The sequence below is a fragment of the Haliotis cracherodii genome, unplaced genomic scaffold (genome assembly GCF_022045235.1).
Source record: "Haliotis cracherodii isolate W230 unplaced genomic scaffold, xgHalCrac1.p SCAF_1, whole genome shotgun sequence".
Lineage (NCBI taxonomy): Eukaryota > Metazoa > Mollusca > Gastropoda > Lepetellida > Haliotidae > Haliotis > Haliotis cracherodii.
The window spans coordinates 26,503,466-26,625,361 of record NW_027266264.1 but is presented as its reverse complement, the minus strand read 5'-3'; the positions used below and the strand labels follow the sequence as shown (position 1 = coordinate 26,625,361).

Genomic DNA, 121,896 nt, shown 5'->3' with positions numbered 1-121,896 from the left:
CCACCGTGACAAGACCGTGTGATAACAGGAACTATATTCTCTAGCTTCGGCAAGGTTTAATTTTAAAGTCGAGGTTCATTTCAAGGCACACTTCACATAGGTTCACAAATGCTGTTTTGGCCAGACAAACCAATGATTGATATTATGAGCAGCGTTGCATATCCTCGGTACAAGTACACGCAATGAACAAAGTCACTGGGCCGGACCACACAATCCATTGCGTCGCCTCGTAATACAACATGTATTGGTTTCTAGGGACCGATTCAAACCCCCACGGCGATAGCAACTGATGTGATGCAGCCGAGGATTACCCCATCCGCCTATATTATCCATATATCAGTTGCAGACAATCTAGTACCATCATACAAACAAATGGAATTAATATGTAAATATTTGAATATTTTATTTTTGTTGTTATTTATACTTTTCAAGTACATTATGTATCAGAACGTTCTATCAGAAAATATATGTAGCAATATACAACTTATTTTCGTATGAAAATGTACAACTGCATAGCATTTTTACATACAGAAATATTTCATTTACACAATCACTCATCATGATAATAATATATCGCTTTTCAAGCGACCACAACCGCAATACAAACAAGATTCACAACAGGAGCTTTGCCTGTGAAATACAGACATGTGTATATAAATACACAAAATATGACAGCGATGGGACACACCCCTAGGGTTCCATCTGCATAAGTTACACAACATTGGTGACAAGGCCCAACAAACATGAATGTAAGAAATGTCACAATGAACACAAAACACTGGGTTGGCTGCGGAATAAAAACAAATCGTACGCATTACAGATGGCAAGTCATTGGTAGGGTTGCTTCAGTTCAGTGTATGAGTTATAACAGCTTAAGGGAAGGGAGGCCCTAAGTGATGCAAGTCTTAGACGCTTGCCACTTTGGTGAAATCAGCGAGCACGGGTATGGTGCTGACAACCATTAATGGCAATCAGGAAGGGTCTTGGATTCGATCCCCAGACTTCCAGTACTTCCTGATAGAAATGGGCATTAATTATAGAAAGACAATGCTCCACTTTCTGTTACTCATTGATACACATTTTCTGAGTGATTATGGTAATAATAAATATGTAAATTGGTATACTCTACTCAAAAGAAGTTGAGGAATACCCAATGGTTTGACATGACCACAGCTAATCTGTCATGGCGTGATATTTTAAGTAGAGTCATTTGAAAGAAGTCAGGTGTTTTTTAACTTCTTTTGAGTGGTTTACATAATAAAATACGAGTTGGCAGACAAAGTCGAGCTTGAACGACTTGAATCGAATTTGCTGAGACTGCCATAATCATAACACACATTATGTATAAACGAAGGATTTCTTTTTAACATATACTGTATTATATTTTTTTAACTTTAATGTTCAGAGGGACTTTTAGCGATAATGCAATATTCTTTCACATACAAACTAACAGGATGTGGTTGACACGCTCAATTTGCCATTGATTGAGTTTGTCCAAATTCCTGTCTGTAAGTTTGGACTCTAACGTCGCAAAATTTAATTTGAATATTATATACACATATAATATTAAAAGAATTAAACCTGTTCTGTTTATAGAATCAATCCTGTTTTGCATATACAATCTTAACATTCAGTAATAATGCATAAAGACACACCTAGTGTGGGTAACAGGTATTAATACACAAACATCTAGGACTATTATAGGAATGACACGAATTTAACAAAATATTGTCTATTTAATAACGCTGAAATAAATAGCTCTCCACCGAGTCTACACCAACAGCAACACTTCTGAGACGACTCGAGCAGGAAATGGACACTTGTAGAACAGAACGCTTACAGGAGTTTACCATGTTAGGCTCTTTCATATGTAAAATACACCCCAAAGGTGATTCACGGACAGGGAGGATATTTTAAGTGCTATTTATATTGAGTAATAATGAATATAAATATACATTTTAAAGCAATTCAAGATGGTGATTCAAGATGTAATTAAATGTATACTGATGGGCAATTGAAAGTTTACACCCATGTATGTATTTGATACGGGTGTCGTAGGCGATATTATATGCATCATACCATTGAGTATCAGACTGCCGGCTGCGTTTTGGACCTTAAGTTTGCAGTGTTTCCGCGACTGTTTTCAGACTTGTAACCTTTTGATAACGTTGGTAATTGTTCGGTCAAATCCGATTTTCAAGTGTATACTTTCTTTCGCCCAACAATTTAGAATGGACCCTGACTTTAAAAATAAGAATCTATCTATCTCTAATATATAAATATATATATATTTTATCGAGATGAGCAGACGGTGACACAGTAAACATTAAAAAGAACCATACTAAATGGTGGGTTAAGAAATCCAAACATTTAAACATTCAACGGTTTCCGGAAGCTCTCTTGGAAGGACGAGCTACAGGCGCCACAACACAACACAATGTAAAGCACTTTTATACCAGGGCTTTCTAAACCTATGTAAATCAAGGCTGTATGGTCAATATGGGACGAAGCACACACGGTGATAGCTAAACAGAAAGATGAAAATGCATATTTTGTGATAAAGAAACGGGATATTCTCAAGTGAAAATGTATCTACTGAGTCGTGAATTGACGATAGCATGAAGATATTGTTCTAAACATCAGACCTGAGCGAATACATGATGAAAAAGTAGAAGGCATTTCTATGTGGGAGATGAATTGAAAATTTTAATTGATGAAAAGACGTGAGTATTAGACTTCGCTGTATGGAAGATAATATAACCTTGCTAAATGAAAGTAGTGTGTGAGATAAGATGAATACTATTTGCACCAGTATGAAGACGAACAAATACTTAAGTAAAGGCATATGGATTAAATAGATTTGGAGACATTCGTTCATACGCTCCTACATTCGTACATTCGGCCGTTCTGAATATACAATATAATATAATACAAGTATCTTGCTCATAATTAACATAAATATATATAATATGTATAGCACAGACAGGTTCTGCCATTAAACATAAGCAACTCTGAATAGCAGCGTTTTGTCACCTCTTCATCACAACCACTGATACAAATAAATCGTACGGATACATATAAATCTTTAAGACATAAATAGACCCTTTTGTTCACTGAATGACCCCATCCCCCACCCCCGATCATAACCACGAAAGCTGTCATAACCATAAATGCACTTTAAGAATGAGTATACATCTGCGTCCCTGTTATAAATCAGTGAAACCCCGTTAACCCAGACGTATTGTTACTTAGGGTCTTTGCATGTTCATGTTAACTGGGTCTGTACTAACGGGGTTTTCTGTAAGCGTGCTTTACCTTAAGATAATGGCGTAAGTTGTGATCATCTTGAAGGTTAAAACATTGTTTATAATGCGCATTAATATTTACATGGAATACAGAACTAGTATCACAACTTTTGTAATCTATTTCCAAACAATAAATTTGTTACTTGTAACACCATTTTTTTACACTGTAGGAAAAGTCTACATAACAAGTGTATTACGAATAGGCATTCCCGAACACATCACATGGTGGAATTGAATTAATATCGTAATATAAAAAACCGTCTCCAATGAATGACAGATATTAACATTTAACAAAACCTTTCACGAAATAACTTCCATATACAACTATGACAACTGACCTCTATAATACACTTCACATCCACATTTCTAATACCGCGCGTAATATAAAAAGTAGAAAATATCCAACAGAAAGAACATTAATCTTAACAATATGTAAATAATTAACAAACAAATCACATCAATACATATACAATTAATATCCAAATAATTAATTAAATTCGTCAATGCCATAAACGGGTGTTTACCGAAGTGTAAACAAATTAAATAGTTTTCATCTTTTTCGAACTTTTATAAAGAATGGATGAATATTTCTTTTTTATACTGAGAAACGTGTAAATTGTAGTTTCACAGAATTTCTATGTTTATCCATGTATATTTCAAATTCTTTGGAGTATTGATTTTTTTCCCGATGACTCAGATCTGGTGGTTGTTTCCCGAGATATCACAGAATAGAGCACGCAGCATGTACACGTGTGCGTTCAGCAGTTGCGTTCGTCACTGTTGTCCACACAGTCGTACTTAATACCGTCACAGAAGTATTCCGCCGGAGCGCACATTCCGTTGTCACACTTCCGCTTTCCGGATTCACAGCCTGAAATGTCATCAATTGCTGTATTAGTCATACAGTGAGAAATATACAGTGAACCCCAGTTACATCTCCATCCACGTGATATCCCCGGATTAACCAATCATGGAGTAAATGGAGTCTAGTTTGTTTGTTTGTTTGCTGTTTAACGCCGTACTCAGCAATATTTCAGCTATGTGACGGCGGTTTGTAAATGATCGAGTCTGGACCAGACAATCCAGTGATTGACATCACGAACATGGATCTACGCGATTGGGATACGATGACATGCATCAACCAAGTCAGCGATGCTGACCACCCGATCCCGTTAGTCACCTCTTACGACAAGCATAGTCGCCTTTTACGGCAGCATGGGTTCCTGAAGACCTATTCTACACTGGATCTTCACGGGCCTGTAAGTGGAGTAATGTCCTGTGTTGATACAAAGAGGTTCTTGCGTCATATCGGATTACCGAGGTTTTGCTAAACTGAAGGGCAAATTAAAGTGTACACCTATTTTTGATTGCGCCTAAAATGGAAACAAGAAAAGGTTACTAAATGGCGATGAATTTGATCAGTATCATAGCTGTGTTTTGGACCTGAAGTTTGCAGTGTTTGTGGGACTGTACTCAATCAAGTAAAGTTGTGATAATGTTGGTAATTTCAAACCAATGTAAGCAGCAATACACATATCAGAATCATTTGTGTAAAAGCCTAGCTGCAGCCGCATCATTCTCTGCAGAAAGGTGGAGTGTTTACTGTTTTGTACATCTGAATAGACTCAACACAGTTGTGCCTATGATTATATGTGGTGGATTAGCATTTTACGACTTACTTCCAGGTGCGGCAGTTGTCTGGATTGTGGAAATGGAATCTGGGAGTTCTGAAATTCAAAACCAATAATCAGCGTACTGCTGAATGATCCTGTGATATCTGTTATCTTCAGCCCACTGTGACATGTATTGGGCGTCAGTGGTAGGTGCCATTCTATCTATCAATTGGGTTACTTTACAAAACAACTGGATAACGTTTCATAACAATTGGGTCACTTTACATAACTGCGTCACTTCACAAAATATTCGAGTCACTAGATATAAAAACTGCACCACCTTACAAAAGAACTGGGTCACTTTACATAACAACTGAATCACTTCACAAAACAGTTGGGTCACTTTACATAACAATGGGGTCACTTTACAAATAATTGAAACACTTCACATAATAATTGGGTCACTTTACATAATGAATCACTTTACAAAACAATTGGGTCACTTTACAAAACATTTGCATCACTTGACATAACAACTGAATCACTTTACTCAGGTAATTTGGAAAATTAGGACAATTGGGTCACTTGACAGGAAGCACTCCTCATTAGAAACACTTGATTTTAAATTATTCTTTTGACAACAGACACTGTGGTTTGGGAAAACTAGTGATAAGACAAGGCGTTAACGAGAGTCGCCTGTATCCGACCCAGCTCTGTACTTACCGTCCTGACACCTGTTGTTGAGGAGTCTCACATCATCTATTGCCACATCAGCTTGTGTCCTGTTGCCTCTCTGAGCTACAAAGACCAGCGTGAGGTTCTGGGACACTGGTAGGTCCATACACTGACGCTTCCACCTCTGGTTCCCGTCCGCTTTGTCTTGAAACAGAAGCGTGACCACGCCGTTCGTATTGTCCCGCACTTTTACCGTCAAGTTGCCCAGGTGCATGTTCTGGAACTGGGGGTACTGTTGGAACGCGCTGTAGATTTGGTAGTAGAAGTTGACACCGTTGCCACTGGAGGTGAATGAGGGCGACTCCAGTGTCGTTATTGCATTTGTGACCCCATCGGTGCCGTCTGCGTATATGTAGTGACCTGCATAAAGGAGGACCAAATGTGTTACATTGTTATACAATAAAACATGTGATGGCGTCAAATTACCCTGAGGTGTCCCTCTTATTTACGTTAAATCTAAATAATAATTAAATAATTATCATACCAAAACTATGTTGATGTGTAATTGATGAGTGAGTGAGTGAGTATGGTTTTACGCCGCTTTTAGCAATATTCCAGCAATATCATGGCTGGGGACACCAGAAATGGGCTTCACACATTGTACCAATGTCGGGAATCGAACCCGGGTCTCCATCGTGACGGGCTAACGCTTTAACCACTAGGCTACCCGACCGACCCTGTAATTGATGAAATGATACCATTCATAATTGATGTGAATTTGAAATGTCAGTTTATTAGCCAGTGACTATTGTTTATCGCTGCAGTCAGCACTATTCCACCGCGGCCAATAAATAATCGAGTTAAGTGGACAATCCAGTGGTTGATATTATGATAAGCGTGCCACGCTGCCAGGGTACATTGACATACAATCAATATAGTCACTCAGCATGAACACCCATTTTAGGTGGGACCAATTATATTCCGGAATCCCCGGGGGCCCCGTCTATAAGACAGTGAGAGAGTGAGTATGTTTTTACACCGCTCTTAGCAGCATTCAAGCAATAACACGTCGGGTACGCTAGAGTGAGTGAGTGAGTGAGTGATTATGGTTTTACGCTGCTTTAAGCAATATTCTAGCAATATCACGGCTGGGGACACCAGAAATGGGCTTCACACATTGTACCCATGTCGGGAATCGAACCCGGGTCTTCGGAGTGACGAGCGAACGCTTTAACCACTAGGCTACCCGACCGCCCGGGGTACGCTAGAAATGGGCTTCACAAATTGTGCCAATGAGAGGAATCGAACCCGGACCTTCAGCCTGACGAACGAACAGATGAAATGACACATGACACGTGTTTTTTGTTACTTACCTGTGTGATTGCCGAAAGTATGGTCCGAGTTTGGTCCTGTGCTAGGCGTGATTGTCTCCCCTGAATTACGAGCCCACTTGTACGCCGTGTCGTTAAACGTGTAACCACAGAGAAAGCGGTTTTCAAAATCACAGCTGACCGAAACAAGAGGTGCTGAAACAGAAAGGGAGCATATCAATGAGGATCCATAACACATGTCCTATAGTGACATCTGACGTTATATATTTGAAAATAAGGTACCACAACAAAGGAGTGAGTGAGTGAGTATGGTTTTACGCTGTTTTTAGCAATATTCCGGCAATATCACGGCGGGGGTCACCAGAAATGGGCTTCACACATTGTACCCATGTCGGGAAGCGAACCCGGGTCTTCGGCGTGACGAGCGAACGCTTTAACCACTAGGCTACCCGACCGCCCCCACAACAAAGGAACATATCCGACTTAATATAAAAGTATATACCTTTGTTTGATGGCCAAAAATTATACAAACAAGAAATAGTTATTCGATGGGGATGTATTTAAAACCGGTGTCATAGTTGTATTTTGGGCCTTAAGTTTCTGTGTTTCAGCCATTGTTTTCAGCATGTTAACGTTTTGGAACATTTCTTATGTCTGGGTAAAATACAATTTTCAAGTGTATACTTTCTTTTGCACAGCAATTTAGAAGACCCAGGACGCACTTGTCACTCAGAGTAATATATACATCAGTTTCTAAAGACTTACAACATTTCTCCGCTTCATCTGTGTTGTCCAAACAGTCCATGTGTCTATCACATGTTTTCTCCAGCGGGATGCAAGGGCCGTCAGGACACTTGAACTCCTCGGCTGTGCATACTGGTAAAAACGAAACAGGTATTCAGTTTGTAACTGTAGGGTTGTATTCAATCCATTGATTGGCATCATGAGCATCGATCCATGCAATTTGGATACGACGACAAGCATGGGTTACTGAAGACCCTTCACAGGTTCGCTGTAAGTACACTAACATGGAAAATTGTTCTAGATAATGCATCACCAGCATACACTTATTTCGAAACAATACGGCTTTCGGCAAATTTTACCTGATATATTTAAATCAAAACTCTTAAGATTTAGTATTTTCGTTTTACAAAAAAGACAGTTCATTCAAATAATTTTCACATCGAAGACTTTCGGCAGCCATCGAATGTTACCTGACACCCTTCATGCGACATGTTGCCGTTAATAAATTCAGATAGCTCTCGGAAGTCATTAGTTCGAAACGATCTAATTGGGAGAAACTTCTAGTCTGGGGGAAAACAATTTCAAAAAGGGAGACAACTCACTACATCCGGCTTCATCACTGGCGTCCTTACAATCCACACGACGGTCGCAGAAGCTGCCCTGTGGTAGGCAGTAGTTCTCAGAAGCACAGGGCATTAGATCTTGATCACAATCTGTCCAACACAAAAAAGACACATGCATGTAATTGTACGCACCTAGAATACATGGCTAGCATTTGTCATCTGGACCTGAACGTTCTTGTAAGGGAGGCTACTCACCCACTCATACAACCATAACTCGCCTATTGCGGGATTGTATAAATAACCCAGCCTGGTAATAAAATTGAACAAACGATATATTGACCCACTTTAGGACACAAACAGCCAATGAGTAAAAAAATGTAAACAAAAGTTCAATATAAACGATATCCTGACAGGAAATAAAAAGACATTTCTGCAACCTCCCACACTCACCAAACTGGCTACACGTGCCCTCAGTGATGTGGATGTCGTCTATTGCGATGAAGGGTTTGTAGGTGTCGTATACACCGCCGATGACGGTGTACTCCAGCTTCACGCTGCCGGAGACGGGAATGTTCACTTGCGTCTTCGCCCAGCCGTGAGTTCGCCTGTTCTTAATGTCCCATAGTAGGTTAGCGACACCTGAGCCATTCCTCGTGTACGTAATCTGAGTCGAGAGAAAGATCATATCATATATTGCACATCTACCCGAGGCAAGAGAGTTAACTGACCATAAAAGACCAGTTTCCACCCTTGCCGATCTAGGCTGGTATTATGGAGTTACATTTTGGCAGGACTAACGAGTCTATGCATAGTCCAATCAAAATTGCGCAACGAAATCGAAATCCGGGTCGTAAACCATCGTGCAGATTTCGGTCGATTGCAGGATTTACAAAGCATGTGCACTTGCCAACTCGTTGTCAACAGATATTTTTCAAATCTTTTCATGTTTTTAATCAAGGTGCTCGCGTGATTTCATGCACTTCGCGATGTAAGACCCGTTTTATTACAGTATAGATCTTGATCATCGATCAGATCGTCTTGAATTGGCACGGTCATTTTGTTTGAAACGAATGCAAGTTACGAGAGCTGGAATCTGATTGGTCCATGGGAGAGGCATAGAAGGGACATAATTCGTAATAGCCACTGGTGGCGCTACTATCAAGCCCAGGAATTCCAGTCTAGTTCAGCAAGGGTGGAAACTGGATTTTTACAGTCAGTTGACTCCCTTTGCCTCGGGAATATGCATATTGCACTGCCTCAGTGAACAGTTCTACATTCAGTAATAACCGTGAGCGAAAATGTGTGTGTTTGTTGTGTTACGTCACACTCAGCAATATTCCAGCTGTTAAAAAGTCAGGGCCATGCTATCCAGTGATTATTATTGTGAGCAGCATTCCATGCCAACCATGTCACCGAGCCTGACCACTCGATCCATAAGTCACCCTTTACCAGGGACCAGTTCTAACCCGGAATTTCTATAGCATGTGAGCTAAAATGCTGATCACAAATGAGTATAAAACTGATAGCCAAGACCATAAATGATAATTGAATGTACTGAGATATACATTCAGATATTACATATAGGGGCAGAACAATCGAGTGTTATAACTTTCGATATATCCACATGTGAATTTTGGCAATTCTCAATGCAGAATGGTCGGTTTAAAAGATATGACAAAACTGGTAACATTACTTCATATGAACAAGTTGACTAAAGCGAAGTTTTTCTGCAGGGTTGATATTTTCCTTTCTTTTCTTTCTGAAATATATTGAATAGCCTGCTAGAATCTCGGAATTACAGCCAGGATGCTTTCATCCTGCATTTATTCGGGACAGGGGATCCGTAATCCCTCTACCTCATTGGTAATTCAAGTGTGACACGACATGGAAGACCGATAGTTGTGTTAAAGCGTTGTGTTACCTCCATGGTGCCCGGGGTGTTGCTGAAGTAGCTGAACTTGAGACAGCTTGTGGGCTGGTTCAGGACGAGATTCTGGTGCATCTTCACCTCCTTGTCCTCCAGGAGATAGTTGGTGTCAAGTAGAAGCATCACACCTAAAGGAGCAGACAATATAGATAATACTATGCTCTGCATCGGCCACACTTACTAATCAAACGACGGGTATCTCAAAGGGCTTGCACTACATAACCGTCATAAATCGGGACGCGATATAAGTGCGAAAATCTTGAATGCCACGTAAACCCCATTTCAGCTCAGCTCAGCTAACCTTCTAATCGAACAAAACCGTCACATCACGTCAGATCACGCTGGCTTCATCTACTCCTTATATTTACGGAGTACAAACATTGCCAAGCGTCAGGACTCTGTTTTGATGGATGGACCCGAAATATAAATCGTATAAAGTGTCCATGGATGAACTCCAGAATCCATAGTATCATTTAATAGTGATTCATAAACACATACTTATGTATCTAAAATGGACTCTGCTTTGGCAGAGATTACTTATGATTATGGTAAGGGTCATATAGCTTCACGAACACTACAGCCTACCTGATGAGTTCTTGTAGGTATTGTCAGTGAGTTCCCTGTCAGTGGTAGAGGCATTCACCATTCTCCATTCGGCGTGGGTGTCATCATCGGTCGCCTGCCGCAGTCCACACTCCAGGCCGCTCTCGAAGTCACATGCCAAAGCAGGCGCCGCACACCGCGACTCATCTTCGCCCTTGTCACAGTCCGCCACCATGTTGCACAGCGCGCCCTTCCAAATACACTGCAGGGTTACACCGGAAGTGCACGCCACCATGTCGTCAGGGCAACCTGAAGATCACCAGACACTGAGTCATGCACATGTTTCAAAAACCTGCACATGTGCAGCACAAGATGTTAACATGACCACGAAACACATTTATTTTCTCATTGCATGTATTTTCTGAAGACACATGTTATCACATTTGTCATAAGAATTATTCATATATTTACCAGTTCGCCTTGGATTGGTCTCATGCGAGTGAGTGAGTATGTTATTTTACGCAGCAATATCACGGCGGGGACACCACTTGCTTTCTAAGAAGATATAATAGCAGAATAATCCTATGAATCAGACCCGTGAAGATTCCGGGGTAGAATAGGTCTTCGGCAACCCATGCTTGCCGTAAAAGCCGACTATGCTTGTCGTAAAAGGCGACTAATGGGATCGGGTGGTCAGGCTCGCTGACTTGGTTGATGCATGTCATCGATCCCAATTGCGTGGATCGATGCTCATGATATTAATCACTGGATTGTCTGGTCCAGACTCGATTATTTACAGACCGCCGTCCTATAGCTGGAATATTGTTGAGTGCGGCGTTAAACAACAAAGCAACCAACTATGAATCAAATGTAATGTGCTCACATGTGATAATGACTTGTTTGCTATGTTACCTGGGCCCCGTTCCACAAAGCTATCTTAGCGCTAAGTCGGTCGTAACTCCCATTCTTTAACACTGGCTTACGACAGTCGTAGCACTAAGATCGCTTTGTGGAACGGGTCCCTGTAGTCTAACCTGTATTGTTTCATGCTTTTTACTCCACAACAGAACCTACCGTTGTCGGCACAGGCTCCGGGCACCATCATGAAATCATCGACAGCAATCCTCCCCTGCTCATCAGAGAAGAAGACTATCTCATAAGATTCGGGGGCGATCGTGAACTCCCCCCGCACCCAATTGTCTTCGCCCATGTAATGGTTCCTAAGGAAGACGGGCAACCAGTCATTCTTGCCCACTTCCGGCAGTCTGTGAGTCCACACCTGAAGCCCACCCGTTACTCGTCCCCGCATGTGGTAATAGAAGCTGGCACAGTGGGTGGTGTTGATGGTGAAACGGGGGGACGCTAGGGGCTTGCCGCGAGACTTCGCGATCATGAACATACCTGAAAGAACAAGACATCACGGCTGCTGAATCATGAACATATTTTGGATAAACAAGATGGATGCCACAGTTACCAAATCATAAACAAAATTCATAGAAACAAGCCGTCAGCACTATAAATTCATAAACATATCCGATACCAACAAGAGTGCCCGCATTCTTGAATCATAAATAAACCCTACAGAAATAAAAAAATGAGAAAATAATGATAGACGCACTGTATCACAAACATGAGTGGAACAACAAGACAGGTTTCACCACTACTCAATCATGAATACTTTCTGAACAAACATTAAAGTAGGTTCCTTTATTTTTACATGTTCCGTACAAAGCCATCAATTGCCTTAAAGAAGTCACACACGTCCATGGTAGAGTACCACAGTAGCAGTCAACACTTACCCGGGTAGGCACCGTGTGTGTGGTCGTACAGTGGGTAACGGTTGTCGTAGTCGCTCTTAGTGCGAAGGTGCCAGCTGCCGTTGTAACCGCACAGAAACTTGTCATCAAATGTACAGTTGACAGAGATGTCTGTAAGTAGACCGTGCACAGATTATATGGACCTCACTCCGATATTTGAGCAAAAAATGTTTTTAATCTAGTCATTAAGTGGTACTTAAAATACGACTTGCAGAATGGTGATGATTAAATATCAGCTGAACAAAACTGATTTTCAAAACAGTTGCCCTGTATAAGCTTGGGAACTAAACTACCTGTCATCCAATATGGCGGCCGTAACCGCCATGTTGAAACTCAGAACCAAGTTCGGTTACAATACTGTGATCCATCATTTAAAGTTTCAGCTGTCAAGGTCACTGTATTCAGAGATGGTGTCAAGGTATGTGTCAGTGTGTATTTGCATAAAATCAATTTGATCAGAATCGAGCTAGACAAACAGAACAATAAAACAGAACATACTGCAGAGTTCGATCTCATCCGAGTTGTCGCCACAGTCGTTTCTCCGATCACACAGCTTCTCCCGGTCAAATATACACTTGCCATTCCTGCAGCGGAACTTGCACTCTGAAACATCACCAAAACAATACATTTTTCAGTCTAATACATTATATAGAGACAATTATGAAAGTATGAAAGAATCCACGTATCCACAACGCTTAAAAGATAATTTCCAAGAGATAGGGGTACGTGATTTCCAACAAAGTCGTACTTTTCCCAGTTTAAGTCAATTTTTAACTGTGAACAATATTTAACTTGTATACATGTTTGTAAACTTCACACATGCTTATCTCGATTTAGTTGCAGTTCGCACTGACTTGAAATTGGAACTGGCAGAAGAAATAAAACTGCCCGAAATGACAGATACTGTAAATTTTCTCTTCTAAACTTGTGGAAGATGGGTTTCCATGTTCTGCTTGTGTGTCTTGCATATGATCATTTACAACACATTTATATTCCATCTTCATATCATATACATCCGAATATCCATAAATTTAATGCTCTCCAACCTTCTATAAATGTTTGTTTTATTGTCATTCTCTCTAAATTCTTATACTCTAGTTAACAAAAACGAGCCTAAAAATTGTTACTGTGACCGTGACCCTATTATTGTGAACAAAGGGCCTCGCTGTGCTGTAATAATAGCAACCAGATTTATCTCAATGACACCCAACGAAACCATTAAAACATGTTGTCAGTATCTCTTCATGTCAACAAAGTTGTGAAAAACTAAATATTGGTTTCTTTAAGTCCTGTTATGAGATAACACACATGTATATTTCAATGTGTATTGTTTTCTCAGGATATTAAAGAATTGACTTCAATATTTTTTGCGTTTATGGAAGTATAAACGCAAACAACGGCGTACAAATCCGCGAAGAGACTTGTATGGGTTTTCACAAGACAGCGACTAGTAAATCATACAGCAATAATGCCAAATACACGATTAACGCGGGTTTGATAAGATGCAATAATACCCCAGATATGAGAAAAAGTGGTCTACCTATTTTGTCTTCAATCCACTCCTTGAAGACGTTGACGTCGCTGAAGACGGAGGGGCGAGCGGGCACGTTGCAGCCTTTGGCCACGTAGCTGGCCACGCCCACCAACTTCCAGTTGTTGTCATTCGTCTGGCACATCAAAGGGCCGCCACTGTCACCCTGTAAACAAATCAGTGTCTTACAAGTGGACAGGACGAGCAGATTTGTATGTTTAGTACAGTACTATTATCCTCAGTCATACAGGGAAAATCGTATCTCTGTCGCCAAACCTTTTTTGGTTTGTTCTATTTTAATTGCAAATATCAAACGTCTTTTATCATCTTTTTTTATAAATGAGTTTGTTGTTCAGGAAAATAGATCACATATGACATGTGTACAAGGTAAGGCGTGTTTTTCTATAACACTAGTACTGTTATCCGCCGACTCCAAAGTTAACAAATAAATACCAGGTTAATGTCTTTTGTTCCTGCCCCGAGTCTAAAGTACTCACGGAAATGAAAAAAAACTGTTTTTTCGACCTCAGATCTTAAATAAATGCAGTTAATATACAAAATATGTAAATATTCAATCAACTAAATTAGTACTAATTGGGCCGTGGCACAAATACAGCGTATCAAATAATTTTATGCCTTTTTACACGTAAAAGTGTGTAAAACTGTGAATAAAACAGACTATTGTGGAACTGGGCATAACCAGGTGTAAGTAGATCAAGGTGACGTATGACACCTTGACGACAGGTGAGAACAGGTGCATAATGCCTATAGTCTGTTTCTGCTATGTCAATTTGGACTAAGTTTTATTTTTGAATGTTGAAAGTGCCGACACATTACCTCCTGTAAAGTACATTTTGTATTGTTCACTGAGATCAAACTAGCAAATCCAGACTAGTTCTTTTCGAGTTGTTTTGTTATTTCGTATTTACAGCTACGTAAAACTTTGTGTCGATTTTTAAAATTGAGAAAAACAGGGTTTTTTTCATTTCCGTGAGTACTTTAGGAACTGATTTCAGTACTGAACGTATGTCAACGAAAATAATTTTCCGAACGAAAATAATGTCAAGATTACGATGGTGTTTATTTATTGACTACAAACGCATATGGTTTAGGAAAAAGTTCAATATTCTAAAAAATGGAAAACATTTCCTGTTCATCCCATTAGGTGCAGCACGTATTGAGCAGTGACTTACCACACAGATAGAGATGAGCCCGGAGTAGTTCATCCCATTAGGTGCAGCACGTATTGAGCAATGACTTACCACACAGATAGAGATGAGCCCGGAGTAGTTCATCCCATTAAGTGCAGCACGTATTGAGCAATGACTTACCACACAGATAGAGATGAGCCCGGAGTAGTTCATCCCATTAAGTGCAGCACGTATTGATCAATGACTTACCACACAGATAGAGATGAGCCCGGAGTAGTTCATCCCATTAGGTGCAGCACGTATTGAGCAATGACTTACCACACAGATAGAGATGAGCCCGGAGTAGTTCATCCCATTAAGTGCAGCACGTATTGAGCAATGACTTACCACACAGATAGAGATGAGCCCGGAGTAGTTCATCCCATTAAGTGCAGCACGTATTGATCAATGACTTACCACACAGATAGAGATGAGCCCGGAGTAGTTCATCCCATTAGGTGCAGCACGTATTGATCAATGACTTACCACACAGATAGAGATGAGCCCGGAGTAGTTCATCCCATTAAGTGCAGCACGTATTGAGCAATGACTTACCACACAGATAGAGATGAGCCCGGAGTAGTTCATCCCATTAAGTGCAGCACGTATTGAGCAATGACTTACCACACAGATAGAGATGAGCCCGGAGTAGTTCATCCCATTAGGTGCAGCACGTATTGAGCAATGACTTACCACACAGATAGAGATGAGCCCGGAGTAGTTCATCCCATTAAGTGCAGCACGTATTGATCAATGACTTACCACACAGATAGAGATGAGCCCGGAGTAGTTCATCCCATTAAGTGCAGCACGTATTGATCAATGACTTACCACACAGATAGAGATGAGCCCGGAGTAGTTCATCCCATTAGGTGCAGCACGTATTGAGCAATGACTTACCACACAGATAGAGATGAGCCCGGAGTAGTTCATCCCATTAAGTGCAGCACGTATTGATCAATGACTTACCACACAGATAGAGATGAGCCCGGAGTAGTTCATCCCATTAAGTGCAGCACGTATTGAGCAATGACTTACCACACAGATAGAGATGAGCCCGGAGTAGTTCATCCCATTAGGTGCAGCACGTATTGATCAATGACTTACCACACAGATAGAGATGAGCCCGGAGTAGTTCATCCCATTAAGTGCAGCACGTATTGAGCAATGACTTACCACACAGATAGAGATGAGCCCGGAGTAGTTCATCCCATTAAGTGCAGCACGTATTGAGCAATGACTTACCACACAGATAGAGATGAGCCCGGAGTAGTTCATCCCATTAGCTGCAGCACGTATTGAGCAATGACTTACCACACAGATAGAGATGAGCCCGGAGTAGTTCATCCCATTAAGTGCAGCACGTATTGAGCAATGACTTACCACACAGATAGAGATGAGCCCGGAGTAGTAGCCAGCACACAGGTGGGTCTCGCTGATGGCGCCATTCCAGGCGTAGGACCCGTTACACTTGGCCGTGTTCCACAGTCGCATCTTGGCGTCCTTCAGCCACTGGGACGCTGGACCTGCAACGTGATGTAAGGATGTACTTATACTGTAACATGTCTAACTTTCGGGCTGGGACACCTAGATATCGTGAAAAAATCAAAGAGAGAGAGAGAGTGAGAGAGAGAGAGAGAGAGAGAGAGACGTGTGCATTGTACACAGGAGCACGTGCACGAGTCACTGTTTTACTGTTTATTCCCTACTTTATGATATCAATAATCAATTTACTGATATCACAAAATCGATTTTGAGATATCAATAAATATAATTATTGATATCACAAATTAGATTTTGAGAGTAAAAAAATCCGATGCATTTTTAGATATCACTTAAACGAATTTATGCTATAATAAAATACTTAAGACTTTTACATATCACAACTTCGATTAGTGACATCATAAAATATATTTTTAGATATCATAAAATACATTTTTAGATGTCACAAATTCATTTTATGGTATCTAAAATTCGAATTTGTGATATCAATAATTATTTCATGACATCAATACTTATTTTATAATATCATTAATTCGAATTTGTGATGTCAATAATTCATTTTGAGATATCAATAAATGAAATATTGATAAAATCAAATCAGAAATAAATAATAAAACGGTGCCTGGTACTCACCGTCTGCCCTGGTCATTCCCCAGCCTGCTGCATAACACTGGGTGGTCTTTGTGAACACATCATCCTTGTCGGGAAGACAGATGGGGCGGATGTAGTCGGTGTAGTTGACGGTGCCGTCGATCTCGACAAGGGCGATGTCGTTCTTTTGGTGGTAGATGTGGTTGTGGATGGTCAGGCTCTTAACGTTGTAACGTTGTTGCTGCGGTTCCTTTGCACTGACGTTGGACGCTCCAAGGACGACCTCGATGTTTTTGTGGTCACTTGTGTACGCTCTTGAATACATATACATCACTGGTAAGTAAGTAAGTATTTCGGGAAACAGTAACCTGGCACCCTACCACAAAGTGATCTTGGCGCTACGGGGATGGGAGCTACGATCGTTTTAGCGCAAAGATCGCTTTGTGGAATGAGGCAGTGGTCGTTTTAAAGGTCAATATTCCGAAAAAAGAAAGGGAACAAAATTAAACAATTTTTCTTTAACGTTAATTCCATAATAAACTTTCCCAAATGAAAGTCACAAAAACACGTCTAAAGAGACGTCTAAAATATATATGCCGCGGTACTTACTCTACACAGTGTGCGGCTGTAACGATGAAGTTGCGGCTGACGAGGGCGCCCCCGCAAAAGTGTTTCCCCTTCTTCTGTATCGAGGCCTGCCAAGGCCACTCTCCGTCGATGGCGTTGTTGCCGTTGACGATGTAGGAGACGCGGTGGGGTTTTGGGTGTCCACACTCTGTGCAAACAGTCACACATGTGTAATACTTTATTTCAGTTATCGATTTTTTCAAGAATAACAATTTATATCACATAATAATAATTTTTATCACATAATAATTATGATAAGATGTATAGCCACGTATTCATACAGAGAGTTATGTTGTGAGAGTTTACCTTTAGGGTGACATTTCAAAACTACTGCCGAATTACCAGGACAACTGCTTCTGTGAAAAGAAACAAACATACATGGATGAGGTGAGGTCAGGTGAAATGGGGTCAAACATCGCGTCCAAGATTATTGCACTTATATAGCGATGTGCATATACACGTGTGTGTGTGTGTGTGTGTGTGTGTGTGTGTGTGTGTGTGTGTGTGTGTGTGCATGCGTGCGTGCGTCTGCTTGTACTAGTCCAGAATGATGCCGATTTTTTAGTGCTAGCCCCCTGAGACTCCATGCGACAGTTAAACATGAATACCCCACTCAGACACAGTAAACTGACTTCGAGCCGACCAGTCCTTGTCTTAGCCCCTTAATGTTGAGTGCCAGGCAGGGTAACAACAAGTGCCATCTTTTAACGTCTTTTGGTATGACGCGCCGGGAATCGTACCCGGACCCTCCGCTCTACCACAAGACCACAGAGGCGGTCATAGATGGATGACAAATTTGATACATAATTGATAAGGTACCTATGTACGATATCATTATACTCCGTATCTTTTCTCAAAGAGTGAGTGAAGGAGTGAGTGAGTGAGTGAGTGTGGGTTTACATTCAATCTACGACGGGACACTAATAACGGGCTTAACAAATATCAGAATATTAGCGAGGGGCATCGAACCTCAATTTTGTCGTGACAAACCAACTCTATAATCACTTGGTTACCAAGCTCAACCTCCTATTCCCGACCCGTCTTCGAATCAGACTAAATTCAAACTGCATTCAGCATATGGACTCAATGGGAAGATGTTCAGATAAGAACAAAATGACTAACAAAGTATGACAAAAACTCGCTATTCAGTGTTGTACCTAATTGTAGCGCGCCCGATGACGGTCGTCTCTGGTCCCACGCCGTCAATGACTGCATAGGCAAAAACCGTATGTCGAACCGTCCGCCATTCTTCATGACCTCTGCAACAAATAGATATAGCTGTTATGGTTTACACTGCAGGCTGTGCTATATCTAACAATCTTGCAATCTTATTTAAAGGCGACTATGCTTGTCGTAAGAGGCGACTAACGGGTGGTCAGGCTCGCTGACCTGGTTGATGCATGTCATCGATCTCAATGGCGTTGATCGATGCTCATGATGTCGATCACTGGATTGTATGGTCCAGACTCGATTACTTACAGACCGCCGTCATATAGCTGGTATATTGCTGAGTGCGGCGTTAAACAACACACAAACAAACAATAATTGGTATTTATTACACCAAGTGAGTAAGGTTTTACGCTGCAGTTAATAATCGTCATATACCCCTTAACAATTAGGCCACACTATTGCTCCACCGAGTAGGAAACATCTGGATGCTTAGCGTCACTTTGAATATTCTTTCATGCGTGTCAGATTGAGGAGTAAAACCTTTTTTAGACGTTTATCGCTTTGGTGAAACCCAGGAATCGGGCATGGTGCTGGCAAGCCTAGAAACATAATAAGGGTTAAGCAGGACTCGAACCCTGATCATCGGTGTCTGGAACGCAAACTTTGCACAGCAAGGATTTGCGGTGTCTTGGACGACTGGTTTATCCTCCCGAACATAACACTGTAACAATTTACTCACTTGTGTCCAAGCTTCTTACACGCCAGGTCCGCAATGGTGGAGTTAAACGTGGAGGCACACACAGGGATCAGACCTTCCTGCTCGAACCGCAGGCTGAACGGCCGCTTCTCCTCAGGAGCAAAGACTGAAAAACGAAATACATCAATACATCAATACGTGAGGATGTAGATTGAGACAATGCGTGTGTATTGACTCTGGATCTGCCCATAAGTCCATGACAAATGTATAATGTATAAATCTCAGTCAGATCTTAGTGAAAGGAGTAGGATTTAACAACACTTTGAGTTAGTGAGTGAGTGAGTATGGTTTTACGCCGCTTTTACCAATATCAAGGCGGAAATGGGCTTCACACATTTTACCCATGTCGGGATTCGAACCCAGGTCTTCGGCGTGACGAGCGAACGCTTTAACCACTAGGCTACCCAACCGACCGACACCACTTTGAACATTAAACAGTTACAGACACGGGTCCTTATGAAGCCGGTCTTAGACTGTACCATTTTGCTGGAACCAACGGTCGTAGCATTGTTCATTTATATTTACGTTCCCATGGGAAATGCTGGAGAGGCAGGGAGTTTCATTGTACATCTCGCGAGATACATCTAGTTTGCTCCAACACTTTCTCCCCTCACAAACAGACCCAAGTGCCGCTGGTTTAACCCGAGCATGGTAACCATGTGAACAATTGTCCCACTTACTACACTGGCGCTCGTCTGAGAGGTCTGCGCACTGGGGAGTGCCGTCACAGTGCTGGTCTATAGGCAGACACTCGCCACTCCGGCAAGCGAACTCCGACCTTTTGCACGCACCTGCAAACAGAGTATGGTATGGTAGATTAGTGCATATCACTTTATGTACATTAAATGTGCCACCAACCAGTCTGCATGTTTTACTGCCAGCATAGCCGCCTTAAATATCTTTTTCACGAGATGTCAGGAAGATTGGAAACTTGAAAGTTGTAGTTCATGTTTATATGACTGTCAGCTTGCCTCCCGCTTTTCTTACCCTTTCAAGTTTTTAACTTTTGACATGAAGAAGTTGGTAAATGTGGCTCAAACATGCGAAAAAGAGACATATTAAACGTCAAGAGAAATCACTAGCTTGCGACTACGGCTCATCGAAATTTTTTAATGTATTCTAGTTTAGAAAATTTTAGAGGTTCCGTGGACCCAAAATAGCCTTTATCACACCTTGTTCTTTGCTTTGATTCATGACACGTTAATGTTAAACCCATGGAAGTCGAGACTGTTCTGGCTCTGTTGGCGTGATCCTAATTCAATCAAGTTCGTCTACGAGCAAGTTAAATGTAGGATGAAATTGCTGAAGTTCACATACCACAGTCTGCTTCATCCTTCCCGTTGCTGCAGTCGTTCTCTCCATCGCAGACCCACTCCGACATTATGCAGGTCCCATCAGCGCAGGAGTACTGCCCGTTACTACAGTCTGCCAAGGACAACGCTAGACTTTAGTTCGACTTGACTGCACGTGTCACTCAATTCAAGCTTTAGTTATCATTTCTCAGGAATCTATCCGCTTATATCAGAATAACCAAAGACTACATTATACGTTGTAGCAGTACCACGCGGGCTACATGGGGTTTTATGCGTCCCGAGCGGTATAAAACCCCATGTACCCCGAGTGATCTTGCTACAACGAATTTATCTTACCGACATATTTTTAATCTGACATTGTAAAGAATTAAAACAAATTCAAAATTGAGAGAAAACAGCTGTTCGATTGAGCTGAGGTTGCGTCATGTGACTTTCACTGACTCGGAAAAATCGTGTGGTTTTTTGCTTTGTAGAGGGGCAGATATTCTACCTCTCCGAAATTCACGTGCAGCCTGACTTGCTCGTGGCGGGGTATAAGGGATTTATTCTTCCGCTGAGAAATTCAATTACCTCCAAGGCGGGATATATATATTTTAATCAAGTTCACGTGGACCAATCAGATCTCATCATTCTGACATGGAGGTATGATAAAATTTATGAAGCACGTCAACACAGACATATTTACACCACTATCCGAACGTACTTATCTATTGAAAATGTCTACGATTTGGACTGACGATGTACCCTGTTATGGGTGCACATGTACCTGAGAAGGACATGTCACATGCTTCAGCTGAGTGAGTATAGTTTTACGCCGCTTTGAGCAATATTCTAGACATATCAAGACAGGGCACACCAGGAATATTCTTCAGGCAGTGTATCGATGTGGGGATCGAAGCGTGACGACCCAGGCCCTGCTCTACAAAGCGCTAAGATGATCGTAACTACCATACTTTAACATAGACTTACTAAGACCGTAGCGCTTAGTAAACATTGTGGAACGGGCCCAACGCTTTAACAAAATTAGACAACTACACCGTCCGTACATCCTTTGAAAAAGAATGATTAAATATTTTATGACCGAATGTACAAAAGATTTGAATCATTAAATGTTTGGAATGTTTTGGATGAGTGGAATACGCCTTTAACAAGACAGATGCCACGTGTTCATGTGTGCTGTCGCGACCTGGAGATGCCCAGTGCCCTGTGACATCTCTAGTGGTGGTTTGTTCACTCACTGCAGTTGATCTCGTCACTACGGTCGGGGCAGTCCACCACGCCGTTACACCTCTGGTAGGACTTGATGCAGAACCCCATCTCGCACCTGTGCTGGAACTCATTACACGCTGCAAGGCAAGAATAAAACATCCATTAACTCCTTTAACTCTAACCCACCTTTAACTCGACCTCCCTTTAACTCGCCCTCGTTAACTCGACCTCCCTTTAACTCAAGGGTAACAATTGTTCAGTTTAAGCCAACTTAGCACGGCGGTATATAATCCTCATAGTTTTACACTCGAACTAGGGATAAGTGTGTCTTACCCAGAAATTACATTTGTATCTGAAAATGATGCTAAACAAAAATTCAAAATAATGTATTTTTTTAACTGGGCCGTAATAACCAGATTGATCCGGATTCAATGCCCGTGTTCATTCGCCTTCAAGATATTTCTTTTCATACTTTTTCAAATAGGGCTGTTACATTTTACCGATATTGTCATATCGAGATAAGGGTAACAGAATGTAGTTAGAGATGTAATCTCAGCGAACTACCGTTAGTTCTAGGAACACGAACTACGATTTGCCATAATTTACAGGATTTGTTGAGAACATGAATTAACACCGGGATAACCCACAGAGTCAGTTATAGTGAAAATGAGTTTTATTGTGTAGGAATCAACATGGAGAAGGAAGCATCGCAGACTGAGAATCTAGACCTACCGGGGCAGTTCCTCTCATCCGACCAATCACCGCAGTCGTTATATCTGTTGCAGACGGAGCTCTTCGGTACACACTTGTTGGTGCCAAAACATGAAAATTCGTTGGCCGCACACGCTGTGAAGTAGAGAGAAAATATTCAGGGAGTATATACATGACCACAAAGCGATGCATGGACATGGGGAGTGAAACAGTAGACAACATGTGGTTATTAACATATATCTATCAATAATATGATGCATTTTGCATGTGGATATTGCCAACATGAAGACGGTCATATCACAAGAGGTTCATAGCCAGACCCTAGACTACCATCTAGTCTCTAAAATGAACATATCTTACAGAAAAAAAACCCAGTTGTTAAACTATCTCAATGAAATATGATAAAAAGGAGCCCAGAGACTCTCTTCATTTTCAGATGATAGTGCAGTAATCTAGACTTGCCAAACATTATAGACTTGCATGGGCTGTATTTGATATATTTGTATGGGATTATATGGTCAGTGAATGCATTTTGAATGGACGATCGATATCAGCACGGTTCGTAAGAAATTAGAGTTACGTCCCTTAGTGCGTCGTCTGCTCGTCTGCTCAGCTTGCTTTTCCGTGACAATGTCTTCCAGACAAGGTGAACATGTTTTGCATTCACTTACAAAGAGATACATTTTGCGCTTCGAACTTTACCCTCTGTGGTGTGATGTCTGTCGCTTTGAGGCTTTATAGTGTTATAGATTATGCTGCTGCTATTGCTGCTTATTATGATTATCATTATGATTATGAGAGCCTGCATGTTGTTTTACTATGTACTCAGCATTATCAGTGACGTTAGGCTGGTTTCAGTTTTAAGACACAAGGTATGCTTCACTTTCTCATCAACATTCAGCAATATCATGGTGTCATCAGCCCCACATATTCAATACGACGAGCATTTCGTATGGTCACATAGACGATGCATTACTTACGTGTTTTGGGCTGAGGTCGAAGACAGGTGGCTTCATCAGGATCAGACAGGATGGCACAGTCTTGCCTGAACAGGTCCTTTGTCCACAGACAGTTGTTGTTGATGTCTGTAATGAAGACCCGGTTATACACACATGAACTCAAACGGTATGAATTTGCAGCGAGTGGGTTTGGTGTAACATCTCAACATAATGCCAGTTTTATCACTTTATCATTTAGCGTGTCAGCTTAATGAGGTAGGGAAGCTCCAGGAGACGATGGCTGTTGCAACCAACAAGATCTTGCATCAAATCGGGTAATCGGGTAATCGGGTATTCGAATCATCAGATCCTGGCACGCCAAAGGGGCGCAATTGAGGGAATTGGATCATTGGGAAACATGTGTCCCGGATTGCAAAGATGATGAAGTCATTTGTCAACGTCAGAGTTTGAATCTTTATTTATTACACCCGCAGACCCACAGCCTTACCTTCACATACGTCCCTACATGGCCACTGTGGCTTGCCGTTGACGCACGGTGGGAACAACACCGAGCAGAAGTAAAACATGGCGTTCTCTGAACATCCGAGTGCCACGCCGCGTTCCCCGAAGGTCTCGTACGCCTTGAAGGCTTCCGTCAGAGTGGTGTAGGCCCAGCCGTCGGGGAGGTAGGTCACGTTGTAGCCGAACACCTGGCACAGGTCCACTGTCATCCGCCGACACCCGGCTGTGGATAGGGGCAACTAATTACAGACATATTTTGTATTTCTTTTAACAAAACCCTAGCGTTCTGAAGGATTTAACTTGGACATCCATTGCCCTTATCAACCGCCAACATAAAAGCATCGCTTTCTGAGGGATTTGAATCGGACAGCACCTATCCTCATCAACCTCGAACATAAAACCCTCCCTTACTGAGAGTTTTGAGTCATACAGTCCTGGCCCCCTGGTCAAGTATCAACCCCCTTCAAAAAAATTGTTTCCTGCAGATCTGAGATAGAATCCATTGTTCTTTTCAATACAGTACTTATAAACCGTCCGTCTCTGGCGGGTTTCTCAATAGGGATCCACCATATCATATTCTGGGAAACTCTAGACTACAAAACACGCAGTTGTTTTCTGTGAAAGCAGGAACTATACACTTTTTTCACAACATAGATTTGTGATGGCCTTCACAACATAGATTTGTGATGGCAATGGAGCAGGTCGAATACCCGTGAAGATCCGGGGTAGAATAGGTCTTCAGCAACCCATGCTTGCCATGAAATGCGACTATGCTTGTCGTAAAAGGCGACTAACGGGATCGGGTCGTCAGGCTCGCTGACTTTGTTTATACATGTCATCGGTCCCAATTGCGTGGATGGATGCTCTTGATATCAACACTGGATCGCGTGGTCCAGACTCGATTATTTACAGACCGCCGTCATATAGCTTGAATATTGCTGAGTGCGGCGTTAAACAACAAACCAACCAACTAACCAAGAATGTCGAGCAAAGAACTCTTATGAGTTGGGTAAAACTCGATGACTCACTATTTTGGTTAAAAATACTCCAGCCGGCTACCCCCAAAATATCAGATTGTCTCTCCCTTGACACTGTCCCGCCATACACTCTGGTATGCATTAAGCTTACGTCGATCAACCCCTGTCCCCATTAAACTCCCTTCCGCTCCCATAAGTTGTGGGGGTAAGGATGAAAATAACCAACCAAATAAATTTGCATGAGTAAATTGACATGACAGTAAATGAGTGGCCAGCTCCATTGTTGTTAAAACATACATGTAATGTCAGGTACCTACCCTGGGCTTGTGTGGTGGAGGGGGCTATTGCTGTGGTCGTGGTGGGCGGGGCCTTGGGCAGGAGACACTTCTCTGTGTCATCGGGAAACACCCGACAGTCCATGGGAAAACTCCATACTGAACCACAGCTAGCTGTCATTTCTGAAAAAAAGTGATTAATGGGTTCATAATCATTGTGGAAAAACATAAACATTCTCAAAACATTCAATGACAATGAGAGGTCACACCATGGTTTGTGTGCGTATATTACAAAGGGGAGGGGGTTCGAACTTAAGGACCAGACCCCAGTGTACCAAAACCACCCCACCTAACCCCACCCCATTCGAGCATAAGACACAGGTGAGGCGGTGACGCATAGGATACAGGTAAGATGGTGATCCATAAGACACGGATGAGACGGTGACGTATTAGATACAGGTGAGATGGTGATCCGTAAGACACAGGTGATATGGTGACGTATAAGATACAGGTAAGATGGTGATCCATAAGACACAGGTGATATGGTGACGTATAAGATACAGGTAAGATGGTGATCCATAAGACACAAGTGATATGGTGACGTATAAGATACAGGTAAGATGGTGATCCATAAGACACAGGTGATATGGTGACGTATAAGATACAGGTAAGATGGTGATCCGTAAGACACAGGTGATATGGTGACGTATAAGATACAGGTAAGATGGTGATCCATAAGACACAGGTGATATGGTGACGTATAAGATACAGGTAAGATGGTGATCCATAAGACACAGGTGATATGGTGACGTATAAGATACAGGTAAGATGGTGATCCATAAGACACGGGTGAGACGGTGACGTATTAGATACAGGTAAGATGGTGATCCATAAGGCATAGGTGAGACGGTGACGTATAAGATACAGGTAAGATGGTGATCCATAAGACACAGGTGAGACGGTGACGTATAAGATACAGGTAAAATGGTGATCCATAAGACACGGGTGAGACGGTGACGTATAAGATACAGGTAAGATGGTAATCCATAAGACACAGGTGAGACGGTGACGTATAAGATACAGGTAAGATGGTGATCCATAAGACACGGGTGAGACGGTGACGCATAAGATACAGGTGAGATGGTGATCCAAAAGACACGGGTGAGACGGTGACGTATTATATACAGGTAAGATGGTGATCCATAAGACACGGGTGAGACGGTGACGTATTAGATACAGGTAAGATGGTGATGCATAACACATAGGTGAGACGGTGACGTATAAGATACAGGTAAGATTGTGATCCATAAGACACAGGTGAGACGGTGACGTATTAGATCCAGATAAGATGGTGATCCATAAGACACAGGTGAGACGGTGACGTATTAGATACAGGTAAGATGGTGATGCATAAGACACAGGTGAGACGGTGACGTATTAGATACAGGTAAGATGGTGATCCATAAGACACAGGTGATACGGTGACGTATAAGATACAGGTAAGATCGTGATCCATAAGACACAAGTGAGACGGTGACTTATAAGATACAGGTAAGATGGTGATCCATAAGACACAGGTGATATGGTGACGTATAAGATACAGGTAAGATGGTGATCCGTAAGACACAGGTGATATGGTGACGTATAAGATACAGGTAAGATGGTGATCCGTAAGACACAGGTGAGACGGTGACGTATAAGATACAGGTAAGATGGTGATCCATAAGACACAGGTGATATGGTGACGTATAAGATACAGGTAAGATGGTGATCCATAAGACACGGGTGAGACGGTGACGTATTAGATACAGGTAAGATGGTGATCCATAAGGCACAGGTGAGACGGTGACGTATAAGATACAGGTAAGATGGTGATCCATAAGACACAGGTGAGACGGTGACGTATAAGATACAGGTAAAATGGTGATCCATAAGACACGGGTGAGACGGTGACGTATTAGATACAGGTAAGATGGTGATCCATAAGACACGGGTGAGACGGTGACGTATTAGATACAGGTAAGATGGTGATCCATAAGACACAGGTGAGACGGTGACGTATAAGATACAGGTAAGATGGTGATCCATAAGACACGGGTGAGACGGTGACGCATAAGATACAGGTGAGATGGTGATCCATAAGACACGGGTGAGACGGTGACGTATTATATACAGGTAAGATGGTGATCCATAAGACACAGGTGAGACGGTGACGTATTAGATACAGGTAAGATGGTGATGCATAACACATAGGTGAGACGGTGACTTATAAGATACAGGTAAGATGGTGATCCATAAGACACAGGTGAGACGGTGACGTATTAGATCCAGATAAGATGGTGATCCATAAGACACAGGTGAGACGGTGACGTATTAGATACAGGTAAGATGGTGATGCATAAGACACAGGTGAGACGGTGACGTATTAGATACAGGTAAGATGGTGATCCATAAGACACAGGTGATACGGTGACGTATAAGATACAGGTAAGATCGTGATCCATAAGACACAAGTGAGACGGTGACTTATAAGATACAGGTAAGATGGTGATCCACAACACACAGGTGAGTCGGTGACGCATAAGATACAGGTGAGATAGTGATGCAAAAGACACAGGTGAAATGGTGACGCTTTTTAGTAGTTGGCTTGTCACTCACACAACATGGGATCGATTCACTACACAGTCAATATAACACCATACAACGTATCCCCAACCCACATCCCCACCCCACACCCCAATACAGCGTACCCCCACCCTACACCCCCAACACAGCGTACCCCCATACAGCGTACCCCCACCCCATACCCCCATACAGCGTACCCCCACCCACACCCCCATACAGCTTACCCTCACACACGCTCCTGCAGGGTAAGGTGACGTTCCCGTCTTCCTCACACTGGGGGAACATTATCCCGCAGTAGAAGAACTTGGCCAGGTAGGAACAGCCGGACTGGATCGTGGACTTGCCGTACTGGTTGAAGGCAATCTCTGACCCCGCGGCCGTCTCTGCGAACCAGTTAGGGAGGCGGGTGTTGGTGAACCCTTCATCTCTGCAGTAGCCGAACGTCTGGTTCACACATTGAGCTGTAACACATAACGGTTTATATGTTAGAATCCAACATGGAAAATGTTAGGATCAAACACTCTTCAGTGGCATTCACTTCAGTGGCATACCCCCCCCATTCTTAATAAGCTTGAATTAGATAAAAAAAACGAATTGTCTGTTGTCAACATTCTAGCTTTATGACGACAGTCAGTTAATAATCTGGACCAGATAATCCAGTGATTGGTATCATGAGCATCGATCCTCGCAATTTGGATACGATGACATGCATCAACGAAGTAGGCGAGCCTGACCACCCGATCCCGTTAGTCGCCTATTACGACAAGCATGGGGTGCTGATGAAATATTCTACCCCGGATCATCACGGGTCTCATGGTAGTCCACAGGAGAATCCTATAGGAAACCTGAAGGGGTTAGAAGTATGAGACAGATTACTCACGTGGCCCCCGGGTAGGAGGGGTGTAGGGCGCTGCGATACACTTGCTCGGGTCGGAGGGGAGGAAGTTACAATCAAATGGAAAGGGCATGTAACTCGCACAGTTCCCGACCACAGCTGGAAGAATGAATGAAACAGAGGTGTTAGTTTAAACATATTTTATTCACAAATGGAAAAGCATTAGGAACAAGTTATCCAACTTAGGACACCCTCTCCGTGGTATTTACTAGGGTTGGGAATTGGACCAAAAAGTGTATTGCGATATATTGCAATATTTCAAAAACATATTGCAATATTATTGCAATATATTGGGAAATAATTTCTACTAAGAGAAAAGCTTTTTTTCATATCCCTGCAATGTTAACAATTTGGTCAAAATTATGAACCAATTTTAATAAATTGTACTATTATTTATATCTACAATCAAATACAGAGTATGAAGCATTCGTTTTGTCTTTGTAACGATTTTATAAGGTAAGACTATACATCATGGCATATACATGTCAGTCACAGTTTGAATAATGAGGGAAAAACCGATACGCCAAAAACGTAACGCGATACGTATCGTGATGAATTTGTATTGCAATATACCGGTATACCGATAAAACCGCACATCCCTAGTATTTACAATATTAATTACATATACACTAGAGATGACGTGGGATGACAAGTACAATAAGGAATGATGGGAATAGAAAGAAACACGTATACGAGTAGAAGAAAAAAACGTTAAATTAGACAAAGCGTTTGGTCTGATTGATGTAAGATGCCAATGCCTTAAATACACTATGTATTATGACTTGTTGATACGTCTGCACTCCCCTCTAACAAAAGTTTAACGTTGATTGGTTGACTTGTTTCTTGTAAGGATGCGCCTTAATGTTGATATTAATTGTTCTCTTTGACAAGTATATAATGGCCAGTCAAAAAAATAATGGAAAGAGTTTTCTATATGATATATGATATATCTATATGATATATAGAAAAGTGCCGCAGGTGCAATTCGGGTTAGTTTTGGCGTCTATTTTATATACATAAAATTGAGTGGACTCGTGGAATAGCGTAACTGAGTGTGAATAATATTAAGTTTTCTTTTGCCATACCAAAAAATACGATGGCGCAAGTTATTCAGAGACAAAACTGCTAACGGTGACTTTGATGTAAGAATATATCCGTGTATCAGTTGGGTTAAACGCCGTCTTGAAAGTGTTTGATGTAAGGCCGCAATGAACGGTTACGTTATGTGGTGGTAGCTACATGGATGGTGAGAACCATCAGTGATGCATTTGACGTTGTAAGAGGTGTGGTGAGGTGAGGTGAGGTGAAATGGGGTTTAAGGTTATTGCACTGCTATAGCGACGTGCAGTGTAATGTGCTAGTCTTGACTACTGCTGGTTATATAGTGCTACCTCACTGAGATACCCCACTCAGACACAGTATACTGACACCGAGCCGACCAGTCCTTGTTTTAGCCTCTTAATGCCGAGCGCCAGGCAGGGTAACAACGAGTAGTGTGGTTCAAGCGTTCGCTCGTCACGCCGCAGGCATCTTCCCGAGGCAAGGGAGTTAACTGACACGCACGCACCCTTATATTTTGGGTGGACTAACGTGTCTATGCGTAGACACCTTACTCAGACACAGTATACTGACTCCCATCCGGCCAGTCCTTGTTTTATGATATATATCTTTTAACGCCTTTTGGTATGACGCGGCTGGGGATCGATCCTCCGATCTTTCGTTCTCCGGGCACATGCTCTATCAACCAGACTACGGAGACGTAAGTGTGGAAAGTGTATAGAACTCACACACTACGGGTCTTAATTTTGGCGAACTGGGATTCGAACCCACGGGCGTTCCCTGGCACGGCTAAGGTAGGCAACTGCATTGTGGCGCCTTAGACTGTCTGTCATCCTGTTGGCTTGGGTTCGAATCCTGAATACACCTGATGCTGAAAATATATTTCTAACACCAAACCATAGTCGTTGCTTGACAAATGTGATACATTTCTGCAACGAATACCCACCCTTGTCTACCACAAAAAATATTTTGAAAAAGGAGCACAATTGGAGCATATACGGTAGCATTATGATGTAAAATGATATTGTAACTACCGTCACAGAAATCCTTGCAGGGTTGCATCCCCTTGAAGCCAGGCGTTTCCTCGCACCTGGGGAACAGCAAGGCACAGAAGAAGTCAAGTCCGATGGAGGAACAGTTATTCAGAAGACTTTTTCCCGCAAAATCGTCAAAGTTGTTTATTGCGGTTGCCATGATTGTATCTCCAAACAGATTTGGGAATATGGTCGTGTTATACCCGACATCTGCACATTTGGTGAATGGTGCCATGCTTGTACAGACCGCTGAAATATCGATAACCCAAATGTACACAGGTCATGACAAGTTTAGGTAGTGTTTTTATATTCATCACATGGTCATCTGAAATAAGCCATTGGAACGTTTGTTTCAAGGCGATCAATTTATTTGATTTTGTACGGTAAAAATCCAGTTTTGAAGTCAGACATGATAGATTATAACGGGCTTCTCTTTTGCCCACTTCTAAACACAAATAAACTACTTTGAAAATAAACTTTCGACGAGCCACGCTACGTTTCAATGCCCCAACATTCATAACAAAACACAATATGGGAACGGGCAGTGGCGTAGCCCTGTGTTTAAAGCGTTCGCTTGTCACGACGATGGCCCGGGGTTCGATTCCCTACATGGGTACAATGCGTGAAGCCATTTCCGGTGTCCCCCGCCGTGACATTGCTAGAATATTGAACAGTACTCACTTTTCAATATACAAAAATATAACATTTCAACCTGATGTTCAAACAGTTGAGCTAGTTTCGAGTGTCGAATTCGAGACAACCGGCTTCGAGACAACAGGAATGAAGAATGTAGTTTGCCTCACGCTACTCCGCTCGAGACCTTATCTACACAGTAACATTATCAAAACATTTGTAGATCGAGTGGTTACCAGGAGGGGTTGTCGTTGTTGTTGTGGTTGTCGACGTGGTTGTTGTTGATGTTGTTGTTGTGAGCAGTTCAGGTGGGGGATTTAGGCAGTCGGTGTCATTGAACATATTCCCTTCACAGTCGAACATGGACTTTGCGGTCGAACAGTCTCGCCGTATCGCTAACAGAAAGAAATGACATGGAAATAATTTACAATTAATGAGACAGCAATTTTTTCTCTCCCTACTAGTGAGTGAGTATGTTTTTACGCCGCTTTTAGCACTATTCCAGCAACATCACGGCGGGAGACCCCAGAAATGGGCTTCACACATTGTACCCATGTCGGGAATCGAACCCGGGTCTTCAGCGTGACGACCGAACGCTTTAACCACTAGGCTACCCGACCGCCCCTCTCTCCCGAGTAATTAACCATAACTACTGGTTGAAGGTTTAAAATACACCAACATGGATTCTCTCTTTCAAACCTTTTTCTTTCAAAGTCAGCTTTAATCTATAGACGAAAATGATCCTTGGTTTATGTATGCATACGACTCGAAAGAAGTTAAGGACCAACCAATTATTTATATTGCATGTGTGTCATGGCAGAGTAACTAGGAAAGAAGCGGGTGGTCCTTAACTTATTTTGTGCAGTGTATAACATTTAAGACGATGCAACTTCATGACCCCCAACGGGACTAATGGTTTAATATCGGTGGTCTCGATCTACCGGTGCTTCGATATAACTTCTGTTTTACCAAGGACTTCCAGGCTTAAATGTACATCAAACGTAACATACATTTTACGGGTGTTGACAACACATATGCTTGAGGGGCGGTGGGGTAGACTAGTGTTAAAGCGTTCGCTCGTCACGCCGAAGACCCGGGTTCGATTCCCAATATCGGTACAATGTCTTAAGTCGACTTCTGGTGTGTCCCTCGGGGATATTGTTGGCGTAAAAACACACTCACTCACTCACATAAGTTCTAACAAAACTCCAGCTGACCTATCCATTATGACAAGTTGGCAAAAGACTACTCTCATCTATAAATTGATTTATCATTGATTCACAACGTATTTTTATTACCTTGGCAGACGTTTCTACATGGCTGCAGAGTTTGCCCCTCATCCCCACACTTAGGAAATATTAAACCGCAGACATAAAATTCAGTCAAGGGAGAGCACTCTGCTTGCACTATGTCCTTCGGAAACTGTGCGAAATACTGCTTTGCAGCTTCTATTGTCGGCAGTCGGAAAACGTTGGGCATCAGCGTCCTGTTAAATCCGATCTTGTTACACAGCTCTTCTTCAAACTCAATGCATTTATCTGGAACCAAAATGATGGTTATATTCCAACTGTGTACAGGTGTATACACAATACACCTGTAATCAACACCAGGGTCATCAGCTCAACATGACTTAATAAAATTGATAGTAGCAGAGAATAAAAAAATCCGCAAAGTAATGATAAAGAAAAAGATTCAGTTTCTGTGTAAAAATAAAATAAAATAAAATAAAATAAAATAAAATAAAATAAAATAAAATAAAATAAAATAAAACAAAATAAAATAAAATAAAAATAAATGAATAAATAAATAAGTAAGTAAATAATAATAATAATAATAATAATAATAATAATAATAATAACAACAACAACAACAATTAATAATTTGTTTGTGAAACTGTTCATGGTCATTATTTAACTTTTGCCAAATGTAAACACGTGAAGGGGAACTCTTTACATTTCTTTGTCGCTTGTGTCGTGCGAGGCGAGCTGTATTAGATTGAATTAGGAGCTGTGTCAAGTGGGTTGCTTCTCAATCTCAATAATCCGACTCGGTATATCCGACATTTGTTTGCATAAAAGGCTTCTAAATTACGGAGAGATGGCAATATTATTGCAAGCATTATTTATTGAACATGAAAGATAGATGGAACTGTGTCAGTGAGATGTTCCAGATAACGGTGTCGTTCTTACCTGGCGTTGTTGGAGTTGAGACAGTAGTAGTCGTAGTTACAGTTGTAGTGGAAGTAGTCGTTGTCGGTGTTGTTGGTGTTGGTGGTGCAGCCATGCAGCTGTTGTAATTGTTATGGAAGTCACAACCAAGCATAGTAACGGATGACCCACAGGTTGCAGCAAGCTCTGCCAACAGGGAGACGAACAGGGTCATATGACAGCTGCACACTGTACATCTCTCCGTAGCGAATATTTTATTGCGAAAAATGAAATGGATTAGGCACATGTATGTATGTATGTATGTATGTATGTATGTATGTATGTATGTATGTATGCATGTATGTATGTATGTATGTATGTGTGTGTGTGTGTATGCATGGATGTATGTATGTGTGTGTATGTATGTCTGTGTGTGTGTATGTCTGTGTGTATGTGTGTGTGTGTATGTATGTCTCTCTCTCTCTCTCTCTCTCTGTGTGTGTGTGTGTGTGTGTGTGTGTGTGTGTGTGTGACATTGACAATGAGGGGCGGTCGGGTAGCCTAGTGGTTAAAGCGTTCGCTCGTCACGCCGAAGACCCGAGTTCGATTCCCGCCATTGTTACAATGTGTAAAGCCCATTTCTGGTGTTCCCCGCAGTGATATTGCTGGAATATCGCTAAAAGCAACGTAAAACAAAACTCACTCACTGTATGAAGAATATTGCACTTTTAAGAATAACGATGTGCAGGATATGACTACCGTGCAGAATATACACATGTGATACATATTGTTCACACTAAGATATGATGAAACGGGTGCATCAATATTTACACTCTTACATATAGATAAATACAACAAATACAACTAAACCTTCTTAAACCGGGCCCTGTCGTTCGAAACAACACAGTTTCGGATAATCGAATCATGGGTATGTAAACAGACCCTTTATTTACATGGTCGCTATGTCTAACAGCAACCGTTATCTGACACAGCAGTCTAAAGCGCTGTAACTTACTGTAACTCCAGGCCTCAAAGTTACGACAAAAACGGTAGCCAATTCGACCTAAATTTCAGTTTGTCTCCTGTCTAAAATTCCAAGGTAGCCAAATAACTACCTTGAAAAATATCTTGTGGCGACTAAATTCTATTGCTACACATCTGTAGACACAAAGATATATAACAGCTGATCTTGGAAAACATGTCTGCTAATAATTGTACTCGTAAATAATTCCTCCTAAAGTCGACAATGAACAGAAATACAGAAATATTAATGTAATTAGTACTTCATTTTAGTTGACAATGCTCATTGGATAAGCTAGGATATACAAATATAATCTTGTAACATAAATTGCATCATTGTTCGTCATGTTCGAGTCACAAGTAACAAAAATCAAGTACAGTTTCCACTAATATACAAGACTAGGGCTATGACTTGTACATATTGTAATAGTTATTTGATAAAAGATGATTTCAAATGTTTTTGGCTACCTACAATATTGGCTTGACTTTTGATTTTACCCCTGGCTACCTGGAAAAAAATACTTGTAGCCAAACGGCTACTATGTAAAAAATGAAACTTTGAGGCCTGCTAACTTTTCAGTTTCATCACAGCTGTGCCAAGAATAATTGTTTGTAGGCTCGAACCCGAGATTCGCCTCGATAATGTTTCTTGGTTTGTCAGCACCTTACACGCGCTGGTAGTTACCCTAGCATTTGTATGACTGGAATGAGCTGACATCCCGCGATGTGAACGAACTACTTTAAGCGGCGTCAAACCAAACACACTCAGTCATCATTATTTCAATACTACGTTAACCATAATAAACGCTCACTTATCTGTTTCAAATATTAAACTCCTACTTACAAAAGGATACTGTCTAAGAGCTCGGACACAAACAAATGGCACAATACAATGTTCAAAGCCGAAGGTGGATGATATAGGTGTCTTTCACTTTTTCACATTCAAGGATGATTATTAACTCAGATAAAATATTGGTTGAACGAGCTTAAAAATATTGCTCATGTTGAATGATTGGCAAGTGTAGGTTTGTGTCCCGGACGCTGTATGTCACACCTGTATTTCACACCTGTATTTCACACCTGTGCTTAACAAATATTGTCAAAACACAGAGAGAGAGAGAGAGAGAGAGAGAGAGAGCAATATTCTCCCTTTGATACGTCTGTGATTTCACATTAAAGAGATGATCAAACACTTCTATATTAAACATGTTACCAGCTAATTTAAATACTTAGTATCGGATATATACAAATCTTAATTTTGAAATTAATATCTAAAAATTTAAATGTATAGCTCTGAAGTATATTTGGGACTAGACATTACATTCAACTACAGAAATAATACATATGATGGATTTTAAAGTGTTTTTGGAATATTAATTATTGAGAGGTCATCAGCGACCATACAATAATACAATTATTTTATGGTCTCAGATGTCAAATAATGGCATCTTAATAGTGTCATATGTTAATATCAACATTCTAAACAATACAAAAAATAAATAAGTACAATCCATGTCGATATTCAATACCTTCACACAAAGACTTGCAAGGGTATAACGGTTTTCCATCCTCGCTGCATTCAGGGAAGTATAATCCACATAGATAGAACGTCACCAGCTCTGAACAGTTGGAGTGGAGGACTGTTTCCGGTAGCATGTGGAACCCATCAACAGCATCGCTGATAGATCCATGTAGCATAATATTGGGAAGAAAGGTCCTGTTGTAGCCCACGTTTCTACAAGTGTCCAAAGTTAAAGCCGTACAAGAGTCTGAAAAAATGATGGAGTTATCATGATAACCCAGCACCAGCTTCATGAAGTTCATGATCTGGAGGAAGGGCAGTGCGTTGGTCATTACGCGACTTGAAATCCTGAGATGAGTCGTTGAGAATGACATGACGATCTTATAGATGAATTTAAATACCTCCGCCTTAGGGCTTGTCTGTATTTGTAGAAATCCTGTTGCTCTTTTAACAAAAGTTTTACTGCCGTATATGACGCTTAAGGACAGGAGTGGTCCTGATAGGGCATCGCAGCATTAATCATACCTCTTTAGTGTCCAGTTTCTTCGAAATTTTAATGTTTACGCAAGAAACCGAGATCATCAATATTTTTATATAATATTTACAAACATCAAGAGTGTGCATTAACCGGTCAGGTGGTAAATAGTTGCTGTCGTCCTTGCCCTTATTAATATTTTATTAATATTTGTATTGTGTAAACACTCCTGTCTACAACGAGAACGCTTCTTCCGGCCCAGGACAATAGGCGCACAATGTTGTGCATCAAACCTGCAACCTTTGACCCTGTCTCGGGGTAATATATGCAGCTCGCTGAAGTCACTGCCTTATATGTGAAAAAATCACGGATCATTGGATATGAGTTATTTTGTCCTCAGCTTGGTTGCGATTAAAATTCCGACCCAGATTATACGTTGTACTTGAATTTTTAACAAGTGCGTTTTCCTGAACATAATTTAAACTCATGGTGAAAATTTTGAAGAGGAAAGAATATCTGAGGTGTCGTCTCTTTTTCAGTATTTGTTTATTTTCTTGTTAATCTATTGAAGTTGAAACACCAACGAAATAGTGGTATGCAATTGATAAGTTATAGCATGTATGTCCACTTTATAACAATTGATGTGAAAATGAATACCATATTGACTTAATTTGTACCTTGCCTAAACAACAGCAGCAGCAACAACAAGAAGACCAACAACAACAACAACGACAACATTCAGTTGTCTGATGATTGTTATGAAGACAGTTATTTTCGCCTTTGAGCAGCGTAAGGAGAAGAAACACATGTGTCCCTGTTGGTGGCGATAAGCCGAACCTACTGTGAGATTTATAGGAGTGTTAAACTCACTAGGTGGGGTGGAGCTGACGGGTGCTACAGTCGTTGTGGGTGCTGACGGCGGCGACAGACACGGCAGAGAGGTGTTGTAGAAGCTGCAGTTGATGCGGAGGGTGTTTTCCTCAATGCAATTTCGGTTGACGGCTGAAATAATGTATATAAGTGGAACTGATCACACGAGCATGGATATACGCTGGGCCGAGTTTTTGACCGTAAAATTTTAATTTACTCACATCGATTAATAATTTTTCGTACAAAGTGAACGACATTATAAATGATGGTTATTTCTGAAAATGATAATACAAACAGTAGGGACCATAGTATACAAGAACAGTTATTGACTTAATTGTTTAAGTAGGAATTTGTATTTGTCTTTGTCCTTTTTAAGGATTCCAAACACTGCAGAGTAATATGTAAAATGAGGCATATCCGTCGAATCCAGTCCCTTTTTAACAACATGAATGTCAGACACCATGGAATATCCTGCACAAATGGCAGCGACTGCATGATAACATACTACATCAACCAATGGCTCTAGGTTATCTTCATATACATAATCATTATACGTGAAATTGGATTCATTAAGGAGGGTCCAGATGGGGTAAGGTAAACGTAAGATGAGTAAGATTTGAACTTAAAATGGTCATACAAAACAGTTCAGGGTAAATTAAAACTTTACTCTTTATCCTAATTGTGCTAAAATATCACAAGTCGTATGAAGCTAGAACCATTGACATAACAAAACCAGTCAGGTATTTGCAAAACACGAATTGCAGTAATGAAACGAAAGCCGAACCAGCAGTCCACCTGTTTCCCCACAGACAGACTGTAGATCCGCAATGGCATAGAAATGATTTGGCGTTTCATATTCAACTTGACAGCTTTTCCGCTAGACTAACATTTAGTCTCTGAAATCTTATATTACACAATATCCTTCTTGACTCTAAAAATAAAAAAAATCCCTATGCTGATTTCAGAGTGGAATAGAGCTAGCTTGAGCTGGCTAGACTTGCTTTTGTATGCATTTCTAGATTATTATTTTTTCATAAAATAAATATATTCCACGGTCATGGTGCAGGACTATGTGGAATAGAGCTAGCTTGAGCTGGCTAGACTTGCTTTTGTATGCATTTCTAGATTATTATTTTTTCATAAAATAAATATATTCCACGGTCATGGTGCAGGACTATGTGGAATAGAGCTAGCTTGAGCTGGCTAGACTTGCTTTTGTATGCATTTCTAGATTATTATTTTTTCATAAAATAAATATATTCCACGGTCATGGTGCAGGACTACTTTTCCGCTAATAGCGTGTTTTGTTCCTCTGTCAAACCGAAAACATAAGGACGACTGACCAAATTACTGACGTGTGGCCTCCCACATCAGGACCCTCATTACTGACTACTGACTTGTGACCTTCCCCTTCACGACCCTCATTAAGGAGAACGAACAGAAGATCATACAAAAGGCGATATCAACATTAAAAACTGTTTCAGTTTTTACCACTGTTTCTTTTTTAGTGTGATAACATGTCGTTAGATTTTGTAAAGTGTAATAAAATGTCGTTCTAAGAGATAATGTGTCGTAAAGTGTAATAAAGTCGCAATATTGTTTTGTAAGGTGTGATAACATATTGTACACTGTGATAACGTGTCGTAATAAGAGATGTGTCGTAAAGTGTGATAATAGGTCTTGCTATGAGATACTGTTTGATAACATGTTGTAAATCGTGATAACCTGTCGTTATATGACATGGCGTGTTGTAAAGTTTGATAATGTCTCGTAAAGTGTTGAGAACGCGTGATGACGTGTAATAACGTGCAATAACGTGTGGTGACGTGTAATAACGTGCAATAACGTGTAAAAACGTATGATGACGTGTAATAACGTGTAATAACGTATGATGACGTATAATAACGTGCAATAACGTGTAATAACGTATGATGACGATGGTATCATGACTACTCACCCTCACACACGTCGGCGCAAGGGTAGATAAATTGATGGTAAATATTGCATTCAGGGAAGAAAAGTCCACAGAAGTAGAAGAGCGTGAGAGGGGAACATTCTGACTGCAGCGTGCTGTTGACGATCTGGTAGAAGTGGGAGATAGCCTGGTCTTCTGTGGTGCTCCCCCACATGTTGGGCAAGTAGGTGACGTTATAACCGACGCTACGGCAGAGGTCGAAGGCAAGAGGGGAGCATTGCGCTGGAACATAACGAAGATGTCGTTAACACGAAAAATCCAAACGTTGCCATCTGTATTACATACCGTCAGCCATTAATACGGAACCCGTCCCAATTAACACATTTCCGGGTTAACGAAGTTATGTTATGTAAGAACAGTTTTGTGTTCATGTAAGCGTTTCCAGGAGAAACCGTGTGGAAGACTGCCTTTCCAGATCAACGAGGAGAACTTTTTCCAAAAATCAATTTAAAGAAGCAGTTTGTAGTTTATAGTGTGAAAATTAGTACATTCATTTACCATTTTTATATGGTGTTAATCAAGATTTAACTTACTTGGAGGTAAAGGCACAGTTGTAGTAGCACTCTGTAAAGTTGTCGTTTGTGTTGTAACTGAAGAAGCTACAAAAAAAAATCACATTCTTTTGATAGCTCATAAAAGTAGAGCTGGTCATCAATAATAGAGTGAGTGAGTCACACGTTAACGTCGCATCGGCATTATTTCAGCATATAACGACGAGAACAAGTTGTGCCTGCAGTTAGGAATACTGTATGACAAGGGGAATACGTCCCTTACATTCCGAGAACAAATATACTCACATGGATATGCTGTTGTAGATAGAGTTGATGTTGATGGTGTCACTGATGATGTTGATGATGATGATGTCGTTGATGTTGATGTTAACTCTGATGGCGATGTTGTCTCTGATGTTGATGAAGCTGACGGAAACAATAAAATGCTGACTAACGAAATGACATTTAGGTTAGGAGACCTTCCGTTTATCTTTGAAGATTATACTTTTCATTCCAAACCCACTGGTAAAAACACCCATTGTAATTGTATTGACGTTCCCAAGACAAAGTGCACTTGATCGTAGTAACACGGGGAACTGTCGTATTGACAGTAACCATTGTACTCCTGACAACCACAGTTATTATTGTACATCTAAGAGCGACAGTAACAGTTGTTTCACTAAGCCAGTATACTTCTGAGACCACAGTTAACACTGTACTCCTGAGAACCATAGTGGCCATTGCACACATGAGAAGTCGAGATATATTTGAATTCCGAATTGTTTACCTGTTGTTGATGATAATGACGAACTTGGAATGTGTTCTGCAAAACGTAAAAAAACCAACATTTTTTATAATTATTTGGTATTGTAAACATCTTATTGTGGGAGCAAGATCCTACATTTTGACAAAAACAGAATCGTAACTTTCGCTTTGACAGGACAAAACCACAATACAATCCTCTAATGTTTTATATCCCCCACAATAGATTTTGTACAAATATGGCAAAAAAATTATTGAAAAATAAATAAATAAAATGATTACTAAATTTCAATTAAGGTACATGTGCTTCAACGTTAATGTTTCTCACCAACAATATTTATAGTTTTTGAATCTATCCCCAGGGAGCTGTCCTTTCTGGCTGCAGACTCCCTGAGCTGGGTCTCGATGAAGGACCCGTGCCTGTCCGTTACCCCCGGGCTTGGGGTGGGCACCGGTAAGTCCAGTAGCCCCGATGTGAAAAACAGAGTGAACGCCAGCTGACTGGTTGTCTCACTGCAAAGTACATGTAAATTTAAATAGTGAGTGAGTGAGTTATTGTTGTGAGCAGTTCAGGTGGGGGGTTTAGGCAGTCGGTGTAACTGAACATATTCCCTTCACAGTCGAACATGGACTTTGCGGTGGAACAGTCTCGCCGTATCGCTAACAGAAAGAAATGACATGGAAATAATTTACAATTAATGAGACAGCAATTGTTTCTCTCCCTACTAGTGAGTGAGTATGGTTTTACGCCGCTTTTAGCAATATTCCAGCAATATCACGGCGGGGGACACCAGAAATGGGCTTCACACATTGTACCCATGTCGGGAATCGAACCCGGGTCTTCAGCGTGACGACCGAACGCTTTAACCGCTAGGCTACCCTACCGCCCCGTAAATTTAAATAGAGATAACAAGGGTTTCTGTCAATCAAACTGTCTCTAATTCAATCTATCATAGGTATATATGATGTACACATTGTGATATACTTTTTGGAAATGGCATTTTGAAAACCAAAACACATTGAAAAAGAGCGTCACACGTCGGTTTGAAAGTTGTGGCGATCTGGAATGGACTTTATGGAAGTTACACGTAACAACCGATCTTACGTACACTTCATATGTTCAGTATTAAGCCTACCTATAACTCCGGACATCGGAACCAGAGTAGGATTCTTCTAAAGGTGTGTCTTCCACTATGATATCCATCTGAAATAACACGTAGTTGGCCATGATTCATTTGTGTGTATCACATTGAGATTGGAGTCGACGAAGAACTGAAGAACATTGTGTACTTTGACCATATCCAAGTCACAACGTTAGATTGTTACTGAACTTTTATTATGAACACTGGTGGATAGTATTATATTTGTTTGTGCATATAGAAATCAGTACAATATATCCACATAGTATACCCTTTCAAAGGTTGCACTGGATACAATAACGCTTCATGACAATAACAACAAATGAAATGACGCAGGTTGTCGGCATATACCACTGTGGTTAAACCAAAGGACACAGGTATGGTGCTGACAGGCCAAAAAACATTAGAATTTTAGGCCAGTGAATCCTGGCACAGGTAAGGGACGCAACTCTTCATAGCAAGTTGCGACACCTTTGACCACATGGCCACCGTTGACCACCGCCATCCCTCATCTGCCCATAATTTAAGATTGTATCTACATTAACTCCACAATAACAACATCGGCACAATAAGTAGAACCGTTCGTTGGTGTGGGAATACTGCTTCAATACCACTGACGGTGTGACAATAACTGGTACGACAATAACATGGATACCCAAGTCAATACCACTGACGGTGTAACAATAACTGGTACGACAATAACATGGATACCCAAGTCAATACCACTATCGCTGTAACAATAACTGGTACGACAATAACATGGATACCCAAGTCAATACCTATTGAAGTTGAAACAATAACTATGAAAATGTGACACTGTGTATGTCAAATAAATGCTCACCTCGCTTGAAAAATTTGTTTTTAACTCTTCTTCTGTACCCTTCCATTCGTGTTGTAATGTTAAACTGCCATCGTATGATATATGAACTGGAAGCATAACCAGCGTTAAATAATCAGAAATAGACAGAATAATGAGAACAAAATGGATGTCTTGGAATTGCTGACTGGCAATATATTGTCACAAATAAAAATTCCCTTCCCAACCCCAAGAATACTTTATGCTCGATCCCTTTGTCAAAACATAAAAGTTAAGAATGTATGCATAAATTAATATGTTTACCATGAAATGAGGTATATTTACTACGTAGCGGAGATTACATTCCATAACCCAGAAGGAAATGAATCAAACATTCATGCATAAGACTGCGGGAATAACACGTACTACTGTTATACTAAACTCTTAGGTGTATGTCATTATATCTGAATATGTTAAACACAGACATGTTTCAATAACCTGAAGTGACTTCATCTGTTCTGAATAAACACTTGAGGCGAAATTTTATTGAGATATTTCACCGCCCATATTCAAGGTCGATTTTACGTTTATAGATACTTTCTAGGACAAGTATGCTGCATTAATATATGAACCAGCTGTTCACAGTGAAGACTATATGCCCTTTACCAGTGAACAAATCGCAAATGTATTATTACCGCCAAACGCGCAGTAATGGTGTACAATGCTGAGACAAAACATTGTCTGGCTGAGAAGAAGGTCAGTCTTCAAAGGTCAAATAAACCGTACCATCAGCCGTCGTGATTCACCTTTGAAATATCGTTAGCACGTTGTCTATCTGACTCTCCATACAGGAAACACGTTAAGTGAGGTGTTTCACACATACGCGCGTTACACCCCCTCTAACCGACACACATGGTATTACTATCATTAATTGACGACCCATTGCAAGCTCTTTAACCTCTCAGCGACATGATCGTGCTGGATGGACATGAAGTTACAAACAGACAATGGGCGCGAGCGTCAGGGAATGGAAGACAGTCATCGACGTACAACTTAATCATACTTCAGGGTGGTGTGTATGTGTTGGTGGGGCGTTGGGGGTCTGGGGTGGGGGGTTGGGGGTTGGGGGGAGGGGGGATATACTCCGATTGTGTCTGTGGTGTGGGTAGAGCTGCATCATCTGTGTCATCATTTAAGCGACCGCCATTAACGCTAACCGGCTTTTATGTCAACTCTGGAGATGTCACAGTGTTAATGACTATACTACCTCGACACGTTTAATTTAGAAACTAAGTCGGAGGATTCAAACAATAACATTTTTGGACGTTGTATATTCAAAATGTAAGTGGTTATTTGCGGAATGACTCTTTTTTTAATGATCTAAAAAGTAAGACACGACGTTATTCTGGCATGCTGTGACGTCCTGATAATTATATGGATAATATAATAATGCTTACATGACCAATGAAAATCCTGTTTGTTAGATTGTAGAGATAAAGCTATGATAAACTGTTCTGATAAATATTAGTGAGCAACAAGTGGTGTGCAGTCCTTTGAGACACAAATTGCATAAAAATACAGTCAATAAAATATATTGCCAAGTGTTACATTAAAATATATACAAGTCACTAAATTTGTAATAAGAAATAAAAAAAATATAATAAATAAATAAAATGAAATAAAGCAAAAAATAAAATAAAATAAATAAATACAAAAAAAAGAAGAAAAAAAGGAATACAGATAAATAAACATTTGTAAAAGATAACGTGTTATGTATTGTTACAAGGGAGTAAGAGTTGAACGGGTATTTGGTTCTTAGCGACAATTTGCAGTGTTTCCTAAAAACATGATTACCATAACATGGCTCGATAATTATAGTACTGATACTATTTATGATAGTACTATTTACACAATAATTATAGTACATATCATGTACACGCAACAACGTTCAGTTCCATAGACCGTCATCCCCATGTTGTTAAGATAATTGTGTATTTGAAAAGAAATCACACCTGTGTACATTGGAAATAGAAAAATGACTTAAATTTAAAGTGAGATTATAACTAAAAGCAAAATGTTCTACATAAACGTGCATGTTGTTATTACCGTACCTGGTGTTGTTGGTGACGATGATGTGGACGGAGATGATGTTGTCGATGTTGATGAAGACGATGAATCTGGAAAAGAGATTAAACAAAAACCTTAAACATAGTACGTTATGTTTGAACGTCACTCATCAACTACATACGGATTGAAACAAAGCCCAATAAATCATCGGAACAACGTTTTTCAACGCTGTGATACGTGGCGAACCACGGAGACGAAGCTTCCAAATCATAGATCCAGTACAAATTTCAGCAAAGATAATATATATTACTCAAAAGAAGTTAAAGAACACCTGTGTTTTCCAAATGAATATGGTAACTAGTACTCCGTCATGGTCAAATGCTTCTTTTGAGTAATATATGTTGATCTGAATACTGAATCGCCAATGTCGCAGGAGAAATGGATGCATTTTGCAAAACCACAATCCATGTTTTCCGGATTGCCTTAAGTGGTTGAATGCTGTTTTACACCGCAGTACTCGAACTATAACACGACGTCATAGGGAAGATGTATATGTATGCATGTGTGGTCATGGCCGGCCTCTGTTGAGGGAGTGAGGGTAATCTGTTAGTGACTGGTGACAGGGAACATGTAAACAAAAGAGAGATAAGGATTGGGATTTCAGTTTTACGGGTTTGTTCCCTGGACTGTATGGCAAAATTATCAGAACCGAGCATCCCATTTTGTCACCCGAAGTAATAATGAATTCGTGAATTTCACCTGCATTTCGTGAACACACAACACCAGTGCTCATGTCTCTACACTGACTGCCTCTACAAGCAAGACTTTAAGATATTGTCCCTCAGTCCATAACCGGTTCTGCACCAAAAATACCTGTCAAATCTCCTGAAGTTGTATACTCCCACAACATCTCTCCGTTCCATCAACCAGAGGAGGGCAGTTGTCCCCTCTCATTAACTCAAAACTTTGTGATGTCGCTCTTTCGGAGTAGCAGCAACAACAAAGTGCAATACTCTGTATCACAACTTGGGAAGTGCTGAATCCTTAGCACATTTCAAATCAAAGACACAGCTTTGCAAATTCTACTTCAAAATCACATAAATCTCTTTTTTTGTTTGTTGTTGGCGCCATGGACACGTTGTGTAGAGTTTGGGTGCGTTACAAGTGGAATTGTGACCGTTGTTTACTTGTTTGTTTTAACGCCGCACTCCATATCCGCACACATAATCTATCTATAAGACGACGGTCTGTAAAAAGTCGAATCTGGACCAAACAATCCAGTGGTTGATGTCATAAGCATCGATCAAGACAATTGGGATACGCTTACATTGCGTGATCGTGCCAAGATGGTGTTGGTCATAGCTCATGTTATCAATCACCGGTTTGCGCTGTCAAGGCTAAATTATTTAAAGGTCGCCGTAATATAGCTGGAATACTGCCGCACTCACTCACTCACTCACCCAACCACTCACTCACTCAACCACCCACTCACTCCTTCACCCAACCACCCACTCACTCATTCACTCACAATTACTCACACAACGAAAGACCCACCCACACACTCAACAAAAACACCCACCCACTCCCTCTGTTGTATAAGCTGGCAACAAGAATGCATGACATATTTTCGTCATTAAACATATTATATATGTTGGCATATGAAATACAAACATACAAAAGCAACATGCAAATACTTCTCTGCCTCTTACTTTTTGTAACTAACCACAGACATTCAATCAGTTCGCGCAACCTTTGAGTAATTGGTATCTGTGTGTTCAAAACGTCCCTCAATGTTCAACGTACCAGTACACCGAGCCACCCAACAAAGAGTTCAGCAGGGTAGACAAAGGCAGATCCATGGTTCACAGATTTCATGGCATGTATTATGGCATTTTAAATAAAATACTTTATTCATCAATAATTAAGTTTTGTATCAACAACGCCGAGTCACGATGATTTCTAAGGATTGCATTTTGCCAGCCTTTCAATGTTTAGATTACTTTCAAATTCAGTACAAATAATGGGGTTAGAATTTCTATTGAATCCGACTCTCACGTGATTCACGCTACAGCTGATCCTACTGAGTACCACAAAATAAAACCAAAATAACTTTAACGAAAACGGGTTCATTCTTTTATAAATTCCCAGGCAACTGAACACAGTTGGTGATAAAGATTGCCTAAATGTTGATTTTTATCACTTTTATTTGCATGAAGGGGCGTGTATGTTTTGACAAAGTTCTAGAAATATTACGCCTGAAGTCCAAATACTGCCATAAAGTGCCCCCCGACTGTGAAGACACCACGCGGATATACAATGGTGTAATATCACCATAAACGGCTTGAGAATATTTTCAGAATACTTTCAATTTCACCGGAATGTTTTTGTAAAGGCTAAACTATGTCAGGGATGAAATGATTTCGTCGCCTCAAGCTTCTCCCCGGCCAGGTATAAAACCCTCGCCAAAATGAGGTTATTGGGAGATTTAGGAGAACCGGAAATACTCTAATAACTGCGAACATAGTTAAAGTAGATTTCGTTAATGTAGCGTTAACGGCAACGTGTCTTGGTAATAACAACGTTATCGGTTCACAGAGTATCAGGTACTGGGTAATCCATATGTCATATGTTCCACGCAACAACTAGGCCTGTCTGGATATATGATTTTCAGTTGCATACTGAATGAAAACACAAGATGAAATACACCGCGCAAGATGACATATTTAAAGACGGATTTTGTAGTAACTAGTATTTGTCACTGACTGAGTTTTAAGTTGGTGGATGTTTTGTGTTACAAATAATCAGTGCGGGAATAATGCAGTCTAGGCCAGACAAACCAAGGATCAGTGCAGTCGGGAATAATACAGTCTAGGCCAGACAAACCAAGGATCAGTGCAGTCGGGAAAAATGCATTCTAGGCCAGACAAACCAAGGATCTGTGCAGTCGGGAATAACGCATTCTAGGCCAGACAAACCAAGGATCAGTGCAGTCGGGAAAAATGCATTCTAGGCCAGACAAACCAAGGAGCAGTGCAGTCGGGAATAATGCATTCTAGGCCAGACAAACCAAGGATCAGTGCAGTCGGGAATAATACAGTCTAGGCCAGACAAACCAAGGATCAGTGCAGTCGGGAATAGTGCATTCTAGGCCAGACAAACCAAGGATCTGTGCAGTCGGGAATAACGCATTCTAGGCCAGACAAACCAAGGATCAGTGCAGTCGGGAAAAATGCATTCTAGGCCAGACAAACCAAGGATCAGTGCAGTCGGGAATAATGCATGAATTTTAGGCCAGACAAACCAAGGACCAGTGCAGTCGGGAATAATGCATTCTAGGCCAGACAAACCAAGGATCAGTGCAGTCGGGAATAATGCATTCTAAGCCAGACAAACCAATGGTTGATAGTATGATCATCTATTGAGCAGTCAGGTATAATGCATCCTAGACCAGGGTACCCGTCATATGATACGTCCTTAATGTCATCTACCGAATGATTGCTGGTTTACATCAAACACAAACTGACGAGGTGTTGATCCACAGCCACGGAATGAATGTCAGTGACGTAAACACACTCAAGTAAGGTACGGGCTTGATAAATAAGGTTGATAAATACCTTGAAAACAAGTCACAAACACTGATATCGTGAGCTTAACTCATATTTTTCTTTTCAAAAACCCGCACCAAATACCCCGACCTGAAAAAGTGATATGTTACACAACCAACATCAAACGACATCACATACTGCCTTCACAACAGGACATTTCGACGTCACGTCGTCAAAACGTGTGCTATATATATCCAAAGATTGCTGTCCTATGGTGTGTAATTGCTAAATGTCGGACATACGTGCACACGTTAATCCACACGGACGTACTTGTCCCTTGTGGTGTCTAAGTGTACTGAATTTAGTCCAACCCACTATCTACAATATCACTGGCGTGTGTTAAGTCCCAACACGCTCTTTCCCTACATCTGGCCGGCACACGTGGCCGACAGTCTTGCGATGTGGGCTGCCCACCTGTGACGCACACGTCTCTTGCTTCTTAATGCCATACTTGACGACATAAACCTGTTAGCACTAGTCAGTAATCTGTATCTTAGAAATTGGCCGTTGGTTGTTTAGTTGGAAAAAAAGTAGGGCTTTAAAGTTTCTATACCGAAAAATACAAGCGACAAAACACTTTCCATATTCATAAGAAATCTCTGCCAAAAGCAGAGTCGATTGTAGGATTCCGACTACACCATAAGCATGTGATTATGAGTCACCATCATATAGTATTCATACCAGGTGTTCGGTAAAAAATGGGTGTATCCTGCCCCACCGGTTGCACTCGTCCTAAACGCATGCAAAGGCAAGTCGATTGTTTACCAGAAAACGCACGGGAACATATAGTAGAAGTCAAGACAGGGAATTGCATCGGACATCGTTTTTGTCACTGATGTGCCCAATTTGGACATGTTCTCCACATATCTACCATAAAACGTTTTGAAAGATCAACTGAGGCCTTGAATGTTGTAACCTTGATCAAACAACTTTGAGCAAGAGTGTATGACGGTTTGTGAAATCTTAGTTGAAAGAACATACTCGATTGTACCTCAAAGTTGTGGAATACAGAAAACAAGGGCTGGGGCTGCAAGAGAGCTGACAATTGGGAAGTTGAAGTCATCCCTCTTGCCATACACTCTTGTGGAGAACGTTTGAGTGACTCTGAATCTATAGACTTAGATCTAAATACGATACAGATAAGGTGGTCTCACTGGTCTCCTTTATTTCTAGTTCAGGTGGGTAATTCAGTGGTCATCTTCTCGAGGCAAGAGAGTTAACTGACTTTAAAAGTCCAGTTTCTTTTATGGTCAGTTAACTCACTTGCCTCGGGAAGATGTTCAGTGGTAGGGTATTGGCTATTTGATGAATAAACGTCTTGGCTAAATTACCTAGTTTTGACTTTCCCAATCCGATTAGAAATTCCGATTGATTTGTATCAAGAAACAGATCCGCAAAAAGGGGAGCAGATGGCGATGCTTACTTCTTGCCTAAATGTCTCACCCCCAAATGTTACATAGATGCCATCGATGAAGAAGTCCATCCTTTCACATAGTTTTCGCAGTAGACTTCAGATGGTATATGCTTTCATTTTGGACTAATTGCCCTGAACCTCTGAAGATAGATATGTAACTGTATCTATGGTCATGCCGAGATGTAACAAAAGCCCCATGGATCAAAGAATGAAGTGTTTCCTTAAGTTTGTCATGTGGAATATTGTGTCCAAAGTTGTAAAATCAAAGTTTTGATAGAATTGGACTTTGTTCTTTTCTGAGATTGCAAAAAGTCAAGAAAATCCTTTCAGTTTTGAGAATCCACATGGCAGTGTTCCATTCTGTGAATATAAAGCAAGTTCTTCCTTGATTGTATTAAGACAGGGATTTAATCGTACATTTGCTGGACCCAGCAATGTATGTACGGATATTTGTGTAGATTTGGAATCAAGAACAAAAGAAGGATCGTCATGTCTTCATGTTGTAGAGTCAAGACACAAGTTGATAGTACTGATGCATGGTTTTGGTAGATTTCCTTCTCAGTAAACATACTGGTTTTACATGTGATATTATTTGATAAGTAACTTTGATCAAAGGTGTATATGCGCCTTTGCTTTGATCAAGCTTTTCATGTAGGTCAGCCAGACTTTGGATGACAGCTTGTTGGGACAGAATGGGTGTAATCCAATTCTGTTTCCTGGTTCTCAGTCCGTGCATTTAACGCACTGACTTAACCAACTCTGAAAGACATATTTAACAGGTTCCTCCTTTAATGGATCGATGCTCATGATGTCAATCACTGGATTGTCTGGTCCAGACGAGACTATTTACAGAATATTGCTGCGTGCGGTGTTAAACAACAGACAAACAAACAAAACAAACATGTCAGAGAGTTGAACCTGTGCCGGGTTAATGAGTGAGTGAGTTAGTTTGTCTTTACGGCGATTTTTACACTATTTCAGTCATACCACAACTTGCAAGCTTGATGTCTGAGGAAGCTCGAAGTGATGCAAGTCTCAGGCGTTTACCACTCTGGTGAAATCCACGAGCACGGATATAGTGTTGACAAACAAAGAGGCACAATCGGTGTGAACCGGGATTTAAACCCATACCTAACAGACGAGAAGTGCGGTCTTTAGACAACTGGATCATTCGTGCCCCTGTGTCGCCACTAAGTGTCACACGTGTCAACACACGTGTTGTAACTGTTTGATTGGCATTCTAGAAGTTGGTGAGTAAGTAAGAAAACGTACAAATTTACGGATAACAACTTCTGGCTTATTGATTGAGTGAGTGAGTATAGTTTTACGCCGCTTTTAGCAATATTCCAGCAATATCACGGCGGGGGACATCAGAAATGGGCTTCACACATTGTACCCATGTCGGGAATCTAACCCGGGTCTTCGACGTGACGAGCGAACGCTTTAACCACTAGGCTACCCGACCGCCCCTTGGCTTATTGCGTATAACGGGGGGCATGGGTGGCCCAGTCGTCTAAGGCGCCGCGATTCGCTGTGCAGAGTTGCGTCCCTTGGGCACGCCAGAAACCTATGATTGTGGGTTCGAATCCCGGTTCTCCCCGATTATGTTTCTAGGTTTGTCAGCACCATGCCCGTGCTCGTGGGTTTCACCGAAGTTGTAAACGTCTGAGACCTGCATCACTTCGGGATTTCCCCCCACATTAAGCTGACATGCTGTGGTATAACTGGAATACTGTTAAAAGCGGCGTTAAACCCAACTCACTAACTCACTATTGCACATAACGATGTTTCGATGTAGATTCTAACACCAAGCTTGATAACGGTGTTTATAATCTACATCGAAACGTCACAGAAGTATCCATAAACCAGATGCTGTTGTCCATAAAGTTGTATGTTTTCTTATTTAGTTATTCACATACACGCGCCGCCTTAAATGTTGTCCACATACGTAGATTTTCTGCACGGTCGACTTACATTATGCTGTTAATGTATGTAGTACTCTGTGACACGTTACGCATCGTGGAACACCTCAGCTGCAATACTCGAAGAAAGTTAGAAAGTAACACCAGGTCATTGTCCCTAGGCTAGTAACCTCGTCTGTGGACGTCTAGAGCGTACAGGAGAGCTGGTATCATCGACCTGACAGTAACTAAATTTAGCACATGTTCTTCTCTGAATTTGAAACCTGACTTTCTTCAAGTATTCTGCACGGGATGCGCCACACACTGAATGATAATGTATTTTGTTTTGTTTGTTTGTTGTTTAACACCGCATTAAGCAATATTCAAGCTCTATGACGACGGGTCTGTAAATATTCGAGTCAGGGTCAGACAATCCTGTGATTAACATCATCAGCATCGATCTACGTGATTTGGATACGATGACATGTTTCAAATCAAGTGAGCGAGCATGACCACCCGATCCCGATAGTCGCTTCTTACGACAATTCTAACCCAGATCTTCACGGGTCAAAACTATCTTGTGTGAGTACGTGTTACATATCATCATGACAGCGGTCAGCCCCTTCATCCCGACGATGGGTAGTGCGACCTGAGCTGTAGACACGCATGTACATTTCATCATAACAGCGGTCAGCCCCTTCATCCCGTCGGTGGGTGGTGCAGCCTGAGCTGTAGACACGCATGTACATTTCATCATAACAGCGGTCAGCCCATTCATCCCGACGGTGGGTAGTGCGACCTGAGCTGTAGACACGCATGTACATTTCATCATAACAGCGGTCAGCCCATTCATCCCGACGGTGGGTAGTGCGACCTGAGCTGTAGACACGCATGTACATTTCATCATAACAGCGGTCAGCCCATTCATCCCGACGGTGGGTAATGTAACCTGAGCTGTAGACACGCATGTACATTTCATCATAACAGCGGTCAGCCCATTCATCCCGACGGTGGGTAGTGCGACCTGAGCTGTAGACACGCATGTACATTTCATCATAACAGCGGTCAGCCCATTCATCCCGACGGTGGGTAGTGCAGCCTGAGCTGTAGACACGCATGTACATTTCATCATAACAGCGGTCAGCCCATTCATCCCGACGGTGGGTAGTGCAGCCTGAGCTGTAGACACGCATGTACATTTCATCATAACAGCGGTCAGCCCATTCCTCCAAACGGTGGGTACTGCGACCTGAGCTGTAGACACGCATGTACATTTCATCATAACAGCGGTCAGCTCATTCATCCCGACGGTGGATAGTGCGACCTGAGCTGTAGACACGCATGTACATTTCATCATAACAGCGGTCAGCCCATTCATCCCGACGGTGGGTAGTGCGACCTGAGCTGTAGACACGCATGTACATTTCATCATAACAGCGGTCAGCCCATTCATCCCGACGGTGGGTAGTGCGACCTGAGCTGTAGACACGCATGTACATTTCATCATAACAGCGGTCAGCCCATTCATCCCGACGGTGGGTAGTGCAGCCTGAGCTGTAGACACGCATGTACATTTCATCATAACAGCGGTCAGCTCATTCATCCCGACGATGGGTAGTGCGACCTGAGCTGTAGACACGCATGTACATTTCATCATAACAGCGGTCAGCCCATTCATCCCGACGGTGGGTAGTGCGACCTGAGCTGTAGACACGCATGTACATTTCATCATAACAGCGGTCAGCCCATTCATCCCGACGGTGGGTAGTGCGACCTGAGCTGTAGACACGCATGTACATTTCATTCTGCCCTCCTGCATGGTTGGGCTTGGTGACGGGAGAAATTCCATAACCTCCTCCATATTGAATTCTTTCATTTTTGCAGACAGCCATAATCCCGTTTTGGTTATAAAAAACATCTCATCGTGACATTCCAAGGTTGATGTTATTCAGTGCACTATTGAAATGATAGTGTTGTTGATTCAAACGCAAATGTCTAGGACATTTACGTAAGCCGTGTATTGGTTCAATATCGCAGTGAAGTACATGGCCTTTGAAATATAGACACTACTGATTTAAAAAAAGATCTGGGAAAGTGTTGACTTGTATACTTGCCAGTTCGCGATGAATGTGATTATTACACGTGCCGGTTTTGTTTGCCGAAGAAGGGGAATATTCAGGCGAAGCAGATTGTGGAGAATATTTCAGACATTATACTCGTCTCATTGAATACACGGACAACAACGACAACAACAATAATAGTGAGTGAGTGAGTATGGTTTTACGCCGCTTTTAGCAATATTCCAGCAATATCACGGCGGGGAACACCAGAAATGGGCTTCACACATTGTACCCATGTCGGAAATCGAACCCGGGTCTTCGGCGTGACGAGCGAACGCTTTAACCACTAGGCTACCCGACCGCCCCAACAACAACAATAAGCATAATAATACTAATAATAGCACATCTTGATATAAATTATGAAACATTAATTCAAAACGCCACAAAATGAAAAGGTTCGAAAGCAAACAAGTCATCAAAAACATGATTTACACAAACAATGTCAGTCATGATGCTCCATTGTTCGTTTAACTCTTAACATAAAAATATGCTAACAGGAAAGTGGGTTTGTTTCAGAAAACCTTCCGCCATACAGTTGAGCCATATCCTCTCCCTCCCTCGTCATGCCATTTAATGGCCCCCATTGTTAAGCATGTTGTTGAAAGTTCCACGTGACTGCTCCCGAAATAAAGTAGTGTATATCACCAGACCGCGGCCCACCTGCTGCCCCAGAGAACCATTGCAGAGAACCTCCTAAAACAACGTAAGGAGCACCGAAAGGGGCATAATATTTGAAACTAAAACATAATGCCAACAGGGGTACGGCAAGGCAAATCAATATGCCCACCACTGTACAGGAAAACCTACGAGGAAAACCGACGCCAGATAAACTAACAATACAGACTGGGTATATCGAAGTCAGGCATAACATCTATGTAAATTACGAACTCCGGATGTAACGAACTAACATTGCAGTTCGCTATATCCATAAATGACTGCATTTAGAGTATATGTCACTGTAGATGTTTATTGGAATTGACATCCGTGATTTCTCATAGGCCAAAAGTATTATCTGATTTCGGAAATTATTTATGAGCGTATAACCTGTAATACTTTGAACTCACCATAATTACAATTTTGTGGATTGGTTCTAAATTATTCGATGTGTGAAATCTAACACGTGACTAAATGACTGTGAATTGTAAACTGAAGCGTAAACTCTATGTATGTTCACAAAAGGTTAACACGTGTGGTCGACCTTGACCTAATTACAAAACGGGTATCCTGTCGATGGCGTTTGACATTTTTTGTAACGGGATATATCCTTCGGAGTAAATTGATTTAAATGACATAGAGATTCCCCCCGTTATGCCGCTTCCTGTGTGTAAAGGATGGGCTTGTTCATGACCATGAGGCTGCACCATGTGCGCTTCCAGACTCACATTATCAATTTTGATTCATCATAGTAACATTTGTTAGAATACAAGCACAGGATTTAAAATCATGCTAAGTTCAGTTGTTGGTCACATTCTGCTGAAAATTGTCGTGAATGTTTGAACGTAATGATCTGGAATTTGCAGACAACTAAGGAAACAGTTTTCCGGAATCTTAGTTGAAATTATAATTTAACATTTTCCTGCTTCAAGAGATAGACCTGTCAGTTAGTGCATGACACAGTGTTACGAGACTGGCAGCGCAAGCTGATGAAACAAATGCACAGAGACGAAAAAGAAACTGAAAAACAGTCTGTATATTGTTTAACTTACAATGTGTGTATTTTGATTGGTCCGTCTAAATTTACAGTCAGACAGTATGTCAGAAACATTCAGAAACTGATAACATTTCAGCCAAGAAGAAACACCAAAATAGTACGGTTATTTAACGCAGAAAATAGGTTCTGTAGCTCACCCGTTGCTATGGGGGATGTAAAACTGTGTAAGGGACGATTCTTTAACACTCAAACACTTTGCCGAATTCTTTTGTAATCCTTTGTGACATGTATGTTCACACAACGAGTTTATTGTGTCCCTAATCCCTAATCTTGTGATAATGTTAAGGCAAATAAGTAATTTTCAATACCCCTAATTACAAAATGTCTAAAAATAGATCAGATTTCTCAGAGCAAGTTGAGAGGACGGTCCAAGAAGGGAGGACAAATGGATGAATGATTGTTTATCAAGTTACACACAATTGTTTGGACGGATACCTGACCATCTTTGCCTTTCCAATATGATTACATCAGTGGCAATGTGATAGAACGGAACATTGGACATTCTTTACCTTGCCGTTGTCGATTGGGGTGAGATGAAAATGAAATTGGGTTTAACGTCGCGTCCAAGATTATTGCACTTATATAGCGACACGTGTGTGTGTGTGTGGCTGCTTGTACTAGTCCGGACTGATGCCGATTTAGAGTGCTTGCTCACTGAGATGCGATGCCGCAGTTTAACATGAATACCCCACTCAGACACAGTATACTGACTCCGAGCCGATCAGTCCTTGTTTAGCCGCTTAATGCCGAGCGCCAGACAGGGTAACTACAAGTACCATCTTTTAACGTCTTTTGGTATGACGCGGCCGGGGATCGGACCCCTGACCTTCCGCTCTCCGGGCGGACGCTCTACCACGGAGGCGGTCTGTCGATTGGGTGTTATAAAGGCTAATAATGGATGTTATAAAGGCTTATAATGGGTGTTATAAAGGCATACGACGAACGGACAAGGACATCGCGGTGTCAGCTTCCATGAAGCGTTCAGGTGAGCTAACAGCTATGACAACGCGTAGAATTACGAGGAAAAGTAACTGATAATATGAATTGATTAATAACCGAAAACCGATAATGCATATGATGATATGGACTTGTGTTGCTTTACAGATTCATCACTCTTCTGTGTTCACAACAAATTCCTTGTAAAGACAGGCAAGGGGAGATTGGTGCCATTCAATGAGATCTGAGATCAACAGATGGTCAAATCTCAAGGTTTGATAGCCTTTCCAACTGCTGTATATCGACAAACGACGACAAACAATATCTTAACCTTTCAACATAAATTATGAATACAACACAAAGGTAGAATTTGAACTTTGAAATGTGTTTACATTTTAATCAAAACGGAATTAAACATTTAACAATCTAATCGCTGAAACAAAGTGTGAATTAATATTGTGACGACAGTTCAGTTGTTAACCGGAATCCGGCATGTTTCAAATCAATTAATCACCAGTACACATTAAATCTACGAAGAAAACGAGAGGGGTTTTAAGTGCTTCTAAAAAAAATCACAGCATGATAAATATGAACATGATTTTCTTAGCTCGCAAAGCCCGAATATGACGTCACTGTCTTGTAATTGGAACAACTGACATATACCTTACTCTTGTACAACTAACATAACAAAATGCTTCCCCTATGTCGCATAATCTTATGTAATCTTCAACACAGTTCTGAACATTGCCTCAAGACATGGCCTCGAGGTAACAGATACGTCGTCGTCATAAAACGAGGTACTTAAAACACTGATACATAACATGGGTATTTAAGCTTATCTTGTGTCTGACCTGTAAGGGGGGCACGGGTGGCCCAGTCGTCTAAGGCGCCGCGATTCGCTGTGCAGAGTTGCGTCCCTTGGGCACGCCAGAAACCTATGATTGTGAGTTCGAATCCCGGTTCGCCACGATTATGTTTCTAGGTTTGTCAGCACCATACCCGTGCTCGTGGGTTTCACCGAAGTGGTAAACGTCTGAGACTTGCATCACTTCGGGCTTTCCTCCTACAATTAAGCTGACACGCCATGAAATAACTGGAATACTGTAAAAGCGGCGTTAAACCAAACTCACTCACTCTGACCTGTGAGTTTTCATGTGAGGCGATATGTAAACATTTCCCAAACTTAAAACGCTTATAAAACAAAATCTCCATAAGATGTTCGTCACATTATAAAAAAAAACTTACTAGGTGAAATGGGGTTTAACGTCGCGTCCAAGATTATTGCACTTATATAGTGACGTGCATGTACGTGTTTTGTGTTTGTGTGGCTGCTTGTACTAGTCCGGACTGATGCCGATTTATAGTGCTAGCTCACCGAGATACCATGCCGCAGTTTAACATGAATACCCCACTCAGACACAGTATACTGACTCCGAGCCGACCAGTCCTTGTTTTAGCCCCTTAACTGTAAGTACCATCTTTTAACGTCTTTTGGTATCGAACCCCGGACCTTCCACTCTCCGGGCGGACGCTCTACCACTAGACCACGGAGGTCGTAAAAAATCAAAACAAACTTACTAGTTTTCACTCTATTTTGTTCACATCAAGCTAGAATTTAAATGATGATCATGATGCCTAAAACACAACTGAAACACTGTAATGGTACGTTATTTTCTGAACCTTCAAACAAAGATCGGAGCATAGAATTGGAACCTTGGCCCACATGCACAAAGCGATCTTAGTAGGTAGTTGGTAGATCATCTCAGCGCTAAGATCGCACTGTGCACAAAGGCCCAGGTAAACATAGTTTGGTGCCATTACTGGTAGATCATCTTAGCGCTAAGATCGCTTTGTGCAAGTGGGCCCAGGTGAACATAGTTTGGTGCCATTACTGGTAGAAACGTGCATGCCAAGAGGAAGCCTTATTGGTCCAGCGGTTTGAGAAATACAGATGATATCAAAGGACTACGGACACAAGACTGTGGACAGACCAGCCGTAACACAAGTTGAAATAGTATTAAAGCTAAAATGAGTTCATGATGATCAAATATCCAATTCCCTCGCCAAGATCAAATATCCCATTCGTACGCGATTTCGAAGTCTTCAGAACAAGAGAACATGTATACAGTTATCTCCACTTCGAGACAAGCGAAGTACCTGTATCAGGTCCGAATGCCGATAAGGATTCTGACCCATGACAATAATGTTACACTATGTATCGAGTTAACGAAATGTACTTTAGATGTAGGGTATTTAATTGAGGCCACGATACTTGACAAGATTGTACCAGCACCCATATGGGAATTGTTTACGGCAAGCCTGTGTGCGGTGTTTTATTTACTTACATAAACATTCACAGCAGGGGAGGCAATGCTGGACGCCATCTCAAGTTGAGGGATCCTTATCATTTTAGCAATGTCAAGGTCAAACTATTCCAGCTTAATTTTATTGCTATACAATTGTAGTGTTGTTTGCAACTGAGAAAGATTACATCTTAATTCGGGGTTTCTTTCTCCAATTTCAATCCGAAAACAATTAAGCCAGAGTGACCCTTTCAGCGTATAGGACCCTATACAATTTGTTTATAGGAGGTCGCTGTTTAAAAACGTTTTGTAAACTTTTCGTATAGATATCTAAAATGAAATGATTACTTTAAGAAATAAGGACGCAGGCTGTAGTTCAAATTGAACCAGGGATGGAATTGCCAAAACGGTTGGTAAACTATCACAGTCAAAGAAAAGGATGCTAAATATTATGACGAAAATTGTGTTCGTGGCACTGTTTTGTTCAATGGATATAAATCAACTCTATTCTACAAAGTTTTAGAACTTTTGCCAGGTGTAAAACAGCAGATTCAAGACTAAACCCCCAAATCATCGACCTGTATACAATGTATATAGAAGTATATTTATTATATGTTCGTTAATAGTAATACTATTTATGACATCAATATATGTGAAAATATCATTTCAGTTACATCCACGTCAGAATCTGACATTTGCTGTAAATTAAAACAAGATAGCTAAGACAACGTACAACTTTATGGATGAGATATAAGATAGATATCTATTTACGAAATACGCTGATACCGAAACCTGTTTAAATATGTGTCTTTTACTATCGCTACATATGTTGAAGATGACGTTGGACGTCATCCTGAATGGCAAAAAATGACATTTCTTACCTGACTGACTCAGTATGATGGCGACAGCTGTCCCAACCGCTACTCCGATAAGTAAAACACAACCAATCACTATAAGTATCACTTCTCTCGTTCGGATGTTCCTGGCACATAATTTCCCTCCCCCATCGTCTTTTGGCGGAAGGGCGTGGCCGGGCGAACGGGGAGGGGGAGCAAACGGGGGCTGCCCATTGTCCTCAGGCTTGAGTTTTTCATTTGTGAAATTAGAACCGTCAAGCACAGCCGATGAACGCAGGTTATCGGTAAAATATCCTCCATTTGTATCCTCTGTCACAGTGTATTTCTGAAAAATATATACCTGGTATTAGTACAGAAATTTACAAAATGACAAAGCTCTATTAATAACGAAACAGAACAATCCAATATTAAGACATAATATGTATACATGTAAGTCGGTAATGTTTGCCCTAGCTATTAAAATTGCCCATTGGGCACTGCGATATACACCTGTGTCTCGTTCATAATGGCGAAATTCTCAAATGAATATACCGTGCACTTGAGAATGTCGACTATATCTGGATGCTATTACCACGGGAGACATTGTATTCTGCGTACCACGCAGGCATTGATAAACCCACGAGCTTGTTACTTTAGGCAAGGTTAACCATAGAGAACAAAAGGTTCTTTCTACAAACTACGTTTGAAGAGTGGCCTTAGCGAATATTTCTAAGTATACTTGGCGCGTGTCGTGCACGTGGGGGGGAGACTGTCTGTCGGACTAGAGACCAGCCCTGACAATACTCATTATTGTCTATTCATAGTGTCCTATGTATTTGATAGACGATGCCCTGTCTCCCAAAGAGATGCTAGGATGGTCGCTACTGGGTCTGATTCCCCTGATAATATATACGCACCTAAAATTGTAACAGTATATTTGGATATTTTTTGGGTCATTTTTACAGTTTTTCTTTCGGCGCTACATCTATGCAACTGAATCACTGCAGCTGTTGCCACGTCTTGATACAGGCCTTTGTATTACAGCTGCAGCTGTTAAGATGATTGGTTGAATCATATCAAACATACATACATCTTTGCACAGACAAATACATACAGACATCGAAAACACCTGATGTCATCACGATTTTCAGTAATTGACACCACTCTCTTTCTCTTTACGCCCATTGATATCAATTTCAGCAGATAATTCTCTGGCGGTGACGATTTATATTTTCATGATGTACATGTCAATTATATCAATAATTGATATATATCATTTTGGATGTTTGCCAACTTCTTCGACAGAGTAAAACTCAAACTAAGAAAAAACACGTCAAAAATTCGTCACCATGTATATAAAAAGCTATGAAATAAATCCTGGTACCCTTTACAAATGTATTGACAAAATGTATTTAAAGATATTAAAGTGACTATAAATATTAATTAATTACAAATAACTGATGGTTTTCTTAAAGCTACATTACACGAACGCTACTGAAGCCATCTAGATCGTAGTCCTCTGGCCGGAAGAGATCTACTTGATTTCTCGTGCTGGGGTGAACGGGTTCACTGTATAAGGAAGCTATAGATGATCAAGATAGCGATGTGGTAATTCTGTGTATAATCACACGTGATGTGACATGATCATGTCCTCAATATAGTCTACTGCGTTATCAGTCGAGCAGTGTGTACAGACAGTAAATACTAGTACATCCACGGGCTGATTCCGCACCTAATAGGCCCGTGAAGATCCGGGTAAGAATAGGTCTTAAGCAACCCATGCTTGCCGTAAAAGGCGACTATGCTTGTCGTAAGAGACGACTAACGGGATCGGGTGGTCAGGCTCGCTGACTTGGTTGTCGCATGTCATCGTATCCCGACCGCGTGGATCGATGCTCATGATGTCAATCACAGGATTGTCTGGACCAGATTCAATTATTTACAGACGGCCGTCATATAGCTTGAATAGTGCTGAGTGCGGCGTTTACAACAAACCAACCAACCGCACCTTATATATGATCAACCATTACACACTGTCTTGCGGTAATGTATTGCTGAGATAGGTATGCGTAGTTTTCATCATGGTTGATTACATAGAATGTACACGTTCGTCTTCAGTATGATCATCTTTCTCACAAGAGCTAGAACAGCTACTGCAATAGTGTGTAAACGCGCGTTTGTTACCACCGTTGCAGCCTGAAGGTCGATGTTTGTTTGTTTGTTGTTTAACGCCGCACTCATCAATACCCCTGCTATAAGACGGCGGTCTGTAAATAATCTTGTCTGGTCCAAACAATCCAGTGATTGATATCATGAGCATCGATCCACACAGTTGGGATACGATGACATGCGACAACCAAGTCAGCGAGCCTGACCACACGATCCCGTTAGTCGCCTCTTACGACAAGCATAGACGCCTTTTACGGCAAGCACGGGTTGTTGAAGACCTATTCTATCCCGGATCTTCACGGGTCTCAAGAACGATGTGTTGGGATCCGTGCTAAAGATGTTTTCACAACTATGACCTTATTTATCATATATTGCATCACCAATGTGATAATAGTGAGTGAATGAGTGTGGTTTTACGCAGCTTTTAGCACTATTCCACGGCGGGGGACACCAGAAATGGGCTTCACACATTGATCCCATGTGGGGATTCGAACCGTTTTTTGCCTGGCGAGCGAACGCTTTAACTAAAAGACTACCCTACCGTCCCATTGTAATATTTGCTAGTTGAGTGCATTGTCTACATATCTCACCATACGGTGCAAACATGACGTAGCTCGTTGAAACCACATTGCCTACAGATGTCTTTTTAAAGTCGACCTCTTCTTTCTTATAATGCACAGTGGAGCCATTTCTTTAAGAGGAAATACCTTTTCAACAGCTTTAGCAGTTAAAGTGAGGTCTGTTAGAACATGCGCGTTCGCTGGTAACAATGGTTCTGTTGCGAAAATCGCAGTACCACAGGGAAAAAGACATATAAAAAACATGCTCCGGATATCCGTAACAAGAAGACGTTATTGTACAAAAAGCCAAATAGGCCGTCAGTTTAATCTGCAAACGTGGGTTCCCAAAAAAACTGTAACACGTTAACCTTATCAATTCTAACGCACGTCTTCTGTAACATGGACCTTCATTCGTTTTGTTGCGCCGCCACATTTGTGTCAGCGTTACTGCAGCGTCAAATTTCGCCTGTGTCACTTTAACGTCACATTTCGTCAGCGTTACTCTGATGGCATATAGCGCCTATATTACTTTGACGTTAAGTTACGTCAGTTTTACTGTGATTTCATATTGCGTCTATATTACTCTGACGTCAAATTACGTCAGTGCTACTGTGGCGTCATCCTGAGCCAGGGTTACATTGACGTCAATTTACGCCAGTGTTACTGGGACGCCACATTGCGTCAGGGTAACTTTGACGCCATACTGTGTCTGTTTGACCTTGTATTTTAATTGGGTCTATCATACTCCTGTGGTGATGTTCATTATTGTTTGAAATAAAACGCTTCATATGACTTCGGTTGCCGAAATAAACAAGCTATGACAACTGCTTTTGAGAAGGAAGCGCCGATGATGACAGTACCATGTCTGTTTTTATAATGTCATATAAGGTATAATTTCTAGAATTTATCACATTCAGAGATATTTACGGCTTAACCATATTTGCTGATGTAAACACACTGACAACTATATGTCACTGCGACTGTTACTTTCTCACGCTATAAGTCAGCCAACAGCTACAGACCGTTACACAACCCTGGAGAAAAAGCGGCATGCATAATTCTGCACCGATACCACTGATGATATACGATAGCCTACATAAATATTATAGCAGGTCAATCATGTAAATACCCTGAGTCACGCGGGACTGTCACATCTGACGCTCAGATAGGAGAATAAAACGATACACTATTAAGGTAAGATGTATATCGACTGAATTTGTCAGCCACAAAAATGTCCTTTAACTTTCTTGTACTTATTGATGCATATCCGCAAATGAAAATTCATTAAGTATGAAAACATAAGATACACCTAATATGCACAGTTACATTCTCAATTTGTTCGAAAACCCTATTGTGAGTGTATTTCTGTTTCTACCTGTTAAAGATCATGATATCTTGTACAGTTTCCTTCTCTTCAAGCAAAGTTTGTGATGTAGACAAAATAATCGATAGTGACAAATAGGGCGGGCAGACTATTTCACAAAGGCTTTGAGTCAGATATTGACGGAACTTTAAACCCTAGTAATGTGTGTACATGTTCGCATACATATTCTATTGCATATTGATTACATATCAAATATCGTTTATATTAATATAACCCCGCCCACTTAACTAAGTGTCTGAGCATGTACAACTTCAAACACGACACATTCAGGTAGAAGGAAAAGAAATTCGTCCGTAAAATAAAATAAATTACACTGTCAGGTATGTACTTACTTGAAGAAGGCCGACCTGCTCGTCACTGGCAGGCACACTAACATAGTCTCGCCTGTTGTCCCGACACAATCCTGGATCATGCATGAATAATCTGTGAGGGGATCACAACATCCCCACACCTCCAGACGGACATACAGATTGACAGACCGACGGACAACACACATTGAAGACCGACCAACCCTTAATCCACTGATAAAAACTGCAAACAGTTCAACCGTCTCCCCGAGCACGTGTTTAAGATGTCACAATGTCAACAACCAATGGCGTTTTTGTCTGATGATAAATTCCTGACATCTCAAGAATTTCCTGTTACGGTAGATACTTTAAAGGCATTCCGCTGCCATTTTGTGTTGGAAACATGCTCTGGAGTGTAGCGTTTCACCCGCAGTGCTTCAGGTCCAATTAACGAGTACGACTGCTAATTTTAAGCAAATAGATTTGAGTGGGGGCGCGTGACGTATAAGCATTAACCTTTTCAAAGCTAACCTGTTGTACAATGAATATATATTTAATCAATATTAACTGCACTTACGTGCTCAGCGGGAACTAAATTGATACAATAAAATTTATAACTTACATACTGAATTACATCTACGTGTAAACACTTTTATTAAATATAGAAACGCCAACACACTGTGATGTAAACGTTATACGATAATTTTATTGTGTGCAAAATAATCAAGATAATATTAGACAGCATATTAACCTAGTTAATCAGAAAAAAGCATGAAATATAAGTACCCACTCATTATGGCTGAAGGTATATTGTGAAAAAATTAAATTTTATCGATTTGTTTTTCTAGCAGTGAAAGGTTAATAGTAAGCGGCAATGGATTCTAAGGCAGGTGACATGCGGCATTCTCCAGATGCCTCTCTTAGCGGGTGGCGTTTCGGGTGTCGAGTTTTCTTGTCGGGGGGAAAGGGGGGTGGCGAAGGGGAAGGGCATTGGGGGGAAGGGGTGAGCGTGTAGATAGCTGGACGTTTAGAAGTGGGGTGCCCGTGGGATAATACCCTCTCGTGTGTGTCAGTGTCATAAGCGAGAAAAGTATTCGCGGACTTTGATGTCGCGCTCAACTCACTGCGATTGTTTGCCGACTACTTGAGTAAGCCGTTGAAAGGATTACATGTATTGAAACACATTTGGGATTAGCTCCAGTTTCTCAGTGTACGTTTTCGTTTAACCAGTAACCGCAATAGCACCATTAACACAACAGGCGAGATGAGCGCCATCGCTCCCCTCGGCGGGGTTACCTCCCTTGATGGGGTCTGTGACAGGTGCACAAAAGCACCGGGAATGTCTATACACGCTATGGGCCGCAGATGACACAGCACTGTCAATGAAGGGTATTCAATACGGTTCAAAGAAACTGTTTTCAAACTTTGTGCCTGTCAGGGAAGGGTCTACAAAGCGTAGTGCGAGAGTCACGATTTTGGAAAATGTTTGCAATCATTGAAAGTGTCCTTGCACGTCTGTTGTTATGCATTCACGAATGTATCTACATGCTTCGACCGATAAACACACACACACACGCACACACACGCACGCGCGCGCGCACACACACACGCGCGCACACGCACACATACACACACACACACACACGGATGAGTATCACATATATGCATCGACATTCTATACTCATATAGTCATATTATTATTAATAAAAAATCCATAATATTAATGCCCTAACCAAACTGACTGTGGCAGGATTACCTAAACGCTCTTTGCTGCATTTATTTATTTTAATCTGTAAATAATAATTATAATGGTAATAATAATGAGGATAATGACGACGATGATAACAGTAGCAAAATAAATAAAAAAAATAAAATAAAAAATAAATAAATAAAATACAATAAAATAAATAAATAAATAAATAAATAAATAAATAAATAAATAGCTTTAGAGACTGATCGGGCTTCCGTATACACAGCAAAGCACTTATGGGATCAGATCAGGGTAGCTGGATGTTGTTTGAACATAGGAATTTGAAATGTTGATGAAGTTATTAAATCCTCAGAAACCCCGCTGAGTCTATCTTTAGCCCAATTACGCACAAATACACTGCACATCTTCAAAGAAAACGTTTGAGTTATGTGCCTCTAAAAATCACAGTGTGATAACCGTGACCTAATGATACAGGAGAACGAAGCTCCGTTTGGCCTGTGAGTTTAGTTTCGTGTTTGAAGCATATTAGCTCTCTCCATGACACAACGCAGGGGATGATAACGGTATTGCATGACCGAATGCCGCTCTCAAAGTATGTGTATCTGTGCAGGTACAAAAAAATATGTAGACAGGATATCCGATCGGTCAATGAATCCAGACCCAAGACATGAGGTGACACAACCCCCGTTATCAGCCAGAGCTTACATAACAACACACGCTGTGACGTCATGAACACTTCTGGGGTAGTTATAATCAGCGAATATATGCTCATTAAGTCGTCATACAGATCCTGAAACAAATATATCCAATACAGCCCATACAAGTCTATAATATTTGTCAAGTCTAGATTACTGCAGTATCTGAAAATGAAGAATGCCTCTGGGCTCCTTTTTATAATATTTTATAACTATAATTTAACAACTTTTTTCTGTAAAATAATTCATTTCAGAGACTAGATGTAAGTCTATTGCTCATTAGTCAAACCGGGTTGTGCACTCTACTGACCAGTAGCCCTTGTATCTTGACCTCATCATTCCCCCGCCCACCCCATTCAAAGGACTCCTACACCCTCTGAATGAACTTATTTCTCCCCATCCTTATCCATCCCACCTTCTCATCTCATCCGTCAATGGCTCTATTCCATGCTACCGTCAACTTCGTCTTGTTTATATCTAATGTAATTAATTTGGTCGTCCATTCTGTCCATCAGCGTCATTTATCATCCAATTTCTTCTCTCACTCAAATTATTTATTCAAAATCCACTTCTCTCTTCTATCCAAGTCAGATTTATTCACCATACAATTCTTTCCATACGTCCGTCTGTATATTTCATTCATCATAAAACTTCTCCATTCATCAATGATTGTGTCATTCATTATTCAACACAAAGCAGGTTAAATTGTCCGTCAAAAACAAATGGTTTTATAATCCAGCAAATTCTGTCTGTCTATCGCCGTCGATTTCATTCGCCATACAATTTCGTCCGTGCGACTATCGCCACTACTTTTATTCCTCTCCTAATTACATCCATGTTTCCTTCATCCCTTTTCAGCCTAGTCATCATAATCAGTACACGTCTAATCAGCACCACTATTTTCTTTCTTTCTGTCCCCACTCAACTGCAGCTAATTAATAAACTTTGAATAATAAAATTATGATTATCATGAATAGTGATTATCATGGTGAATAGCCCCCCTCCCCCCCCCCCCCCCCCCCCCCCCCCGCCACCCTCTCTCTCTCTCGTATTTCGCTCTACCGTTGCCTTTCAACATTTCAATCTAACTACACCATACATAATTATTTAAAAACTTCAAATGCAAAAATACAAGTCTCAACGACCATGGGAATAACATGGACAACGAGAGCACACATTGTTCTGAAAGATCTCACGGGAACAGACACCCAGGCATGTGTACTTGTAAACCTCAAAGATGAACAATAACAACAACACGGATGACAGTATCAACAATCAAACGACATGCATCACTGATACTTCAGCGACCCCTTAACCCCAAACTGAATCAAACATAGATACCTGCACACATTTAGGAGCGAATGTAGAAAACGTCGGGGTCCGCGGTAACATAACAATCAGAGTACACAACGCAGACAACGCCTGTGACGTCACATTCGGATAAACCTGAGCCAAAAGTAGATTTATTGGAAGTCTACAAGACGGGAAAAACGCGAAACCTTAACCCATGGAGAGCATTCTTTTATGTTCGTAATCGGATTTCGTTTTTGCACATTTTACCAGCTGAGTTCAACTTTTCCACACACCTACGCTGCATGTGTGTTGGCGTCAAATGGAGACTTGCCACTGAGCGATCGACCTGAAAAGTCTACATGATATAAACCAGTACATAAGTCAGGGAACACTTCGAGTAGAAACTCGTGTGAACTCGCTGCACAATCAACTGCTTCAGGTATACAGGCGAAGCGTTTCACGGGACAAGAATACACCTGCACTTGTTGCACAGCGCTGCGTTGCTTAAAGGAGGACTAACCTCGTACCTGTTAGCAGTCCCAGACAGTTTGATGCAAGTCATTCACAACCTACTTTGCATGTCTGATGGTGTATATAAATCTAAAACTGCTCTTATTACAAAGGGAGAATGTCGCAGTTTCATACAAGTAACTAAATATGACATCTAAATCTTAAAGTGGCATTTTTGAGTCAGTGAGTGTGGATTTACGTCGCTTTTAGTAATATTCCAGCAATATCACGACCAGGGACACCGGAAATGAACTTGTACCCATGCGGGGAATCGAAACCGGGACTTCGGCGCATCTTCCCGAGGCAAGGGAGTTAACTGACTATAAAGGTCCAGTTTCCACTTTTGCCGAACTAGGTTGGAATTTCCAGGCTCGATCGTAGCGCCACCAGTGTATATTACGAGTTATCTCCCTTCTATGTCCCTCTTACTGACCAATCAGATTTCACCTCTCATATAACTTGCATTTTCTTCAAACAAAATGGCAGCGCCCACGTTCCCTGCCCCACAGACATCCAGTGCATATAGATTGTAGCACTTGGGCAACTTCTTTAAAAACATGATCATATTTGGAAAATATCTGTCGACGCCCAGTTGACGGAAAATCCTGCAATCGATTGAAATCTGTCGTTTACGAACAGAATGTCGATTTCATAACGCATAGAGACGTTAGTCCAGCCAAAATATGACTCCGAAATTCCAGCCTATTTCTGCAAGACCTGACTGAATGCGCCTTAATCCATGGAACATTCCCTCTGTTATACTTGCATTTTATTCTCAACAACCATACCACGGAGGAATGTTGTTACAAAGTTGACCAATCAACGAAATTTATATAAAATCGATAGGGTTATTCGGAGAAGCCACGTGAAAATGGTAAGAAAAAGGTGCATGTTCCGGGGTAGAACAGGTCTTCAGCAACCCATGCTTGCCGTAAAAGGCGACTATGCTTGTCGTAAGGGGCGACTAACGGGATCGGGTGGTCAGGCTGGCTGACTTGGTTGATGCACGTCATCGATCCCAACTGCGTGGATCGATGCTCATGATATTAATCACTGGACTGTCTGGTCCAGACTCGATTATTTACAGACCGCCGTCATATAGCTGGAATATTGCAGAGTTAAACAACCAACCAACCAACCAAGGCTTGGGATGAGGCTAAATTCTGTGTATTGATTTTGTTTGTTTGTTGTTTAACGCCGCACTCAGGAATATTCCAGCTATATGACGGCGGTCTGTAAATAATCGAGTCTGGACAGACAGTCCAGTGGTTGACATCATGAGCATCGAACCAAGCAATAGGCATACGATGACATGCATCAACCAAGTCGGCGAGCCTGACCACCCGATCCAGTAAGTCGCCTCTTACGACAAGCATAGTCGTCATTAACGGCAATTATGTGATTCTGGAGACTACGCTACTACTCTAGACAATTCTACCCCGGATCTTCACGGGTCCTGTGTATTGACTAATCTATTTAGAAACGCAAAGTTTGTCACAAAAAGGACATTGTTTTAGAGGTCAATGTAGGGTAGGACATTATCTCAGGTTATCTGAGAGTGTTTAACAGGAAGTTATGACCTTGACATCACAGTCTACCGAGCACGATGTTTAATACTTGAAGTCAACTACAGCTTTTACTCTCAAGCATGTTAAGGATAGGCTTATAGTTCATGTCCCGAAAGACGAAAGATCAACCCTTTTCAGTCATTTCCGTTTGTCGTAGTTACCGACAAATATTAATTCATTGAATCATTCAGCATAGTAGCCACATTTCTTAACACACCCGTCAAAACGTAATCCACCCGTCAACAGGTACTAATTTCAGATCCATTCTCCAGGATATATTTCTCGTAGGTGGTCAGCCATGATATCGTATACCCTTTGGAAGGAGTAATGAATAGGGTTTTCATGATGTATCGTATAGTTTACAAGATTTATCTCAGTGCTTTCATGATTCATTGTATGGATTTCATGATTCATCACATGGTGTTCGTGATTCATAGTAGGATTTTCATGATTCATCATAGGGTGTTCATGATTAATAGAAGGATGTTCCTGATTCATCATAGGGTGTTCATGATTCATAGTAGGATTTTCTTGATTCATCACAGGATGTTCGTGATTCATAGTAGGGTTTTCATGATTCAGCACAGGGTGTTCGTGATTCATAGTAGGATTTTCATGCTTCATCATAGGGTGTTCATGATTCAAAGAAGGATGTTCCTGATTCATCATAGGGTTTCGTGATTCAAAGAAGGATGTTCATGATTAATCATAGGGTGTTCATGATTCATTGTAGCATGTTCCTGATTCATCATAGGGTGTTCATGATTCAAAGAAGGATGTTCCTGATCCATCATAGGGTGTTCATGATTCAAAGAAGGATGTTCCTGACTCATCAAAGGGTGTTCATGATTCATAGAATGATGTTCATGATCCATCATAGGGTGTTCCCGATTCAAAGAAGGATGTTCCTGATCCATCATAGGGTGTTCCTGATTCAAAGAAAGATGTTCCTAATCCATTCATAGGGTGTTCATGATTCGTTATAGGATGTTCATGATTCATCATAAGGTGTTCATGATTCATAGTAGGGTTTTTATCATTCATCATCGGGTTTCGTGATTCAAAGTAGGATTCATCTTAGTAAGAGAGATCCTATTGTGGTTCTCGGCTATTTGAAAAGACCAAATGTCGTGAATATCTCTACCGTGACATGCATTTTATCGTGAAGTCAGTATCATGACAGTTATAACGCGTCTTGAGTTAATTATCGTGACCAGTATCAATTTTGTTTATCGTATCGGGAGCTGAGAATGAAAACTGAGTGCATACAGATCCATAACATGTTTTTAAGTCATCTGGTGAATACTATAGCATAAGGTTGAGGCCCTCTGGTGAATATCATATTATAAGGTCGAGACCCTCATGTGAATACTAAAGCATAAGGTTGGGGCCCTCATGTGAATACTATAGCACAAGGTTGAGGCCCCTGGTGAATACTATACTATAAGGTTGAGGCCCTCATATGAATACTACACCATAAGGTTGAGGCCCTCACGTGAATACTATACTATAAGGTTGAGGCCCTCTGCAGAATACTATACTATAAGGTTGAGGCCCTCATGTGAATACTATAGCATAAGGTTGAGGCCTTCATGTGAATGCTATACTATAAGGTTGAGGCCCTCTGCTGAATACTACAGCATAAGGTTGAGGCCCTCATGTGAATACTATACTATAAGGTTGAGGCCCTCATGTAAATACTATACTATAAGGTTGAGGCAATCATGTGAATACTGTACTATAAGGTTGAGGCCCTCATGTGAATACTATACTCTAGGGTTGAGGCCCTCTGCTGAATACTATAGTAAACGGTTGATGCCCTCTGGTGAATATTTTATCATAAGATTGAGGCCCGAATAGCTGTGGGTGCCTTGACAATTGAGAAAAAATCACAAGAATTCAATTTCGCCGAATGCAAATTTCCTATTTGAAAACTCAAACATATTTCATAAATCAACAGAGCAAGAAAACCACCTGAACATTCCGATTCGAATTCTCTTTGATACCACTCTTGAAGTGCAATATATGTTTCATTTTTATATACTACACACAATTAATGTTATGTAGACCTGCAAAGTATCTTGTCACAATAACGTCAGTAAATCGTTACAGCAGCTGCACTGTTTATTGTTCAGCATAGGAATCAAACGAGGCAGCAGGGTATTATCAGCCTTTCAAGGTATCTATGCTAAACAATATATCTCAATATTATAAATACCATAATGTGTAAGTACGGTATGTGAGCTATTTCCTATACAGATAGAGGCGGTTATTTAAGACCGGAGCTGTTCACGACGGTAGATAGCCAGGACAGACTCCTGGTCGCCTCACGCGATCAGTACCCTTATTAAAATAAAGTAAATTAATTTCCTTGCACGCAGATAACAACTTTCACATTATCAATCCCAGACAGAGTGTCGTGTTTACATTTGAAAATAGACTTTGTTTTTTTACGTTTATATTTGCCAATTTGTTTCATTATGTGTTGCTTCAAAGAGATGGAATCAAATAAAGGCTTGTGCTTTAACTTTGAGAAACGACTTGAAACACAAAGGGAGGTAACTTTTGTTACATCAGATATAAACATATCTCACGGGCAATTACTACATGCTTTGCAGCGTTGATTAAAAATGAAAATGAATAAAGTATCTTAGCGTTAAAATCAACATGTGACGTGTGTGTTCCGATGTTGATAACTTAAGGTTATGATTGCTACAATGTATAAAATTAATTAAGTCTCCATATTAGAGGGGCGGTCGGGTAGCCTACTGGTTAAAGCGTTCGCTCGTCACGCCGAAGACCCGGGTTCGATTCCCGACATGGGTACAATGTGTGAAGCACATTTCTGGTGCCCCCGTCTTCTAATATGACGATTTTTTTATGAATGCAAATTTTTTAAACAACGATGTTTGCATAATTTAAATGAATATCTCTTTTATTGGTCAATTTAACAAAAGATCCCACGGGTTTACAAGAAAGTATTCAGTAGACAATCAGGAGTGACAGCGCCGGCATCGTTCTGCCTAGAGAAGCATGAAGTATGAAATAAGAAATAATTTGTTTACAAGTAGAAGAGTTTGGTGATAAAATTCCTGAAGCAACAAGGCCCCAATTATTTCTTGTCATCGCCAACAATAGCTCGCTTTCAGCTGCTGGTACTGGCAGCCGGGTGAGCGACATCGCGCCGACTGTATCACACCCTACCCACCCAGCTATGTATCGCTGTATCGGGGACATCTATAGTGGTGCGTCAAATGGCAGGAAATATAAAGTTCCCTGTCGTATCCATCATACGTTACCTTAAAAGGACTGACACTAAGAAACGTATGCTTGAATGTCGTCGTAATGAGATGATGTGGTTGTATATTAGCTGAAATAATGCACAGCGTTATGACGCGCGAGAGACAGACATCACGAACGTCACGTTTGGCTGGGTGAGTGAGTGTCGAGGATGTTTGAGTGAGTGTGCGTGTTGGGTGAGTGAGTGTGCGTGTTGAATGAGTGTGCGAGGTGAGCGATTGTGCGGGTAAGTGTGCGTCTTGACTGAACGCGTGTGCGAGGTGAGTGTGGGGGTTGTTTGAGTGAGTGTGTGTTTTGACTAAGTGTGCGTGATGAGTGAGTGTGGTGGCTGTGTGAGTGAGTGTGCGGAGTGAGTGAGCGAGTATGGTTTTTTTGCCGCTTTCAGCAGTATTCCAGGAATGTCACCGAGGGGGACACCAGAAATAAGGCTCCACACGTTGAACTCATGTCGGGAATCGAACCCGGGTTTTCGGCGTGACAAGCGAACGCTTTAACCACAAGTGAGTGTGCATGTTGAGTGAGTGTGCGATGTAAGTGTGCGTTTTGACTGAGTGAGTGTGAATGTTGAGTAAGTGTGCGAAGTAAGTGAGTGTGCGTGTTGAGTGAGTGTGCGATGTGAGTAAGTGTGCGTTTTGACTGAGTGAGTGGGTGTGCGTGTTGAGTGAGTGTGCGATGTAAGTGTTGAGTGAGTACGCGAGGTGGGTAAGTGTGCGTTTTGACTGAGTGAGTGAGTGTGCGTGTTGAGTGAGTACGCGAGGTGGGTAAGTGTGCGTTTTGACTGAGTGAGTGAGTGTGCGTGTTGAGTGAGTGTGCGATGTAAGTGTTGAGTGAGTACGCGAGGTGGGTAAGTGTGCGTTTTGACTGAGTGAGTGAGTGTGCGTGTTGAGTGAGTACGCGAGGTGGGTAAGTGTGCGTTTTGACTGAATGAGTGAGTGTGCGTGTTGAGTGAGTGTGCGATGTAAGTGTTGAGTGAGTACGCGAGGTGGGTAAGTGTGCGTTTTGACTGAGTGAGTGAGTGTGCGTGTTGAGTGAGTACGCGAGGTGGGTAAGTGTGCGTTTTGACTGAGTGAGTGGGTGTGCGTGTTGAGTGAGTGTGCGATGTAAGTGTTGAGTGAGTACGCGAGGTGGGTAAGTGTGCCTTTTGACTGAGTGAGTGGGTGTGCGTGTTGAGTGAGTGTGCGATGTAAGTGTTGAGTGAGTACGCGAGGTGGGTAAGTGTGCGTTTTGACTGAGTGAGTGGGTGTGCGTGTTGAGTGAGTACGCGAGGTGGGTAAGTGTGCGTTTTGACTGAATGAGTGAGTGTGCGTGTTGAGTGAGTGTGCGATGTAAGTGTTGAGTGAGTACGCGAGGTGGGTAAGTGTGCGTTTTGACTGAGTGAGTGAGTGTGCGTGTTGAGTGAGTACGCGAGGTGGGTAAGTGTGCGTTTTGACTGAGTGAGTGGGTGTGCGTGTTGAGTGAGTGTGCGATGTAAGTGTTGAGTGAGTACGCGAGGTGGGTAAGTGTGCCTTTTGACTGAGTGAGTGAGTGTGCGTGTTGAGTGAGTGTGCGATGTAAGTGTTGAGTGAGTACGCGAGGTGGGTAAGTGTGCGTTTTGACTGAGTGAGTGAGTGGGTGTGCGTGTTGAGTGAGTGTGCGATGTAAGTGTTGAGTGAGTACGCGAGGTGGGTAAGTGTGCGTTTTGACTGAGTGAGTGGGTGTGCGTGTTGAGTGAGTGTGCGATGTAAGTGTTGAGTGAGTACGCGAGGTGGGTAAGTGTGCGTTTTGACTGAGTGAGTGAGTGTGCGTGTTGAGTGAGTACGCGAGGTGGGTAAGTGTGCGTTTTGACTGAGTGAATGGGTGTGCGTGTTGAGTGAGTGTGCGATGTAAGTGTTGAGTGAGTACGCGAGGTGGGTAAGTGTGCGTTTTGACTGAGTGAGTGAGTGTGCGTGTTGAGTGAGTACGCGAGGTGGGTAAGTGTGCGTTTTGACTGAGTGAGTGGGTGTGCGTGTTGAGTGAGTGTGCGATGTAAGTGTTGAGTGAGTACGCGAGGTGGGTAAGTGTGCGTTTTGACTGAGTGAGTGAGTGTTCGTGTTGAGTGAGTGTGCGATGTAAGTGTTGAGTGAGTACGCGAGGTGGGTAAGTGTGCGTTTTGACTGAGTGAGTGAGTGTGCGTGTTGAGTGAGTACGCGAGGTGGGTAAGTGTGCGTTTTGACTGAATGAGTGAGTGTGCGTGTTGAGTGAGTGTGCGATGTAAGTGTTGAGTGAGTACGCGAGGTGGGTAAGTGTGCGTTTTGACTGAGTGAGTGAGTGTGCGTGTTGAGTGAATACGCGAGGTGGGTAAGTGTGCGTTTTGACTGAGTGAGTGGGTGTGCGTGTTGAGTGAGTGTGCGATGTAAGTGTTGAGTGAGTACGCGAGGTGGGTAAGTGTGCGTTTTGACTGAGTGAGTGAGTGTTCGTGTTGAGTGAGTGTGCGATGTAAGTGTTGAGTGAGTACGCGAGGTGGGTAAGTGTGCGTTTTGACTGAGTGAGTGAGTGTGCGTGTTGAGTGAGTGTGCGATGTAAGTGTTGAGTGAGTACGCGAGGTGGGTAAGTGTGCGTTTTGACTGAGTGAGTGAGTGGGTGTGCGTGTTGAGTGAGTGGGTGTGCGTGTTGACTGAGTAGGCGAGGTGGGTAAGTGTGCGTTTTGACGGAGTGAGTGGGTGTGCGTGTTGAGTGAGTGTGGGTTGAATGGGTGAGCAGGATGAGTGAGTGACTGCGGTGGGTGAGTGGATTGTGTGAGTGAGTGAGTGGAATGCGTGAGTGAGAAAGTGTGCGGGATGAGTGCGTGTGCGGGGTGGGTGAGTGAATGTGGTTACTGAGAGTACGTGTGCGGGATTGGTGAATGAGTTTGTGGATCGAGTGAGTGAGTGAATGTGCGGCCTGGGTGAGTGAGTGTGTGGAGTGAGTGAGTGAGTGAATGTGCGGCCTGGGTGAGTGAGTGTGTTGAGTAAGAGACTGACACCAGTAACTGTGCAGCCATTCGATTTCAGATTGTGATAAAAACATAATAAAAAACGTTGTATCGCCTCTCAAATGTTTGTGTAAATAATATCAAGTTATGATACAACATCGGATATACGTCTAACTAACTCCATTCAACATATCAGAATTATGCATAATTAATCTGACAACAGAGATTTCATCTTCAAAGAACACGCAAACAAACATGGCAGCCCACTGACTTTCAACATTTATCAACAGAGGTACGAGGTGCTCTCCACATAAAAACCCCACCGATTTAAAATCTTGAAATATTTTCACTGATAATGTATGATACAGTCTACATGTCTGGCATACCCACGACCCGCTCCCAACATACCCACGACCTCTCCCAACATACCCCAACAAACTGTCATGTCGAAAATCGATGGAGAAGATAAATAAACATGGCGATAAACACGATGACGAAACTAGATACCACAGTGATACGTGTGAGCTTATTTTAAGCCGTCGATCAAAGTTTTTCCTCTTCTCAAAATATGCGTTGATGGTCTCCCCATGGACGATTTCGCGATAAACAGTATTGAGTTACAAATATGCTGGCGATATTAGCTTAAGACGGAAGTGAAATGGCTGCAACTGCTCGTCCCGATGGGGGAGTTCGTGGGTGTGCATTCAACAAGCGTGAGTGTGTCGACATCATTAAGCCATGCCCCATGCTTATACTGATGGCTATATGTAAATATACGCGAGATTTAAGACTCTGTCTAAAACAGTGGCAGTGGCATAAACAAATATTTTATCATGTTCACATCCGGTAGGATTCGAGAGAGAGAGGGAGAGACACACAGAGAGACAGAGAGACAGAGAGAGAGAGAGAGCGAGAGAGACAGAGACAGACAGACAGAGAGAGAGAGACAGACAGACAGAGAGACACACAGAGACAGACAGAGAGAGACAGAGACAGAGAGACAGAGAGACACACAGAGACAGACAGAGAGAGACAGAGACAGAGAGAGAGAGAGAGAGAGAGAATAGAAGTAGCATACTAATCATAACTAGTCACTCTATAATCAAGTGCAGTAACGATGCCGTGTTTTTTTCTAATTGGTGTCCTAAACAATGAAACGCTATGACGTCAATACTGTATGCGTACACATTGTTCAGTCATCAAACATTCATTACATAAATCATTAAAAACATTATCATATAGGGTGTCTGTGTTAAAGCAATGGTGAGTTACAGTAGAATGATATGATATTATGTGTGGCGCCGGCTGAACGATACACACATATAACACTAATTACAGGTCATAACAAGAAATAATGACATATAGATAATAACTATCTCGTTGTAAAATGTCATTGAACTGAACGCTTAACATACTCAGCAAGTGATAACAGAGATGTACAAGTACATCACGATTTCTCTACTGTCACTTCAATTATTTTCAACATAAAAAGACTACCAAAAATATTTTATCAACGTAACGAAAATAGTTCTTAATAAAGGATTCTAAAACAAGACAGGAATGTTAGCAATGCCAATACTCTCCAAGTACCTACTTCTCCAATCCCCAACACACACACAAGAAATACCTCCAGTCTCTGAGGTCATATCCTACATTGATATTTTTCTTCTATTGGTCTGATACGGCAGATAGTTCCAGACTTTGGGAGCAAAACACCTGGTACGATTCCACAAGTTTGGTGGAAATAAATGTTTTTTAGTTTATTTCCATGTCATGAATTTAATTTGCAAAATCTATTTCCGTAGTTCTATGATATGTTTTATTGCAGTATAATCGAAAGAGGATGCGAACAGTTTCAAAATCCAACGCGCAGTACGTCAGAATCCGTATTTTAATGCACCGGTATCTATATTTACTCACTTACCAACTTAAAGGAAGTGATTACTATGTTCGTAAAAAAGTTGATGCCTGCCATAATATAAGTTAATTACATTAAGAGAAGTATTTTTTGTTTAAAAAGGGATGAGGTTGCTGGTTTGGCTTGAATCAGTACCAGCTGCACCCTGTCATTTTGGTGCTGTGCATGTAAAGAATATGCTGACCAGGCCAAATAAATGTTAGTACAAAGAATCAAATATATAATAGATCAGTATGTTATACTGTTATACAAGTATGTTATTGAAGATACAATTAAACATAAAAACGCAAAAGACAAAAAATAATCAGTCAATAATTATCGGCCAAAAGAATTCCATAGGGCGTAAAAGGCAAAATAACGGTGAATTCTATATGAATTGATAACTGAAAATCAGTGATGACACCATTTTTTCGCGAAAAGGGTAAGCATGTTAACTTGCCTCGATAAAGAAATCCGGAATAGAGAAACATATCAACTGCGAGTAATGTCCCTGTAATGTAACGTGCCTGATAGTATTTAGTCGCACAGCAAGGTTTCTGGATTGACGACTTTCACACTAACGGGACTTACTATTGTATTCAGCCACACAATTAGTAAGTGAGTGAATTGATCTTCCCGTCGCATTTCATTGTCTTCATTGTGATCGGATCTGGAGCACCTAAACCAGTGGTCGATAGTGTGAGGCCCCTCAATATTGTACGGCTCCATGCTGCATCACTACAACAGTTGTATGCACCCAATTCCAAGGCTGTCACCAATGGTACCGAAGACAGACCCAATACTCACCCCACTCCATGTAGATAGACGGTATTACAAACTGACACCACCCTGACTCTAAGCACTGACATAAGAACACAGTACATACAGGAAAATAGGTCAAACGATGCCAGGACGAACCGAACTTTACAGCGAAAGAAAAAACATCTTCACATTTCACTTGTTATTAGTAGTTTGCGGTTGGCGATAAAGGATATATCCCGTTAACTTTTAAGTGCTTCATCACAAATCCCAGCACCACGAACCATATGTTCCCATGAACTTCAGAAGTTTCTAATTAAGATTTCAAATGAGGAACACTTCCGTTTCCAAATAGTTGCCAATTCTTAAATAAGAAAACAGGAAAGGCGAAAATATATCCTTATCTGTTAATTAATATCTCAAAACTTTAAAGCAGTATACGCCATGGTTCATGCCTGGGTATGCATGATTATAAAAGTCAAAGTATGCATGATGAAGGACGACGCACGCTCATCACGGCAGATCCTAATGACGTTCTTTGATACCAAGGGAGGCGCCGACAACATCGTATCTTTAATGGTTCCCTTTCATATAGGATATATTTGTTTAATATACAGTATAAGGCGGGGTGCGCGGCAGAGAGGTTTAATACCGTAATGGATAGCACATTGAGCTGATACACCGACCTGGAGGAGGGATAATGCACTCTATACTTTACTCTGTAATCACAAGACAGTGCTTGAACCGTCTTCTGACACTTAGAACCAGTGGCATAAGGTATTCTAAACGCTATGATTTTCGTAACGCCTACACTTTAACATGTACTCTCGTACACTTTAAGATTGTTTATTTATGTGTTCGTTTGTTGTTTAACGTCGCACTCAGCAATATTCCAGCTATATGATGGCGGTCTGTATATAATCGAGTTTGGACCAGACAGTCCAGTGATTGACAGCATGAGCATCGATTGACGTAAGTGGGATACAATGACATGCATCAACCAAGTCAGCCAGCCTGACCACCCGATCCCGTTAGTCGCCTCTTACGACAAGCATAGTCGCCTTTTACGGCAAGCATGGGTTGCTGAAGGCCTATTCTTATCCTGATCTTCACGGGGCACTTTAAGATTGACTGATGGTAGGTCTAGCTCTACAACTGTTCAACACTTTAATAATGACTGATGGTAGTTCAAAACCAAAACCTATGAGCCTGAAGTTTGTTTTAAAGAAAAAAACACCTTGCAACAGTATAATTTTTGTAGCAGTTAAAAGTGTTTTTTTCAACAGTCCGAAGCATAATGTTTTCCTAGTTCTAGGTCTACGATTGTCCAACACTTTAAAATCGACTGATGGTAGCTCTAGTTCTATAATTGTCCAACACTTTAACATTGACTGATGGTAGTTGTAGCTCTATAATTGTCCAACACTTTAACGTTGACTGATGGTAGATCTAGTTCTATAATTGTCCAACACTTTAACATTGACTGATGGTAGTTCTAGCTCTATAATTGACCAACACTTTAACATTGACTGATGGTAGTTCTAGCTCTATAATTGTCCAACACTTTAACATTGACTGATGGTAGTTCTAACTCTCTAACAACTGTCGTGGCGCCCACGGTGTAACATTGAGTAAGTGAGTGTGTTTAGTTTTTAACGCCGCCTTGAAACGTATTTCAATTATATCAAGGCATGTCAGCTTGATGTAAGAAGAAAGCATCAAATTATGAAGGCCCAAGGTGTTAATCACTTCAGTGAAACCCACGAGCAAGGTGCTGACAAATCCAGGAACATAATTGGGGCGAACCGGGATTCGAACACATGATCACAGGTTTCTGACGTGCTCAAGGGATGCAACTCTGCACAAAGAAATGCGGCGACTTTGACCACAGGGTGACTAGTCTTCCTACATAAACACTGATTGATGACCCCAATTCTATACCATCATACTGCTGAAACATTGTTTAAACACTAAGGGGTCAAGCAAACGTAAATCCCAAATTGTCAAATGTCTGACTTGATTAGTTTCGCAGACATGTTTGTCTTTCAAAAAAAAGAAAACTGAAATACTTAAAAACATCAGCACTCCTTAAACGATTTAAAAGTCGTGAAACAAACATGCACATTTCTTCTGGCGTCTGCAGCAACGACACAGTTGTCAACGTGCCCATGTCAGTCAAAGAGGTTGGGTTATAAGGGGTCGGGCGTGCTCGTCATTCCAGAGCGTAATTGTTGAAATAAAACCTGGCCAAACTCATGTCTAAGGTTACAATACTCACAAAGTAGTCAACATGTTCGCTAATATGTTCATCCTCTTAATTGATATTGGTTTGAGTTCTTGCGTTGGTTAAAGTTCCGGGAAGAGTACAGTGAAATGTTTCTTTTCCTAATGAAAATAGGAAAATTGCCACTACAAACAGGTATTGAAGCGACTAATCGACTATTTAAACGATGCGGTCAGCCCCCGTGTGTTCAGCACTGATTGTGTGAAGAGCACGTTCACCTGTTTGCTTTGCCTCAACAACCACAACCCACAAACGGGGTACTATGCATACGTAATCACTACAGGCTTCACACACATGTGGTTAACACGTCATGACGCATAGATAAACGTGTTGATGATTCACATCTTTATGGAACCTTAGAAATATATTAGAAAACACAACAATTCGTAATGATAAAAGATCGATGCGCAGTCTACCACTATTTAAAATCACGTAGTCAGAAATGACATAAAAAATGTTTGTTTGTTGTTTAACGCAGCACTCAGCAATATTCCAGCTATATGAATACGGTCTGTAATTAATCGACAATCCAGTGATTAACATCATGAGCATCGATCTACGCAATTGGGATCGATGACATGCATCAACCAAGTCAGCGAGCCTGACCACCCGATCCCGTTAGTCGCCTCTTACGACAAGCATAGTCACCTTTTGTGGCATGCATGGGTTGCTGAAGACCTGTTCTACTCCGGATCTTCACGGGTCAATAAATATGTAGTGTTATTTTTAAAGTTTCATGACCATCAGTCCCTGACCGCGTGGACATACATGGTCATAATGTAATAGGTGGGCAAGTTTCATGAAAAAATGACGCATTAATACTAGTTGTCATAACACCAGGGTTGTATACATTCGTAAACTTAAATTCCTGAAAGGGAGCATTGACTTGTATCGAGGAATCCGTAGTTCGAGACAGGCAGTGGCGCGATATGAGGCCATATTGGCGATACAAATGTAGCCTGGTTACCAAGTTACATCATCATAAGAGATAAATGGAGTTAGTGAAGTTTCTGCCCTGGCGCTGTATACAATGATATCATCTGTTTATTGAGTTGAACCCGAGACCTTTACTCACAGTCAGTATTCATAAATACAGAACGTGTTTTGTTTATTTATTATTTCTGGCTGAGATCGCGTGTTCACGCGTGTGGGTGTAAATCGAAAACAAACAAGGACAACAGATAACTGGAGCTGTTTGTAATTGTAATGTTTCAGTCTTTACAGCATTAAAAACTCCTAGGAGACACGACCTGGGGAGACAACAAGGGGAGACAATAGAGGGAGACGACAAGGGGAGACAGCAAGGGGAGACAACAATGGGATACGCCCAGGAGAGATGAACTGAAGAGTCAACCAGGGGAGACAATCAGGAGGGACGAAATGGTAAGACCACTGGGTGAACAACAGATTTAGACAACCAGGAGAAAAAAACGGGAGACAAACAGGAGAGACATCCAGCAAAGACAACTGGGTAGACAAACAGGAGGGAAAACTGGGTAGACAACCAGGGCAGACAACCAAGAGAGACATCTGCATAGAGAACCAGGGAAGAAACTGCATAGACAACCAGGAGAGACAACTGCATAGACAACCAGGGGACAACCAGGAGAGACAACTGCATAGACAACCAGGGGACAATCAGGAGAGACAACTGCATAGACAACTAGGAGTGACACCTGCATAGTCAACCAGTAGATAAAACTGCATTGACAACCAGGAGATAACCAGGAGAGACTACTGCATAGACAACTCGGAGAGACAACTGCATAGACAACTAGGAGTGACAACTGCATAGACAACCAGGGGACAACCAGGAGAGACAACTGCATACACAACCAGGGGATAACCAGGATAGACAACTGCATAGACAACCAGGGGACAACCAGGAGAGACAACTGCATACACAACTAGGAGAGACAACTGCATAGACAACCAGGGGACAACCAGGAGAGACAACTGCATACACAACCAGGGGACAACCAGGAGAGACAACTGCATACACAACTAGGAGAGACAACTGCATAGACAACCAGGGGATAACCAGGATAGACAACTGCATAGACAACCAGGAGAGACAACTGCATACACAACTAGGATAGACAACTGCATAGACAACCAGGGGACAACCAGGAGAGACAACTGCATACACAACCAGGAGAGACAACTGCATACACAACCAGGGGACAACCAGGATAGACAACTGCATAGACAACCAGGGGACAACCAGGAGAGACAACTGCATACACAACTAGGAGAGACAACTGCATAGACAACCAGGGGATAACCAGGATAGACAACTGCATAGACAACCAGGGGACAACCAGGAGAGACAACTGCATACACAACTAGGAGAGACAACTGCATAGACAACCAGGGGACAACCAGGAGAGACAACTGCATAGACAACCAGGGGACAATCAGGAGAGACAACTGCATAGACAACCAGGGGACAACCAGGAGAGACAACTGCATACACAACTAGGAGAGACAACTGCATAGACAACTCGAAGAGAGAACCGCATAGACAACTCGGAGAGACAACTGCAAAGAAAACTCGGAGAGACAACTGCATAGACAACTAGGAGTGACAACTGCATAGACAACTAGGAGTGACAATTGCATAGACAACCAGGGGACAACCAAGAGAGACAACTGTATAGACAACTCGAAGAGAGAACCGCATACACAACTAGGAGAGACAATTGCATGGACAACCAGGAGTGACAACTCCATAGACATCTAGGAGTGACAAATGCCTACACACCCAGGAGAGACAAATGCCTAGACAACCAGGAGAGACGACTTCATAGACAACCAGGAGAGACAAATGCCTAGACAACTAGGGGACAACCAGGAGAGACAACTGCATACACAACCAGGAGAGACAACTGCATAGACAACCAGGGGACAACCAGGAGAGACAACTGCATAGACAACTCGAAGAGAGAACCGCATAGACAACCAGGAGAGACAAATGCCTAGATAACCAGGAGAGACGACTTCATAGACAACCAGGAGAGACAAATGCCTAGACATCCAGGAGAGACGACAGAAAGTAACAACGTTGAGAGAAAACCTGGGAAACAGCAGGGAGAGACACAACGTCGAAAGACACGGATCAGGAAATGAAAATTCTTAAAGGAATCCGTTAGGACCTGATAAACTAGGCAGAGCTTCGTTAAACAAGTCTTGTTCTCGTAGTTTGCTGCACGGGACGCACGGAAATGAGTTCTTGGCCAGACGGGATTGAAACAATTAGAGACGGCGGCCTGAACGTCTTGTGATCTGCTCACCGCATGTTGCCCCTCAACAGAGCGGGGGAGGCTTTATTTGGTATGGGAAAGACTTTGCGAGTTGTATTTGCTCTGCGGGATGCATCCAGACTAGTTATACTGTGCATTAAAAAGTGAACTTAAAGAAAACTTGTCATCAAGGAATGGCTTGCACTCAGTCTGTGACTTCCAGAACGGTAAACACTGTGGGTGAGGTGCTACTGACGCAACCACTGAAATATGTTTGAGTTTAGTTTTTCATTTGTGTTGGTTCATGTGGCATTAGTCGTACTTCCACAATGTATACTTTAAAAATATATGTTTCGTAGTCACGGTTGTTCATGACAATCGTCAGAATCCAGGGCTTATGCTCCACGCATTTCCTTTATACACTTGTAACAACAGTTACAATAGTATTCCTCCTGATCGTGAGGCCATTTAAAACAATTAATATGTGTGAAGGAGTATTCTGAGGGCGATCAATATATTTTGTATTTGCCTGGTAAAAATATCCGGTTTGAATATTACTTCATCGCATATTATGATTGTCCGGATTTTAACCTGTTCACAGCGAGGTATCGTCTGCTCCACAACCTACTGAGTAGATACGGGGGAAAAGAGGTGATGTAAGTTTGGAAACCGGCTTCTAAAGAGAAATATATTATGGCGTCTCCATGAATGTTATTATGAGACATTCAGTCATGTAACTAAGAATTATATTTGATATTTAAACGCCTTTAATGTGTCGACAAATGTAAGCGCGTGTGAGTACTCGTTATACTAAATTTGCCTTCAAAAAGTGGGCAATTTGACTTGGTGACGGTAATGAGAAATACTTTGGCTTAAGAGGTGAGACAGTTGAAACATTATCTTTGTACAAGGAAATAATGCACTCGACATTTGCATATGGGGTTGCATAATCACAATGAAAAACTACAGCATTATGAAGACGACACTCGTGCCATTTCAGAGAATAGCGCATGAACCGTATCACAACTGACAGTATTTAACATATGACCATATAGAATGTAATACACAGTTAAATATGATAATAGGCCATTAAAAGCAATCATTAAACCAATTTCATATAACTCTATGGGGATGGTTCTTCGCAAAAAAAGTAGCAATTTGTAAAACAAGAATGTCTATGTCTTTGGGTGGTCATGTCAAACATGATAGTGTTATAGGGCTGTGCCTCATTAAACAATTACACACCATAGCGGATGCAACTTACAACTATACATGTCTCGCCAAAACATATATAGTTCACACTCCCTTCAATTTGCATTAAATTTCATGTGACGTCCAAAAGACCGCACAGCATATTACGTAAACGATGGCCTTCTATTAAAGATCGATGTCTCACTGCACTATGAATCAAATATGTTCCGATGAATCAATTCAATTTTCATTGAAAAATGATGACCCTCATGGGAAGATCAATCATCTAAGTAATCGTTATGTTTAAATGACGATCTTGATAGAAAGACAGATCGATACCAACATCATACACTGAGCATCGCCCAATGACGGGAAGATGGCATCTTGAATAGAAGTGAGTGAAATGGGTTTAACGCCGCTTTTAACAGCATTCCAGTAATGTCACGGCGTGACAGCTTAATGTGGGAGGAAAGCCCGAAGTGAGGCAGGTCTCGGACGTTTACCACTTTGGTGAAACCCCCTAGCACGGGTATGGTGCTGACAAACCTAGAAACATAATCGGGGCGAAAAGGGATTCGAACCCACCAACATAGGTTTCTCGCATTCAAAGATGACCTATAATCGATCGCATCTTACACTATAGAAAGAAGGCTCCTGCGACCGATTGTACCCTCCATTAGAGAAAGAAGGCCTTCTGTATCAGGTCGATCCTAGCCTTGCGAAAACAATGTCCTGTGACAGATTGTTCCACCAGAGGGGGCGGTCGGGTAGCCTAGCGGTTAAAGCGTTCGCTCGTCACGCCGAAAATCCAGGTTCGATTCCCGACATGGGTACCATGTGTGTAGCCCATTTCAGGCGTCCCCCGCCTTGATATTTCTGGAATATTGCTAAAAGCGGCGTTAAACCATACTCACTCACCCCATTACCAGAGAAAAAAGGTTAATATAACAGATCGATGCATTACAAGGGAAAGAAGGCCTTCCGTGTCAGACCCATACTTTCCTTTAGGAAGAAGGCTCTTTATGTGACAGAATGTATCCTGTACTTGCGAAAGAAGGCCCCTGTTACAGGTCGATCCTATCCTCGACTAAGCAAGCCTCCTGTGACCGATCGTTTCCTACTCTAGGGAAATAAGGCCCTGCCACAGATCGTTTCCTAGATAGAGATATGGCCTCATGCGACAGATCGTTTTCCATACTGGAAAAATAAGGCCTCCTGTGACAGGTCGTCAAAGGTATTTGCCCGTTAACATAATTGGGATCCCGAGCTATCACAAAAAAGACTTCCTGTGGCATAAAGACCATCTCAGATAATTCATAGATGGCCTTTCATCAATTAAAGACGTTTGTTTCCTACCACAAACAGATGGCCACAACGAAGAGATAGGCACTGTCCTATTACATCACTGAAAGGTCACCGGCAGCGACACTGACTTTCTGTCAAAGTCGCATTCTCCTAGAGTGATAAGTAGACTAGTTAGACTTTGCAGCGACGCGTGCTCCGGCCTACACACGTGCGCTTCCATTGGATTCCGGCAGAATGTCAGAGGGAGCTGTGTCTGACATTTCGAGGCCTCCTGATACCGGCTCTATTGTCTCTACACAGACACAAAAGGCCTGGGGTCCCACATGTTAGATAACAACCCCGGTGATGTCAAACACGACGCCGTAGTACTGGGATACAGTCTCTAACAGATAAACAACGAGGGGTGAATTTGGAACGTTTCGCAGGGGTTGTATGGCAGGTATATATGTTGGTGGGAAATAGTACAAAGGATACGCGTGTTATTACGCTCGTTTCGCAGCATTCGGAATAAAGGAATATGATTCATAAATAGTCGCAATCATGCTAGCGTGTTGCTACTGTTGCATTCTAGACGTTGCTGTAGTTCAGAAATACGAATATAGCTTCAGAGCTGCATCTGTTGTCTGTACATGTGTTTTCACTTATGAATGGGAATTCAACGAAGGGAGAGACTGGCATGTGTCTGGAAACGTCTTGAAAATTAAGTTATGAATAACAGTAAAGACATTGATGTTTGTGTTTCTATAAATAACTGTGTCATGCTTAATGAGAATTCTGACATAGACACGGCGTTTCCGTTACACTAGGGCTCCCCTACACACATATACACTAGGGCTCCCCTATACATATACAACTAGGGCTCCCCTATACACATATACACTATGGCTTCCCTACACACATATACATTAGGGCTCTTCTATACACATATACACTAGGGCTCCCCTATACACATATACATTAGGGCTCCCCTATACACATATACACTAGGGCTCCCCTATACACATATACACTAGGGCTCTTCTATACACATATACACTAGGGCTCTTCTATACACATATACACTAGGGCTTCCCTATACACATATACATTAGGGCTCTTCTATACACATATACACTAGAGCTCCCCTATACACATATACACTAGGGCTCTTCTATACACATATACACTAGGGCTCCCCTATACACATATACACTAGGGCTCCCCTATACACATATACACTAGGGCTCTTCTATACACATATACACTAGGGCTCCCATATACACATATACACTAGGGCTCCCCTACACACATATACACTAGGGCTCCCCTATACATATATACACTAGGGCTCCCCTACACACATATACACTATGGCACCCCTATACACATATACACTAGGGCTCCCCTATACACATATACATTAGGGCTCCCCTATACACATATACATTAGGGCTCCCCTACACACATATACACTAAGGCTCCCCTATACACATATACACAAGGCATCCCCTATACACATATATACTCTGGCTCCCCTGTACCCTAATACACTATTGCTCCCCTCTACATATATACACTAGGGCTCCCCTATACACATATACACAAGGCATCCCCTATACACATATACACAAGGCATCCCCTATACACATATACACAAGGCATCCCCTATACACATATACACTAGGGCTCCCCTATACACATATACACAAGGCATCCCCTATACACATATACACAAGGCATCCCCTATACACATATACACAAGGCATCCCCTATACACATATACACTCTGGCTCTCTAATACACATATATACTCTGGCTCCCCTGTACCCTAATACACTATTGCTCCCCTCTACACATATACACTAGGGCTCCCCTATACACATATACACAAGGCATCTCCTATACACATATACACAAGGCATCCCCTATACACATATACACTCTGGCTCTCTAATACACATATATACTCTGGCTCCCCTGTACCCTAATACACTATTGCTCCCCTCTACACAGAAACACAGTGCAGATATATATCTGTGTGTGTGGTGTGTGTTTACACTACTCTTCAATTGTGGTTGTTTTATGTGTAGTTTGAAAACACATCTTGGCTCTAAAAGAACAGATATATTACTTTTCTTAGCTCTTGAACAATCGCATTTTATTTTGAGCATGTGTGTGTGTGTGTGAAAGTTAGTTTTAACGTTTTAAAGTATTAAATCATTAATGAAAAATTATATAAACATTTTTTATACATTTCAACAATAATTTTGACTTGTTTCAATTTTTCAATTTACAACTGTACAAAAAACATCCACTTCAGTGTCTTGTCTTCACACAAATATTTGAAGCAGCACACACAATCTCGGGTCATACTCGGCTTAACCCCGACCTTGCCACAGGTGAACGGTTTGTAAACTCGGAGCAATGCTTAAAACGAAATAAGATCGCCATCAAAAACAAAACTCACGTTCGGTCCAACTTGCTTGCCAACCGGCACTTTACTCTTTACCATTCCTTGACGGTCCGTACTACAATCCAATTTTACATCCACCTTGCTTGTTGAACTGTAAATAATATGATTGAGGGGACATCTCCACGAATAGGTTCGCTGTGCGAAGGCGTGAGTGAGTTCCGGCGAATGAATCACCGCACGATATGTTCATCGTCCTCGCGCTCGGGGTTCACTTCATTCAGAAGATCCCCGTGGCTCGGGCTGGTCGCACCTTATGTAGATATCATTACAACTGATATATCATCTTTATAGGAGGAAAGAGGAGGGACATATCTGCGTAGATACGTACCATGACGGAATATGGGTACGTGCTAAGACATACTTGAAGGCAAATTAAGACATATTGTTTCCTTGTATTGTTTTAAGGCGTCCATTTGTCTCTAACTATGGGCACATATAATAGTCTGTCAGGTGACTACTGGTGAGTAATGTATTGTTTTCTATCGCAACAACTGCAGGTTTACATTCCGTAACGGAAGAATGGCCACACATGATATAAAGAATATACTTTTAGTTTCCTTGAAGTATTAACTCCATTGGTCGCTTCCCTTAAAACAGCAAACTATTTCAGAGACATTCTTGACGTTAATTATTCACAAGTCGTGTTTTCATTTCTTCACATTTATAAAGATTTATGTATGTTATTTTCAATATTAAGAAGAACAAAATAGTGAACTCTTTGTAATAAGGATAATTTAATAACCTTTAAGATCATTAAAACTTATATTAGTCAGAACAAACACAAATTAGGGACAAATTTATTTTTTGAATTTTAAATTTCCTTTATATAGTATATACATTGGACACAGAAATTACATAGAACTATAAACTGTTTCCATGGTTACATTTTCGATTAACGAAACCAAGCCGCAGATCTAGAGATCAGACGAAGCTATAGTTACAGTATTTGTTTCAGTTCAATTCTTTCATCTGGGAGGGGCGGTCGGGTAGCCTTGTGGTTAAAGCGTTCGCTCGTCACGCCGAAGACCCGGGTGCGATTCCCGACATGGGTACAACGTGTGAAGCCCATTTCTGGTGTCCCCCGCCGTGATATTGCTGGAATATTGCTAAAAGCGGCGTAAAACCAAACTCACTCACTCACTTTCATCTGGGAAATCAAATTTAACAAAAGTATTGAATATATATGTGTATTATTCGTATCAAAGATATTGGGTGTTTAAAAGGGAAAGCCCATTTTGGTTATCGGCTAAACATAGATTTATAGAATATAGAGTTTTACGGGAGACCATAAAACTGCTGTAGCGCATGTGCAGTGAGAAACGAGTCGCTGTGAGTCGCACTTCTTAGCAGCGCGTGACACATTACGTCATCGGGAGGATGATGGCTCATGATTAGATGCCACAAGCAATGCATGAAGTTAGGTTTAGCTTACAATTACATACTTTGCAGTCGTGCAAAAATTAAAGACGCGTGGACGACAGATTTATGCACCAAAATATGCATGAAACACATAAGCCACATGTCACATTGAATAATCGCTTGTTATATCATCAGCAGGAACGTTACTCAGAAAAAACAACATTGTGACGTCATATATCATTTGTTCAAAATTAATGGAATAATAATAATAATAATAATAATAACAACAACAACAACAATAATAATAAACAAATAAATAAATAAATAATAATAATAATAATAATAATAATTAAAAAAAACTTATTCTTGCCGTATACATACCAACTGATTCAATTAATTTAAATTTTCATTGCGTTGTATCAATAAGTACAAATATAGATAACATTAATTCCGTCTTCAACACGGATCATTTGAGTTCATTCAAAGTTCACAGCTCATGTTGATTTAAATCTACTACGTCATACGGAGTTCCTACTGATCCATCCTTGTCCTTGTCCTTCCTACCGTTGTTAAACCAACCATTCGGTATTCCCAATCATAAGGAAGTATGAGTGGCTGAGTCAATAAGTATGAAATAGTGTGAAACATAAATTCATCATACATATCTGTTTTGACACTTTACCATTGTGGCGGTCGGTAAGCGACACCACACCGCTCGATTTAAATCTTATCAATTATTACCCCAACCGCTTTTATCAACAATACACCTGTAACCTACCCTTGTTGACGATGACAGTCTTCGACGTAAAGTTCGTTGTGGTTTCGACATACTAGTATCCGTCTGCGTAGAGTACGTAGTGATCCTTTCACGAGAAACGCGTGAAAGAGCTCGCCTTCGCCAGTGTCCGTAGGTAAGTTAACCACAATTCTATCACACGACAATCTCGGCGAATCTTCCTCGGCTGTTTCCGTTATCCGGGTGACCTCCAATTTCGAAGTATATGGCGGCTGCTCCCGACTTCTATTTATCATCAGTTACACAATACAGACAATAATTTAATGACTCAGGCATCCAAACAATTCCTAGGTAGAGCCAGACTAATGTGCGCTGATTGTGTCAGTTATCCCCAACCTCTGTACGTGACCCGGTAAACATTAGACCCTAATGTACCGCACAGGATCTGACCCTGGGTCAAAGCTTTGATTTGTAAACAATATGCCTCGGAAAGTCGGGGATACAAAGGGGTCATATTCCGCAATCACGCTAATGCTGCAATAAATGTGTGTATGTCATACTAAACGTGCTACAAGAGTGGACGTTTTCGTGTATACAGTTTATTCACACAGACACAGGCACATTTATAATACACTGTACTTGGCGACTTTAACATGTCCTCTGTGTCATGATGACTGCGAGACCCCGACACACGCACACTTTCAGTCTCACCTCCAATGACGTGCACGTAGACACGCCGACAGCCTCTTGTGCAACGACTGTATTATTCCGAGTAAGTCTCACATTGAGATAATTCGGAGATAACTACGCCAGGAAATGGTTAACAGAACCGATATATAACACAGGGTGTTCGTATTCAAATACGTTATTTGGAAGATAAATAACAAGAAAACATTTCAGTTTGTTAAAAAAGATTAAGAATGATATAAATATAGAGATTTGGAGGAGCATGATGCAGTTATAAGGCTTGCGTGTTAATCAAGAACGCGGCGATTTATGATTACCTGCTTTCGCAGAAGTTTACATGTGAAACGTTTTCGTAAGTGTAGCTGTAGAAGACTAGACATCAACTGGACACTTTCAGAGAACATTCACGTGTTCGGAGGGGTCAACGTGACATAATCAGAGAATACACCAATGTGTACATCTTCCCGAGGCAAGGGGGTGGTTAACTGACTATAAAAGTCCGGTTTCCACCCTTGCGCAACAAGGATGGAATTATGGAGTTACATTTTGCCTGGACTAACGAGTCTCTGCATAGTCCAATCAAAATTGCTGAACGAACAAGACATCATCGATTCCTAAACAAAATGGATTTCAACGTGCAGATTTCGGTCGATTGCGGGATTTGCAAAGCAGATGTATCACAACTGGGCGTCGACAGATATTTTCCAAATCTTTTCATGTTTTTAATCATGGTGCTCACCTAATTTGATGCACTTCGTGTGGTAAGACCCGATTTATTACAATTGTATAGATCTTGATTATTGAGCAGATCGTCTTGACTGGGCGCCGCCATTATTTATGCAAATGCAAGTGATACGAGAGATGGAACCTGATTGGTCAATGGGAGGAACATAGAAGGGACATTGGTGGCGCAACGATCGAGCCAGGAAATTCCAGCCTAGCTCGGCAAGGGTGGATACTGGACTTTTTTAGTCAGTTAACGCCCTTGCCTCGGGAAGATGCAATGTGTACGGAGAGACAGCATCCAGACACAAGCAGGGAACACACCCACGTGAAGGGGAGAAACATCAACTAGACACAATCAGAGAACACACCCACGTGAAGAGAGAGACAACAATTAGACACAAGCAGAGAACACACCCACGTGAAGAGAGGGACAACAATTAGACACAAGCAGAGAACACACCCACGTGAAGAGAGAGACAGCTACTAGACACAATCAGAGAACACACCCACGTGAAGAGAGAGACAGCTACTAGACACAATCGGAGAATACACTCACGTGAAGGGAGAGACAGCTATTAGACACAATCGGAGAACACACTCACGTGAAGGGAGAGACAGCTACTAGACACAATCGGAGAATACACTCACGTGAAGGGAGAGACAGCTATTAGACACAATCGGAGAACACACCCACGTGAAGAGAGAGACAGCTACTAGACACAATCGGAGAATACACTCACGTGAAGGGAGAGACAGCTATTAGACACAATCGGAGAACACACTCACGTGAAGGGAGAGACAGCTACTAGACACAATCGGAGAACACACCCACGTGAAGAGAGAGACAGCTACTAGAAACATACGGAGAACACACTCACGTGAAGGGAGAGACAGCTACTAGACACAATCAGAGAACACAACCCCGTGAAGGGAGACACAGAAGCTAGACACAAGCAGAGAATACACCCACGAGAACGAAGACACAGCAACTAGACACAATCAGAGAACACACCCTCGTGACCAGAGACGTATCAACTGGACACAATCAGAGAATACACCCACGAGAACGGAGACACAGCAACTAGACACAATCGTAGAACACACCCACGTGAAGAGAGAGACAGCTACTAGACACAATCGGAGAATACACTCACGTGAAGGGAGAGACAGCTATTAGACACAATCGGAGAATACACTCACGTGAAGGGAGAGACAGCTACTAGACACAATCAGAGAACACAACCCCGTGAAGGGAGACACAGAAGCTAGACACAATCAGAGAATACACTCACGTGAAGAGAGAGACAGCTACTAGACACAATCAGAGAATACACTCACTTGAAGAGAGAGACAGCTACTAGACACAATCGGAGAATACACTCACGTGAAGGGAGAGACAGCTACTAGACACAATCGGAGAATACACTCACGTGAAGAGAGAGACAGCTACTAGACACAATCGAAGAATACACTCACGTGAAGGGAGAGACAGCTACTAGACACAATCAGAGAATACACTCACTTGAAGGAAGAGACAACTACTAGACACAATCAGAGAATACACTCACGTGAAGAGAGAGAAAGCTACTAGACACAATCAGAGAACACACTCACGTGAAGAGAGAGACAGCTACTAGACACAATCGGAGAATACACTCACGTGAAGGGAGAGACAGCTACTAGACACAATCAGAGAACACACTCACATGAAGGGAGAGACAGCTACTAGACACAATCGGAGAATACACTCACGTGAAGGGAGAGACAACTACTAGACACAATCAGAGAACACACTCACGTGAAGGGAGAGACAGCTACTAGACACAATCAGAGAACACAACCCCGTGAAGGGTGACACAGAAGCTAGACACAATCAGAGAATACACTCACGTGAAGAGAGAGACAGCTACTAGACACAATCAGAGAATACACTCACTTGAAGAGAGAGACAGCTACTAGACACAATCGGAGAATACACTCACTTGAAGGGAGAGACAGCTACTAGACACAATCGGAGAATACACTCACGTGAAGAGAGAGACAGCTACTAGACACAATCGAAGAATACACTCACGTGAAGGGAGAGACAGCTACTAGACACAATCAGAGAATACACTCACTTGAAGGAAGAGACAACTACTAGACACAATCAGAGAACACACTCACGTGAAGAGAGAGACAGCTACTAGACACAATCAGAGAACACACTCACGTGAAGAGAGAGACAGTTACTAGACACAATCGGAGAATACACTCACGTGAAGAGAGAGACAGCTACTAGACACAATCAGAGAACACACTCACGTGAAGGGAGAGACAGCTACTAGACACAATCGGAGAATACACTCACGTGAAGGGAGAGACAGCTACTAGACACAATCAGAGAATACACTCACGTGAAGGGAGAGACAGCTACTAGACACAATCGGAGAATACACTCACGTGAAGGGAGAGACAGCTACTAGACACAGTCGGAGAATACACTCACGTGAAGGGAGAGACAGCTACTAGACACAATCAGAGAACACAACCCCGTGAAGGGAGACACAGAAGCTAGACACAAGCAGAGAATACACCCACGAGAACGAAGACACAGCAACTAGACACAATCAGAGAACACACCCTCGTGACCAGAGACGTATCAACTGGACACAATCAGAGAATACACCCACGAGAACGGAGACACAGCAACTAGACACAATCAGAGAACACATCCACGTGAACGGAGACACAGCAACTAGATACAATCAGAGAACACACCACGTGACTGGAGAGACACAGCAGCTAGATACAATCAGAGAACACACCATGTGACCGGAGACACAGCAGCTAGATACAATCAGAGAACGCACCCACGTGACCGGAGACACAGCAGCTAGATGCAATCAGAGAACACACCATGTGAACGGAGACACAGCAACTAGATACAATCAGAGAACACACCACGTGAACAGAGAGACACAGCAACTAGATACAATCAGAAAACACACCACGTGAAGAGAGAGACAGCTACTAGACACAATCGGAGAATACACTCACGTGAAGGGAGAGACAGCTATTAGACACAATCGGAGAACAGACCATGTGAACGGAGACACAGCAGCTAGATACAATCAGAGAACACACCACGTGACTGGAGAGACACAGCAGCTAGATACAATCAGAGAACACACCATGTGACCGGAGACACAGCAGCTAGATACAATCAGAGAACACACCATGTGACCGAAGACACAGGAGCTAGATACAATCAGAGAACAGACTACGTGACCGGAGACACAGCAGCTAGATACAATCAGAGAACAGACTACGTGAACGGAGACACAGCAGCTAGATACAATCAGAGAACACACCACATGGACAGAGAGACACAGCAACTAGATACAATCAGAGAACACACCATGTGACCGGAGACACAGCAGCTAGATACAATCAGAGGACACACCATGTGACTGGAGAGACACAGCAGCTAGATACAATCAGAGAACACACCACGTGAACAGAGAGACACAGCAACTAGATACAATCAGAGAACACACCATGTGACCGGAGACACAGCAGCTAGATACAATCAGAGAACACACCATGTGACCGGAGACACAGCAGCTAGATACAATCAGAGAACACACCACGTGACTGGAGAGACACAGCAGCTAGATACAATCAGAGAACAGACTACGTGAACGAAGACACAGCAACTAGATACAATCAGAGAACAGACTACGTGAACGAAGACACAGCAGCTAGATACAATCAGAGAACAGACTACGTGAACGAAGACACAGCAACTAGATACAATCAGAGAACACACCATGTGAACGGAGACACAGCAGCTAGATACAATCAGAGAACACACCACGTGACTGGAGAGACACAGCAGCTAGATACAATCAGAGAACAGACTACGTGAACGGAGACACAGCAGCTAGATACAATCAGAGAACGCACCCACGTGACCGAAGACACAGCAGCTAGATACAATCAGAGAACACACCATGTGAACGGAGACACAGCAACTAGATACAATCAGAGAACACACCACGTGACTGGAGAGACACAGCAGCTAGATACAATCAGAGAACAGACTACGTGAACGGAGACACAGCAACTAGATACAATCAGAGAACGCACCCACGTGACCGAAGACACAGCAGCTAGATACAATCAGAGAACACACCATGTGACCGGAGACACAGCAACTAGATACAATCAGAGAACACACCACGTGACTGGAGAGACACAGCAGCTAGATACAATCAGAGAACACACCATGTGACCGGAGAAACAGCAGCTAGATACAATCAGAGAACACACCACGTGACCGGAGACACAGCAGCTAGATACAATCAGAGAACAGACCATGTGAACGGAGACACAGCAGCTAGATACAATCAGAGAACGCACCATGTGAACGGAGACACAGCAGCTAGATACAATCAGAGAACACACCACGTGACTGGAGAGACACAGCAGGTAGATACAATCAGAGAACAGACTACGTGAACGGAGACACAGCAACTAGATACAATCAGAGAACGCACCCACGTGACCGAAGACACAGCAGCTAGATACAATCAGAGAACACACCATGTGACCGGAGAAACAGCAGCTAGATACAATCAGAGAACGCACCCACGTGACCGGAGACACAGCAGCTAGATACAATCAGAGAACACACCATGTGAACGAAGACACAGCAACTAGATACAATCAGAGAACACACCACGTGAACGGAGACACAGCAGCTAGATACAATCAGAGAACACACCACGTGACTGGAGAGACACAGCAGCTAGATACAATCAGAGAACAGACCATGTGACCGGAGACACAGCAGCTAGATACAATCAGAGAACGCACCCACGTGACCGGAGACACAGCAGCTAGATACAATCAGAGAACACACCACGTGAACAGAGAGACACAGCAGCTAGATACAATCAGAGAACACACCATGTGAACGGAGACACAGCAGCTAGATACAATCAGAGAACACACCATGTGAACGGAGACACAGCAGCTAGATACAATCAGAGAACACACCACGTGACTGGAGAGACACAGCAGGTAGATACAATCAGAGAACAGACTATGTGAACGGAGACACAGCAACTAGATACAATCAGAGAACGCACCCACGTGACCGAAGACACAGCAGCTAGATACAATCAGAGAACACACCATGTGACCGGAGAAACAGCAGCTAGATACAATCAGAGAACACACCACGTGACCGAAGACACAGCAGCTAGATACAATCAGAGAACACACCATGTGACCGGAGAAACAGCAGCTAGATACAATCAGAGAACACACCATGTGAACGGAGACACAGCAGCTAGATACAATCAGAGAACACACCATGTGATCGGAGAAACAGCAGCTAGATACAATCAGAGAACACACCACGTGAACAGAGAGACACAGCAGCTAGATACAATCAGAGAACACACCATGTGATCGGAGAAACAGCAGCTAGATACAATCAGAGAACACACCACGTGAACAGAGAGACACAGCAGCTAGATACAATCAGAGAACACACCATGTGACCGGAGACACAGCAGCTAGATACAATCAGAGAACACACCACGTGAACGAAGAGACAACCCCTCCGGAGAACAAATTCCCCGAAAGACATCCAATAACACTTCTTTCTGAACATGCCTTTCAATGATACATTCAGTTGTGCCAATTTCAAGCGCGTACTCGCTTCCCACTCATGTCTAGATAAATGTTTGCACGTTGTAATAGTGGTTTAATTGTAAAATTCACACTCACAGCGAGGGACAAAGTAACAAATATACATAATAGACAGATAGTCCTCTTCAACTGAATCTACTTAAGTAAACCAAGCTGATGACATGCAGTATTCCAGTAGAGACATATCATTGGACCTCTTCAGTGTTATGCAGCTATGGGTGAGACTGGTATAGGACGAGAGGACGATCGTAGAAGTAGAGTTATAACGACCTGACAAAATAACACTTGCCACTGAGCTGTCAAAATACAACGCATGTCTAATGAGTCTAAATTGGGTGAATATGCCAAGTCGAATTTTTAATCCACCTTTAGCTAATATCAGGGATGTTTTGTATTTCATTTGCGGGTGGCTGGGGATAAATATTGACAGTGATGACGCGAAATAAACATGGACTGCTGTACTCTCTAACCGAGATTTCAAACAGAGAACAATCCTTTCAGGACATACGTGTTCATCGTGCAGTACTAACCGTAGAGGTATACGTCAGTGCTGTGTTGTGTCTGAAGGTCGCGTTGACGTCACTCACGTTGGGGTTACAGCCATGGCAGTCATTGCTCAAATTGCTCAATCGTTTGACCAGGGTTACAACTTTCAAGGCCTTAGTAAACCTTTAAAATGCTTTATGGCAGACATGTGGAGGATATTTACAAATTTGGCGCATCATTGACCTATTTTGATTTGTGCCATTTGTTCCCGTGTTCTTGCTGATCAATTGACTTGCCTATGCATGTGTTTGTGACGGGTGCTACCGGCGGGGCATGATACACGAACACCTGGTATAATCCCTATTCGGTAGTGTTTCACGAACACATGCTTACGATGTAATCGGAATGGTACAATGGAATCTGCTTTTAGCAGAGGTTGTAGTTGCACCCATATCCTGAATTGGCATATCAAATTCAAATAAAAGTCAAATGATACAGACATCACAGTGAAACCGACGTTAAGATATTCAAAGCAACGTAACACCAAACCCACTTTCTAAAATACCCTGGCTCTTGAAAATATATGCACTATACACCATGCAGAATACCACAGCAAATTAACTCTGATAAATATATACCATGTTCTGTGCCCAAACCGGAACTGTAAAGAAGAAGGTTATGGTGCATTTTCATGATTTTCAGCAACAGTATGTTTGGTATACAGTGAGTGATGGACGTTGTTTTCAAGTCACCAAGGTGGTATGACTTTCTTGTGGTTACATACTACTAATACTCAATCCACATGTTGACCATCCGATACCCATTGTTCTTGGATCTAACAATACACAAAAAGGACATAGGGTATACAATTTCGCCCATCCTTGCATATCTGATAGTGGTTAATGGCATATGCAAGATCCATTCACGCCGGTACTTGGTAGTTATTAAAAATGAACAGGTATGAAAGCTAAACACACAGACTAGGAGAAGGTACAAAAACCCTTACAGTTTACACATGCTAGCTGAATGCAGTATGTCGTTAACCCCCACCTACACGCTTAAACAGGACTGTCAAAATCAAATTCAAAAACCATACCACGACAAGCCTATCCCGTGCACTACTTATGTAGCATAGAGGCAGAGCGTGTTCATAACAATAATAACTGTATTTACATTGGGGGCGTAGTGACCATTAAGGTAATATATGGCGTTTACTGTTATACAGGAGGGTTTGATGGCAGCCGGAATGGGGAGAGAGATTTATGTAGTTGTTGATTTCGTCATGGGGAGTGAAACACACAATGGAATAAACATTGACGTGTTGAAGATGTAGCCAAGTGGTGAAGTTGTTGACTCGTCCGGATATTGGTTCGGGTTTGATCCCCAGATTGTAGACGTCGCCTGTGATCCTTACACTCGAACAGACACATACCTAGTGATGTGCTGTTCATTGACCAGTCAAGAAGAACTTAACAACAACAACAACAACAACAACAACAACATCTAACGAGTGATTTAACAACAACACCTACGTTGTCGTTGGTTTCAACCACATAGGTGAATCTCTACCAGATGTGTTATATAAGCGGCCCCGCCATGATGTGAGGTGAGGTGAAATTGGGTTTAACGTCGCGTCCAAGATTATTGCACTTATATAGCGACGTGCATGTACGTGTATGTGTTTGTGTGGCTGCTTGTACTAGTCCGGACTGATGCCGATTTATAGTGCTAGCTCACTGAGATACCATGCCGCAGTTTAACATGAATACCCCATTCAGACACAGTATACTGACTCCGAGCCGACCAGTCCTTGTTTTAGCCCCTTGATGCCGAGCGCCAGACAGGGTAACAACAAGTACCATCTTTTAACGTGTTTTGGTATGACGCGGCCGGGGATCGAACCCCGGACCTTCTGCTCTCCGGGCGGACGCTCTACCACTAGACCACGGAGGCGGTCCCGCCATGATACAATTTAACACTGTCCGCAGCACTTTTCACAAGTAATGCACTTAAAACTACCCAGGTTCGCAAAGATTTGTTTGTTTGTTTGTTGTTTAACGCCACACCCAGCAATATTCCAGCTATATGTTAGCGGTCTGAAAATAATCGCGGTCTTGACCAGACAATCCAGTGATTGTCATCACGAGCATCGATCCACGCAAATGGGATACGATGACATGCATCAACTAAATCAGCGTGCCTGACCACCCGATCCCGTTTTTCGCATCTTACGACAAGCACAGCCGCCTTTTACGGCAAGCATCGGTTGTTGAAGCCCTATTCTGCCCGGGATCTTCACGGGTCAGGTTCGCTGAGAGTATAACCAATGGTTTATCAGCACCATCTTGTTTGCACCACGTGTTTGCATCAGTTAGTTTGATCTGTATTTAGCACATAAGATCATAAAAGAACCGCTTATTTTGTTTTTAAAGAATAACAATAGGACGTTTCAGATGTTCAGAAATAAGCAGAAATGAATCACATAGTTGTTATGTGTTATATTAAACTCTTGTTCCCCGAAACGTTTCGAAACTTCACGAAAATTGATGCAGTTTCCGGGATGGTATTTCGCTTCGAGACCATGAATGTCACGTGACGCATAGGTCATCTGGATCAACTCATTTAATATCTGTTTAGTATTCATAACTTGTTGATAGGGACCCACCCTATGTCATCTGTAGCTCATCGGGGGGCAATGGCCACGCCCTCCTTTATTCCGGTGAATATGTATTGACATTAACTTGATTAACTTGAAACATTCATGTCAAGACATGTAAAAGCAAGAAAAATGATGTGGGTCAAAACTTAATCGTCATTTTCATTTCGAAAATAGTTTCCGAAAATAATTTTTTTTTACTTCCCTCTTCACACATCAATATATTAACATGGTGTCAAACACGGATAGGTAGAAATCTGGGACTATTTTTACACAGATTCCGTGCTCAAACAAAGTGATTTTTATTATCAATAAAACGTTTCGTAAATACTTTGAGTAAACAGGATATATTCGTAATGGCGGGGTATGCAAATCCTTTACAATTGTGTAAAACAAATCCAATATTCTGAAGGGGTTCTATTCCTAGCCGGGAGTGAGGCAAGAACACACTCCACTGGGGAAGTCATACAAGCGTTTTTAGCCGCCCGGTGTTCCTCATTGATTTTGGCAAAGGACAAAACCGCTGGGAGGATTTATTCAGCTTGTTGGCGGCAAGGTTGGCAATGGTGGAAGATTTCACTGTTGCAGTGTGCATCACGCCACACGGCGTTGCCGGCTCAGATTAGAGGGCAGTTTACGTTATGTACGAGATTCATTGTCCTATAAATGTAATTGTGGACTTAGTATTGGCAGTGAGTCATTCTGATTTAGAATAAAATGATTCACTCTTTTCTAGGAAACGTTTATAGAGTGGACGGGGAGTAGGTTTGGGGGTATTAAACAGTAACGGTTGTATGTCTGGCGCAATGCATGCCATGCAGAAACCTGTTTAGGGACTCATTAAATGTATCATCACTAAGTTTATATGTGGGAGTGAGTGAGTGAGTAAGTGAGTGAGTGAGTGAGTGAGTGATGTTTCATTACATGATTATAACCATAACGCATGGCCATTGCAGGAAATCGAACCCGGATTAATGGTGTGACGGACGAACAGGTTATGAATACCCCCAGGGTTACCTACCCCCCCCCCCCCCCCCCCCCCAAGTTAAACATGGCCTTAACAGCAAGGAGCAGACAAACCAGTGGCCTTTGAATGTGAGCATCGAACGCTGTGAAGGTGACGCGTGACACAAAATGGCTGCCAGTTTGTGCCCTGTTCACATAGCCACCGCTACGCTACGACTGTCTATATTTTAGCATAGAGTTACCAATAGTCGTCTATGAAATGTTGAATTGTTTTGCCGTGCTTTGATTGTTTTAAAGAATGAGAGATCAACACATTTAATCTGGGTAAATGAACACCGTGCTCATAAGCTGGGGCATAACAAACCTGTGTCTCACAATTTAACCAGGTCAAGAAATAACATGGTCAATACGTCAGTTCAAGTACCGTTCGCGAGCGTGACTTCTTTGTCCACTCACAGGCGGTCACCGAAGAGGAAATGGAGGGGGTGGGGGAGGAGAGGGGAGCTTGAGGCGAGTATGGGGTATACGTAACTAAGGAAATAGTAAGTACTTCTGACTAACACCCATCCCTTCACCCATGAGTGATATGTTTGCGGTATTTGTAAATGATATGCTTTCCTCGCACCTAGTCAGACTAAGCCTCTGATTTAGTTTCACATTTCTGCGTCTGTCATCATTAATCACTACATTTTGGAACAAGCACAATGCTGCGATGACGTGTGAGGGACCATTTAATAAAGTTACATTCTGCACCACTTTCTCAATTCGTGATTCTCGGTGAAACACATTCTGAGACATGAGTCACGTGACACATGCGACGGAAACATGTTCAGGAGAAGTACCAGCAACAGTGGTAGACTGCAGTCTGTAAATAATCGAGTATGGACCAGACAAGCCAGTGACTGACATCATGAGCATCGATCCACGCTCGCTCGCCTCTTACGACTATCATGGGTTGCTAAAGACCTATGCTAACCCGGATCTTCACGGGTCATAGTAGTAGCAATAGTAGTGATGGTAGTAGTAGTAGTAGTAGCAGTAGTAGTGGTGTTTGTAGTAGTAGCAGTAGTAGTACTAGTAGTGGAGGTAGTTATAGTAGTAGTACCAGTAGTGACAGTAGTAGTAGTAGTAGTAGTAGTAGTAGTAAAAGTAGTAGTAGTAGTGGCAGTAGTAGTAGTTGTAATGGGTAGTGGTAATAGTAGTTGTAGTAGTAGTAGTAGTAGTAGTAGTGGCAGTAGCAGTAGTTGTAATTGGTAGTGGTAATAGTAGTTGTAGTAGTAGTAGTAGTAGTAGTGGCAGTAGTAGTAGTAGTAAAAGTAGTAGTAGTAGTGGCAGTAGTAGTAGTAGTAGTTGTAATGGGTAGTGGTAATAGTAGTTGTAGTAGTAGTAATAGTTGTGGCAGTGGTAGTAGTAGTGGCAGTAGTAGTAGTAGTTGTAATTGGTTATTGGTAATAGTAGTAGTAGTAGTAGTAGTGGCAGTAGTAGTAGTAGTTGTAATGGGTAGTGGTAATAGTAGTAGTAGTAGTAGTGGCAGTAGTAGTAGTAGTTGTAATGGGTAGTGGTAATAGTAGTTGTAGTAGTAGTAATAGTTGTGGCAGTAGTAGTAGTAGTTGTAATGGGTAGTGGTAATAGTAGTAGTAGTAGTAGTAGTAGTAGTGGCAGTAGTAGTAGTAGTTGTAATGGGTAGTGGTAATAGTAGTAGTAGTAGTAGTAGTAGTAGTGGCAGTAGTAGTAGTAGTAGTAGTAGTAGTAGTAGTAGTAGTGGCAGTAATAGTAGTAGTAGTAGTGGCAGTAGTAGTAGTAGTAGTAGTAGTGGTAATAGTAGTAGTAGTGGCAGTAGTAGTAGTAGTGGCAGTAGTAGTAGTAGTAGTGGCAGTAGTAGTAGTAGTAGTGGCAGTAGTAGTAGTAGTAGTAGTAGTAGTAGTGGCAGTTGTAGTAGTAGTAGTGGCAGTAGTAGTAGTAGTAGTGGCAGTAGTAGTAGTAGTAGTAGTAGTAGTGGCAGTAGTAGTAGTAGTTGTAATGGGTAGTGGTTATAATAGTAGTAGTAGTAGTAGTAGTATGGTGGCAGTAGTAGTAGTAGTAGTAGTAGTGGCAGTAGTAGTAGTAGTTGTAATGGGTAGTGGTTATAATAGTAGTAGTAGTAGTAGTAGTAGTAGTATGGTGGCAGTGACAGTAGTAGTAGTTGTAATGGGTAGTGGTAGTAGTAGTAGTTGTAGTGGCAGTAGTAGTAGTAGTTGTAATGGGTATTTGTAATAATAGTAGTAGAGAAGTGGTTGTAGTAGTAATAGTTGTAATGGTAGTGGTGGATGTGGTAATAGTGCTAGTAGTATTAGTAGTATTAGTAGTAGGAGTAGCGGCATCAATCTCAATAGTGGTGCATCATGTCACTTAAATAACAAGGCCAATCAATGTTTATTTAAACTTATCTGGCCAGATGAAATGTGTGCATATTGCATGCGAAGCAGGTGGTTGCACTATCACACACCAGATGCTGCTGGTGGTGGACGTCACAACATGGGATCGTGATATATGCCTTGGTGTTATCTCCCTTGGCAATCTAAGGATCTGGGATACATGATCTGGTGTGGTGTGTCTGCACCTATGTGGAGGCACGGGTGGCCAATAGAAAAATAAGGCACCGAATTTGCCGAGCGGAGTTACTTCCCTTAGCTACTGTGATCCGCTGAGTATGTGCATGAGTCCCAGATTCGGTACAGTTGATGGTAAACGTCTACGACCTGTATCTCATACGGCTTACTCAACCATTAAACCGACACGCTGATCTAAATGAAAGCCACGTCATTCACGCCCGTTTTCGTCATAGCTGTCAGAACAAGGGCGGGTAACTCTTAATCTCATCAGTGACTATATATAGTTTGAGTTCACCGATATGGTCCCGTCACAGGATCGAGTCTGCTGTATTCCCACAAGATAAATAGACAATTTCCACCGAAACATGTCTCTCTTTATATACCCAGTGACCCCAGAGGAAGATAAGCGTCAGAACGAATGCAAGGAATCTTCTACACGTTATTCAAGACAGACAAATGCTCGAATTCCCGTGTGAGAACACTTACTACCTCTGGAAATAATATTATCAGTGTGGTTCTGACTAGCAAGAAAAACTAACAAAAACTGTACAAATATCCTACACATACCAAAATAACCACTGGGAGAGATAGGCGTCCTGTCCTGGTTCCTGCTGTGATGTTGCTGCGAGTCAACACCCTCAGTAACAACATAACAACGACATTACGCAACGTCGGCGGACACGTGTATTGAGATGTCTTAGAATTTTGGAAGCTGCAACGATGAGAAGAGAATTGCAGGAATGGCTTATCGTATATAGAGACACGAGATTGAGAATATCGTTGCAGTTCTTGGCAGTCCTTTACAAACTGAACACATTCCGTTATACAGTAGTGTTGATCAGTAAACGACAGATATTTACGGAATTTGAGGATATTTTAAGCTGTTGAAGCGTCCGGCGCCTTCTAGGTTGCCATGCCTTGATTCATCCAACATCCCACGAGGATGCATTGGATATTGATTGTCGAGACTCGATGACTTCAGGAGATTGATCATGTGAGCCGTCATCAAATGATCGTTACCTGTCAACATTGTCTGGCATGGTATTCCGGTCACCTGACATATGCCACTATCGCAGATCCAATACTGGGTAGTCCGACCTGATGCCACGTATTCCTCCAAGGTACACCTCTATCTACACGCACATACCAACTGCTTTATATCTCGGGGAATGTTCAATCAGCTGTGGATAAGATAGTATGCTTCTTATTTATATTTATGTTACCCCAAACAGTTTATCCCACATGGAAGACACCATGTTCAAATCTAAATGAATTCTGACCACGTCGAACGATTGATATTGATCCTGCCTTCAATAATTTGTAATGTGACCACATACGGATGCGCTACCATCTTCAGGATGGTAGGGATCACTGCAGTCTGTATAACTTTAAGAGAGGGACCCACACAACGAAAAAACAGCGAATATATATAGAAACACAATGTATTATGTTTATTTCATCTTACCAAAACCAATCTGTTAGTGAAAAACACATTTAAAAAATTGGCATTGCATAGCCACGGTGTATTCCTAGTGTTGTTTAAAACAAACACTATCCCATTTTTGTTCTTATTTATAGACATTCCAGTCCTAAAATACCGTTGGGGTTATTATTATCTCAGAACGCTCAGTATGTTTTACCCCCCTCACTCCTACCACCGGGGTCTAACAGGCGATGTTAGTGGTTTAATGCAATGCGAACCGTTAACTAACTCGAGGTGCTTTGTGTGGGTTCCGCACATGTATCAAACTACAAATCGAAAGGACTTTCAAAGACTCTAAACATGAACAGATTTCCAACGAAACCACACAAAACGCCATAACCTTAAGCGATGTACTTCAAATAACATGAACATACATACATGAAGCATTAGTTGCTATTTTCCTGTCGACGTCATCAGTTAACGTGTGGTTCTCCTTAACTGCGACTTAGTGTGAGTCCGACACTTGAATCTACAATGTCTGTTTGACATGCCATAAACATTAGGGAAATAGCTATGCAAGTTAAAACATGTGTGTTAAATAACGAATGAAACGTTTTCGTTCGTTAATATTTTCGTCTCTATTTTGTAAAAAAAAACTCTTACAAATATGGAGAACTTTACGTCCCTTTGTATATTCTATTTCGAAACGTTATTCGAATCAGTTAAGGCCCTTCGGCGAATTATCTCCTTGTGGCTGACATGTACATATATGATATATAGGTAAATGTCGAATTGGAGTAATCGCGGAATTGGAGAACACTCGAGTAGCAGCTGGCTACGTTCTCGACGTCATCCTGGTGGTGCGCGCGGCTGTCGTTAGCTGCGAGATCGTAGCTGTAGGTTGCTTTGTTGGTACCAGCCCGGTTCCCAAGGTATGCTGCGCTGGCGCTACACTGAGCGCAAGCGCAGCATACTCAGGAAACCAGGGTTTGTTGTAACTATCCGACATTTGTTGATCGCGCATGCGTAGCCACGGTTTCCGTCTACAGTCACGTTCTGTTTTAGTCGGATGCTGTTTTCGAATCTGCATTCACAAGGGCCTTTCAAATGAACTTTTAAGAACATCTTGGATGTGTTCATGCCCCCGTTCCAAAACCATGTACCAAAATAAATCGATTGAAAATGTGTTTTATCAAGATTTATGAACGAAGTACATGGGACAAGCCCACGAGGCCATCGGCCTACACCAAAACTGTTTTCTGGAAATGACAACCCTGATCTTTGAAATTAAATAATCTCCGACTTAGTCATATCACCTCTATAATCGTGGTTAAAAATAACATTCTCTTTTTACTCTAAACGAAATGCTTCCAATAAAAAGTCCTAATAGTTCTTCGACCCTTATAATATAAGCAATATACATCCAAAACTACTGAATGAAAGGGCGATAACTCTAAACATCCGGTCTCGTTCCAGTATTCATAAATTATACGTGAGCCGTTTATCTTTAGCTTCAGCCATAACGCGCTTTAATGCACTTGCACATAAAGTAATTCTGACAGATTCGCTAATTTTATCCAGGATGCACTATGTAGGTACAGTTATGTCAGAAATAGTGTGGGTTTATCAAGCCTACAGCCTCACCTGATAGTCGTGTATTTTTCTAGGATCTCCAGTGATGCCTCATCCTCTAGAAGAGTCTGTATGATGCAGATGTGATCCCCCTCCCCCCTGCGTTATTACACATGCTACATGTATGGTGGGGCTGGCGCGGTGCTATCATACAATAATACCAGGGATTATGTCAGCCTGGGGTGCGGACTCTATCAACAAAGGGGGTGCGGGCGTTAGGGTGGTCCGAGGGGGGATCTCATAACTTAATGATCCAATTTGGTGGGGGATACCTTTTGGTTATAATGTTCATTATTTACGTTTCAAAATACATTTATCATCAAAACAATATTTCAGTGGTGAGGTAATTGTCACAGTTGACAATAATTATAATTATAATTGATATAGTAATGAATTAAAATATCATCCTTTCTTTAGTTACATGCTTGACATGTGACGTGACCCATAGAATCTGCAGAACCGGTTGTTTGACGAAGGGAGATAACTCTACACTCAAGGCCATCAACAGGAGTTGACAGGTTTCTCGTGAAATCGATAGGATGGAATGTGCATCAGAATTAGAAGAAACGAACAGCGTCATCGATGGCAGCAGCAAAAGACTGATCCAACTGCGACAGAGGGGACTGCGACAGCGTGACAAACTCCACAAGATGTATAAAAAAATAAATTTAAATTACATTTGTGGGCAGACTCAGTGTGCTGTTATGTGAGCTGTTGTTCTTATCATCCCACAAATGCCAGGAATTCTATAGATGGCGTGCTTGCCATGCTATTGTCTTCATTCCGTTCTTTTTTCGGAAAGTTATGACGTTGTAGCGATACGTTCACGTCTTGGCGTTTTTGACTGGTATAAAGAATAGCTATGAAAGATGTATGTTTTTTAAGATGCCACTGGATTGTCTAAACGACCTTCATGACAACCTGCAGTCATTGCAAGGACAAGGCTGTTCTATCTCTGAGGACATGGCTTGCCAAATAGTGTAAAACACCGCAATATGCTGTGCAGATTAGAGATTAGAGAGCCTATACCAGGTTCTGCTGGTCGAAGGTTCGAATCATGGAGTCGCCAAGATAAGGAAGTCTATGGCCGACATCACTTCGGGCTTTGTTTCCACACCACGCTGAGGCCATGATGCAACCAAGACACTTAACAGTATGACCAACATCTCGCTTTTCTGAATCAAAACACTACTGAACTTTTGAGATGCCCCCCAGCGTTGTCTGATTCACAGACAGGGGCTTCAGCACTTGTATATCTCTTCACGTGCTGGAGAAAGTAACCAGGTCGGACTTTTTACTACAGAAACAATAGACGCGTACACGTGATAGTATCGTATGCATTGCCCATGCGTTCGGTCTGCTCGTTTATAGTGTAATTCAGAAAATGCGTAATGTGGTCCAAAAGAACGGTCTGAAATGTTAATAAATGACATAAATAATATTCAGATCAAACATTATTATCAGTGAGAATGTGTGACCTTGACTCTGAGATAAACTTATGTTCTCTAAATATGTTAACCTTGAACTGTGCACCAGTTTTACACCAACATAGACACGTCGTGTCATTACTGATGAGAGAACACAGAGTGCGTGTCATTACTGATCAGAATTCACCGATAGTGCGTGTCATTGCCGATGATGATATACAGCGTGTGCTGACTTTTACAGACGAGAATACAAAATGTGCGTGTGAATGATGAAAATGATGAATACATGAATGAAAGAATGATGGGAATACACAAACAGTGCGTGTCACGGTTCATGAGAATACACAAACAGTGCGTGTCAAAGTTCATGAGAATACACAAACAGTGCGTGTCAAAGTTCATGAGAATACACAAACAGTGCGTGTCATAGTTCATAAGAATACACAAACAGTGCGTGTCACTGTTCATGAGAATACACAAACAGTGCGTGTCATAGTTCATGAGAATACACAAACAGTGCGTGTCAAAGTTCACGAGAATACACAAACAGTGCGTGTCATAGTTCATGAGAATACACAAACAGTGCGTGTCACTGTTCATGAGAATACACAAACAGTGCGTGTCAAAGTTCATGAGAATACACAAACAGTGCGTGTCATAGTTCATGAGAATACACAAACATTGCGTGTCATAGTTCATAAGAATACTCAAACAGTGCGTGTCAAAGTTCACGAGAATACACAAACAGTGCGTGTCATAGTTCATGAGAATACACAAACAGTGCGTGTCAAAGTTCACGAGAATACACAAACATTGCGTGTCATAGTTCATGAGAATACACAAACAGTGCGTGTCATAGTTCATGAGAATACACAAACAGTGCGTGTCACTGTTCATGAGAATACACAAACATTGCGTGTCATAGTTAATGAGAATACACAAACATTGCGTGTCATAGTTCATGAGAATACACAAACAGTGCGTGTCACTGTTCATGATAATACACAAACATTGCGTGTCATTACCGATGGGAATACACAGTGTACAGTTTGTTTGTTGTTTAACGTCGCACTCATCAATATTCCAGCGAGGACGTATTTATGATACAAGTGGCTATAAACAACAGGGTATTCATGATGCACGTGGCTATATACAAGAGGGCATCCATGATACGTGTGGTTGTATGCAACAGGACATTCATGATACACGTGGCTATATGCAGCAGGAAATTCATTATAAAGGTGGCTACATGCAACAGTATATTCTTTATACACGCGGCTACAGACAACAGGGCATCCATAATGTACTTGGTTATAAGCAACAGGGTATGCATGATATACGTGGCTCTTAGCAACATGGTATTCATAGCACACATGCCCACATTCAACAGGGTATTCATGATGCACATGGCAATATACAACAGGGTATGCATGATACACGTGGCTCTAAGCAACATGGTATTCATGGCACACATGCCCACATTCAACAGGGTATTCATGATGCACATGGCAATATACAACAGGGTATGCATGATACACGTGGCTCTAAGCAACATGGTATTCATGGCACACATGTCCACATTCAACAGGGTATTCATGATGCACATGGAAATATACAACAGGGTATTCATTATGCGCGTGGCTATATACAACAGGGCATCCATTATGCACGTGCCTCTATACAACAGGGTATTCATGATGCACGTGGGTATATGCAAGAGGGTTTTCATGATGCACGTGGGTATATGCAAAGGGGTATTCATGATGCACGTGGCTATATACAACAGGGTAATCATGATACACGTGACTATATACAGATATATATTCACGATGTACGTGGTTACATACAACAGGGTATTCGTGGCACACGCGGCTACTTTCAACAGGATATTCATTGTTCAAGAGGCTATTTGCAACAGGGTATTCATGGCCAACGAGACTATATGCAATATAGTATTAATGTGCACATGGCTACATGCGTTGTCACGTTGTGGTATAATTGGATCTTAACTTGCTGCATAGAACCACTCTCCCTCACTCACTCGCACCCTAGAACAGCCTACAGTGAAGCTATCCAGCCTGTTCTATCAGGTCGGCCGCCTGCACCCACACATATACACCTTCTATCCGATACACAACATAGCTCGGGGCTGCATTGGTGCTGTGTTTGTAGGAAGGATGATGACACAGCGAAGAAAGATGAGCAATAGTTGAGAATAAAACTGTCCGCAGCCGTTCTGATTCGACCCAGCCTACAGCCTAACCTGATCGACACTGCGCGCCACTGTTAATAATCACACTCGCCACAAAACATATGTGAGAAGTTTTTTAACATGCCTCTCCGAATTCTCTGGAAATGTTACAACCGTATTTATAGCAAGCTCTACAGAGGCATCCTCAGAGTAATCGCGAAATTTCCTTGTATATCACAATTTTCATGTACATATAATTAGCATATTCGCTCGTTAAACAGGTGCTATGAATTTAGCTCAAACATGAGCGTCTCAGCTGGTTTTAGATGTGATAAGGAGAGCTATGCAAGCAGTCGGTTAAAGATCGCCTGTCAAGAACGAATTTTGTAACATAAAGCTTGAATATCAACTTTAAATGAACCTTCATGCCCAAAGTGTGTAATACCAATTTTTCTAGATTAATTTTAATTTGTAAAAACAGATTTTTAAACCAATCGATTAAATAATTGTGTGCGAGGCAAACGATGGGTATTTGTGACGGGAATAATTATGCCGCTTCACGTTCTGGACTTTATAATAGATGCACCTTGTGGAGACGCATCGAATGTTTGCTGTGCACTATCTAACGAACGATACGAGAACTGAGGATTGGGAAGTCTCAATTACAGGACTCATGCTACAATTCTGTTTTTGTACCAGGCCCTGTAGGGGCTCAGAGGGCTCCCCGAACTTTTGTGATATAGTATGCCATGGAAGCAGCTAGTGAATCAATGATTAATTTGGTCCTATCTAAAACCGTTTGGACATAAGTAATAGGAGACTTGGTGGCTTTAGATATGTTGATAAAGTTACCCTACACAACAGAGGCATCCAGTCAAGCTGCTGAACTGGTGAAGGCGCCAATTTATATTATACCGTATACGTCACAACTGGGTAGTCAAGCCTTCCATTATCTGTCTGTGGCAACTCAAGCAGAACTTACCTTTAGCCACATGCCTCAGCCCGGTCTTCGTGTTCGGTTTCCCTACATACTTTTGAATCCATATATTTGCTGTTGGAATATGGGTCATTGCCTTTATCAATGTTTGCTATCACTGATTTCACTGGTAGCCGATGTTATCATAACAAAGCTGGCTCACGAATCGTGATGGAGCAATTGCCACACGTTGGGCAGACGATACAAATTATGTGTCGTCTGCTCACCGTGTGTGAGTTAATGTTCCCTGTAAGAGTCTCTAAACAAATCACGATGCGCAGACATCTAGACCACAGGTAGATATGACTGATTAACGTTAAAAGCAGTCGTATACAGATAGATATATTATAAGATACATTTACCTTTAGACTGACCATCGTGACAAGTGTTCCGAAATCTGTATCCCCAAGGAAGTCACGGCGCAGGTTATAGTTATTCCTATTGTTTTTGTTTGGATGGTTCTCACAGTGTTGGTAGCGTTTCAAGGTAAAAATCCCGCCTGTATGTGAACTAGCCTCTTGAGCGGTAGCTTATCCGACTGACTGACCTTACAAACTAAGTTGGCCGAGGTGCGCTATTTTTCCAGGCAGACAAGTAAACCGTAGAATGCAATCACTGAATCGAAACGAGAGCGTCCCTGTTCTTATATCAACGTCAACATTATTCTTGTGTCATTGTCAGAAATACCGCAAGTAGAAAAGTAGACAATCCGTTGATCTCCGATCATGTGACGATTTAAATTTTAATACGCAATACTGTTTAAAATGAATAGATGGAGGTAATTTGTAAAGGCTTTACACATGATAAGGGATTGACATGTGTTGACTAGATGAATATCTTGTCATGGAACTTTGTAATGTAGTCCATGATCACGTTCAATGCGTTTAAAATGAAAATTAACCATGAAGGACACTGTGAATTTATGAAAGGTATTCTGGTGGGTATTGACGTCTCTCATTATTTTGATTTGTGTTCTTGTCCATTAATACTTCCTGATCTTGTTACATCACCTTTTGCATTGCCTCCAGCACTTCTGCTTCTTTATATTAGAGTATTACAAAATACTATTTGCTCTGACTGTATGTCTACCTGTCTTTATGACTGGCTGACCTTCTTTGTTATCGTTATAATTGTTAGTGGTTCTGTTTATCTGACTGTCTCTCCGTCTTTCTGATAGATGAAAAATACCTCTCTGACTGTATATCTACCTGTCTTTATGACTGGCTGACTTTCTTTGTTATCGTTATAATTGTTAGTGGTTCTGTTTATCTGACTGTCTCTCCGTCTTTCTGATAGATGAAAAATACCTCTCTGACTGTATATCTACCTGTCTTTATGACTGGCTGACTTTCTTTGTTATCGTTATAATTGTTAGTGGTTCTGTTTATCTGACTGTCTCTCCGTCTTTCTGATAGATGAAAAATACCTCTCTGACTGTATATCTACCTGTCTTTATGACTGGCTGACTTTCTTTGTTATCGTTATAATTGTTAGTGGTTCTGTTTATCTGACTGTCTCTCCGTCTTTCTGATAGATGAAAAATACCTCTCTGACTGTATATCTACCTGTCTTTATGACTGGCTGACCTTCTTTGTTATCGTTATAATTGTTAGTGGTTCTGTTTATCTGACTGTCTCTCCGTCTTTCTGATAGATGAAACCTACCTCTCTGACTGTATATCTACCTGTCTTTATGACTGGCTGACTTTCTTTGTTATCGTTATAATTGTTAGTGGTTCTGTTTATCTGACTGTCTCTCCGTCTTTCTGATAGATGAAAAATACCTCTCTGACTGTATATCTACCTGTCTTTATGACTGGCTGACCTTCTTTGTTATCGTTATAATTGTTAGTGGTTCTGTTTATCTGACTGTCTCTCCGTCTTTCTGATAGATGAAACCTACCTCTCTGACTGTATATCTACCTGTCTTTATGACTGGCTGACTTTCTTTGTTATCGTTATAATTGTTAGTGGTTCTGTTTATCTGACTGTCTCTCCGTCTTTCTGATAGATGAAAAATACCTCTCTGACTGTATATCTACCTGTCTTTATGACTGGCTGACTTTCTTTGTTATCGTTATAATTGTTAGTGGTTCTGTTTATCTGACTGTCTCTCCGTCTTTCTGATAGATGAAAAATACCTCTCTGACTGTATATCTACCTGTCTTTATGACTGGCTGACTTTCTTTGTTATCGTTATAATTGTTAGTGGTTCTGTTTATCTGACTGTCTCTCCGTCTTTCTGATAGATGAAAAATACCTCTCTGACTGTATATCTACCTGTCTTTATGACTGGCTGACCTTCTTTGTTATCGTTATAATTGTTAGTGGTTCTGTTTATCTGACTGTCTCTCCGTCTTTCTGATAGACGAAACCTACCTCTCTGACTGTATATCTACCTGTCTTTATGACCGGATGACTTTCTTTGTTATCGTTATTATTGTTAGGGTGTCTGTTTATCTGACTGTCTCTTCGTCTTTCTGATAGACGATACCTACCTGTCTGACTGTAAGTCTACCTCTCTTTATGACTGGCTGACCTTCTTTATTATCGTTATAACTGTTAGGGTGTCTGTTTATCTGACTGTCTCTTCGTCTTTCTGATAGACGATACCTACCTGTCTGACTATAAGTCTACCTCTCTTTATGACTGGTCAACCTTCTTTATTATCGTTATAACTGTTAGTGTGTCTGTTTATCTGACAGTCTCTCCGTCTTTCTGATGGACGAAACCTACCTGTCTGACTGTAAGTCTACCTCTCTTTATGACTGGCTGACCTTCTTTATTATCGTTATAACTGTTAGTGTGTCTGTTTATCTGACTGTCTCTCCGTCTTTCTGATGGACGAAACCTACCTGTCTGACTGTAAGTCTACCTCTCTTTATGACTGGCTGACCTTCTTTATTATCGTTATAACTGTTAGGGTGTCTGTTTATCTGACTGTCTCTCCGTCTTTCTGATGGACGAAACCTACCTGTCTGACTGTAAGTCTACCTCTCTTTATGACTGGCTGACCTTCTTTATTATCGTTATAACTGTTAGTGTGTCTGTTTATCTGACTGTCTCTTCGTCTTTCTGATAGACGATACCTACCTGTCTGACTATAAGTCTACCTCTCTTTATGACTGGCTGACCTTCTTTATTATCGTTATAACTGTTAGTGTGTCTGTTTATCTGACTGTCTCTCCGTCTTTCTGATGGACGAAACCTACTCTGTGTGTGTGTGTGTGTGTGTGTGTGTACACTCATGTGGCTGAATTGCAGGCGCTCTCTTTGCGCACGTGCACGCTGTGACCTTCACCGCACGGAAATCCCGTGTTTCTTCAAGCGACGTCAAACGTTGTTTTTCCTGCAGGTGTAACACTGAAAAGTGGTAATTGACAACTCCACGCACTGCATGTAATAACCCGTCCCTCAACACAACATTCATGCACATGTGTTACACCAGTCTCGATTATTTGCCTATTAAACATCACTTAAACGTCAAGCGTAGAATGTAGCATGATTTATAGGAGAAACAACGTATGTGTAATTACACAGAGCAAGTACATAGGTCTCTAGGTTCTACGTTAATTTTTTAAAACTAACCACAGTCACCTCTCTCCGGGTGGATTTGATGTGTCACTGTACCCCCAGGGCTTTCCACCCATTCTACCACTGTTTTGTCTGTCCCAAGCCAGGAGACAATAGTTAGGGTTATCCAAATAAATGGCCTGTTTGTTATTTTGGGGCATCTCAAAACATAAAATGTTTTGTTATATTTTTACAACAATTTTTTAAACATCAAACTCCTGGCACACGCCAATCACTGTCAGCGTGTCTAATCTTACCGTCGTCATCGTGATCTCGGATCCGACTCTTCATATACTCTGCCAAAAAAGTAAGGGATCATGAAAAATAGATGTTATGAGCGGTTGGCAGAAAAGAGATCAGCTTGGAAAAATGACTACCAGAGATAGACGGTCCCGGGACCAAACCCTAGGCTTGTGCTCCAACTCACCATGCAATTCCTCCGTCGGGGTGAGAGAGCGAGTGATATTTTTGACACTTCTGTGAAGGGTCGTCATATCGCTCTGAGCCCTAGTAGTGTTTGATTTTCCACAATAACACCTACACATACTATCTTGTTTTTTGTGCAGTATTTGTGATCCGATTGGGAATGTGTCGTCGAAAACCTTAGGGTTATCGGTATGCTTCAAACTGGTAAGACTCGGGGAGAGGAAGCCAATATATTCAATATGTGTCTCTGTGATTTGCATACTTCAGAACAGGTTTCTTCAGACACAAAAATGTTAATGATCGTCCCCGCACAGGAGCAGCCTAGGTCAACAACGCAAGTCCCAAATCGATATTATCGGAAATCAGGCTTTAAGTAATCGAGCCCAAACACAGCCAATCAAATAGCTGCTTACTTGCGCCAAGCCATCGGTGTTCGAGTTACTGACCAGATTATTAGAAATTATTTGCATGCAAGCACTGTTGAAACTGTCATCTTCTCGAGGCAAGGGAGTTAACTGATTATTAAAGTTCAGTTTCCACACTTGCCGAACTAGGCTGGTATTATGGAGTTACATTTTGGCTGGACTAACGAGTCTATGCATAGTCCAATCAAAATCGCGCACCGAAATCGAAATCCGGTTCGAAAACTGTCGTGCAGATTTCGGTCGATTGCAGGATTTGCATAGCATGTGCCCCACCAACTCGTTGTCAACAGATATTTTCCAAACCTTTTCATGTTTTTTAACAAGGTGCTTGCGTGATTTGATGCACTTCGCGATGTAAGACCCGTTTTATCACAATGTAGATCTTGATTATCGATCAGATCGTCTTGACTGGGCGCCGCCATTTTGTTTGGTCCACAGGAGAGGCTTCAAAGGGACATAATTCGTAATAACCACTGGTTGCGCTACGATCGATCCCCGGAATTCCAGCCTAGTTCGGCAAGGTTGGAAACTTTTAAAGTCAGTTAACTACCTTGCCTCGGGAAGATGTGAAACTGTGGGAATCGCCGATGGCCGCGTGTAATGTTTTCAGATGTGTCTAGATTCACTATGAACTTTCTGGATAGGCGTCCTAACGAACGTCATGCGAACAGCAACGTAAGGCAACACAACAGATTTGGGTAAGGGTCTGTAACGATATTGGGCGGGGTCACTGAATATTGTCCCTGGAAGGGTCACTGGACAGTACAACCTAGAGAGTGCACGGGGAGCCCAATCGTCTGAGTCGCCGCGATTCGCTGTGCAGAGTTGCGGCCCTTCGGCACGTCAGAAACCTATGATTGTGGGTTCGAATCCCGGTTCGCCCTGATTATGTTTCTAGGTTTGTCGTTCGATTCCCGACATGGGTACAATGTGTGAAGCCCATTTCTGGTGTTCCCCGCCGTGATATTGCTGGAATATTGGTAAAAGGAGCGTAAAATCAAACTCACTCACTCACTCTAGGTTTGTCAACACCAAACCCGTGCTCGTGGGTTTCACCGAAGTGATAACGTCTGAGACCTGCATCACTTCGGGCTTTCCTCCCACATTAAGCTGACACGCCCTGATATAACTGGAAAAATGTTAAAAGCGGCGTTAAACCCAACTCACTCACAGTGCCACCTAGACAACATACTAGTGCCAATAGTTGTGCCGTTTGCGCACCATGCTAGTCCACGTTTTGTCTTTCACAACAACGCTCGTGTCCACCGTGCACGTATCGTAACTGAGTGCCCCCAGCAGCAAAACTTCCAAGAATGCCAGGACCAAGCATGCGCCCTGACCTTTCCCCCATAGTGCACCTCTGGGACATAACCGGGAGACGCGCATGCCGACGTCAAAGGTCACTCGTTACGCTAGCCGAAATAGGCCAGGCGCTACAAGAGGAGCGGACAAGACTCCCCCTAGAACTGTCCTTGGGAGATCGATTGGGACGACTTATAAACGAATGTTAGGCGATTCGTGGGGCATGACCCATCATCCATTATTGATCAAGTCATCTCAAACATTCATTTTTTGACTGCCCACCCTGCGTCTTCCTTGTTTCTTTGGCACCCTCACAATACACCGCCAACATGTTCTGTTGATTGTCATGGTGCACCTAGTCCTTTCCTTTTCCACCCTGCTTGTTGTAAGAGGCGACTAACGGGATCGGGTGGCCAGGCTCGCTGACTTAGTTAATGCATGTCATCGTATTCCAATTATGTGGATCGATGTTCATGATGTCAATCACTAGATTGTCTGGTCCAGACTCGATTATTTACAGACCGGCGTCATGTAGCTGAAATATTGCTGAGTATTAAACAAACAAACAAACAAACAAACAAACAAACAAACAAGCAAACAAACAAACCTTTTCCACCCAGTGCCATCACTCGACCCCTCTTTGTATTTCTGTTGTCATCTGTAATTTTCGAATATACCCTACTTCTTTTGAAGAGTATACTTCGAGCACGGGACTAAAATAGGTCTTGTGATACATTTGCATCAAGTTTACGTTGATAGATTTATAACTTTCTAAGACAATTAATTCTCTTTCCTTACTCTAGGAGATGACATATAGTCATGATAAAGAATACTATAATTAACTTGACTTATTAACCTGTAACTGACCCTACAATATTCCATACTCTCGAATTAAAAGTAAATCTTCCAACCGTACCCCCTGCCTGGACATTTAAAAGGTAATCATAAGCCATCGTCAGACGTTTCTAGCATATCCATGTAGGGTTAGGGTAACGGTTAGGTTACCCTAACCCTGTAAAAAAATAAACAGGGGTTACGGGCGGAAATCTTTCCATTTAAATACAAGTTAATATTTTCCACTTTTTTGAGAGGCCTTAATGTCAATGCGTACATATCACCATACATGCATCCGTGTTGTCGATGTATGTGAAGAACACAGTATGCTTTGTGAATTTTTAAAATATGTCTTTCAGTGACAGTTGAAGTTATTGTTAAATAAAATATTTATAAATTTATTACATTCTGATTGATTTATAAGCATAAATAAATCCTCGACACATTACTATTCATTATTCAACTCAGCTCCGGCACTAAACAAATACACAACAATAACCCCACTGTGACTGAAAGCTAGCCACCTACTGCCCACTGTCTGCAAATCTGTTATCAAAATATAATTGCACCCAATTCCATGCGTCAAGTGTGTTGACATAATGGAACAGTTCAAAGGGCTTTCAGTGACAGTCTCGTAACTTGTCAATGGAATAGTTTACAAATGGCGCACTGTGGGACTAGCCGTCATGAAATACACGTCCACTTTTGAAGGTTTTGACTTATGACTGTCATAAATCATAACCCAAACATTACAGTCTAAGGAAACGACAAACAGGAATTCCGGAAAATAATTCATCCTGTTGTCACGCTGATCCCATAAACAGTATTGATTCAATAAATCTGCGATGTCCAGTACAGGCAGCTGCTTTGTCTTGGTCTATACATAATGTTAATAATCGCTCAGGTGCCGAGCGGTTGTTTGGACACTAATTATACCGTACGTACCATACTAGTCGTTCTTATTGTTAAGGACTGCATGTACTTGATCATAAGGAAATTAAATACGTGTACCTGTAAATCATCCAGACGGTTCCAGGTCAACCAGTGGTTGAGGGCATGAGGGCCTTTAGGACACGGTGACCTTTTATCCCATTGTGACCACCCGATACTCAATTTAGTCGACTTTTAATGCAATAATGTGGCTACACTAGATCTACCATACCCCACTATATCCATGTATACCCCGCTTCTACAGTGGATGTATTCTACCCCAGTATACTCAAGTATACCCCAATTCTACAGTGGACATAATTCTACCCCAGTATACTCAAGTATACCCCGCTTCTACAGTGGATGTATTCTACCCCAGTATACTCATGTATACCCCGCTTCTACAGTGGATGTATTCTACCCCAGTATACTCAAGTATACCCCGCTTCTACAGTGGATGTATTCTACCCCAGTATACTCATGTATACCCCGCTTCTACAGTGGATGTATTCTACCCCAGTATACTCAAGTATACCCCGCTTCTACAGTGGATGTATTCTACCCCAGTATACTCATGTATACCCCGCTTCTACAATGGATGTATTCTACCCCAGTATACTCATGTATACCCCGCTTCTACAGTGGATGTATTCTACCCCAATATACTCATGTATACCCCGCTTCTACAGTGGATGTATTCTACCCCAGTATACTCAAGTATACCCCAATTCTACAGTGGATGTATTCTACCCCAGTATACTCAAGTATACCCCGCTTCTACAGTGGATGTATTCTACCCCAGTATACTCATGTATACCCCGCTTCTACAGTGGATGTATTCTACCCCAGTATACTCATGTATACCCCGCTTCTACAGTGGATGTATTCTACCCCAGTATACTCATGTATACCCCGCTTCTACAGTGGATGTATTCTACCCCAGTATACTCAAGTATACCCCGCTTCTAAAATGTACATAATTCTACCCCAGTATACTCATATATACTCGATTCTACAGTGGATGTATTCTACCCCAGTATACTCATGTATACCCCGCTTCTACAGTGGACATAATTCTACCCGAGTATACTCATGTAGACCCGGTTCTACAGTGGATGTATTCTACCCCAGTATACTCAAGTAT

The 121,896-nt window shown here is 41.7% G+C and overlaps 1 protein-coding gene across 5 annotated transcripts; it reads right to left on the bottom strand.

The window, feature by feature from the left end:
• Nucleotides 1–410: 410 nt before the first annotated feature.
• On the bottom strand, nucleotides 411–113,880 carry LOC139475155 (uncharacterized). Of its 5 annotated transcripts, none has more exons than XM_071258434.1 (44): nucleotides 113,626–113,880; nucleotides 60,214–60,514; nucleotides 45,387–45,452; nucleotides 43,321–43,406; nucleotides 42,477–42,544; nucleotides 41,669–41,853; nucleotides 41,366–41,401; nucleotides 40,885–41,004; nucleotides 40,621–40,686; nucleotides 40,070–40,309; nucleotides 38,113–38,244; nucleotides 36,775–37,014; nucleotides 34,268–34,432; nucleotides 33,377–33,616; nucleotides 32,315–32,473; nucleotides 31,446–31,694; nucleotides 29,338–29,451; nucleotides 28,682–28,918; nucleotides 25,875–26,015; nucleotides 24,567–24,803; nucleotides 24,101–24,205; nucleotides 23,142–23,255; nucleotides 22,439–22,546; nucleotides 21,205–21,312; nucleotides 20,568–20,678; nucleotides 19,870–19,993; nucleotides 19,118–19,219; nucleotides 18,267–18,316; nucleotides 17,943–18,108; nucleotides 17,376–17,647; nucleotides 16,623–16,765; nucleotides 14,059–14,215; nucleotides 13,017–13,121; nucleotides 12,501–12,629; nucleotides 11,776–12,102; nucleotides 10,744–11,010; nucleotides 10,153–10,286; nucleotides 8,682–8,895; nucleotides 8,271–8,381; nucleotides 7,690–7,800; nucleotides 6,967–7,119; nucleotides 5,642–6,013; nucleotides 4,985–5,032; nucleotides 411–4,176 (listed from the first exon to the last, which is right to left on the bottom strand). In XM_071258434.1, exons 1-44 carry the CDS (start codon nucleotides 113,638–113,640, stop codon nucleotides 4,064–4,066), a joined length of 6,741 nt encoding a protein of 2,246 aa, XP_071114535.1. In that variant the 5' UTR covers nucleotides 113,641–113,880; the 3' UTR covers nucleotides 411–4,063. The 5 variants fall into 5 exon arrangements, with proteins under 5 accessions (XP_071114535.1, XP_071114544.1, XP_071114521.1 ...); XM_071258443.1 differs by lacking the exon at nucleotides 113,626–113,880 and adding an exon at nucleotides 113,270–113,296; XM_071258420.1 differs by lacking the exon at nucleotides 113,626–113,880 and adding an exon at nucleotides 91,842–91,960.
• Nucleotides 113,881–121,896: the final 8,016 nt, after the last annotated feature.

Bases quoted from the DNA above. Each gene is read 5' to 3' on its own strand.
- LOC139475155 (XM_071258413.1), bottom strand. From the start codon at position 64,697: ATGCATGATCCAGGATTGTGTCGGGACAACAGGCGAGACTATGTTAGT. The intron at 41,005-41,365 runs GTAAACAATTCG...TGTTTCCGTCAG, and splicing joins GTCATTATCATCAACAACAG to CTTCATCAACATCAGAGACA. The intron at 4,177-4,984 runs GTAAGTCGTAAA...ATGACATTTCAG, and splicing joins GACAACTGCCGCACCTGGAA to GCTGTGAATCCGGAAAGCGG.